Raw genomic sequence first — 143,631 nt, 5'->3', positions numbered from 1 at the left:
TGTGGGTCGATTCTCTGGGCCGACCAATCCTAATGATGGATTCAACAACCTACAGTATTGCCTATAATCAGTTCTTGGGTGAAAATTTTATTTTCAGAGATAATTAACTGTACAACATCTCAATTTGCATTTGAGGACAAAGTACCAAATGCTGTGCAATTGTACATATATTTTGTAGTGCTTGTTAGGACTTTAGCTAAAGGTCGATACAATAGTTGGAGAAGCAGTGGTTTGAAACAGATTTGAAGGAGATAACTCAAAGTGAAGAGTAACGGGTTCAGACGGATATCAGCTGTGGAAAGAGGAGGTCACCTTGTCTTTCCACAGCTTGGTGTAGAAGGACATTAAAATACTGCAAAGACTGGGGGGTGCTGATACTCATCATCTTATTTATTAACTTATCTCATAAATAATCTTATTTAGAAGAAGAACTTCAATCTTGTGCAATTATTCACTTTGTTACTGACTTCATACCAGTTCTGGGTCATAAAATGCTTATCCCTTTTACTTGACAGAGGTCAATGGATTTCACTCTAGTCCAAGTTTGACTTTGGCAAGCCGGCAAATTCCCTCAATGACTGAATGTCTGCTGACCCTAAAAGAGGTTGTGCGTTTTTTTTTTTTTTTTTTTTTGCTCTCATTTCTCTGGAACGCTAGAACTGGAAATTAATCAAAATTTCCTCAGGATTTATCATGAAGAACATCATGCACTGGTTTGGCTCACTGGTTAACAGTAGTTGTTCTTAATTAAAAGGCAATTGATCATTGTTTGAAAACATCCAGTTGGGTCCACAACATTGTCTTTGTTAATTTTGTCTCTCAATTAGGAGAGATAATTTGCATGATTAAGATTACGAGTATAACCTTGTCTTCCTTATTTCATGAAAAAGCATTTGTCGCTCTACACACTGAATTTCAGGACTCTGACTGTAACAACACATATTACATATTTTCTCACCAGCATCCATATAAGGACACTTCACCTCACAACCTCTATGGAAATAATGGGCCATTGTACTTTTAGTTTTTAACTTGGCAACAATCAAGCTGAGCTGACTTACTGTGTTATCGGTTAAGTGCTATGTTCGGAGAGTCAGAGCAACAGTGTATATACATCTAACTATGTATCCTTATAGGAGGTGCAGGTCATATTTTGTTTTTGAAACTCTGATTACTGCTCTAAATGGCTCAGTGTGACATGTAGAATTATGTCTGGACTCAGTAAAGAGCCTCGGGCAAAGTGTCTGTTTGTGATTATAGTGCAGAGGTTACAAAGATCATGTGAAACTTCAAACTCTGTCAGAATAAAGCTGATGAACAAAGTCGTCCTCTGAGCGGCTGAGAAGTGAATTTGGGAGCATATCTTTTGTGGCTCTATTGAAAATGAACATATTCAACAGTCCAGTCTGCTCATTTCTTCCTATAACCATGAGGGGTGACAATGTTTTTCTCACCAAAAATCTGGAAAACATAACTTTGCATACGTGGAAAAGTGTTCTTTGAAGTGAGGACATGCAAATAAATCATTTTGCTTTTTCAAAGAGGCGTAAGCGAATGCTGACGTAAGAACAGTTACAGTGGCTGCACTTGAAAAACTTTCATAAAAAAAATATATATATCAGTGAAATAAACCAGAACTGACTTAGTCACTAACTGTGAGTGTTTCATGAGTTGTAACCACAACTTAAAATATGCAACAAGTAGAATAAGTCCCAAAGTTGGATTTGAATTGCTCTGTCATGCAAGAAGTATCAAAAATAAACCAGGAAACACAAATGGAAATCTGAGGGGAAAAGACACAAGGCATAACTGATGAGACGTGACAGTTACAACAATGTTAAAGAAAAGTTTATTTGTCCTGACCTATTTCTGATTGCACAAAGATGAAACCAAAATCAATCTATTTATGCATAAAATGGGAATTAAAGCAGAAGTAAGCGATCCGGTCGTTTTGGCTAATGCTGCGTTCCAGGCCGGCTTTTGAAACGAGGCAACCCACTCGTGTTTTTCCGACCTGTTTTACCTGTGAAAGTCACTATAACAGCCACTCGTAACTTCCGACCCGTGAACTCGTACCAGATCGAACTGGTACGACTTCACAGGTCGGAAAAACACGAGTTACGAGTTGCCCTGAACGCACCATAACAGTCCTCGTCCCTACGTCACCACATTCACGCGCATCCCTTGGCTGCACACACAGCCCTGCATGCCGTTCTCTCTCCTCATTGGATAAAACTTGTAGGATACGATAAATGTTTTCTCCTCGGCTCAGAGCAGAGCAGAGGGACTGACAGACCCGTGTTTCGGTCCAAACACTCTATGTAAGTGATTGCTGTCGGAAGATATAACTATTTAAGACTTATATTAACACAAATATATCACTTACTTCTGCTTTAAGCAATTTAAAGAATCTAAGACGTATGATAACGTACATGGTCAAATACAAACGTCAACTTACTTGCATAAGAGGTGAAAGGTATTTTATTCATTTTGAAAATTGTCAAACAGTAAAGCTGGGACAAAACCCTTTTCTAAATGGTGTTTTAAATGACTGTTTTTCAAATCCTTTTTGAAATTCCTCTTTTTAATTGATGTGTCCCCTGTGGTCCTCCATAGGTTTCAGATCAAAACCATTCTGCCCATCTAATATCAGACTACTCCAGGAACTAGTGAGTTTAGTTTTGCACAATCACAAAGGGAGATTTACACATTGTGAATACGAAAAACTATACAAACAGCCAACTTCTCTGTACTGTTGTGGATCTGCCTCAAGTGAATAGCTTAAAATCTGGCAGGGTGTTTTCTCACTAGTGAGAAATCCATCTGTCTTGTAAGGTTATTTTACACTACTTGTTACTGAAAAACATAATTACATTATCATATGGGAAGTAGCACATATAATGGATATTTCTCAGGGGTGCCTAGGAATAACGCTGAACCTTTCTTTTGTATTACTTTCTGTATTTTCTGTCCCCAGAGTTTTTCCTGTCTTTTTTTTCCTAGACGGTCTTTCCCTCACTTTTGAGGGCTGTACTTTGGATGGGAACCTCCAGTTGGGGTTTGTCAGAGATACTGGAAGACTCAAGAGAGCAAATGTGGTTTTCCTGCTTTGATGGCTGTTTTTTTTTTTTTCCTTCTTCTTCTTCTCTCTGCCAAGCCATGGAAATGTGCTGCAGTGGTGGGCTTGCTGTTATGTGATGCTGACTCCATTACAACGTGGCTGTGAGTCAACCTCCAGAAACCCGGGGGTCGACGTGCCGGGCCCCATCAATCTCAAACAACAGCATGGTGATGGTTGAGACACACAAACGTATGATTCAAGAGATCAGCTCGCCTCTGCTGTTATTTTCCCCTGAGATAGAAGTGGAAACGTTGAGGAGATCTCAGTCTGAGGACACTGGAACAAGTGAACAGCTATATGGAACATAAATGTCATCTCTGGTTTTCTTCGACTTTACACGTCACTACTTTTTCTTTCTTTTTTTCTCCCCCTTTTGCACATAATGGGGATAATTTAGTGACTAAATGATGGTATAAAGTGAATCAGGATTTAAATTGATTTGTTATGTCATGAGAAAAAAGCTGAAGTAGCTTTATTAAGATCTGTTATTAATTTGTCGTTGTTAATCATACCACGACATGGCACATAACACGTAAGGCACCATAAACAAGTTGAGGGCATTTTGGCCTATAATGAGCAGCTGTCCCCCTGATTGTGGTTGATAATAACTAGATAATATAATACATTTTAGTTTGCAGTGCCTCATACATGATGGTTATATGGTACCAGTTTGTTAAAGGACTGTTGTGCTTCTTTAATTTGATGTATTTACACACACAGGCTTCAGAAATGTCTTTTATCATAAACATCTTTACCTGACGGGGAGCAGGCTAAATAATAATAATCTATATAATATCATTGTTGCATGAATGATTACACTCACTTTCACTAACACAGTAGGGTGCACATAAAACCTTTGAAAAAATAACCTTGTGAGATGCTTCCAGAGTTGTTTTAGTGCATTGAGAGAGCGTTTGCAGCCAGACAACGTTACCAGCAGAGCAGCTTGACTAACACTCTGCAGGGTGCTGTGGTTTTATGAGTCCTCCCTTCGTTCATAGACAAAACACTCAATCTTGAGACACCCAGTGCTTTGAACTGCAGGAGGGCAATTTGGTCATCCTGCCTGTGCCCTCTTCCAGGAATCTGCTGCATGTAAACACACACACATGCACAAGAACACACCAGTGAGTCCTTCAAGAATGACGAAAAATAAAAATGTAAAAGCTACAGCTGCAGTTTTACAACATGGCGGGAAAACATAGAATCTGATAACTGGCAACCTCTTGTTTTTAAGTCACATTAGCTGTGGGGCTGTAGCTATGGCAACGTCAGTTGATCGGCCAACGTCCATTATACTGGTAATGACTGATACATCTCTGTAACTATTGGATGGATGAGCATGAAATTTGATAAAACATATTCATGGTTCACGGAGAAGGGATGCTACTGACTTTGGTCATCCTCTAAGTTTTTATCTAGCTTGATGTCCAGATTTGTCTTTTTTTTAATCTTTATGACTCAGTGTTTGACCCTCCAACTTTTCATTTATAGTGCCACCATGAGGTCAACATGTCGACATTATGGCTTTCACTAATACAAATTACATTTTCTGTGAAATTTTCATTGTCTGAAGCAAATCACTTCACAGATAAAACTGTTTTGAGGCGTGTGTTTACTTTTGCAAGAAGAGTCAGCGGTTTAGTCATTGGTCAGTTTGACAAACGAGTTTTGTGTTTAAGGTTTTGAGAAAAGCGTAGAATATTTCAAGAAATGTGTTTTCAGTTTTCTGTGAAACTGGAGCAGTTGCTAATTGGATTTTTGTGTTATTTGTCACAGTCATTTGTGTCCAGACTTTTACTGATGCTCTGCATCCTTATCATCCTATGTGACACAAACGCGGCCCGTAACCTGTAATGTCTTGTTTAAGACAGATTAAACTACATTGTATATGATAATTTAAATAATGTTACCGCTCTATTGATTGCTTTCTGGCCGGATTCGTTGTAAACAAATGCACATGGCCAGGAGGAGGGTTAGCGAAACAGCGACCTGACTTACATAGTTCCTCTTTAATGTGTTCCCTTGCCTTGAAAAATGTGAAGATAAATCAGTGGATGTATAATTTCATCTTTAATCTTTAAATGCAAATGTAAATCATGGCATTATATAGGCCTAGTTATTGATGACCTTCTTTACTTGAAATAATGGCATGTTTCTCAGAAGACAGATGAGAGTCATTAACCAGAGACATTAGAGATGAGAAGCATGTAGTTTTTCTGTCCAACTCTGACAATGCAGCATTTTCAGCAGGATAAAATATGAGGCTCGCCTACAGTACATCTGAAGAGGTCTCTGCATCCCAGAGCAGTCTGACAACCTGTCTGTCTCTTACACTCACTACCAGGTGCTTTCAATCAGTTTCCCTCAGACTAAAATGTCCTTACATGGTACTCAGCTGAGTCCACAAATAACTATTGTACTACTTCTTCCAGAATAGCAAACTAAAACACTTTTCTTCACCCGTCCTCTGAGTTTATGAGGACCTGGATCACTTATTTAATGGGCTGATAAGACCATAACATGTCAGATTACAGCACATTTCTCTCAATGCTCCACACTCTGGGCTGAAAAGGGGAAAGATAATGAAACTCTGCGCAAGTGGTGACTTTATGAGGCTGGCACCAGACGTGTGGTTTTACTTTTCCCATAAACAAACGAAAACATCTCTCCTAAGACAAAGCTCTTACATTTTAGATCATGAGGATTTACAGGTTCAACTCCTTAAGTCCTCATCTGTCTAACAGGTTTTCGACCGGAAAAGTACAGCACATTTAAACATTATAATAAGTGTGGCAGGCCTGTGATTAAAGTAAATTAGGGATTAATCCAAAGATTAAAGACAAAAATAAAAATAAAAAATGCTCGGATTCAGGGTCTATAAAACGCATCTTGAAATGCTTGTGCAGATTTCTTCATCTCAGTGATGCTGACTGACCCAGTTAATATGAAAGTTACATTTTAACTGCATCTCTACCAAGATCAACAGGACACAATATGAAGTTTAAGCAGTCACTCTTTCATTTAGAGTTCGGAGTCTGGGATTTGATTAAATGAGTGACAAAACTCTGTAACACTGTAGTAACAGGGATTTTCAATGATGTAAATAAGCAGAAACACATCTGATAACGGACGTGATGAATGCACTCAAAGTCACCAAAACAAACTGATGGACCAGGATCACAGAGAACAGCTGAGTTGATGATTGTGATCCTGACTTCATCCCACTAAACCTCAAGTGTGAGATTACAGATGTGGCCAAAACGACAACATCATCAGCAAACAGCACAGATGCAAACAGATGTTTCCAAAGCAGACAGTGGGCCTCATATAATAAATTTATCTTGTAATAATCTTCATGTCCTGCCTCTCTGAGATTTGCTCGTATCAGAGTCACCAAACTCTCAAAACTGCACCAACTTGCAAATCATTCACTTCAGCCATGATCGGTTCCACTAGTGTAATAACACAGGTGTTGCCATGTTAAATTGACTTATGGTATGTCTCTCTATCAGTGGGGAAGTTTTATTCACAAAAATGTTAATAAATGGCACCAAGAGAGCACCTTCAGTCCTACAGCTACATAGTGGGAAAACACTTTAATAGTATAAACAGTAAAACTGCCAGTTACAAATAGGGAATGGATAGAAACTAAATGACATCTTTCTAAAGTAATCCATGACTAATATGGAGTCAGTCATGGGGATACAACAGTCAATGTGATAATTAGACAGGGTGATATTCTAGCCTACAATAAGTCAGGTCCCATTGTCAGGTGGAAAAGAGACCAGCATGAAAATCCTGAGGTACGAGTGTGAGAATTTCCCCGCTACTGTAACATGGAGGTTGTTTTTGAATAATACTGATAATAAACAACATTTACAGTGTGATGTAAAGCCTCAACAGCTCTAGGCTCTCCACCAGTTACACAAACACAAGTGTGTAGATCTCTTCATGGCGCTGACCTTTAAAAATCATTTGTCACTGATGTACAACAGCAACACAGCTCACAAAAATGTCTCTGTCATCACAGCTGCTCCAACCACAGCGACTTCCTTATGAGCAGCATTGCATGGATACAGTAACTGTGTGCTCATCACTCTTGGTTTTGTCATCGCACCACTATTGCCTATTGTTTCCAGATTTAAGTTCGTTAGCGAACATCTGACAAACATGTTTCTGGTTCCCATTTTGATCCTTAATTATTTTGTCCTCTTTAATTTGGTACTAAAACTATCAGCGGTGAGTCTCTCCTTTTATAACCAAGACTTGGAGTTCAGCTCGGCTAATGAGGAGTTCACTGAGTTTCATTTGATGGACTCCTACAGGTATTTCCTGACAGAAACATATGGTGGATATTCTTCTTCAACCTTCTTCTTTTCTCTTCCTCTTCCTATTCTGCCTCATCTCAAATATCTCACATCAAACGACAGACCACGTGAGCCTTGTTTTAAATGAAAGTTTGAGAGGTCACGTGGCGTTTAATCTCCATTTCATGAGCATATAAGCAGGTAATTTAGTGACGGTGGGGTTTTGAAGCAAAGCGAGGAGTCCTGTGTTTTTTCTGTCTCATGTAATCCCCATATAAAGCTCTGTCAACACCTGTGAGAGTGTTCACTTCCCTCCAGCTGAGTGTGGCTCCTCATGCTTTTTTTTTTCCCCCCTCACAGGACGTGCAGGAGGAAAAGGATGTGGGTCAGAGCGCTCCAATGCAGGCATGCGTATTTTCCATTGCTTGAGTTATATCTGTCAGTGCATCAACTGCGGCTAAACAGGCATGAAGTGTATTCATTTACCACACAATGGCTGTTCAAGGAATTTGAAGCAGTGTCATGAACTGGCCTACATGTTGCCGTGGAGTAATGCCAGTGCAGGTTTCCAAGTGTGTAGGGCCTCACAGTCGACTGGTTGGCTTTTGCTCCCTCCTGGCTGTAAGTGATCAATTAGTGCCAGAGTTTGGCAACGACTTTTACACACATGACTCGGTTACCAAGGTAATTCAGGAAACGGCATGCAGGGTGGTGGCTCTGTTTGGGATAAAAACTGGCATCCATACCGGTCTGTTGGGCTGGAGCTCCTTCCTGCTGCTGTAGTCACGTGTTACTGTTGAATATGACAGTAGGTGTGTTTGCAATATGAGCTTTTAAAAAAACTTCTGTAGGCTCCACATACAGTATAGCCACATATACTATCAAAACTGTGTTTGCGAACACTTGATCGGCTGAGGTCCACCTTCACACAAACATGGGTCTTATTTCGTAGTCTTGGCTGTCACCCCTGTAGTTAATAATCATCACTTCATCACTTGGGCTGTCACTTCATACTACGCTCTGTTTGTTACCCAGGCATGGTGGCAGTGGAGACACCAGCAACAAGTTACGTCAGCTGCCACCTCATCTGAATGTCTACACAAGACACATAGTGCTGTTGTATGACGCCATGCTGGAAAATGTAGACTATACTGAACTGAGCTGACTATTGCCTTAGAGATACAGCACAAACAGACATGAAGAAATGGAGGCTAACAACATTAAGGTAATAAACTAGCAAAACCCCTCTGTAAGTGAAGTTACACTGGTAAAAAAAATTAAAAAAAATGCATTGTAAATGCACAAATAAATTAAAATTTTAATTTGTGTAGCACTAAATCAAAACAGATCTTGCGTCATCATCGTCTTTGCGGCCCCCAAAATAAATAATACAACCTACTTTTTCAAATGTAATTTCCAGATTCAGCAGACCATCATATAGGTTTTCAAACAACCCAACAAGTAAAGTCAAAGCTTGTTTTACAGAGTATCAAAAGCCAAATAGTGACTCTGGGTTAAGGTTAGGTGAAGTAGACAAGTACTCGAGATCTCCCCCTATCTGGCCAATGCCAGCATAGGTGTTTGTGGGAGATCAGGGTAAGGCACGGGCCGACGCAAGTCAGTCCCCTGGGCTAGTCAAGACAGTTTGTTAAATGAGAGACTGTTGTTATTATTAGCTTTCATGAGGTTTTATCAAAATAAACTGGTTGGAATAATTTGGATGAACTGATAATCTGACCATGTAGAAATTATCTGAAGAAATACTGCTGTGCTCCCACAACCCGGCAGTGTCAGTTAACATGAATTGATTAATCTAATTCAGAAAACAGGACCCAACCCCCTAGCTACACAGCTGGTGACCAACATCATTGCCATGTTGCTATTGTGTTAAATGTCGGTTGTGATGTCAGGACTACTTTGATTATCATCATGATTTTGACATAGATACTGATGATGTTGATGTTTTGTTGGGTTTTAAGTTCCATTGTCTTAGTTTTGATAGTGACTTAAACATTAAAAATTACATTTTTATTTTAATATGATAAAAAACACAGACATTTCTACTTGCATTTGTACAGTACATTTGTGTTGCTTACTAAAAATGGCATACAAAGTATACATTTGCTTTGACCCTACATTTTTTGTCTTAAAGGAAAATCAAGAATAGTTACAATAAGCATCTCCTTGTTTCAGCATTTTCTGGCATGCTTTTCAGTGAATAATTCGGATTGCTGCAGGTCACTGTCTGACAAATCTTTTACAAACATTTTCTTTTTTATTAATTGTTGAATAGGATTAGCCTTGTCAATATTGAGCAGTGAGTCAGACGTGAGTGAGCTTATCGCACAGTAAAATTCCACTGGTTTCATCAGGTCACCTGTAGAGCATCACCCGAGGGGCTTCCTGTCATAAGCAGTAAAACTGACTCGGACATGTGCGGGGTTGCCCTTTATGGAGCCAGAAGCTGCGTGTAGGCCGAAAGGTCAGTCCCTCCAGAATGTGTTTAGTTGATTAGACTTAAATGCTCAAGAAGCAAATCCCTAGAATTTATTTTATAGCAGTGATAACAGACTTATTATAGATCAAATTTACAGTTGGTTAATTGTTCTTCATGTTCATGAATACTTCCAGATGAATGTACCTTTTTGATGCTTTCAATGAAAACATGTGCTACATCTTGCATGATTACAAGCAGTAAATGCATCTTAAATTTAAATTTAATCCAGCATCGTCTCTTGTTTCCCTCCATAGTCCTTAAATGACCTGTGAGGTTCAGTCCAACAAAGTCCCAGTGAAAACAGCACAAACAGACATGCTAATGCTTGTGTTCTTTCTGTGTTGTATCGTATCCAAGTCCAAGCTTCAGCTTGCTGCACATGACCACATGTTGGGGTTGGTAACCAGTGACTCATACAGTATAAAGCAGATGTGACAGTTTCTTTGATATAAAGCCTTAAGTCGATTTATCCCAAATCCTATGATGTCATTATTATTTGTCTATTTATTGATGTGAATATATTGTAAATACATGCACTCAGAATTACGTAGTCTTCTTAAAGGTCAGGGGCTTGAAATAATTTTAGGACACAGTGGTGGTGTATAAAAGATAAAAGCTTAAGTTCTAGTATAAACATCACTGAATGACACAGCGGGGGCTTGTTTCAGGTTGTAGGTGGGAGAAAACTTCCATACTTGCACCTGTGAAATCCCAGTACAATTAGAGAGAGAGAGCAGGAGCCTCCCATCTGTATCAATAGAAGCTGTGTGTTGAATCCCACTGAGGAATTCTCATAAAAGTCACATGGCTCTTATGCACATTGATTACAGCCCTCAGTATCTCTTTAAATCACCATTAAAATAATGACATAGGTGGAAAAAGGCATACTTCTTGTCCATTATGCCTCCATTAAAAAGATTATACTGTATCCAGTATATCTGCTGTATAGCTAAATTGAATCATCATCCCATCTTTTCAAGTCAAGCTTTTTTTTTTTTTTTTTTGCAAGCCAGATTTTATATTTTATTCATGCGACATGCCCAGACTGATGTTTCTCATTTTGCTCTGATGGTGCAGATGAAACACAAATTGCAGGCTGTGCTGAGCTCACAGGCGCCGAGCTTTGGCGAGGCTGAGCTTTATAACACTGGCAGCCTTCAAGCCTTTTGGTTCTAATTAAAGCCACTCCTCTCAACACGACGGACACCACATCGATTTATGTCAAACCCTCTTTGAAGGTCGTAGTCGAGCCTTAATATCTTTGTATGTGTTATACATGTAAAGGACATAGATGTAATAGTCACATATAATCACGTTGGATAATCGGTGTTAGGATCTTTAAAGAGGTGACAATGCTGTATTCTCAGTCCAAGATGAATGTGTGAGTACACGTGACCACATTATATTGTTGTTTGGACTCACTGAACAACCATGTGGTGACCTAAGACTTTCGCTGTGTCTGTTTGTTTACAACTATTCCTCCTCTTCCTCTTTCAACACTTCCCCGTCAGTACGGCTGGAGCCCGTAAACCTTTAAAATACAAGTTGTTTTTATCAGAGCAAATAACATCAGGTGTTTGTACTTAAATCATCAAGTACACTCCAGGTTGGTGGTCTCCAGTGCTTTTCAGTTTGTGTTAGAAGTGAGATGCACTGAATTCAACTCGCCTGACTTAATCGTGCATTGTCTGAAGTAAGGGCGTTTAACAAAGCATCTGCATCATCATCATGACTTTTGTGTAGTGCTATTTGCTTCACCAAGGAACTTGTGCACATGCTTGATTACACTGTTGATCGTTTCAAAGGTTATGTAACATCAATCACGACTCAACTGTGACCACATGGTCAAATGTTAGACTGACTTCACAAACAGCTTCATCTCGTTGAAAATATTGCAGTCGGCCAAACATCTTACGAAGTAATGTTGGAGGATACCATGGATGTATTAGGTTGTATTTGTTTGGCATCAAGGTGAATGAACACAAGTCGTTTGAGTTTTGAATGATTTCATTCTTTTCTGAGTTACGTTCAAAACATTTGTTGTAGTGACGATTGTGTGTTTGCAACTGCCAACAGGATGATTTCTACCTTTTCATATTTACAGGAGCTACCGGCAACTTAATGTTAAATGTTTTCTTGTTTATTATTCAGTGCATGATTCAATCAATCAATGCACATTAAGTGTTAATAGGACATCTCTGACCATTGAGTTTTTATGGGCTCTCTTAAATGACATGCAATACATTTGAGTAATGATCAAATCTTAATGTGTTTAACATGTACATTTGAATCTCAGATATTTCTCATGTCATTACTTGGAGAGAAATAGTGGTTTGTTAAGTGTTGTTCTGGTGCACCCTGGCAGTGCTACACTACGGTGACGACATGATGTTTTATTTTCCTTTCCCACTAAATTTTTGCATATTATTTCTTGAGAGAGAAAAAAAACACATGACACAATCTCACAATGAGGAAAACAAGATTTATGAGTCATCGAGATATGATCAAAACTCTTGGAGGTTGCAAAACATTATTCATGTCAGAACAAATTAAATGAGAAGTCAATAAATTCTGGAGCCAAAAATAGACACTTCCACAAAACATGTAAAATCAAACAAATCATCAATTAACATTGCAAGAATGGCTGTCACACAAAATCACCTATCCATATAAAGCATTAAGTAGCTAAAACATATCAATAATGCAACTTTTCTCTTTCTTTGTCATGCATAATCCCTCACGTCAGCCATATTCAGAGGGGAGAAAAGATTCATGGTCATCTCTGAGCCGTTGCTGCCAAATGTGATCCTTTTAAAGAGTGAATTATGCAACTCAATGGGGTGTAAGTGTACTGTAAGGGCCAAAATGAAGAATACTGTATTACAGTTTTTATTTGTATTTATTTATTTAAATCTGTGACGAATAGGAAATGTCTCAACAAAGATCTACAAACACAAATAACACTTATGTTTATACATTTGTCTGGAAACTTAAAGTGAAGCTACTATATACAGGGAAATCTGTGATCACCAATCAAATTGCAATTGTGTGGGGAAAATGACTGAATATAATTAAACAAGAAATGAGCCCCTTGAAACTGGCATGTCTAACATCTAAAGGAAACTATTAGGAAAACTTGGCAGATGTCCCTTCAGTTGTTTGATCTGACTGATTATGAAAAATACCTTCAAGTATTTCATGTCCAAGCACTGCCTCAGCCTTAGTGCACGTTTTCCATGATGTTAGCAGAAGCCTCCATTCTATTCTATTCGGCTCCTCCCTGATCGGTTTTATTAGGACAGCGCGTCCCGTTTGGACCATATGAGGCTCTGCATCCTTTGAAAGAATTTACTCCGGATCTATCTTGAGTAAACTAAACTAAACTAAACTTTAACTGTGCTGATTGCAGCTGCTATTTGTCTGTCAGCTCAAGAAATTGTTTACACAGTCTCTTCGGACTCTGTAGAGGCTGAATGTCCTCTGTCTGCATGGAGAACAGAGTGGAAATGGACCAAAACATCTTAAACCAGCTCTGAGGTCGCAGAGATCAAACACCAAAGAGGCTGATACTGGGGATGTTGATTTTGAGTGTCACCCCTGAGAGGCTGCACTGTAATTGCTGCTGCTTATTTCTGTGAGTGCTGGTGAGTGAGCCAAATAGTACTCATGTCCATCACTTTTAATTTCGCTCACATGCCTGAAAATCTTGTAGTTTCTTTGTCTGGGCTGTAAATTGGCTTTCTTAGTGAACGTGGAGCCACTGACCTCGACTCAAGTGTGAATATTTACTCTAAACTCATGTTTCATGCAAAGACTTCCAGAAACTGTAAATCCTTCCACTCCTTCTTCCAAACACATTGCCATGGAAACTTACAGCAACCACATCTAGAGGGAAACATATAACAATGACCATAAAACCATTTTAATTGCAAATCTGGTTTTCAATAAACAAAACCGTCCAAAGCCATAATATGTTTTGGATGCAGAGCAACAAACATTTTCAACCATCCAAATTAAAGAGGGAGCTGCAGTTATAGACGTGATTATGCTTTGTTAAAATATAATTTGTTTAGTGTTTTGTATTTGCTTAAACTTGAAGTGGATGTGGTTTAGACTGAAACGTTAAAATGCCACCATACCCACATTTGCAAAGCCATCATGTAATAATGGTGGAGACAAACAAATTACCCTGACTTGAAGACATTATACCACTATTTTCATTATCATTATGGGTAATTTTATGCCTCACAGTAAATGGAGACAGGAAATGGGGATAGACAGTGGAGGATTGACATGCAGAAAAGTCATGCTAGATGAGACGTCTGGACTCAGCCATCAGAGCATCTATAACCTTTAAATTTAGGCCTTGTGACCAATGAAAAGCTTCAATTCTGATTGACAGGTAATCTCTTTGTCATTGGAAAAATTTTATGGTTACTCGACTGTTTGATTTTGCATCAAATATACATGTATGCATGATGAAAGAGTCTCAGCTCCCCCACCTCTTTGCCCATTTGGAGATTTTGAGTCAGTCAAAGTTTGGTGCTGCCAAGATGGCGGCAGCAGAGCAGCGCACTCTGAGCTTCAAAACCACTCTTCAGAAACGTATGAGTGATGCCATGTAAGCTATACGTCCATCTTTATATACAATTTATGATTTTGAGCCAATCCACAATCTCCATATAAACCAAACCAAATAGTTTTTGTGTCAAAATCGAACCGCAACTGCAACCACTTCACACTTGTTTATTATTGTTACTAAGGCAACAAAACTGCCATGGGAACACTTCTGTGGATTATGGAAAGAGGCTAACTGTTCCCTGTTTATTCTATGCTATAAGATAACTCACTCCTCGCTGCTTGTGTACACTGACACACAGATGTTACAGTGACATCAATCTTCTTATCTAAATAACAAATGTACGTATTATTCACATATGTCAAGCTTTTTTTTTTTTGAGACAAACTAAGAATTAGTTTGAATATCTTATCAAAATGTTGCCTGTACAAGATCAGTGTAGACAACGTACGAAACAATCGCCAACAACATATTCAATATTTTCAGATTACTCAGAATATCCAACCAATATTTCACAGCCTCAGCGATAACGTATATTTTCCCTCCTCCTCTTGGTGCCTGGCAGCTATCCCTCACGCTGCAACTCTGCTCTCTGCTTTAACCATCACTCTGGGATGTATCAAAGCTGAAATTCTTGGATTAGTTCCACATCCATTATTTTCTGCTTGCTCAGAAGATTGCGCTGTTTGCAGGGACTGTGAGTGTGTTATGAGCTGTTAAACCGAAGAGTGATGATGGTCACGGAAAGATTCACATTCACTGAATGTATATTAACTTCAGACACCATGCATGTTTTTGAAAACTGATACCACGACATAAATGTTAAGAGAACAAGTTCACATAATGGGGGTTTGGTTAGCATAATCGTTGTCATAATATTATAATCCGCCTGTTATTATTTTGTTTACCAGTAAAGATTCCTTTCTCTACAGAGGCTTTTCATGTTCTTAGTTTTATTGTTTACTAGATTTATCTCTTTTTTCATAGTTAAATCCTACAAAGAATACTGAGTATTACAGAACTACCATCAAGGCACATACACCTATAGTTCCCCACTCCCTCTTTGATTCCCCCCAACCTGTAAAGAAGCAAACGAGATTATTACTCTAATCTCTGCTTGATTGCTGATGACGCTGATGGTTTCAGGCCTCCTTTCCATCTGACATTGCCATGTTTCTCATGTACAGATCGTCTCTAGATGTGGTTTGACTGCAGAGGAAGAATCCATTTCTGAGAGTGGGCTCTGTTCGATACAGCTGTTCTCGTTACAGCTGTGGTCAGTGTCACCACCATGCAGAGACATATTCAGATGTGGGAGTTGAGATTAATGGGAAAGAGTTGGACCCGTTACCATCTGAGCTCTGCTCACTATGAGACCACAGAGTGTGTGTGTGTGTGTGCTTTTGGAAAACTGTTAGAAGGACGATGATGTGTCCTTAAAGGGATGAAGCGTAACATCTGTCTTCCTTTCAGCTCCTTTTTTATATGTTGTATGTAGTCATGCAATAGTTGTATGTAGTTTTATTATTGGAAATGTACTTGAATTGAGAGATTGAGGAACAATTTTTATTAAGTGCATCATCTGTCCATCCCCAGTGTTTTGCTTGGTTAATGTTTGGTGTTAGGAGAATTGTTTTGAGTGCAGCAAAATGGGATAAGGCCAGAGCTGTTAATGATTTGCAGGCAGGAGCTCAAGCTTGAGTTTGTAGCCTGTCAACAAAAAGTTTAAACAGAAAAGAAAAAAAAAGACCTTCACACAACCTGCAACAATTATGGATTCCCAGGTGAGGAAAGTTACTCCTCCAAATAAACTCATAATTTACATTTTTAAAGTCATGCTGAGCTGCATTTAGCAAAGCCACCCCTGCTGTTAACAGTTGTTTCCATATGGTTTAAAGTTACTGCGCTTACACCTCCAGAGTTACATAATCTAATTCCACAGATGTATCTATTGCACCTAAATTAAAAGCCCTCCCCCCAAGAAAAAATAAATTGACATTTGCTCACATTATGCTACAATTATGTTGAACCTGTCAAATCTTAACTCTTACAACAATTGAAACTGAACAGAACATGACAGAGATGGTATTGCATCTACGTATACTGTATCAAGATACCATCCCATCAATCTGAAATTTTGCCTTTTTCCTTCATAAAACCGATGAACGTTAGATACAGACATGAACCGTTAGATTTCATGCATTGTGTAAGAGAACGCATTTGCTGCAGCTGCTGGAAAATGATTTACTTTCCAGCCACACAAGCTTCATTATTTATCTTTGCTGATGCGTCACATCCTGACTGAGCACAGTTACCATACGCACTGTCAATCGTAGTAACATTGTGCGTGGTTTTTTGGTGATTTTTTTGCCAAATGTTCATTGGCCAGAAGGTAAATATTGCTGTGTGACAACAGCTCCTGTGGGTTGTGTGTGGGTGTTCGGTTGGAAAATGGTAGAATAAAGATCAGACGGAGAGAGATAAATGACTCAGTCCTCCTTCTCCTGAGGAAGAACAAACAGTTTTGGTCACTTCATGGGAAAATCTGTACTGTTTACAGGTGCATGTAGGAAAAAAGCTGTTGTTTTTTCAGTTCAGGAAAAGAAGTAAAGGAAAATGTATTGATTTGTGTACTTTAATGCAAAATATAATTTTATGGTATTTTACTTAGGTTATTTTTGCTGCTATCATAACTTCACAATATTGACAATATTTCTGTCTCACAAATACCTGAGGCAACATTTTCCCTCGAGAGCCCCTTACCATACTTGGTTTTCTGTTCAGTCTGAACCCCCACAGACCGGGAGATTCACACCTGCAGATAAATAGATGGTGGAGGGTGAAACTTCCCCAAACCCCGAAAAACGCCCAGCCGCCTGCAGTCACTGTAATTGAGGCCATCATGTCGAACAGAAGTAAACCTCCCACGTAGGTAGAAGATGAAAGGTTAATGAGAACGCTATAGAATATCTTTATTGAGGTAATTGGAGGTTTCCGAAAATGAAAAATTACAGGACAACTGCCATAAGTACAACATACAGTAGCTACTGCACCTGTACTCTACTGTATGTGCAGACAAATAGAGACACTATACTTCAAGCGCTACGTTTCAAAGGCAGCTACTATGTTGATCCTTTGAATGAAACTTTGTGCTGAGGGCTGTTGTGGATTATGTTTTACTTTGTTTTCTGACTTCTTTCAGGAAACTCTTTGTAGAGAAGACACAAAACCTAAACCAGCTCCGCTCTGCGAGCTGCTGTCCAATAATGTTTCTCACACAGTTTTACCACTTTTTTTTTTCTTTTACACAATTTCATGCCAAGATTTCCATTTTATGTGTCACACCATTTGTGGGAGTGCATCCCTACATGTGGAACCAATTTTCTGCGAGTTAATGAGTTTCGCAGGTGGTTGGAGTTGTTGCGTGCTACAGTGTAGCCGGGAACTGAGAGCAGATACTGCAGCTTGGCCGAGGTAACTGTATTGTTGCAGAGGGCACAGATGTATTCGGTTCCATGTTTACCTTTGGTGATATTTTTTATGATCACATGTTCACCCTCTGCTATGAGTGCAGATTTCAAAACAAACACGTGCAACATTTTCATCTGAATCAAATTTTCTTTGTTTGATTTTAACATGAACTCTGCGTTTTAACAGGAATAATGTTACTGTCCCAATTTGACCTATATATTTTAGCTGCTGGATACAGATGAGATGTAACGTATAGAGAGTGATGTACACGTACATAAGTTACAAACTGCTGCTGATGTGTGAGTTCTCTGCTACAGAAACTGGTGTAACATCGTGGTTGTTTGAAGGCCACTCTGAAATAAAATGGATAGCTTTAGCCTTGGGAAAGAAAAAAGAAATGAGAAGGGGAAAATAGAATATTCTGTGAATGAGTCACAGTGTGAAGGGCGGAGTGATGTCAGCCCAGTCTTCACAGCTGAGAGAGCGAGTGTGTGTGTCTGTGTATGTGTGTATGTGTGTTTGTTGGGGGTGGAGAGGGGGGCACCATGAGGATCACTGGGGCCTTCTGGACCCAAGCTGTTGTTCTGAGCACAGACAGATGCATTTATAACCACATATGCATGCACACAATAACCTAATCCATGCAAAGAGAAAATAAAGCGAAATAAAGCACACACACTTCAAACTTGCCTCTATACTTTTTCGTGGATAGTGTGCAGCCAAGCTTCAGCTGTCCTCAGACTGGGGTCACTGAGCCACTGTCACTTCAGACTGTACCAAGTGTTTAGTTTTCCATGAACTTTGTGCTTTCTGTGGAACAACTGATGGAAATAAGACTCCTGCTAAAGACTGGCCTTCAAACAAATGTATTTTAAAAGTGTTATTTTGTAAAGTTCTGTGGGCCTGAAAGAAATGTGTTTCAGTTCTGTTATCACAATGTCATTTTAATATAATGATCAACCTAGAAGCACTGACAGCAAGTGATTTTTTCCCCCCAGGATCCATTTCCATGTTTGTTTGTTTTTTTAGAAATTGTTTTCGCAAGGTAATTGTTTTTCTGCCTTTCTTTAGGGAGGGTCTCTTTTTTTTAAACCTGTTACCTTTTTTTTTCTAAATGTAGAAAAATAATCCTGGGACTAACACAAAGATGTGTGTTAGCATGTAACATTATGAATCGACAGTGCACTTCCCCCCTTGTGGACGGGATCAGTATTACAAATGCAAACCTGACAGAAAAAGAAGGAAAAAAAAAAGATTGTCATCAAAATTGGTAGCATTCGTATTTCCTTCTCCAAATGCTAGAATAAAATAAAATAAAATAAAAACGTTGCATATCCTTTCAGGGCTTATGTATAAACCTGTGATGTAATGCACTGAAATCAACACGGTATTAAAGTGCTCAGGGAAGGTACTTTTCCTATGTTGCAATTTTGGTGCTAGTCTGCCAGATGCTTTGTGGGTATATTTTCCCTTAAGAAAGGAAGTTGGAGAATACACTTTAGCTCTAAGCAATGCAGTGTGTGTGTGTGTGTGTGTGTGTGTGTGTGTGTGTGTGTGTGTGTGTGTGTGTGTGTGTGTGTGTGTGTGTGTGTGTGTGTGTGTGTGTGTGTGTGTGTGTGTGTGCGTGTGTGTGCATGTGTGTGTGTGTGTGTGTTTACCGTTTATCCTTGAATACAGTTCAATTCAGCAGATACAGACACAACCTCTTGTATAAAGGGAAGATGTCTGAACTGGCAGCAGAGCAATGGAGCATCGCCATCACACTGACACATTTATGAACATGCTGTCGGATGGGGGAAGGCAGTTAGGTAAAAGGAGCACAACTGACCCTGCAACATTAACTACTTCATAAAATGTTTAAACTGATAAATAAAGTGAATGTTACAAATAACTTCCTAAATTAAAATGAAGCCCTTTTGATCTGCATGAATCCAAGAGTAGCAGGAAAGCACCTCATTAGGACTACTGTATAAAGCTATTGGCGTCAATGCATTTGCCAACAAATGCTTGTTAAAATGGTTACAGGTGAGCCAATGGCTATGAAGTACATCACAAGATAGTGTAGGGTTATGTGGCTGCAGTAGCTTTACAGTCTGCACTGCAGTGCTGCCCATAACTGCCCCCATGGGACACAACCTGTAGACAGTGTATCTTCTCAAAGTGGTCATGAAAGATTAGCATTTCAGCGCGGACAGCCTGGTAAACAACTTAATTTGAATTGTCTTTTAGACACGTGTAAAAAGGTGGGAGCCTGCAGCCTTATAACAATGGAAAAACCCCCTTAATGAAATATCAAGCAGAAGATCAGCAAACTAGCTCAAAAATCAATAACATATTCATAACTATTACAACGTGGCCATCGCTCTGGGGCTCTCATTATTCTCTGTGGACAAATGTGTGGATGCCCAGAGAAATGATGGGGAAAAAAATCAAAGAAATCTGTCATTATCTGTTTTAAGATTTGCCTTGAAACAAGAGCTCCAATCCAGATTAAACAACCTTTCACAGAAACATTAGCAACGTCAGAAATCAGCCTTTTTAAACCTCCTCCGTGGAACGAGGTCAATTAGACAGCTGCATTTCATAAACTTTTTGCAAGGCATGTGTGGTGAATTGGCTCTGACTTTTTAACGTGTATATTGTGAGTTCTGTTGAAATCAGTTCAGCTAATAATCAGATATGACCAACGGCAAAACAACAAACCACTGAACAGATTGAAACACATTCTTACATTGCCTACCGGTGGCGTATGAACTTTGTGCGTTTATCTGTGCCACTGTTGAAGCTTTCAACAACTAAAAGGAAGACGGTAAAAGCAGGATATCCTCCAGGATGATAATTATGTGCTGTAGGCATAGAGACAACTGCCAAAACAAAATAGTTTGAACAATATCCAGTTGTTGTGCTATTATGGGTTTGAATGGATAATTCATTTTGAGGTCCCACTGAAATTGCAGTCAATGAGTCACTTCTCAAGTGACCTATTTCTTTTCCAGTGTGGTATGGGACTCTGTAAAACAAGCAGGAACAGTTTGTTTTTAACCACAAGAAATTACTTTTTACCTTCCCTGCCTCCTCTGACCACTTCACTCTGCTCTCCCTCTGCCTAAATCCTCTTGTCATCTTTGAGAGGAAGCCTGATGACATCCTAATCTCCGTCTCGCCGTTGCCTTTAAATTCCATTGCTACTCTTCTGATAATTGTTGTAACGTCAACAGTCATCTGGATCGACCTCGCTGCTCTTCAGTTGGGTGTTTAAACTGGTAGCTTTTTTTTTTTGCAGCACAGCAATAGAAAGTCTCTGCTCCAGTCCTGGCTCATGTCTCCTTAATGACACAGAAGCTCAAACAGAAGAGACCTCCATGCAGTTCTCTAATGCTAATGATCTGCATATGATATTAAAGAGAACTAACAGCACTATTCACCTGTGACCTTTCAGCTTTGTGTTGAATTATTTAGTGTAACACTGACAAAAAGCATAGTATAGTATAATGGTATGGTGGAGCTGAGGGCTCAATACATTCAGGCTGAATAGGTCACCACTGAATTTGGTTTGGAAGGCTGTGGGTTTGAATCTCAGGTATGGCTAATATGTTGCCTGAGTCAACAAGATCTGCAGAAGAAGAGCTTGCTTTCTTATTATGAATAGATGTGAATATTTGCTGTAATGAGTAGCAGAACATTTCACTTACAAGACTGACCTTGTTCAGGTTTGAAGCAAGGCAAAGCAACACAATGAGTCAAACAGACAAAGCAAGATTGTGGAAAAGAAAAAGGTATAATGAACAAACTGGCCGTGAGTACAGTGAAGTGATCACAACATATTGTGTTTTAGTAAGTATTATTAGAAAGTGTAATGTGAGATAATAGTATGGTAGACCTGAAGACTCAACACCATCCAGCTAAGTAGGTCAGTGGGTAATAGCAAGTGCCAAAAAAAACAAAAAAAACCTGATAAACATTGTTTATATCTCATCACTAACTCCATTAGTAACAATTCCATCAATATGTAGTGCAATGGTGCATAACTCTGAGTCACTAATAAAATATATTGCAGATAAGTTCATGAATCCAGCTGTCTGAACTGGGTTAAGCAGGGTCGCAGAGGGCTGACATATTGAGATGAACACGCTCACACACACACTTTCGAGCAATTGAGTCACCATTCAACCTACTGTAACATGAATGTATTTGGACTATATGGGAGGACGTGGGAGGACTTGGAGAGAGCTCATATAGGCACCGGGCGAATGTGAAACTCCATCCAGAAAGGCTGGAATTGAACCTAGAACCTTCTTGCTTAAAGGGATAGTTCACCCAAAATTTAAATTTCACTCATTATCTACTCACCCTCATGTCGACTAAGGGCTGGGAGAATTTTCAGAGTCCTCCGTGCCTTCTCTGAGTTACAGGGGGGTCCGCGCAGCAGTATTTTATGGAGCTATTATTGTTGCAATATTATTTGCAAATGCGTATCTCAATCTGTGTGTGCGTATTCAGATCTGTGTGTGTGTAATATGATCTGTGTGTGTGTATTCAGATCTGTGTGTGCGTATTCAGATCTGTGTGTGTGTATTCAGACCTGTGTGTGTGTAAAAAAAATCTGTGTCCGTATTCAGATTTGCAAGTGAAGACAAATCTGCAAGTGCATGCAAAGATCTGTGAATGTGAACACAGATCTGTAAGTGTACATAGATCTGTAAATGTGTAAACCAATCTGTAAATGCGTACTTAGATCTGTAAATGTCTGTCATCACTTACAACTCAGGCAGGAGCTCTCAATTGGCTGTGTTTTTACACGTGACTTTTGCAACACTTCTGCCGCGGCAGATCTGTGATCTGAAAATGTGTAAAAATGAGATTTGTCTGTGACCTCAGTGTTCCTTTGCCCTGAGCTCAGGCTCACAGGCTCATGCTGCCTGGCTGCAGTACCGCGGTCCGTGTACTAAGTATAATTCAATTACGTCGTTCACTTTGTACCATGAGAAATGTCGTTTTTACTGGGGTAAATGGTAATCGTTTAGGAGGCGATTTGTTGTGAATTAAGTATTTAATTCGTTTCGGAGTTTTTCTTCTTCTTTCTTTTAAATTGTCCGTTGCTGTAGCCATCAAAACGCGGAGCTTTTACTTTGAAGGCTGGTTCCGGCTCTCGACTTCCTTTTTCAATTTTCATTGTACAAGTTGGAGAAAGGAACAAGCGGGCACTTCGGTGCGCTGAATTGCGTTGTACGTCTCACGTCAATCAAACAGGAAATACCGGTAAAAACGACATTTCTCATGGTACAAAGTGAACAACGTAATTGAATTATACTTCGTACACGGACCGGGTCGGTACTGCTACTGCAGCCAGGCAGCGTGAGCCTGTGAGCCTGAGCTCAGGGCAAAGGAACACTGAGGTCACAGACAAATCTCATTTCTACACATTTTCAGATCACAGATCTGCCGCGGCAGAAGTGTTGCAAAAGTCACGTGTAAAAACACAGCCAATTGAGAGCTCCTGCCTGAGTTGTAAGTGATGACAGACATTTACAGATCTAAGTATGCATTTACAGATCTATGTACACTTACAGATCTGTGTTCACATTCACAGATCTTTGCATGCACTTGCAGATTTGTCTTCACTTGCAAATCTGAATACAGACACAGATTTTTTTTACACACACACAGGTCTGAATACACACACACAGATCTGAATACGCACACACAGATCTGAATACACACACACAGATCATATTACACACACACAGATCTGAATACGCACACACAGATCTGAATACGCACACACAGATTGAGATACGCATTTGCAAATAATATTGCAACAATAATAGCTCCATAGTATTTGTCCATATAATGGTTGTGAATGGTGCTCACTTTTCTTCGTTCAAAAAGACACACCAAAAAACATCCAAATACCTCCATACTGGTCGTCTGTAATGTCCCTCTTGTATTGAAGCTCCGACATGAGAAATTGTTCCGCCGGTCGCGTGATTTGCACAGACGCAGGAAGAGCAGTGAACTGAGACACTGGGAGCTTCCACTACAAACAAGCTTAATATATAGACTTATTTAATTTTTTTCGGAACAATTTCTCATGTCGGAGCTTCAATACAAGAGGGACATTACAGACGACCAGTATGGAGGTATTTGGATGTTTTTTGGTGTGTCTTTTTGAACGAAGAAAAGTGAGCACCATTCACAACCATTATATGGACAAATACTGCTGCGCGGAACCCCCCGTAACTCCGAGAAGGCACGGAGGACTCTGAAAATTCTCCCAGCCCTTAGTCGACATGAGGGTGAGTAGATAATGAGTGAAATTTGAATTTTGGGTGAACTATCCCTTTAAGTGACAGTGCTAACACCAAACATGAAATGACATGGGAAAAGCTTTTACGTGGTTACAACACGTTGAACACTGTGGCAGCTTTTTGTACGCCATCCCATGATATTGCGTGCAGTGAGTGAGTGACTGAGTGAGTGAGAACATGCCAACCAAACCAACCTCATTAGGACACTTAGCAAAAACATTTCTTGTGTAGAAGTTCTGCTGTTATAATATAATTTATCTTTGTGAAATGTAATTTCACATCATTATTATATTAAGTTTCATGTATTGTGACCCTATTACTTATTAGCTACTGCTTTTACTTTTCACTCTAAACGGGCCCAGATGAGTCATCTATGAGCTGATGTTAGAGTTGTGGGTTAATTTGGTTGGCTAGAAGCTGTAAAAAATAATGTGTATTTGTTCCAGAGGCCATGAGCCAGTAGTGGAACAAATACACAGTATTTCTACAGTCCTCTGCCACTTCTAAAACTGCTTTTTCTTTTTTCTATCAAACATGTCCCTCTAGTTAATTGTTTTAATGCCCTACTTTGGATGCATTCTTTCTTTCTCTGCCAGACAAAATCCCCCTGGCCCAAAAGCCTCCTCCACATTTGGAAACTTGATATATGCCTCATGTATTAAAACAAAAGACGAAGAAGAAAAGCTGAGATCAATTCAAACATGTTCAGAGAAATCCCAGTAGATTGATTCCAGGACAGATCTCTTGTTTGTAGGACGTCACTAAAGTCACAGATTTACTACTCTGTCCTATGTGGACATGAACTTGTGCACTGATGTCATCCCCTTATCTGAAAGCTTGGCCCAGATCCAAAACCACACCTGGATCAGAGGAAGTCAGGGATGTCTGTGTGCTGAAAGGGTCCCGAGCCGCTGTGACAGCCATAATAAAGACATCCACATCCGTTTTGCTTGAACTCGAGTCTCTCTGACTGACGCCTTTGGCAGCCGGCCAGACAGGGCCTGTGGGTCAGGGCACTGCAGGGGTGTCGAGTGAAGGACACAAAAGAGATGAATATCCTGCCAGACGTGTGTGCACTTGATAAGCCGTTTGGACCTGCCTTCTCTGTAAAGTACACCTTTGAAGAACACAGCATGGAGCTCTTCATCTGCGTCCCTCAGAGGATTTGCATGGTTTTATCATGAAATTTAAACGATCTGGTACATAAACTACCAAGAGGTATTTAATGAACAATGAAAATATGGAGTAGTAAGAGAGTATAAGATATGAATCTTCCTTGCATTACTCGCTAGAAGAGACGGTTTTGTTTATCATATGTTTCTCGAGCAACCTGAGCAACATTTAGCAGTAATTCCTGACTTTACTTGTAATGATTTGGAACAGTCAACGTCTGACGGCAGCAGAGTTTAGTGTGTAATTGTATTTGCAGGTAAAAGCGATTTGACAAAGGTTTCTTGCAGGGATGGATTTCAGTTTGAGAAAGATATTTTTATTCTGGCCGAATATAACTTAACTCACATGTTACAAACCTAATTTGTTTGTAGAGATGTAATGGAGGTCCCCATTTGTTCAGGCAGAACGCTGACGCTTTATTCACGTCAGTGTCAATTGTCTCATTCTTGTGCAACATCACCGAACCATTGGCGTGTCATGTGTCTGGCTACCAGCTGTCTTCCAGTCACAGTTATATGTATGTACAACCTGTCATTTCTCATTACTCTGCTGATACCTCATGCCAATGCTGCTAGTTCCCATGTGGCTGAAGGTTACACATCTGGTTTGTTAGTGTGATTGCCCTCACATGTTAAGATGACATTACTTTAAGTGAGGTTATATTCAGTCAGCCAGACCCAAAACAACGAAATGGCCAACAGTGACTAAACAAAGAGTTCAAACATAGCTATAAATAACTTTTTTTTTTCAAAGCATCATGAAATTGGTTATTTTAGCCAGTAAACACGTGTCAGAAGTGAAGAAATGCTCAATCCAGCAAACAACAGAGCAGTGGAGCTTTTTTGTATTATTGGTCGTCAATGCAGAAATTTCAGTCCTGGCTCTGACACCAACGACAATCAGCATGATTAAAACCTCATGGCAGGTCTTGTTTTTTAAGCTGAATGTGTTTAGTGTCTAAACACATTTAGCTTTTAAGTGTATTTTTTATTATTACACAAACAAAGTTAATGCAAAATACTTTTCTACAGCACCTCAAGTCATCAATACCGCCACAGGTCCCAGGTAGAAGGGATATTACATGTCAACAGGGGCAGGTTGTATCCATCCCAATAATGAATTTGTTTTTGCTGCACCTTTAAGAACTGTAACAGATGATGCTCCAAATATCTTTGTGAACATAACACTTCATTCTCCTTTCAACAAGAGCCCTCTCTTTGTATAAAATGGGAGGAATGCTGTACTTAAGAATTACTTTATTTTTATTCCCAACTTTTTTTTTGGCCATGCACTTCAATTAAAAAGAATTTGCAGTAATCAACTTGCATTCCTACATGCTTCATGAGGAGGAAAAGGAGAAGATTGATCACAGTGAGTCAGGTGTCCCAGAGCAATATTTCAACATTTCAACATTTCTCTCTTACACATTGATGAAAGCCAGAACCCCGAGCCCCCCACAGGCAGCTCTAACTATGACGCTACTCTATTTAATTCCTTGATCCCCTTGTTTGTATGTGTGTGTGTGTCTGTAGGGCAGAAGTGGAGGCTCTGAGCACAGTCCAGCTCCTCATGGGACAAAGTTTAACGGGGTAGATCAGATAAAGTTTGTGTTCACTGATATTTATTCATTGGGGAATTATGTGAGAAACCTGGAGGAAACAGTCTCATGAAGAAAAATATACATTCAAGAGAATCGGAAAGTGGTCTCTATTGTATTTTCTAATGTTTGGTTAAACTTCAATAACAGTTGTTTTATCATTCAACTCTGTGAACTTCAACAGACAAACACTTACAGGCTTCTGTTTTGGTAAAAGCTGCCATGCTACAACATGTAAAGAAAGAAAACGGTGCTGTGAAACTGTATCCACTAATGTTTACCTGTAACAAGACAAAAGTCTTAATCATAAACATCAGGCAACGTCTAACAACATATTTGCGTAAGTGAATAAACTACAATACATATTTTTTTCCTTCATGTCAACCTAATTACATACATTTTACTATGTAATAAGGGGAAAAACAAGCTACAATTTTGTAATTAAAGTAAAAATAACAACAGTAAAAATGGATTTATCATGGTTTTTTTCTGCCCTGTAGCCAAGCAAATGCTATGCATCTCGCACTGTAAAGTAGAATAAAGGGAGAAAAAAAAGTTGGTAATAATTGCACATTTATTAGACCACATGTGTTTATAAAACCAGCGCAAAGCAGGCTGCATGAAACAATTTAATGAGAAGCATGAACTGACATAACAAAATAAAAATAAAACAATAATATTGATCCTGTAAAATGATACACATAGGTTTCAGTCCTGTTGATGGTATCAGGCAGGAATGTGAACTATTCACCCGCCACTATACATTTTAAGGACCTTTCAAAACAGATATATGGACTCCCATGTTGAGTAGGTTGACTTGTTTTGAGAGGAAACAACAGATTGTTATCGTTGGAAGTGAATCATGTCCGTGATGAATAAATTGAAAACAGAAATCATGCAAGGGACTGGATGATTTCCTGTGACAGGCAACTGGCTATAATACCCGCGAGCCACCGCAAGTACAAGAATAAATGATTTAATTCGATTTCTATTTGAATCTGATCTTATCGTACATGTCTATGAAAACTTAAGAGAACAGTGATAGATTTTAGCAAAATCTTTTTAGACACCCAGGCAAAGGAAATTCTGGAAAATGCTAAAAAAAAAAAAAAAGAGAGAGAGAGAGAGAGAGAGAGAGAGAAGGAAACATTTACAATCTATTCTCTACAATTTTGTTCTTCGTTAATGCTTGTCAAATTTACAGTCACATACCATCAAGCTGATATCACTCACAAGTGGTTGTTCAAATAAATACATTTGTGACTTAGTGTACACTGCCAAGCTGGTTGATGAGGAAACACGTTTTTTGATTCAGCTCCTAAAACTCTTGGACACTCGGGCCCACAAACAGCTCTCCAGTGTTTGTGACAAGCCAGACCACGTAGCTGGAATGTTGTTCGCTGGAATTTGAAGTCTTCAAGCAAAATCATTCCCCAAAACTTTTGTGTTCCCAGCCCACTGTGTCAGGACCTTGACTCTAGGGACCACTCCCAGGTCCTCGGCTAAAACAAGAACATCAATCTTGGTTTATACTCTGAAAGAAAGCATCATGGGGCTGAAGGAACTCTGGATGTAGTTGTGGCTTCTCTGACCACCAGGCTCACTTCTCGTGCAACATTTATCAACCAGAAAACGCAGTAAAAGCACACGGGGAGACTCGCCAGTCAAGGCAAAGCTCCAAACCATAATGCGGCCAAAGTAATTTTTTAAATGTGGCTGGGAAGGTCCCGTGAACACTCAAACACAAAATTACATTAGTAATAAATATCACTTCTCAACTCATATTTTACATTTGCAATCTGCATTTGGCTTCAGATCGTATTCCCTGTGGATAATGGATGTTTTACTGCTGACAATTCAGATAAGGTTATAGGAATGATACGAGTTTATCACTGTAATCTTTGCATCATTAGCCACCTTGGACGAATACAGAATAATAAACAGAAACCATCCTCTCCTGTGAGGCTGGAGCAGCTGACGTTGGACCATGCTCTTACTCCTTGCCGTAGAAAAGGACAAACGTTAAGACGCCCATGGGTCGGGAGATTGCCTGAGGTAAAACAGAACACATGTCTGATATTTGTATCCAATAGCGGTTCCCAATAAAACGCTGCGCAGATAGAGCTCTACCATATCAAATCTGAGCTGGCTTTGGGGATAGAGGGATGAAAGTCAGAGCATGTAATCTCTGTCCACGTTCTCATGGAGCTTTATCTCCATTTTATCCACCCAACACAGATAGACACGCTACAGCTGAGCTCTGCTCTGTGTCATCATGCGTCAGTGATGAACAAACTGTAGAAACTCAGGTCAGTCCGTCTGAATTGTAATGTTTTTCTGGGCTGTGTTTGCTGTGTTTTCTTTTGCACGGCCACAGACTAGTGTTAATATATCAATGTAGGTGTGGAGTGACTATGACAAATTGGAAAAATTACAAACATATTCTTGAGAAAACACTGACCAAGCATTCGATTTCGACATATTTGGATACTGAGAAAGAGCAGTGTAGAGATTAAGTAATGATCAGTGTTCTTACATCCAGTGCAAGGATGTAGATGAGGCTGTGAATATGTACAGATGTCATGAGTTGACCTTCTGTGCATGAGTGGATGTGGCTATGACAAGTCAATTAAAATGGGTCAAATACAAAGAGATCATGTTGAGGAACCAGATATAACTTCTGCGTTCATAGGGTTAGGAGTTAGTTTTTTTATTCACCAACATTTTATGGATGTTTGGTTCAGATTCAAGATGCAGTTTCTATTCTAAACCAGGATTCTTTCGGTGTAATGGATATCAATGGTTTGATAGGACTTTCCTTTCTCAAGGCAGCTCTAGTAACCTTAGTAACTTTATCTCAGACAATGTTTCTCCCACCAACGGTCACAAATTAATCAGGGCGGAAAAAAAGCTCATAAAACTGATTTCTCAAAAATCGGGGAGCGTAATATCCTCTACAGTCATTCTGACATTTCACCCAGTTCAATTGTTTTTTCACTGATGTCTAAGCATGAATGAGGACACTCTCTCAAGTTAGTCAGAAATGATTTGTGGGAGCAAACACCCAGGGGGATTTTCTTCCAGTATTTTCTCTGAGAACAAAAAATGAAATGCGTTTTCAACAGTAAACATCCAAGTATGTGACCCCAGGGCAATAACAAATGTTGGCCACAAAGCAATGAATATTGAAGGAAAAAAACCTAAATTAAATAAAGAAAAGAAAAGGAAAACCCCTAAACTTCTTCAGATCTGCTGTTTGTCTCTAACAAATGAAAACTGTTTGTTTCAGTGGTGGAAAATGGATTGTTTTAAGTTCTTCAAAAGCATAATATCATAAATCAGACCATCCCTAAAAGAACCCTTAAAATCTGCCATTGGAGAAAACTGCCTAAGTTGATGCTTTGGCATCACAGAAAACAGAGTGTTACTTTAATGTCAGGTGAAAAGGGATATTTCAAGTATCAAGCCAGATCTCACATGTACACTGGTGGTCCCAGTGTGTACGTGTGTGTGGTTGTTGTGTGGGAAACAACGTTTGGAGAGATACTCATTTTCCCCAAAGGATGGACTCTGAGGACTTTATCATCCCTTAATTTTTCCACTTGTGCCATCTTACCAGTAAATGATGCTGATGGTGAACGTGGGAAATATGAATCCTGTCAAACATGAGCACTGTCACTGTGAGCACTTTAGCATGTTGATGGTAGCATTTCACATAAAGCACTGCCGTACAACAGAGCTGCCATCATGATTGTTTGGTTGAACATCAGTTGCCTGAAGGCTGCTTGTTGAAGATGCTCATTGTTGAAAACAGAAAAGCAAGAAAGACACAAAGAGGACACAAAGCCGGCTGAAGGCTATAAATCTTTGATGTCACTGTAGTTTTTGGCTGATCATACTGAGGTGCAGTGAGCACCGTCTCATTTTTGGCAGCTGACATGTTCAAAGTGTTCACTAAACAACATCAGCCAACTACAAGTCCACTGAGTCTGGTCCCCCGTGCTGTTCTGTATTGTTTTCTGTTTCTGTGGTCCATAACTAAAGCAATCTGCTCACATTGTTTCAGACCTGTAATTTTTCCATATTCCATCCTGTTACAAATGCATGGCTGCAATGTGCTTTTAATAATTCAATTTCGTTACCTCAAAACATGCTGATATTTTCTCCAACTGTCATTACATGGCATATTCAACAAGATGCAATCCCCCTCTATTGTAGCATATTCAGTGCAACATACATCATCCTGTAGATTTATTCTTACCCTCTCATTAAATGTGAAAAACCTCAAAGCCCCTTAACGTCCTCCAGTTATGATTTTAAGTGTGTAATAGTTGTAAAACATGGAGGAAAGATCAGTTATAGCCACAGTCTGATTCTCTGGCAGTGCATTTGGCACTCTGGCCTGTTTTCATCACCAACCTTTGAGCAATAGGCTCATAATGTATAATGCCTGGGCCCATGTTCAGTTGGCCTTCATGTTCTTTTGGACCCCTCGAACAACTGTAAGGCATAACCTCATCAACACGTGGGAGTGACTGACAACTGCACATAGCTCTGTGTTGTTTTGGCTGCAATCAAATAGATTATTGGGACAATTATATAGTGTAATGACAATCTTCAGAAGATTTAGGTGTATGATTTATTTTTTCCGATTTTCCTCTGAGTTTACAATTCAGCCATGAACATTTAAAGGTAAAGTTTGTTCTGCCAATGGGATTTGTTCAATCAGATTTTCCATAAATTACCCTGTTTATCAAATCTCTTGGACAAAATAAAGCAGCATTAGGGATTTTTAATGTTACTGGGTGAAAGGGTTGTGTGTGTGTGTGTTTTAAATATCTGATTTATTGTTTTTTGTGGCTTATTGTGTTTTCTGTAAAACAAATTTACAAAGAGCAAGTTTTTTTGCTTATTCAAAAAGTTGAATGTCTACCAATCTGAATCTATTTTGTTATGTGTTCATATGCATGTAATTTTTTCTTTGAACAAAGTCTTGAGGTTCTGCATAGGGCCACAAACATAAAGCTTAAATACTATGTCAGAAGTGTTAAAATATCAATCCTTGATTTTTTCTAATTACTCTCAACAAATGTACAAAACGGGCAAGTACTGTAGGACACAAACCTCTGTAAAAACATCACATAAAAGTACATGAAATCCACAAGCTCTTGTTTAAGTGGCAGTGACTGTTGGACAGTTCATTAAATGAGCCGTGCAGGGTGGAAAATAAAAGCGGGGCTATCACTACCATATGTTGTTTTATTCTACTTTGTTTTTCATTAAACCATGAATGTACTGATGCCTCCAAGGAGTCAGTCAGTGTGATTTTAGTGAATTGGTTCAATAACTACAGTGGAAACATTTGCTTTGTAATGCAAAAGTGTAATGGTTTAGGAATTCAGACTTTATGACCAGTGTGTTTCGGTTTCCTTCCAGTGCAGTTATGATATTCTTCATAACACTCTAGCATTAGTAACTTAGCTACGACTGTTCATCGTGCTTTAATCTGTTATTTGGGTCAGTTCACCACTGTGACCCAGACTGAACTCAATGACTGTTGGATGGTTTAAAGTTTCATTCATGGTTCCCAGATGATTAATCTTTATTACATTGATGACCCATTGACCTTTTCTCTAGTGTCACCATGAGGTTCACACTTGCATGGTTTAAGGTTAAATATCAACAATGACAGAGTGAAATGTGATATGAACGTTGATGTTCCCCTCTGGATTAACAGTAAATTCATCTGGTGATCTCTTGACATTTCATCCAGTGTCAGGTCAAATTTAGCTGATTTATAACCAAATACCTGCAAACTGATGACAACACAATCACTGATGTTAGCAACTGAACCAAATCAACGCATGACCAAATGAATGCATTAACAAAGCATGGCCCCACAGAGCTGTAGCATGGTTGCTGATAACTAACAAGAGGCTGTACAGTTCAGGAAGGAAGTGCCTCTTCTCTATATACCACAGAGTATCACAAGGTTTCTAGCTATCTCCACCATCCTCAATAGAAATAAACACTTATACAGTTATACATACATACACTTAATTATCAAGCTCAGATTATTTGCATCTTGAAAACTGCATCTACAGCTCTATACTCCTCATTTATTGATGTCAAATAGAGTTTTAAACACATGTAGTGTATGAAGAGTTAAAATGTGTACTTTTTAATGTGTCATTCAGGCATCCGGTGCATGAAATATTGTGTCTTCTTGTAAAACCTGTCTACACCTTCCTCCCTGTCCCCCTGGAAATGAGCATTTACAGGTTGTTTTTATTCTGCCCCCAAGCCATCTGGCACCGGGCCACAGCACAGTTGTTGGTCCTCTTTAGTTCAATAGGAACCTTAGAAAGAAAAACAGTCATCATTCATCATAATCATAATCTCAATCATTACTCATGTCGATCTTTGAGTTTCACAGCTGGAGAATAATAATCTGAAGCTGGTTTGATACATGAGACTCGTACGGACTTGAAGCTCCACAGAAGTGCCAAGAGGCTCAAAGTACACCTGAGAAGAATCGATCAAGTCTGGTGTCTGGCTTCCACTGCTCCAGAAGTAACAGCATAGTTGCAACTGGAAAACTGTTTTCACCTATATTAATAAATCTTTACACTTTTGGCTCTGACTATAGAGAAGAGAAGGTAAGAAGGGGGCGTGGGGTTTGAGATCTTTATTTTTTTATTGATTTAAATTTTGAAATGACTGAGGCTTGATTTTCTTAAGTGAACAACATGACAGTATAATGAAATTAGAAACATGGCGATCGTCATGCACTTTGGCAAAACATGAGAGAGAGCAGAGACATTTGTTATTTATCCTCTTCCACGATTAATGACTTCAATTTCTGATATGAATTCCAGTTCACCCCATGCTGAAATTTAGGAGCCAAGAGGAAGCATAAACTTTGCTCTCTCACATTGTTCTGCTAGAAACATTTGTCCAGTCTTTGCTTCTTATTTGTTATCATCGCTCTGTTACTTTCATAAATGTGTGTTGATCAATTCAAAGAAAAATAAAAAATCTATTTAAAATTGTAGTATAAAGACAAATTTGTTCCTATTGTGATACGGAGATGTATGAGTTTAGACAGAACATGCATTTCTTTCTGTTTATCATCTGACTAAACAGATTATAATTGTACATCTGCACCCACTTACATAAGTACAACCCACTGCAGTGTATGAACTCGCTGTGTCTTCTGCAAAGATCTGATTCATTTTCCAGGCATTTTCAGTGCATTTTACCCACAGCATACTTGGATTGATTGCCCTTGTTCCTAAATCATAATTTAAAATTAGAGCTCTCAACTGCTCATTTTGGGATTACAGACCTTAGCTTTGGGCACTCATCTTTTATAATGCCATGTTGTCCCGTGCACATAGTTTACATTTTAATCCAGACAGAGATTCAGTAGAATAAAATGCCCTTACTCCTGTGAAACACTCAGTTTTATAGGTTTATAGCATCACCATATGACTTCATCCTCTTGCTTCTCCCTTCGAGATGTGCAGCCAATGAGAAATGAATTCAATCTTTGACGACTGGCAGGGGCCAGACTAATGTGGCCAAAACCCAAAAACATGCTAACCGCAGGCAGCAGGACTTCACTTCTCTTCTAGGCCAAGGTTAAAGGCACAACTTGACGATTTGAAATTTAACAGATTATTTTATCTCTGCCAAGAACTTGTCACATTATAGGAAAAAACTTGCCATTTTGTTTTCCTAAAATGGGCTCGCTAGCATCATTAGCATTCCCTGTTGAAACCGGGAGGCACAGCCAGCCAGAGCCTCACAGCCATGTTGCAGAGAGACAAACAAAGTTCCTCCTCTGGAAGGAGGGAGGAAATTAGAAATAAGAATAAACCTGAATACATTCTGTATTTGTACGCGTTCATATTTATCAGCAATATATAGTTTCCGCCTGTTAATGTTTTTGACAAAATGAACTGTAGACTGCATTCATATGCAAAAGCTGTAACTCTTGGTCATTTTCTGGCCAGCCACTACTGGACTATTCTTGGCCATGGTATTGGCAAGTCAGACTTTCACTGAGTTTGGGTCAAACAAAAGATCCAGAGCAGCCAGACCACCCAAAACTTTCATGAGTGAGATTATGAGCAGCCAGAGCAGCCAGCTCGTGTCCTGCTCCTCCAGTGCTCTGTATACTCTCAGTGACTTTGATCACGGCTCCTTGATTGGTGCCATGTTTCTCATTTGCCTGGGTTTGTCTTTCTGATCCAAATTATAGTGTGAAGAATAAATGTCAGACCTCGAAAACAAGCCCCCCATTTTGGAGTACTTAGCATCTCCCTTCTCATAAAGACACACATGGTTCTACTTAATCTCTCTCTTCATTCTGGGACCTTAAAAAACCTCTTGATTAGACTAAAAAGGTAATATGAAACCTCCGATTTAGGTTCTGATAGTGAGTTTGGATGAGAAACTCAAACCAAACATTACATTTATTTCTCATACAGCTGCACTGTGTTCAGTTGGCTGCATTACAGGACTTGAACAGCGACACAATACACTGACACATGCAACCACTCTTGCTCTCCAGTTTTAGCTCATCTGAATATGAACAACTTTCATTTTTAATTACATTTCACTCATGCATTGAGGAGGTGGACTAAATTTTTCTCGCATATCTGCTCCCAATACAGAAAAAAATTGATCAAGATGTACCTTAGTTGCAGTACACTGACATCCCTACTTCTAGTGTAGCCAAAGGGCGACACACCACCTCTCTCTAGAGTTTGCATGTTCTCCCTGTGCCTGCATGTGTTCTCCTCAGGTTCTCCGGCTTCCTCCCGAAGACATATACTATGTTTGAGCATGTCACCGTCTGTGATCAGGTTAAAGGCAGCTGTCTTCTGTTGTGTCTGGAGTCTCTTCATGCATTGACCTAATCTCATGATGGATAAAGTCTAAAATTGCCTGTATTGTGTAAACTTTCAAAGTTATGTCATACGCCAGGTTTCCACCATAGTGTTGCACAAAATAGAAGCAGTCAACAAAACACAATGGCGAATGGTCTGTGTTTCCATTCAGTGATGTAATGCGAATAAATCTGGGTTTTCGCCTCTTGCGATATAACTCAAATCAAATGTGACGACAGATTTCCAGCATCTGCCTCTTGGCTGGAACTGGCTCCCTGGGGCATGACATGGCAGGAGCTATGACTTTCCATGTCAGTTTTGCAAACTATTGCTTTGTTGAATAGTCTGAAGAAACACCTTATGTGATTATGTGTCAATTTTTATTCATTTGTTCATGTGTATTACTGTCATTTTTAAGTTTTCTGTCTCAAATTGCACATCAAGCAGGTTAATGGAAACACACTGACTGTTAGGCTGCCTCTAACTCCTCTACTCTGTGTTTTCCTGTCGTTCTCTCTTCTCTTTTGTGGTTTGATTGTCCCCTGTTTGTGCATCCTTTTGTCTGTGTGTTTGTTTGTGTGTGTCTAGCAGGGTGTGGCTCCAATGCACCTGCAGTTCACCATCTGATGTACTCTACCAACAACAACAGTATTTAAGCCCCAGCCTCCACTCCTGGTGGTTTTCATCAGATCGTTCAGCGTCGCCCAGTCTGTGTTCTGCTCCATCCAGCTCTGCTCCACCATACCTGCCCCCTCCATCTGCCCCACTCTTCTAACAACCCAACCTCAGCCCACTCATCTAATATCCTCACAGTCAATGATGCAATTGCCTTTGAACTTCTTAACTGCCTTTTTGCCTGTGGCCTGCATTTGATCCAAACTGAAATGATTTTAAGACACTTTGCATCCACAGACCTGACACTAAATGCTGAGTTCACAAAGTGGTCATTACTCTTAAATGCTCTGAGATTTAGTAAATATTAAGCCCTGGCCAGGGGAATGTCCTCAATGACCCTGTTACACACAGACATGGCCCACAAACAGACTCACACTGAAGTCAGAGGTTTATCTCTCCAGATCTCCAAAACACTCCCTACAGCTGACTGCTTTCTGTCCTTTTTCATCATTTTTACTTGAAGTCTTTTTTCTCCCAAGAAGCTATTATAAACCAGACACTCAGATTAGGCCTAAAAATATTCACCTGTGATCATGGTTTTTTAAACAACCAATGCAGATAGCGATGAGAAAGAGTGGAGCAGATTGTGGAATTTGTGTTACCGCCTCCGTCCCATTTATCCTCCTACATGTTTCGCCTCAAGCAGAGTCAAAGGTGAGTGTTACAGTGACAGGTGATTAAACTATCTTTGTTGGGCTTGGAGCTGAGCCGCACTGCTGCAATCACACTGTGACACAAGAGTCAACCTCAGCTGTAGTTTTCTATCAACAGATGTATCGGGGAGCTTTCCTGTAGAGTTTCCACATGATTAGAGTATGAATGTTTACATCTGACTGAATTTATCCAACATCGAGACATTAATTCTTAGGGACAAAGACACACTTGGTTTGATTATGTGATGGTTACCTTAGGGGACTGCTTGCCAGTTGCTTTTTTGGCCCCTGTCTGTGTTTGTGCAAACCTCAGTTAACTGTTGGTAGCCACATGTTGAACTTACAGACATGAGACTGGTGGTAGCCTATCATTTTTTTCCTTTCAGGTGAACAAGTGTAACTCCAAAGAAATGTACAAGTCTCCAGTTTTTTGTTAGACACTCAGCAGTGCAGCAGAGGATAGAGCTGCTCTGTCGCCACAACGAACACAACAATGAGGCTAAATGTGTCAAAAAAAAAAAAATGTCACGCAGTTCAACTCAATAGTTTTCCATGAGCGGAGGTCAGCTGTGGATCTGTCATCACTATTGTTTGCGGACAGATCGTGTTCCTGCTGCAGTCAGCAGACCTCCGCAGAGATGCACATTAATGAGGCTGCTCGTCGGGCCTTTCCATGTACTCATTCAGAGCTACATGGACTGTGTACAAAGCACTTCTTTTAGGGTGGATATCTTTAAAATGGTCTGTGGTGTACAGTCCATCTGACTCAGCAAATAGCTGCAAACACAACAATCTGCTGCTGATCAGACAGAAGACGCCACATAGAGAATTTACCACTAGGCTCTTCACTGTAATTACCTCCAGAAACTCTCAGCTCTTCCCCAGTTTCTAATGGTTTTACTAATTAAGGGCAAGTCTTTCCTTGGTAGGGAGCTATAAAAGGGGAGTGAAGAATTTGGAGGTAGGGTTATTTATTTCAGACAGGAAGCGCAATGATGCACTGCTGGTGAAAACTGGCCCAATGTCAAGCCCTTGCAGCAGCAGCGGTAAGAGAAACAGGACTTAATGTTGGCAAAGTTAAATTAAAGTACAAGCAAGGAAAGCCTTTGCTGGCTCAGCGGCAAGACTTGTTCCATACAAACAGTAGGAGCAATAAGTGGTGTAGTGTTTTCGCTCAAGGACAAAATGTAATTCTGGTTTAGTAGTAGTAGCTTTGTCTGGTTATCTGGCAACATCTCTACAGTTAAATCTGATTGGGCAAAAAAAAGAAAGAACCCACAGGCAGTTAAATAATCAGTTGGGTTGTAAACTCACCACCAGTTTGGCATGAAATGAAAAATCCTTCAATGCACATAAAACTGTGTGCACACAAAATTACAGTAAGGATGGATGGTGGACAACGAGGTGGATGGAGCTGGATGCTCACAGAGGCTGTTAAATCCCACCAATTATAGTACAGTGTGATTATTTCTAATAAGAAGCATGGTCCAAAGTACACTTAAATATAAAACGCTAATTGCGAATAATTAGAATCATTTTTCACAGGATCGGTGGCTCAGATCCAACTTGTCAATTTTACAACCTTTCTGTCCATCTTCTTTTTGTTCCTACTTTGCAGAATTTCGTTTGGTAAAATCTACCCCCCTCTGCAAAAATGTAGAAGAACCGCACACATGAAACTTAGCATTACTCTCTCTAATGAAAAGGAGCACTACATAAACTGTACACTGTTTTTTGAGATTGAGGTCAATAATCCCAATAGTATTAAGTTCAAATATAAAACAGGCCTCCTTGTGTATTTATTTTTCCAAATGAAAAACTTTACTCAAGAGAAGCTGTTATAACCAAACATTCTTTTTGATAAGGAGTCTGGCTCAATTAAAACCATAAAACCTGAAACTAGATATGAACCCAGGCAAGAGGCAACTTGGGGAACAAATAAATATTTCCACTGGCTCTCACCCAGTTTTTTCCTCTATCTGCTCATATGTAGGTCAGACTATTCAGCCTTTTTTGACACATAAAATGTCAGACACAAGACCTACCATGCTATACTCTGACCTTTTTCCTCAAAATACTCAGACATGCGTAAGTCATCATGTCAAAATCGCACAATTCATAATTTCCACCTTCTCTCTCACACACACAGCTGCATTCTTGGAATGGTCTTCGACACAGACACGGAGAATGAGTGCGCACCAACCGGTGGAAAATATTTGTAGTTGCACATCTGAAATGTTAACTGTGAAACAAATGCACGGCAAAGTAGAGTTTATAGGCTACAGTGAAATGCTACAAGGCATGATGGCCACCCATCTCACCTATGCACTCACTGTGGCTGCAGATGTGAGAACTGGTGATTCATTTCAATATGTCACAGACAGGAAGCAGAGAACTTGAGTGTATGCACTGGCACATGTTTTATAGTCCACCCTTCATCTGCTTCCTCTCTTTCCTCTGTTTAATTTAATGCTGACCCCTGCTACAAGGTTGCTCAGCATGCATTTGGACTTTTTTTCCCCTCCCTCTGGCAGTATCCTAGCCTACAATCCATTTTAAGAAAACAATATGCATCACTCTAACTGAAAAAAGGTATGCATAAAAAAAAATGTCTGCGATTTTTCTGCGGTTAGGATTTGTTTATACAGTTAAATACACAATTTCAAACATCTTCTTGTCCTCTTAGAAATGTACATGTAGAAAAAAACAATTCTTGAAAGCATGTCACCTCTCATTCAAAACGTGTCTCCAGTTCTGGTTGGCCGGTAGGGAGTCCCAGGTATTTCACCTCCACAATCACTCACAGTGGTCCAGATTGTCAGTCTGTGTGATACATACATACTTGAAAAATACTTGAGTCTGCTACGAAAAAAAACGACAACTATGCAAGCTCCATCATAAACTCACTGAGGAGGAGAGAAAATAAAGCTCTTGCACATTCACTATTTGCAAGCTTGTTAGCTCATTAGGACACAGAAGTCATAAACCTCAGCTGTAGTCAGCTGATCAGTCACTGACCAATCATATCCATTCTCCCACAAAAGGTGGTCTATTCAAACCTAAGCTGCTGACACTGATCTCTCCTTCAACACAGCCTCCACATGCTTTGTCTGACTCTAAAATGGCTCGTAACTAATCTGAGTTGTTTTGATCCCACTCCTGCAGGGGGTTATTCACTGCACTCCCTGGTCCGGAGTGACATGGCATGCTGCTTGTCAAATCCAGGGAGCTTTTTGGAGTAGCACCAAGCCTAACTGTATACCATTGGTTGCAATAAATGGTTTTAATCAATGACAAGAGCTTTTTTTTTTTTTTAAAGAACCAACTTTGTTCAAAGTCGGGAAGATGCGGTCTGTAAAAGTGAGGCCCTTTGTAGCCGTCATACTCGGAGGCTGAACCGAAATGAGACGGTCTGGTCTACAGATGATTTGAACTGTGCATCACCATCACTAGTGCGTCACAAAGCGGGGCCCCTGTTCTTGCAAAAACCAGAACATGTAACATTTAACAAAAACTTTTGGGGTTTTAGGGCCCCGTGTTCTAACAGTTGTACTGTTACTGTTGCAGTCAGCTGAAACCGACATGCAATGAATCTTGGAATATGAAAGGCCTTATTTTAAGGGAACTGGGACAGTCTGGTTTGTATCTTTCTATCATACGGTCTAAGGTCAGGACTGTGAAGACAGCTGGCTATTAATCAATGACAAGAATCCACAGTTCAAAGTTGTTTTACGCTGCACCCACAACAATGTACTAATGTACTACTACGACTACTTGCAGCCACTGCATTGCAATAAAGTGAATTACAGTACTAAATAAAAAACAGTATCAGTTACAACAGTTCATTGATGGCTTTATTTTTGGAATAAATATTCTGTAGTCAAAGACAATTACAAATGCCTGTAAAAAAAAAAAAAAAAAAAAAAAAAAGATTAAAAAAAGTATGTACATTATTTTTTGCACAGAGCTGAATAAATGTATACATAGTATACAGTACAGCCCATGTAGGTCATTGGTTTCTTTTGCTGTACAAAGTGCAAAAGCTGATAGAAAAAAAAAAGAAACAAAAAAAAAATCGTAATCCAACTAAAGGAGGATCCATCCTGCAGTTAGGTGTTAGACTGGACAATGTGGCCCCTTGAGAAACAAAACAAGAATATAATGGATTACAGGATTTCATCGAGTGTGTAGAGAGAACATCTTGGCTCAGGATGTGGGGCCATGAACAAGGAGATTAAGGCAACACATATTCTGTAGAGTATAACAGAAGACTTGCCAGTTTTTCTTCCCCTCGCTGCTTTATTGTTTCGTTGATAATAAATTATCTTTGGTAACTGTGCCAGACAGGTATGACATAACAGGCTTCACAACTGGCTGAACACTGTGAACTGAGGAGACAATTGATGTGGTTGAACGAAGGAAACAATCAAACATTTTGAACGCAGATGGCAGGAACCGAATGTAGTGTGTAGTGTGTTTGTTTGTGTGTGTGTGAGTGTGAGATATCAGGCTAGGGTCATATCTCAAATGAGCAGTGCAATGTTGGATGCAGCCTGATGAAAACACTGAGCGAGTGGCCACAAGAGCTGACAGGGAGCAAACCACTGGTCTTTGTTTCCTGTTTGGATTGATCTGTCATTAAAGCCACCAGTGTGACCTCAGGTTTATAGTTTAAACTGTTCCCAAGACTGGTGCTGAGCGAGGTCTGCAGAAAATCAACATATAGGAGGCATAAAACTAGGAAGATTTCCTCATCCTCCATATGTTATTATTTGTCTCTGTGAAAGCAGGAATAAAAAAAATGATAGTGTGGTTGTTATTGTAGAAGTCATTTGTTCCATTAACTTGGATTGCTACAGCTGTTATCAAACAGATTTTAAACACATATTTGGATTGGATAAATGTTGCAGCAACAGCATAACAAACAGCCTACGTTGGACTAGCACACAACTGTAAATCTGTTACATTTCTGAATCCATGCCAAATTTTTAAAAGGTCCCTGAAATTAAAACATAACCAAAAAAAAGAAGAAGAAGAAGAAAAGAAGTGAAAGATGGCCAGTGAAGCCCAAAATGTCCTTTGAATGTATTATTGTGCAGCACACGGGCATTTAATTATTGTCCAGTTGGTTGAAAGTTATATATATGTCAGTCTTGCTACATTTTTTTTCTTTGAAAGAAGGAATGAGAGGAGTATTGTTTTTGGACAACCAGCAGGCTTCATCAATCTATATGCAAGATCCAACTAAAACTTCGAAACCTGCACCGTCAAAATATTATGGCAATAAAACTGGATCCTGACTCATAAGGTAAATTAGACTGATTATTTGCAAATGGGCATTCTGTATCTGATAACAGTACGAGGGATTCGGCTAAATCTGATTTGGCCTTCTGTTATGTTATTTTGCCATCAGAGTTAAACCTGGATAATGTCCTGTGAAGTCAGAGTGACGGCAGTGAAAAATATCTTCCAGCATTCATCCTGCAGCTCTCACTCTGCTTCCAATATTCGCTTTGTTCTTGCGTGTAAGTGCCCGTCATCCTCTAACAGTCCCATGAGGCAGGTGGAAACATCTGCACCTGACAGACATGGTGTGTGTGTGTGAGAGTGTTAAACTTGCAATTCAGACCAACATTTGTAGTTTATTGGTTCTTGTCACTAGCAAGGACTTAGGTTACAGAAGTCCAGCTCCTGTGGTTTGCGTAAGCCAGCGCAGTGCTCCCTTGGTAGCAGTTGCCCCGGTTGGGTTCTACAGTGCAATGGTCGTCTCTTGAAGCCCTTCCCACAGGTTCTGGAGCAAGGTGACCACTGCCCAATTTGCCACTCAGGACATGGATCTCCACAAACCCTGGTGGCCTGGGGTCTTTGTGAAGAATCGCAGTCCAACCCCGGCTTCCCGTCCAGTCTCAGACACTGCACCAGCCTCCTCTGGATCCCACTGCCACAGGTCACCGAGCACTTGTCCCAGGCCGACGATATCCATTTCCCAAGACCAGGGTCCTCCTTGCTGTAGGACTTCTTCAGAGTGTCTCCTCCTTGCTCCTTGACACTGTCCTCAGCCAGGACACTGTTGTGGGAGTTTAGACGTCCGTCCTTCTTCACAGTCTTCTCCTCCTTGGTCTGACGTGCGAGGTAGAAGGAGTAGCGGATTCGAGGCGGCGTCATCTTGCCTGCACAGAGCACCTCCACCGTCAGGGCTTCTCCCACAGGCTTCACGGCCTGCAGGGTCTCGGAGAGGCCAGCTGTGCCGCTGTAGCGCAGCAGGCTGTTCTTCACAATGATATCCCTCTCGCCAGCGGATACGATGTAGTTCCCATTGAGCAGGTAATGGCCCTCGCTGTTCTTCACCGCCAAATAGTTGTCATCACTCATCATTCCCTTGTAGCCTCGCTGACGGATGTCTATATTGGCTGCGCCCACTGGCAACATGACCACGAAATTGTAGCCGTGCCTGAATGCCAAAACATATTACAGTCAATGAGAGCTTATAATAGAGGTGTGAGGCAGATATTGCTATCATGCTTATGTAAGAGGTAAAGGGTGATGTAAACAGCATCATCTACACACTATCCATGAATGTTGTGGCTTTTACTCACACAGGCTTTGTGAAGAGTCCCGACACCTTCTTGCAGCCCTTGTTATCGCCTCCACAGATTCCACACTTATCGAACTTCTTGGTGGAGCCAATTTTTCCATCACAGCCAGCCTTGATGCACTTTCCTTGGACACATATTCCAGTGGAGTCTGGGGAGCATGGAGTCCCATCAACAACCTGGAGGTGACAAAAACAATAGAGTTAGCTTTTTGTATGCTATGTGTAACGCAAAATGCCCACAGGAAGTGGATGCAACCGACCATCCAGTGCACACAGCTGTACAAACCAGGATCTATTCCAGCAGTCCCTGTGAGCTTGCTTAGCTTTACATCTTTCTCCAGGTTATTTAAGTACAGTAAAGTGGGAATTCATGTGTCTGCTATTTCTTTTCGTATGGCTGTTTATGCTTATGAATTTAGAAGAGATCGCAGTTGGAAATACAAACTATAAGAGTATGATGACAAGATCAGCGTCACAGCTTGTATGACCTACATAAAATACAGCATTGTGAACACACTGAGTCAGTCGTTTTTTCATCATGTATCAAACATTAAATCTGACACCAAATGAACCAAACTTCAGCTCCAAGTTTTAAATTTAACTGTACACAAAAAGCACTTACACAGAGAGTACTGTAAACTCATTTTCGGTTCAAAGCATCCTGACTCCGCGGTTAAAGCATCCAGCTGGTCTGTGATTCAGAGCTACGTGTCCCCTGAGTGCTCTTATCCTGGCCTCCTCAGCTGGTATGATGGAGTGAAGTGTGAACTCTGTCTAACTGCTGCTGAAACTCACTCCACACCCTGCTATCTGAAAGAGATAAACTGTTCTCCTCCTCTCCTTCCTTCATTCCTTCCTCCACTCTCAGACCAGAGGCAGCTGGCTGACATATATTCACGTTCTCCCACATGGACTCATATCTTAAAATCTAACCTTAGTTCGGTCAGAATTTTCAGATTATCTTCAAATTTGTTTGACAAAGTAGAGAACACCCTTGAGGTATACCTTGGGCGCCAGGACGTAGAAGTAACCGGTGCCGTTTGCCCTGCAGATGAGTTTACACCTGTCATCAGGAGACACTCCAGAGTACTTTGGTACCCAGACCACAGAGGGGGCAATACGGTTACTGTTGAAACTGTGGCCGCTGGTCTCACACTGCTCTTCACGAAATGTCATCCCTACACAGAACGGGAGAGAGAGGGAGAGTACAGAAGGTGAGAGGTGCGAATGCTCCAGGGGGAAAAATGTCACTGGGCATACTTGTCTGTTTTGAGCGACTCGTACCTGTGTCAGGGCAGCGGTTCAGGTTGCAGGAGCGGTATTTGACCCGAACCCCCTGGCAGTATTTACCCCCATTTGACGGAACTGGGTTGTTACACTCCCTTTTAGACAGCTGGACGCCGCCTCCACATGTGCGCGAGCAGGAACCGAACGTGCCCCATTTACCCCAGCGGCCGTCCACCTGGAAACACACAAACAGTCAGTATAACAACAGAATAAATCAGACCCCCCCCCATGCTAGGTGTTATGTTGATATCAGGAACTGAGTCTGACCTTCACATTTTGAACGTGTTTGTCCGAGCAGACGCCTCGGTCGCACACCTGTCCATCCCCGCAGTGGGTGCCGTCTGCCCAGGGGAAGTGTCGAGTCATACACACCAAATGGCCGTTGGACTTTCCTGTGCACCACAGACGACCGCATGGTGGCTGCATGAAGGGACAGGGTTTGGAGCCTTCTCCGAACGCGAGCTCGCACTGTCGTTCCAGGATGTAGGTTGTTCCTGGCAGCAAGTCAGGGAGGACCAGTGGTTTCTGAGGCTGGTCAAGCAAACATTCGCCTAGAAAAAGGGACACTCATTATGAAACACACTGAACCCATACCAGCTGTGAAGTCTGATTTTATTGGTCCTTTTTACTAGCTTCAAGCGCTTACACCCGTTTATTAAAGGTTTAAGACCCAACACTGTGTTAAAATATTATTACAAAATCATGAAAAACAATGTATTCTAATGTATTCTGTAGCTACACACCAGTCTTTCCACTATCATTTTCATAAAATGCTTGTGTGGGTGGGTGGGAATTTCAGTTGGGGTCAGTAAAGCAGCTTTTGTCCATGTGCATGCAGTGTATGCCATAGCCACACACAGACATATACACACAAAACATTCAGGATTGCCTCACACACAGCCACCCCCACCCCAATCCTATCCTCAAACTCTCCATAAAAATCCACGCTTGTCCTCCCACATTTAATCCCTTGTTGCAGGGGTAAATTCATCTTAAACTTTTAGATTTGAGCTTTAAACTCTTCTACCAAACAGAGTACAGCTTGTGCACAGGGCAGAGGTCAAAGACAAGACTCCATTTACAAAAAACTGACACACAGGAGCCTTTCCAGGAACAAGTTAATAAAGGGATGAGTTTGACAAACAGGTGGTTGGTGAGCACCGTCAATGGATGAGAAGGTTTCCAGGGGCAAGGCCTCACACACAGCTTCTCACCCATATGAGGAATTTACACATCCAGCGGAGGTCATTTGTTGCAGGGGGAAAAACTGGCTTCACTCACTTTGAACTGTTTGCCATGCCATCAGTGTTGTGGTGAATTTATAACAGATAATAAGGCAGTGAGCCGTAACTGGTGGCAAATTAGTTTCCTCCTGTTTCACCGCAAATTTGGCAGAGGGAAAGGTGCTGGTTAGCCTACTGTAACTGATCAGACAATACTATATAAACAAGTCACTCTACACTGAATAAGCTCAGCCTCTCCTCTTCCTTCCTACTCTCTCTCCCCAAAGAGCAATCATGGAAAACAATAGCTAGTATTGTGTGTGAGAGTGTGCGAGTGTGTGTGTGTGTGGATGAATGAACAGGTTACAAATAATTCTGGGCGCAGCACTCCATGAAAACTGCCTCAAACATGTGGCGACATGCTTTTTTCTTCTCCCCACTGCTTTTTGAAGTGGAGATTTATGACGGACAGCCAGGAGGAGCTGAGCTAGCTACAACACTGTTAGACAGAAATCACTCCCTGTCAAGTCAAAAATGTTCCTCTGTGTCTCGCTCCGGACCTGTTTGTGTTCTTTTGTTCAGAGACCTTGTCAAAAATGGACACAGAAAGTTTGTCTATTTGGAGTAAAGCTGCATGGGAAACACTGGGCAGATACACCTCGCTGTCCAAACCACTGTGGTGACTCTCCCCAGAACAAGCCCTCTAATTTGGGACAGATGTGGGGGCAGTTTTAAAATAAAAAGTTAGCATTGCTGTGAGGCCAAGTGCTGTGGTCTAGGCTGTTTGGCAAACAATCTGCATCCAAATGACTTTCTTTTTGGTTTTTGATGGTCATTTCTATGAGCATGGTACTATAGGTTACGCAGATATCACGTTTGAAGCATTGATGGATGCTGAAATTCAGTCATGCTCTCACTTGCATCTACCTCCAGTGATTGCAGATGCAAATCAGGAGGCTTTTATCCCAGAATTATGTGCTGCAAATGGAAAATGTCAAACACAAGACCCTGCTCCTCCTCAACTGCAGCATGGAAATCATGCGGTATCTTGATGCAAGAGCGAGCACAACCGTGATGATGTTCTCTCAGCACCTAGCTACGGAGTCTGTTTACAAATACAGGGATCAGGGGTGGTGGAAACTTACCGTGCCCACTGTCCAGAAATTCAGTGACGATGGCAGCGCTGCAGGGGGACCACGGGCTGGTGCGGTTGATCTGGATAAGTGTGGGAGACATCATGTGGTTGTCCTGCATTTTCCCAAATACGTCCTCACAGGCCTTCACGTTGTCATGTGGCATATTGAAGACATGCCCTGTACAGAGGGAACAAGATGTCAGACGTCTGTCATGAATACACAGATACCTGCGACTGTCCATATGCATCCACACTATAGGAAATCATTAAATCATAAATCACATATGAGCTCACCAAGCTCATGGGCAGTGGTGAAGGCTGAAGGCAGGCCATCATCTTCAATCACAGAACAGCTCCTCTTCGGGTCACACATGGTGCCAACGTCTGCCATGCCAAGAGTATCACAGGTGGAGGCTCCACACAGATCCTGGTCAAATAACAGATTTATTTTACCACATTTGATCTTGTCAGAGCTTAAGAAAAGTCAGCTGAGCATGCTATTTCAATAAATTAATATTTGATGGAGTATTTGACTTGTGGGGCCTTGGACTTCATGATCATTTTATGGTAATAATGTAAGGTGATTGAGCTTCTCCAGACATTCTGTGATCAATCATGACTTTGCTCCATCAGGACCAGAAACTTTTAGGTAATCAGGTTACATTTTTGCTTCTTTATTTCAACTACTTTATTTGTGGTTAAAACTTATGAGTGCTCCAGAGAAGTACATAAAAAAGTTGCTGCACCAACAAATTGTGTATGTGTGTGTGTGTGTGTGTGTGTGTGTGTGTGTACAACTACAGTAAGCTCAGTGGACAGCTTGGATACTAATTTTGCCATTGTCCTTTGTCTCTCACAAAAACATCTGGCTAATGTGGGAGTTTGTTTGAAAGCTGTCTGATGGTGAGACTGTTTATTGCCCCTGTCTGACCTCTTTTTAGTGATCTCACCTTGTTGCCAGACGTCAGCAATTAAATTGGTGAGTAAAATTTTATTAATACCAGTAGGAGTGATGGCCAAAACTACAAAAATAAGCTCCAAGTTGTATTAAACTGCAATTATCTTTTAAAGTCTTGTGAAAAGCAGTTTCCAATGTGATACATTTTGCTGTAATCTTAAATATTCATGATTCAAACTACAAAAATCCAATCCAATCCAAAACATCTTCAATCTAAATCAAAAATCTACCTCATCAGGACTGTGTGGGTGTGATTTGAGTAACATGAAACAACCCAACAGCTATAATCTAATTTTATTTCAAATGCTTGAAATGAAATATGTGACATCACCTTTTTCCAGCTGAGCCATGGCCACTTTAAACTAATGAAAACTGCACAGGAAAAACTCAAAAGTGAAATAATCAAAACTGTTGTAACTTTGGCAGACAATTGTGTTTGTGTAGGATCCCATCACTCATAGTTACAAGATGACTGATAAAATACATTTCCAGGGCCTTTAAAATATCTCATTGTTGGGCCTTTAAAATCTGCTTTCTAGAGATTGGGAAAAGATTTGATAGTGTTGAGAAGGGCTTTCCACCACCCAGTCTTTAAGTGTTTTAGTGGGAACAGTGTTTAGAGTACACCTTCTTCTATGAGGTCATGTAACTGTCCCCAATCATAACATTTCCATACCAGAGCAGAGTTTCCAAATGACCTATTTTTGCACCACAAGGTATTTAAAACCAAATCTTAGTGAGTATCAATTTGGAGCGAAACCTCCTAATCACAGGACAACTTCAGCAGTAACCGCCAGAGAGAACCGCCCATCTGCTTGCTCCCTAAACAGCCCTGTCTCTCCATACCCAAACACACAAACAAAATAGTGGCGGTCAGCTATTACAGATAGCTAAAGCACAGCGCTGGTTTAATGCAGCACAGTCCCAACAATCCTGTGCTGCACTGAATGTACACATATAACATGGTGCCAAGTGAAGACCTCAAGTGCTGTGACAAATCATTCCTAGAATAAACCACAAAACCACAATTGTTGGCCCATGTAAATCTAGTCCAGATGTGCTCATGTGCACAGACTTCATCTCAACATTTGGACCATTTATGAGCAAAATTACAAAAAAAAAACTGAAAGTTGAGAAGAAACAGCAGTGTCAATGAGTTTGTTCATTGCTATGACCTACTTCCCACATCTGTCATCTATCTATTTTTTGTGTTTCTGCAATTTAAAAACAATAACTTATCACAGCAAAGACAAGTTCCCATTTTTTTTGTGTGTGTGTGCACTATGCAGATTTCCAAGCCTTTAATTCTCTGGGCAATTACAATTTGTGTTTTGGATGCACGACTTAAAAGTAGCAGAGCTTGCATTTGTTCTTTTTAAACCTCATAGGCTTATGAGGGGTGGGAAAGGGGGCTGATTCAGCAGCAATTACAGACACGGTTTAAGAAATCTGGACATATTTGGGTGTTCTCTTATCTTTCTCAGCACATTATCTATCATGAAGCAAAGACGTATACATGCTGTGGGCTACAGCTCCCCCCACCCCCACCCCTCCTACTCCCTCTCAGGAAACATACATTAGTCAGTTGGATTCAATCTTTTTGGAGACTGATTGTTTACACATAACAATCTCAGTGTGAAACTTCATGAAATGAGTTATCTTGGAACATTCTTTGCACAACAATCATGCTGGCTACAGAGTTTAAAGGCGACCACAGTTGCCTCTGGACAACACTGAGTTGGTCTTCATAAAACCTACAAATTACACTGTGGGCTGGTAAACAGCAGACAATGGACATGCCTTAAATGCTTACTGAAAACTATGGTAAACCGAAACAACACCACTGACTGAACTGATCAATTTTGAGTCACCGATTCTTGAGTCAATAGAAGATTGGACCGTGAATTTTTGACCTTAGCTGATTTGATGATGAGTGCACATGTGTGACAAAACTCTGTTTGATATATGAAGTGTAAAATATTCTCTTGGATCGAGTGACTGTATCTGGATGTGGGTGAAGGCCTGAGTTTAGATGTTTAGTAAAAATATTTAACAAACAAGACCTGGCACTTTTACATACAGTGGAGCTCTTAGTCTTTAAAGTGATGAGATCCCATGATGTTTGTAAGAAACACCCAAAACAATGTTATCCGATCTTCTATTATCTAATTTGGGAGATTCACATTCCATGTCATTACAGGCATAAATGATGTTCCTGTTGCTCTAATGTAACAACAGCTTGGTTTAATTTGAATGAATTATTGAGGAACAAAACAAAACATCTTAAATATTTATATTACTTGTTTGTTGTACACTCTGAATGCTGCTTTGTGCACCAACACAGTCACAATATTTACCAATCAAAGCTATTCTGCACAGTTTATGCAATACATTCCAACAAATGGAATTCGTTTTTCACACATGGGAGGGCGGGCCAGTGACGACACAATTTCTTTGTTTGACTGATCTCAGTAAAATGCAGCTGCTTCTAAAATACCCCTCTAGTTATAGCTTGTCAAACTTCTCATCAAAGCAGCTTAGACCACTCATTCAGTCTGATATAATATCTACTGAAACGCTGACTGACTGATTGTGTGACTGATGTCTCTTGTTATAGCAAATTATAGCAACATGACTCACTGTCTGTAAGCAGGCGGAGTACGGTCTGTGGTCACCTTAACTACCTAGTTTAGAACATTGACTCTGCATGTGAGGCTAATGATCCCACAACCTGTTGATGCTCTAGACTGGGCAGCATGGCCTAGAAAGTAAAACATATAGGTACCTTTACAGCAAAAACAATGAATATTACATGTGTGAGATAGATGCAACCAATGCATTGCAGCAGTGGAGAGCTGTTCATCTGGAGCAGCTTGTTTCAGACTTGGACTGAACAAGTGGGGTATTAAACATGGGAGGATGATGGGATATGTATCTGACATCAGCTCCCCTCTTTCTCCTCCTCCTTCATCATCCCCCCCCCTCCCACACTTCCACAATTTCTCCCTTCAGGGGCCTGTTTAATGAAGAGCAGGCAAGGTGGTGGGTAGGGCTGGAAAACCCACAGCTGGAGGAGAGATGGGAACGTCTGAGAGAAACAAGACACTTCCGACTAGTGAATCCCAGAGGGCAGTGATGGTCATTATATTTGGTGAAGTTACATGTATTACCAGCGTTGGTTTGAGGTCTATACAAACATGTGTCATGACATGCTCTTGACAATGGCAAAGGATAAATCATCACCTCTTTATGTTGCATATGTTTTCCTTACATCTGCAAGTGACCCTTTAACTGCAGACTGCATATATCTAAACTTTGTCTTTCTCAGTAATGAAATGTGTGTCTGGTGGGTTCATTTGTCCACTTTAATATCAAACTTGAAATTAAACTGGCTCAATTCCACAAGACAGACCAGTGGGTTGCATGCTGACCAATGAATATGAGCAAGATGACTTCATCTCTGACCTCGTGTCATCTGCCAAATATTTGGGAGTGCAGAGAAATGGAAGGTGAGTTCCAAGTCTATAAAACTTCCCTCTGAGGATCCATGAGGAGTGATCAAGCCTGTTGCTGTGTTCAGCTCAGTTTAACTTCCTTTGTGTCCCAGCTTCAGTGTGAAAGCTGTGATTCTATTGGTGGGCTGGATATTCGCCGAGTGGTTGTTCCCCGAGTTCAACGGAGGTGGAGAGTGTGTTTTGAGAGCAAACCAATTAAATGACACAGCAGGGGTGGTTCAGGGGAAACCTGTCCAGTTTCCAATCTTATCACATATAAACTATACCTTATGAAGCTATGTATATTGCATCATTATTATCACTTTTGTCACCACCATCGTCTTCTCATTGTTTTTTCGTATATGACTTATAAAGATAAATACTTTTTTTTTTAATTCGCCATTTGCGCATTTCTGTGCGTAATTGCGCATAGATGCACATTGTCGCCTCTGCTGCGACTTTACACCCTCTAATGTAAGTTAAAGTCAGTCATAATTTGAAATATAATTTTTACCTGTCTGGTGAAGAGGATTGCTGTGTCCCAGTAATCTGGATGCTTGTCGCTGTTTTTGTTCATCTTTTTTTGCCAGGTGCAAAAGTTGCGCAGCGTCATGGCTGCGTTCCCGGACACCTTGGGTCCTTTGTCCTCCTCGGATATAATCGCGATCTTCACAACCACTATGTTGATGGAGTTGAGAATGCTGGGGTGTTTGTAGAGCCTCGCTGCCACTGCCATCAGCGTCAAGAGGTAGTGTTTAAGGTCATCCCCATGGAACTGTGCCATGGACTCGTCCGCGACCACGAGCGTCTCCACGTACCTGGGTATTGAAGCGAACCTTTTGGCTCTCCCCATCCTCCTCAGCATCGTTTCGGTCACATTGCTGTGTTCTTGTAGTCGCTTGTACTTCTCCAACGATTGCGCAAGCTGGATACTTATGTCGCTGTCCACTGCGCACCTAGAGGTTGAGTTGATCTTCAGGTTGTTGCTGGCTCTGCGCCGTATGATGTGAGCGCTTTCTGCGCTCCTGGTGTCATTTTGCACCGGGCTGATAAAATATTCCCATCCTTGGAAGCCAAACGCGCCGTGTAAACCTTTACAAAGGCTCAGAGCAGCATAGGAATAGCGGTCTTCATTCACATATCCGGAGTAAAAACACCGGCTCAGGTCAGTGGTGGTGTCGGAGTTGGAGAGCCAGAATGCGTCTTGGTTAGAAATGGAAGGCGCAATGAAATTAGAGTCTTGATGTAAATCGATCACTAAGTCCTGCTGGAAAGCTCGTATCTTTAGGAGACATTTCTCATTGACGATATCCACGCTGTTGTCAAAATCCGTCCTGTCATTGTTGTGGTTATCCAATCTAACTGGGAAGCAAAGTTCACTTTCCATGCAACGAGCAGGTTTTGAGAGTGAGACCACAAAGTAGAGGAGAAAAGTTGTTCTGATAAACATGACGATGCTTGCATTCAGTAAAGAATGCAAAGACAAACGGGGAAAATAAAATTAAAATGATGTTGAATCTGCAAGCTCACTGGATGCGGTGTCAGCCACAGACCAGGATGAAGAGCATAATCCTGCGCGAAGGATTCTACAACAATGCAGGTCGTACAAGTCCACTCAGAGCAAACTCCTCCTGGTCATGACCCAATCCCATCCTCCACCTGTGTGAGCTCAGTCGACTGCTGCCTTCTGTGGACTTAATGCATTTTCGTCATGTGTAAAAAATATGGAAACTCAATCTCTCTTTTGGAGGGGGCCGTCTTTGGACGCGCTCATTGGATGCATGTCTCAGCTGAAGGTTTTTCTGCGGCCACTTGAAACTCAGCAAACCGCAGGCCTATCATCATCGTGTCCCAACACACTGTGATGAATTAGCTGATCTCCCACTTCCAGAGCTTTGTGCGCAGCGACTCTCTCTGACTCCACATAATGTCCATAATCCCATCAAGTTATAAGGATCAAATTAACAGTTAATTTGAATCTCGTATAGTGAGCTACAGAGATAAAACCCAATAAGTAAACACAGCACCTTAAATGCAACATCAGTGAGCTGCAGTAATATTAAAGAGGCAATAAAATAAAGTGAGCATGACATAAATAATGTGGTCATGGTCAGATTTGTATTTCTATCTATCTATCTATCTATCTATCTATCTATCTATCTATCTATCTATCTATCTATCTATCTATCTATCTATCTATCTATCTATAAAATTATTAAATTAGCTCAAACTGGCCTGATCAATATCAGTACAACACATGTTCGTAAGCTATATGATACTCTGGATATAGGACCACTCTGCATATGTGGACTTTATCTTTTGAATGCGTTTTGTGTCATTATTACTTTGATTCTGCTGCCACCTCTTGGTAAGAAGGGCAATCACAGCTTCTGAGAAAAACAGTCCACAAGGCACAAAACAACCTATCAACGTTTTCATATGTCTTCCCTTCACACATGCTAAATGGTCAATTTTATCATGTTACCTCTGATAGCCTATGAAATTAGCCTACTTAATTTGTATAGAGTGATATAGTCACAGATATTTAGAGATAGGTCAAAGAACTGTATTTTGTTTTGCTTGATGGACGTAAACGTATTATATTACCTTAATTTGCAGCTGTATGCAGCTGCAAACTGGTCGCCACAAGATCAAAGTGACAAGATGCTTTCTCAATCATTTATAAACTGATCCAATCAATCCAGCTCAGTCACTAAGTCATGCTAAATATTGTTTGAACATATCTGTCATTTGATCTTGCTGATGGACATTTTCCATTTATCGTTCTGCTTTTTCGATCAACAACAAAAACTGCTGCTTTACTGATGCTAACAACTTGGAGGTTGCTGCAAACAGGAGCATGTTTTGTTGTCAGTTGCCAGGGACGCAGTAGTGGTTGCTAGGCTAAGGACCCCTGTCCCCGGGCTGTCCGCAGAGAAGCCAGGTTTGACTTTTGTATTTAAATGTAAAGAAATAAAGTAAGACAACACTGTATTGGTATAAAGTGAACAATTAAATGCCACACATATAAGTAGTGACAATATACATGTAGCAAAGAGAACTATGAACTGAGTTTAGGTACCTTAGTGAAACGGCATATGGAGTTACACTCTTGTGGTCATCGTAGTCGTACTCACAGCGGGAAAGTAAGTCAACGTTAACACCAACGTTCTTTTTACAGTTTATGGTTAACACCACCGGTTGTGTACCAGTCGTAAGTTATGAGTTGTTAAGTTAAAGAAAAGTTTTACATGTGAGTGACCAGGTTTCATACGTTAAAGAGCCGCGTGCTAACCTGTACCAACAGAGAAGTTGGCGATGCTAACGTTAACCGACCGTTAAGTTCAGTTTGTAACGTCGTCGACATGAACTCCTACCACGTCCTGGAGCTGGTGGGAGAGGGCTCGTTTGGTCGAGTCTACAAGGGCAGGAAAAGGTTTACCGGGCAGGTGAGTAGCTTTTTCCCCCCTCAAGGAGCACAGACTGTTGTGGTTGGTGGGTGGGTTGTTGTTGTTGTTGTTGTTGTTGTTGTTGTTGTTGTTGTTAGGCTGCACCGTGTCAACGTGTGTTTCCGTCCATCAGGTGGTGGCTCTGAAATTCATGCCGAAGGTGGGCCGCTCTGAAAAGGAGCTGCGCAGTCTGAAGAGGGAAATCGAGATAATGAGGGATCTCCAACATCCTAACATTGTCCAGCTTTTTGACAGTTTTGAAACCGAAACTGAGGTGTGTGTGTGTGCAGTGTAACTGTCTTTTAAAAGCATACACAACACATCTGGGTTTACCTACCAAACTTAGTATACTTAATTCACAACCCTGTGATCATAATCCTTGTGTGTTTCCAACAGGTTGTGGTTGTAACTGAGTATGCAGAGGGTCAGTTGTTCCAGATTCTTGAGGATGATGGGAACTTACCTGAAAGCCAGGTATTCACTGTCAGCCATTGTATTCTATCTTTATTTTATTCTTTGCATATGCATATTTTTGCACTAGAATATTTTGATTTATTCTATTTTATTTTATTGAAAGTTTTATTTATCGAAAACCTTTTGCCATTTTTTTTGTATCTTTGTGTCTGCACCTGACACCACGTCAAGTTCCTTGTGCTGTAAACTGACCTTTACTGCTCGACTTCGCAATAAAAAAAATTCTGATTTCTATCTGTGAAGGTTCTCAGTCATCCAGGCCATCTTATTCTTGTGGAGTTGTAGTAAAAAAGCAACTGGACCAGGAAGAGAAGAAGTCCAGTTGCTTTTTTACTACAACTCCACAAGAATTCAGATTTCTGATTAATGCCAAACATGAGATCAACACTGTTTCACATGATTGTCTTTTGCCCTATCTTCAATTCCTCCAAGGTCAGGGATATTGCCTGCCAGCTGGTGTCAGCTCTGTATTATTTGCACTCCCATCGTATCCTTCATCGTGACATGAAACCACAAAACATACTCTTGGACAAAAGTGGGGTGGTCAAACTGTGTGATTTTGGGTAAGTATGTTGATTAAATTGAAGAAAATGCAGCTATATTAATCATTTTACATGAAGATGAACTGTTTGTTGATGCAATCTTCCTGTAGATTTGCCAGGGCCATGAGTGTCTCCACCCTGGTGCTGACTTCTATCAAGGGAACGCCACTGTACATGTCTCCTGAGCTGGTGGAGGAGAAGCCGTATGATCACACTGCTGATCTCTGGTCTCTAGGTTGCATCCTGTATGAGCTCCACACGGGGGCGCCTCCGTTCTACACCAACTCCATCTTCCACCTGGTGCAGCTCATTGTTAAAGACCAAATAAAATGGCCAGACACAATGAGCAACACCTGCATGGTACAGTACATTTACTCTCTAATCATGTTGCATCAAGTTCAGATCAAAGCTAACTTTTGTGCTGTATAAAATATGATCTCTCCACGCACTTCACATTATTAATCAGATTTAGTGCTTAGTATTTACCTCAAGATCTCCTCCTGTGCTGAAACCTTAGTGTTGTCCCTGCTTTGTAAATCCCTTTGGAAAACTCTGTCAGATGAATAAATGTAAATGTTAAAAAGGCAGGCAGTGAAAATTTTAAATCCTTATCATTTCACTTAACAGCCAAATGGCCCAGAGCTGTGCTTAAGGGCAGGAATATAACAAGGATTTACCAAGCACCACCCCCATGGACTTAAAAATCCTTGCATCTACACCCTAGACACTAAAACACATTTTCTGTAATAATTTGAAATTCCCCCTTTCTTTATTGCCTTAACATATTCAAATAATCACTTACAGATGGTAAACTGCACTTTAGGGAACTTAAATATACTGTCCCTGTTATTCTCAGGGATCGCAATGGCCCGTTAAACAGGTCAGTGAAGAATGAGCACTACGTTTTTTCCGTTAACAACAGTGCTCATCTGATATTTCCCTGCAGAGTTTCCTGAAAGGATTGTTGACCAAAGACCCTCAGAAGCGGTTGTCTTGGCCACACCTCCTGCACCATCCATTTGTGGCTGATGATGTTCAAGGTGATACTTAAAACTCTTAATTTCTTTGTGAAATTTCTAAATGTGCATCTGTTTATGAGATTATCCGTATTGATTATATGTGTTTATACCCATATTGATGTGTTGATATAGTTGTGTCAGCTATAAATGCCGACAGCCCTCTGACAGTCACACCCAGCCCAGACATACTGGCACTGAAACTTCAGCAAGTGGCAGCAAAGACGGTACCGACGTCTGGTGAAAGTAGATTGCTGCGAAAGGTCAGGGAACATGGACGCAAAGAGAAACCAGAAGGAAGCGACAGTGCAAAAGTGAGTCACCAATTGATTTTTCTTTCTTGAATCAGTCCCATGTAAGTTCATGGAGGATCTTTATGTTGTTCTGTGTGCACTAGCAGAAAAAAAAGGACGGAGCTGGAACTGAAAGGGCCAACTCCACAAGGGCAGTAACGCCACCCAGAGCCAGGCCCCACTCCAGTGACAGCTCTGTTACCTCAGGCCACTCAGTCGTGGCGGGTGCCAATCAAATCCTCAACCCAAAGACCGAAGCCTGCGTGAGATCGAAAAGCAGGTGTTTATGAACATTCAGAATAATAAAGATGCAATATTAAACCAAAACCAGTCTGACGTGTGTGTTCACAGTGATGGGTGTTTCCTCTGCAGGGGTCAAATCAGCAGAGACTATGAACAGGAGTTCCCCTCTGTGGAGGTTGGCCCACGTGTGGTGAAGAGGTTCACCGAGGTCCGACAGCCCTCACCCCACAGGCAGGTCAGTGTCAGACATTGTCCATGTAGAAAATGTGTCTTGTTCCATGGTATAGAGTTTATATTCTCTTCCAGGTGAAAGTGCACTTTGGTTTCTGGCGTAAAGGAAAATGCATCATTCAGTATGAATTATTTCTTGTCCTTCCAGAATGTTGAAAGTGAGGAGTACTGGGAGAAACTCGTCCAAGAGTCAGATCCAAGCAAGCTGCAGAACGATGTGTTAAACTACAATGTCATTATACCTCAAATTAAATCCAAGATTCTGGCTTTTAAAGCTCAGGTAATGAGGTACAATTTTCAGCTGTGCATATATTTCCACCTCCTCAGGGAGAGTTGTGTATTTAATCTGTTTGTTGTTGTCGTTTGGTCAGCTTACAAGTGGCATTGTGAAAAAAGCACAGCAGATTCAACTACAGCTGAAGGTCCTATACAACCTGCTTCTGACCTCTGACATGGAGAAGGTGCAGCACATCAGCCGTGAACTTGGACTACCACATGTGCTCTTTGACCTGGTCCATGATATTGTTGAAAACCCACTTTTCATCAAGGTTATTGTTTTGAAAATAAAACAAAATTCAGTAGTGCAGTGTCAGTAAGGCCTCATAATATCCCAGTAATATTCCTGACCTTTATTTGTATACTTTGTTCCTACTCAGGAACCATGGAGTGTGCCAGCGCTGAGAGAAGTCATGTTGGTGCTCTTGATCTACTTGGATAAGCATCATGACTGGATGGAAGAAGAATCTAGGTTTGTTTTTTTGTTTTTTCCTCTTCTTTTCTCATACTTCAGACGTTCATCAGATGCAGCTCATCATTTGTTCTTCTACTCCAGACTTGAAGAGCTCACCCAACCCTTCATCACAATTCTAAGTCAACCAGACTTCATTCATTTAGCAGTAAGTACCTACTGAAGTAACAGTTAACAGTAGCTGCTGTACACATGCTCCATCTGTCTGAGCTGATTTGTCCTCTCTTCATTAGCCTTTAGCTGCCTCCATTTTGTCCCTGTTCACACAACATGTTGATGTCGAAGTTGATATGAACAATCTAACCTCCTTGCTGAAAAAACTGCTTCTGGACTCATATGAGGTACTGAATCTGTGACAACCAATTCATGTATTCAGCAATATTTTGACAATTTTTAATGCAAGTGTTTGAAGTACAACCTTCTCCTTTTGCCCTGTCAGTCCCCAAATTCTCTTCCCTCTGGCTGGGGACATTGTGATGGCCTGCTGTCTTTACTCCTACACATTTTCTCTCAGGTCAAACAATACCTCCAATGCAATTTGACATTTTTATAAGTGGATGAATACCAGAGATAGAAATTCAATCATTTCCTTATTTTCTCTGTGCATTTGCTTTTAACAGCATGAAAATGGCCCTGGGTCTTCACGTATAGATCCAGTTATGTTTCTGGATTTGTGGAAAAAAATTGGTACTTCACTCACAAATACAACAACAGACACAGGCTTCTGTTCAGCAAATGGTAGGTATGCAGTCTTGAAACCCAACTTGTTTGAAAACAGTTTTTGGATGTTAAAGATTCATATGTTTTTTTCTTGTTTTTCTTAATTTTTTAACACCAGGGCTGTATTCCTTTCTGTCTACTGCACTGTTTGTCTTCACCAAGGATCCATACTCATGCATTCCTCTATTTGCTGAAAGTGAATCAAAATGCATATACGCTCTTGGCCGGCTGCTGGGGCTTGACTGGTTGGTGTACAAACGTCTTCATTCACCTAGTGTTTCTTATGTACCACAAATATTGGAGCAGCAAAGCTACTGTGCCTGAAGTTAACAACAAACCCCTTTATACCCAACAGTCCTCATTTGTTTGTTGGAGTCAGTCCTGGGAGACTTGAAGTGGATCTGAGCCCTGACAGCCTGTCCGTATTGAGCTGCCACTTGCTGTGCTTTCCATTTGCCCTGGACTTGCCTTCACGCACCATGTCCACAATTCTCCAGCTGTACGACACTTGTGGTATTGTTGCGAGCCTCCTGCAGGTTAGGGCCGTTGCATGTTCCAATAAAGACCTCGCAGACAAACATAATTCTCTGATGCAACACAGGATAATTCTTGCAGTAGGGCTCACATCAGGCTCACACTACTGTACATCTTAATGCCACTGTGTGTTGTTGGCTGTTTGATCTGTGACAACTTGTCTGGATGGTTTTGTTTTTCATGCTTTGGCAGGTAATTCAAACTATCCCTCTTCCACTACTGGAGCTGCCGCTCTCCCTGCTGAGCCGTTTGCTCCTTTGTGACCCCGAGCGCTCCGTTTCCCGCCTCGGAAAAGCTGCTTGTGGTTTTTTCGCGCCACCCAGGGACGGCCAGCTCGCCGCCTCCAAAGACCAGTCTCCGTTAACCAGGACTGCCAGCTCTCTGCTCTTTGATGTGCTGCGGCTGGATGTGCTGTGGGACTCTGCCGTGGAGCTCCTGACTCTGTTGTCCCAAGTAGCCCGTTGCTCTGCTCAGCTTCACCTGGAAGCCTCGGTGCTGCACGAGGCGCTGGGTCACTCTCGTGAGCAGATCAGGGCCGCAACATGCAGACTTTTGGGAAATCTGAATCCATTCAGGCCTCCTACCCTGCAACCTGACATTTTCAAATGCATGACTGACTGTCTGCATGATTCCTACCTGCCTGTCCGTCGAATGGCTTGCAGGGCAGTTGGGAACTGGTTGGGATACATTTCAATAAGGACACAGTTTAAAAAACCAAAAAACAAACACAAATGTTTGCACAATGAGACAGCAGAACGTTGGGCCACTGTAGAGAAACAAAGGGTGGATGATAATGAGGGGAGCAGGTGGACAGAGGAAGCCAAGAGGACAGTAGCCATGCTGGCGTCTCTCGTCACTGACCCCGATGCCCTCACACGTCGACACTGTTGTGCAGCTGTGGGAAACCTGGTGAACATTGATGGTGCCGTAGCCTTGTTGATGAAGGAGGATGTGTCTGGCTTACTTCTGAAAGCTGCATGCACAGATTCCCATAATGCAGTGAGACAAGCAGCGATAGCAACCCTGTGCCTATACAGCGAGCAAGAGGCGATACGTCAGGTAATGAAATGAACAGGTTGTAAGAGTGTAGGTGTCGACATTAGCCTGTTTTTAGAATTTGGCCAGAAGGAGCTTTTTTTGTCCTTTTATTTATTTATTTACAAAAACAAATTTTAAAACGATGGAATTATTGCTATTATCTTGAGCTCTTGTCATCTCTTTATGTAAATGTGTTTGCTGGTCATAGTTTATTCAACCTTTTGTGGGTTAGTAAAATATTTGACTGACTATATGAATATATGACTGACTTTCCTTTATATGTTTTAAGGTCCTGATCTCCCTTGATGCCAAAAAGAAACTTCTTCAGGCTTCACTTCATGCAAATTCACAAGGTAGCTATCATCAGCTCATTGAGCAGCTGTGAGTGTGTCCAGCTCATAGCTAAAAATCAAACCTTACTTTACGGGAGCCTATGCTTCCTCAAGTTTTAAGCAATATGAAAAATGACATGGTTGATAATTCCCTGATCATTATTTTTCTGGTGTGTCTTTTCTTCAAAACGATATTAGAAAACAAGTGAACCTTGTAGTTGAAATGGTGCTAATAAAAAAAAACTTTTTTTAAAGTGTGTAGTGTGATATTAAAGTGTGATGTTAAATTTGGTTTCATTCTTTTTGATACGAAAAAACAAAGCCGTCGAAATTCCACAAAAATGTCGATGTTTTCTTTTCTTTCTTTTTTTGCTTGCTTGTTTGTTTTATTTTTTATTTTATTTTTAATTTGTAATGCCGATTTTCAGATAGAGTAAAGGTTTGGTCTCTCTTTTAATTATAATCACTAACTCTCAAAGGAGCATCAAATAGATGGGCCGAAAACCTTTTCATTGCACATCTTTTTTTTTAATGATCCTTGTCTCAGCAGAAGTTTCCTTTTTGCTCGAGTCTATAAAATTTCGGCTTTATTTCAGTTCTCCTTGTCCGTACTGAGGCTCTGAGAACAGACGGTGTCTTGTGCTGTCGCCTGCAGATTTTTTTTTTTTTTTTGATTCGTTGCCAAAAAAAAACCCCTGATTGACCTGCACTAAATCTGTTTAAAATAGCATTTTGCACGATGATATAAATTCAATTGAAGGGACCCGTTGCCGGTGAGAGCGGTAAATGTTTCTGCTCCTTTCAGTGGGTTAATCGCGGTGGAAGTGTCCAGGCCCGCGGCTCCGGATCAAAAGGGAACATCTGTCGGCGTCCATCAGGCCCTGCAGGTCTGAACTGTACTTTACCACCACCATGGATTTATGACATTTAAAAAAAAATCTAATGATTTCACTCAGCATATTGTACTGTCTGGTTGTAATAGTCAGCGCAGTTCGTCTCTGGTGGGTTCGGCCGCCTCCGGAGACATTAAAACTCCCACAAACAGCAGATTGAGTTGATGACATTTTATTTTGTAATGAGAAAAAGTTGACGACACACACAAAGAAAATACGTATGTATGATTAAATTAACTTCATTACAAATCATTATAATGTGCTTTTTAAAGTATGTTGTTATTACACATTTTTGGTTTTAACAATCAGAGTTGATAGTACACCGCAGGGGGGTCAAAAATGTGACACAAGTTTCTTGCCCAAAACTGAATAAACTATAAATAAATACCCACCACTTTTTTTTCCTTAAAAAGATTGTCTTAAAATAAATATGCATAGAAAAAAATCTCAGTATAGGTGTGTTTAATAGTGGTTATTCTTTTAAATAGTAACATAAGAACTAAAACAAACAAGACAAAAGCCTTGACAAATTGGCTAATGAGATTTTTTAAGTTAATTTTCTACAAAGAAAAGGCTAATACACTCCACTCCCTGAATATACAAAAGTTCTTACAAATTAGTGCAGATCAGCCAGAGGCCTATAAAACTTATTGCCTTAACAAGCAGATTAGAGAAAGAAACCAGTCTTTTTTTCTGAAATCCTAATTTTGCTATTCCAGAGAGAGGGAGAAAGGTACATTTATGGAAAAACATGCAGAAGGAGACTGCTAGTCACTACCACAAGTTACAACATTTGTACATTTGAAAAACCAATTTTTTTACATCAGGAAAACCTGTGAGATCTAAACCATGTAAAATGAAGGACAGACTGTAAAGTCTGTAAGCTCCTGCAATGAATTATCTACTTGCATTTGTAGGATAAACTGCATATCCTGAGCTGCATAAGAGATTGTATTATATGCAATATGCAAGAGAAGTAAATTTTACAAATTGCCACAAACACAATAAAAATGTCAGTTTCCACCTTAAAAACAGTATAAATGTTAAATTAGTTCTTGCTTGTTCTCAGAATTTGGGCAGTATTTGCAACCACTGCTGAAGAAAAAATGGGATTTGTTACACACAATGAAAATATAAAAAAATAAATCAATTGTAAATATAGCAGACAAAGTGACATCTTTAACAAAGCGTTGACCTTCACAGAAAAAGGAAAGATTGATTGCTGAATATTTAGGACTGCATAAACCGTAGTCAATCAAATGTTTGGTCTAAAAAGATATTGAAAAATAAAATATTAAAATGATTAAAATAAAATTTTTGAGTTGACCAAGTTTTTTCCTCCTCTGTAGATCAGTGGTTCTTTCCGCAGTTGTACAAGTCGACACATTTAAACGTTAAAATACTCACCACTATTGAAATATCATTTGCTGTTTGACGGTGCCCAGAAATTATTCTAGAAAAATATTTGGTTTAAAAGACGTGTTCAAAATAAAACAATCCACTCGATAGCAACGACATATTTCACTACTTCAGTGATTGAAAAGGGTGATAAAGTAATTTCAAATAAAAGTTAAAACAGAAAAATAATAACAAGTGCTATTGCTGACATCAATTCCAATGTAAGGCTATTAAAAAGACTAAACCTGCATATGAATAACATTACTTCCTAAGAAATAACCCTATTTCAATTTGTAGATTCACGCAGTGCGAGACCCATTAAAATGATTGTCATTTAAAGCATTGCAATGCCACAGTGCAGGCTCAAGTGATAAGAGTGCGAAAGCAGTGGAAGCATTGGATAGTGTTGATTTAAAATGTAAAAAATAATTCGCAAAGCATGCATTTAACCCGCCCGCCATGAAAAAACTAAATTAAACATTCAATTCTGGACAATCATAAAGACACAAAAAGCTCCACATTTTCCCTGTTACACCATCTTTGAGTGTACTTGCAGGAGCTTGGTGTTACACTGTTGTGTCCTGCTTGAGCCTTTGGCTACGGGCCTTGTAAACTTCAATCAGCAGGTCTTTGACATACTGGATTTCACGTTCTACGGACTCTGCCTTGTCCCGCAGCTCCCGGTTCCTCCCTTCAAGGCAATGCAACTGTTCTTCCAAAGAATCAAGCTCCGCCCTTTTTCGCTGGCGATACCTGCATTAGGCAAATAAAAAAATTCAATGAAGATTTTAACCCCTAAAATCATGTGAAAAGAAGTTATTCTTGATCAAGCAGAAACTAAAACTTGCCTGTGAGCGGCAGTTTTGTTCTGATCTCTCTTCTTCTGTTTGCGTTCTCCGCCTTCACCTGGGGTGAGGTCCTCTTCGTATTTCACAGCACAGTGGTCTTCCTTCAGCCTGCATGCTTGTCTATGCCCTGAGGACTCCAAGTTCAGACTTTCCCTCGCCATTAAAAGACACTCTGGGCCCTGATCCTCGAGGAAATTACAGTGTAAATCATGCTGCGCTATCTGTAGGCTCTCTGCCTTGACCTGTTCGGTGATGCTGCCTAAAAAGCTATGATAGGCCTCTGGCTGCTGTGTTGGTGGAAGATAACAACCTTCACTCTCAGTTTTCCAAGAAACGGTGGCTTTTGTCACCTCCACACTAGTTTTGATACTGTTCAGCACCTCGTTGTTAGCAGTTCCTCCGCTGACCTCCCTCATACTATACATCAACAAATCCTCTTTCTTATGCGGGACATCAAGTGATCCACCAAAGCCAAAACCTCCACCAACAACTTTCGCACCACCGATAACATCTTGACTGAAACAGCAGTTTTTCTCTTCTTTGGGTAGAACGGCACATCTTCTGACCTCGACTGCACTACCCAGACAGTAGCTCTTTCCTACCAGCTGCTCCTCTTCTCCACAGCCATAATTACCTGTCAGGGTCACTGCCGAGTTACCTGAGTTGCTTCCTTTGGAATTCAACAAACTATTATCGTAGCCTTCACTGAACCTCACACCATCAGGGACTCTTTTCCTACCACACCCACTGGGGCGACTGCAGCTGTACGGGGCGTGTCTTGGTATTTTGGATCGCCCAATGGGCCCGCCACAGATACTCAGCAGGTCCAGTTCTCCGGTTGCCAGGGTAACAAGAAGTGGGCTGGATTCCGATTGGTTGGATGTAGAGTATGATGCGTATGGCAGCTGACTGAACGGCTGAGGACCCACCGGCAGTGGACCCCTGTCACATTTTCCCAGCCTTGGCCCTTTCTCTGGCACTGGTTCAGACAGGAAGTAGTCCTCTAGTTGGGCAAGTTCCTCCTGCAGCAAGGAGGTCATGACCTCCAAGTCAGAGGGCACCTGGATATCATTTTGGAGGGGTGAAGGGGGAAGGGAGGCATTGGTGGAGGAGGGAGGGGAAGGGGGGTTTGGGAGGTACGAGGAGAAATCCACTTCTTCCGTCATCCAGTCAGTGAGACCATCACCTATTGAGGAGGGTAAAAAAAATTGCATTCGTTACAAGCTCTGTGGTGGAGGAAAATATTGCAGTTAAAAAATAGCGTTCATGCAAATATAAAAATATAAGTCGTCCGACAGTGCATGTCGCAGTTCTCTAAAAGCATAATCTGACAATAGTAAATGCAAAGCAAGATTTTTTAAAAATAAAGTTGCAGCATATCGATGCCGAAGCTAGTTTATTACTTACTGTTCAAGAAGGACGAATGTGCTGCAGTGCCGAGCCCACCTGAAATGGGGAAAAATATAAAAAAGCGTACTCGCTGCAACTCACCAATTAAGTGCTGACTCTCCTCTGACACCTCCCCCCTGCACCCCTGTGATTGGCTGTGGTTAGCCTGTGGGTGAGAGAGAGCGAGGGGGTCTGCCGGGCAGACACGAAGTGTCTTCCAAACAGGAGCTGATGTTGCCATCATTTTGTCTGTTGGTGCTTTGATTCAGTCCAAGTCCAAGCATATGCTGAGAGCAAGCAGGGGATGACAGATGGGCCACAGAGAGCAGGGCTGGGTGAGCATAATGAAACCTAGAGGGTAAACAGAAACAGTATTCAGAAAAGTCTGCAGCTTAAAAGACCCAACTTATTCAGACGGCTGGTGGACTCAAGAATATCCCTCTTGCTGCCCTCAGCAACTTTCTCAACATGACTCGGTCTGTTTTAACAAAGGTACTACAATGAAGAAATCACCTGAAAGTCTTGATGCAGGGATTATGGGCTTTTCAGCAATTGACAATTAACTCTCCTTAACACATGTATACCAAAAATACACAAATATACCAATACACCTTAAAATACACAATTTCTTAAAAACAAGACTCAAAACTGTCAGTCAGCGGTACAAAAATGACATCTGTCTCCTCTGGGGTTTGAACTGGCCCAAAGCAACATGCACTTGACATCCTCAAAACACGTGGGACCTAGTGACGCTGTCAAGGGCCCAACTGTTGACAAGGGACACCAGGGGTTAGTAACTATTTCTCTGAGTGAGACACCCTGATCATTAAATCGGATTAATGCAGATCAGCTGCTTCCAATCGCGTGTGCCTTTTAAATTAATCACCTCTATTTGATCACTTAAGCCATTTAGCAGTTTAGGTGACAATAATGTGATATCAAAGTGCAAGGCATCAAACTAAAGTTGACAAATGCGAAACTTTATCAACATGAGCTGGAGATAACACATGTACTTCAATATACATTGCCATCTCACCATCAAATATTAACACAACTGTCATGTATAATTACCAAAGCAATCAAAACAACCCACACAATGGAGGGAAGGTCGTTAAATACGCATTAAATATTTAGGCAAACAGTCTACTTGAGGGTGTTAAATAGGAGGAAACACAACACAAGCACGGTGAACCCAGCAGCCAATGTGCGGAACACTTGTGACACACAAAACAACAAAGTGATACTGTAACAATGACTTACTCCATCCTTGCGGAAAAAATTGTAGAGCACTTGGGGGTGCGTTGCTAAAGCAAAGCACGACTTCTTTTCGGGTCCAACAGCTTCAAGAAATTAAAAAGCCATGTTTTTGTTTTGTTTTGTTTTGTTTTTTAGCTCGGAATATCCGGGGCAGCGGAAAAAAGAATGAGTTGTTGCTTTGTTGTGGTCGACCTGTAAACTGAGGAGCAGCTTAATTGTGAGAAAGCATCAGTTCATTCACACCTAGCAACCAACTGCGTCACCAGGGCGAGCCGTGCTGCTCGCTGTAGATCCCTCCGCCCCCGCCCTCCGCGGTCTTGGTTGAAGGACGTCCCACAAACTCACTGCTGCTTCTGCTGCTGCTGAGCTCCGCTGTGAGTTTTACTCCTCCTCCACGGTTGTTTCCAAAGTGTAGCGGCAGCACTTTAGGTGTTGTGGTAAGATGAGTTGTAAAATTCTTGAATTACCGTTGTTCAAACTCAAAAAACCTTGTGTTGAACTGAACGAAGGAAACAGAAAGGTGACATTAACAGACTGGAAGAGGATCGTTTAACAGTGGTTTTCATTTAATTTCATCGCCAATCTTTGGTGGTAAACGATAAGTGATTCCAGTTGATTTAGTGGTGTTATCTAGTGGTAATCCTAGAGTAATGCCATTACTGTAACGCGTTACACCGTGTCATTGTTTTTCTTAGAGCCCATTGTTGCCAGGGGAGACGTTAGTTTGTAATCTCGACGGGACGTAGCCTACATCGCCCGTAAAAAAAAAAAAAAAAAAAAACTCTAACGTCCATCACCTGCAGAGAGGCTTCATTTACGTGAACACGGCTCTCAAATCAAACACACATCAGTACACTTCAGACACTTTACTGTACGGCGAGGCATGGTATTGTTTTGGAGGGGGACTATTTGATTCACAGCGCACTTTGTTGTTCAGGAGAAGGCTGTTGCATCTCCGTTGCATCAGTGGTCCACGCTCAGAGCGATTGGTTGCGCGTGCTCCGACTGCCGCGCTGTGATTGGTCGGATTCGGGCAGATGTGAAATTTGATTGGACAGTGGTAGGCAAGGCAAAGCATCACTGTGTTATCTTTTTTTTTTTTTTTTCCTGCAGTGCAGACTGTGCACATGTTCCAGGTAAACAAACCGGGTGTGGAGATCAGTGTTGCAGTTTTGAAATCTGAGAAAAGCTTTATAGATGTTATAGTGTTACAACTTGACATTTCAGTCATTTATTTTCAGAACAATTTATGATAATCGTAATTAATTATCGTTACTGGCCTCATTGTTTTGATAGAAAAAGGGCTATGTAAGCGAGTCTGTTGTTATGATGTCAGAATCTGGTATTATTTTGTAAATACTCTATTGTAGTTCTGCCAAATCATTTTTCTTACATTTTATGTTTTGATATGATGAATCAATAGTTGTCAGCTCAGTGTCACTAAGGCATTGTTTGATGAAATGACAGCGATTCAGCGACTGATGGGGGATAAATTCTTCGCTTTGTGTTGTTGCCTGCTATCCAAACACTCTTTGAGAATTCTTATTTTCTTCCCTAATTTAGTGAGACACAGCTGGCAGAGGCAAATTAATTTACTGTTAATGACTGCCAATAACAATTATGTGAGGAATAAAGCTTTGTTTTTCTCCTTTCAGCAAATCCCGAAGCTGAGTGAATGTGCTGTTCTCCTGTTGCTATAGTAATAGCGGACACTGCCCCCTATTTTAGACTTGTTTTCTGGTTGCTGTTGCCATGGGATTTGCATCTCTCTTCTCTCTCTCTCTCTCTCTCTCTCTCTCTCTCTCTCTCTCTCTCTCTCTCTTTCTCTTTCTTTCTCTACCTGCTGTTTTCCATCCATCCACCTTGCCTCTGTTTTTGCCCCCCTCCCTGGCCAACTATTCCATCGTCTCATTTGCTGAGTTGCATGTCTGTGACATTATCATTTTACCAAAACCAATAGGCTTATTTCCAGTTATGCTGAATTTGCATATTGATGCGGACACGAGCGGCTAGCCACTTATAGATTCGTCCACTGAGCAACATCTGTGTAAGTCGGGAAACATCTCACTTAAATCAATTTCACATAATCACATTATCCAGAGTTACTGCAGAGGAGTTGATTCCACACAAATGAAACACGTCCTTCGAATAGAGTTCATTAAACTCAGGATCTGTAGATTACAGTAATATTGAGTGAAATGTTGACGTGGAGCTCTGATATACACATGTCCATCTGTGTTAATCTGAGTCATTTAAAGGGACGGCCCTGTCACAGAGGGGCTATTCAGCAAATTGCCCGCTGTGTGATAGCTACCATATGAGTGGAGCTTTTAGAGATTTGTAGCGAGGCAACCTGATGCAATCCAGATAAATGTGGTCGTAATGGAGACCAGATTGAAACAGTAGTAGCTGGTAAAGTTGCAGGGTCTCCCAGGAAATCGCTGACTGCTCTGTCTGTCTGTATTAATTGGTCCACAGAGGGCTTCCTGTTTGCGCATCATGAGAGAAGTCCAAGGTGCTCCTTGTGACACGGCTATTGTATTTCCCCATTGCCCGCACTATTAAGTACAATTTCCCTTATCATCATTTAGGAGAAGATGTAAAGTGAGTTAATTACACAGCAAAACACTATTAATTTTCCTTCTTCTTTTAGATAATCCAATGGCCATAGCGTCTCACAGCAAAATCAGGATAATCCTGATTTTCCAAGTTGTTGAAAACAAAACTAAACTTGATCGTGGTGGATTAAGTGAAGGACATCAGATGGCATAAACAAGTTTGGATGAAACTGAACTTCAAATGTATTTTAGATGTTTATAATCACTTTTCTACAACAAAACAACATTGTCCATCAAGTGATACCAAAATTCATTGTCTGAATATTGTGAGCGGAGAAGTCAGAAAAGTCAATGCTGCATGCCAAGTGCACGTATGGCACGTTAGTAAGGGTTACACCATCATTTCATCATCATCTCCCTCAGAATTTATTGTCCTCAACTTTTGCCCCTCTTTGAACATATGAAGAAAACATGGAATTCAGTTACAACTTGTGAATGGAAACCTCTCAGAGGGGATTTGTGGTTGTTTTTGTGTGTGTTCAGCCTACAAATCATTCTCATTTGTTTCTATGTGTGGCATGAAAACTAATAATCAGGTCTCAAAAAAGTGACAAACATAATATGATTTTTTTTTTTCATTCATGAATGTTTAAACCAGGATAACTTAATTTGCATGGAGCCATGACTGATCTGAGTCAGTCAGTCACATGGTTATGTTTATTTACTATTCCTCAAGGACTTCATGCTGAATTAGAGGTGTTTGATGTAAAGGACTACAGCGTCTGTTTTGTCCTCCTTTGGGATGTCACAGCTTTTAGGAGATCACTCCTAACTAGCTCTAACTCCCACACACACCCTGAATGAAGACACGCATCACACATAAAGCTCAGCCTGCGCTGACCTGGGATGATAAAGTTAATACCCGTACTGTACTTTACATCTCAATATCAGCAGAAGATTGATGGAGACATATTATGGATGGAGAAAAAAAAGGTGTTATATAAAAACTCATGCAGACAGAGATGGCGGATCAAATAAAGAAACACAGAACAGAATAACATCGTTGTCTGTAAAATATTAATTTGGCGCCACAGATTGTTACTAAGATTTACTGTCCGTGTCTCACTTGTGGTTTTCAACTTTTTACCTCTTTAAGCAAACATGACAAACAAGTCCCGCGTGGTTCCTTAGTGTCATTCACAGCACTCAGCCTGTGTCATGTTGCGCCGCCGAGCCATTTAAACCCCAGGGGCTTCTTGTCTCTCACCTTTGAGCTTCATACATGCTCATTCAGCCCATATACTCTACGGCCATAACACAATTAATACTGCGGTCAGAGCCGTCCCTCAGCTTTATTTCATGTTGACACTTTGAGTTAAACGTATGGAACAAAACTGAATCGAATTTATCTGTTTCTGTTTGGCACTTTAAGACTTTCTTATTCCACATCAATTGACTTACAAGCAAATAATTTTACTGAGGTCAAAGGTCAAGGCCAGCATACTTTAACAGTATTTACCAAAGTAAATATGTAGCAGGCATGACATTTTTAAAAATAGAGAGAATTGTGATACATTTACTCCAGATTTAAAAATATTTCACTATCTAAGAACTGGGTTGTAGTAGTGCACATAAAATAAGATCAGAAGTTTTCACACTGCGATGAAATTGGAAAACACTTCACTTTTGTGGGTGAAAATAATAATATCCCACACTCGGGTGTAGCTGTGGTATTTATTTACAATTCATGTTTTTGTTGGCCTCATTAGGTCAATGCTGGCACTTTTCCCCCCTGGATATTTTTGAGATATTGTTTTGCGCGCCACAAAACCCCCAAAACACGTTTCTTTTATTGCAGCTTAATGATCTGTATATCATGTAGCCTGTTTTAAATTAATAACTGTCATTTTACATTCACTTCAAAGAGGGTGAGGATGATTTGTTCAAAGCGGTACACATTAAGAGTGGAGCGTTCACTGGTGTATCAGATGCATTTAGATTCGTTTAAATGCTTTCATCTGCTATGTCTGAGCGTGTGTGTGTTTGTGTATGTATGTATGTGTGTGTGTGTGTGTGTGTGTGTGTGTGTGTGTGTGTGTGTGTGTGTGTGTGTGTGTGTGTGTGTGTGTGTGTGTGTGTGTGTGTGTGTGTGTGTGTGTGTGTGGGCATGTTCGGGGTTGGGCAGAAGATTTTTCCCTTTAATCTGCTAAATTACCCCGAACTCATATGTGGATATGAGAAGTTATAAATTACAAATGTCTGTGGTGAACCGTAGTGAAGGATGTGGGAGTGTAAGTGTCTGACAGGTGAAGCTGCGAACTCGCCCTCTGAGCAGAGAGATATCTCCATTTCATCAGAATGTTTGAGGTTGTTTTCACACAAGGTTAATATCTCCCATTAATACTGACAAAAATCATGCGAGACCTTTACTAATTCACAGCCTCACTCACTATATTAGTTGTGCTCTTAAGGCCTGGGGAAAAGGCCAGCAGTCTGCATGTGTGAAAGTGAGGAGAGAGATCACCCCTGGCTCATTAATATTTCACCAACAATAAGGCTGGGTGTCACTCATGCTCATCACCGCGATAATGAGCTCACCATGCTCTCTTAAAGATCTGTTTATAATTCAGCCGGGCGCACTTCAGACTCAAAGATACTGAATAGCACGATATGTGAAAATCTCTCTCAAGGTCAGAGAAACGCAGATGTTGTGAATCCTGTCAATGAGGCTGCACTTAGACAGAGCCCGCCGCCGTAGTGTCTGAGTTTTTAAGTCCTGAATTTTGACATTCACTTTTACTGTTGAACATGTGGCGGCTTTTCACCTCAAACAAGGGAATTAAAAATTTACATTTCAAGTGCTGAATCTAATTGGTACCTGTCAGGAGCAAGGTGTTTTTCTGTGATTAACTATGCATCTGTTAAATATTCCAGCGATCCCTGCAATAAATGAATCGCAAAAATGCAGTCGTACATTATTGTCTGTCGGCACATGCACCTCTCCACGACCGGTCTGAACCAAGAGGAGAAACACTGTGAATGTATTTGTATCGAGGAATTCATGCAAGAACTTGTTTACAGAAACTTTTTGTGAGACGTCTCCATGAGATTTTCCTCTTTTTTCTTTTTCTTTTTTTTTATGCATGATGTCAAATTTCTCAATGTTGAATCATGCATGTTAAGTTGCATGTAATTTCACTTCATGTTTTTTTTTTTTGTATATGGCCTATACCCAGTTTGGGGCAAGCCATACAGTACACACAAATACACTGAGCCAGAACTATATACAGTATGAGTTGTGATTCTAACAAGTGTGGAGGATAATGACAGTTAATGAGACAATTAACTAATTAAACCACCTGACTATTGTTATGTAAACAGGGAAGTTGTAGTGTCTTAAAGGGAACACCTATTGTGTGCGCTCAATAAAATATGAATGTGACTGTCTCTTTAGGGCGAATGAGGTTATTTAAAAGAGAGCTGGTAATTAAGGACTTGTTTGTGAGAAACACTAATTAACGCAGCAAGAACTGGTTTGTAACTGAGTGTGTTCAGTTTAGCCAATTTGTCAGCGACAAAAGAGTTTATCAGACAAACAAACCATCAGATGCATCATATATTTTTATTTATTAGATATACACTGTAGTTTTACAATATCATTATAGGAATATCATTTATGAATTATGTTAAAATGCTAATAAAAGGTTTCCTTTGATATATTTATGTAAAATACAGACACATTACTGCTGTGTTATTTATCTGAAGTGATATTAAAATGTGTATTGTAAAAATCTGAAAAAACATAACATGTAACGTATTTGACAACAATACTGTGTAATATACAACTCTTAAAATGTTGTAGAATAACTTCTACTAAAATTCTTTTATACTCTTTAATACTTTTTAGTGTTTTGAAATATTAAAAGCTTCTTTTTTTTTTAAATCTGAGAAACGTTAACAAACTCAAGGGCAAAATACAAATGTATCAAAAAGGAAACAAAGGCATCAGTTGGAGTGATAACACTGCATGCATAGATCGGCTTCAGAGGTGTAAACAGTTTGAGCTTATATGAAGTAAGAAATCTTCAAAGTGTTCCTCCTGAAACCTCAGAAATTATTTTGTATTTATCGACAATGCATTTTGGCAACAGAATGTTTGATTTAGTTTTGTCTCTATAAAGCTCCCCTCATAGATCCAATGGCAGGTCGCTCAAACTATTTTCCTTCTTGAATACAACTCATAAATGCACCAGTAACTAAGCCCTCACTTGCTCAAAAGGCATCAGGCTTTTTGCGAGAGCACCAGATTATTCATCTCATCAGACGTCCATCCATTTCACATCACATCATCGATGTCAGCTCCAGCTCCAGCAGGGAGCCGCTCAGGTCGGCTCGCAGGTGCCTGGGTGCTCGCTTAGTCCCCGTCATCCTCCACATCTGTCACCCAGTGGTCCCTCAGCTCATGAACTGAGTATAGCCCTCGGCACCTGTTACTATGACATCCATCCAGATCCTCATGGCCTCCGGGGACGGGGCCACCATGTAGTAGAGCCGGTCGTGGGTTTTCACACAAAAGGTCAAAGATGGATTGGGGCTCTGGAGGATTGAGACATGAGGGTGTTTTTTTTAAGTCCAAAGACAGTAGTCTGCAGCTGCACCTGTTGTGCATTTTTCCAGAACAACAGAATATACAACACTGTCAAAAAACTGTAAAAACATAATTGTGTTCAATAGTCTCTTTCAAATTTGATTTCTTTTGTAGCCTGTACCACCTTGCACTTTTGGAAACTGAAGTAATTAATTCACTGAAGTTAAATTATTTACAATTTAATTTAAGCATTTGATCTGTGCTGATCACAAACAGATGAAATTCAGATTTTCACTGTTTAAATAAATTGTGAGTGACTTAAGAAATGTAGGATTGTCCTGAAATTAGTATTTATATTATTGTGAGAAAGAGTCAAATTCATGATGTTAAAAGTTTATTCTAGTTAAACTTAGAGCTGGTTTAAGACTTTAAGAATTTGTAAATGACAGTCTTGACTACAGAGTCATCAATGATTTTAAATCAATTCAAATAAATATAAATGAATATAACCCTTCATATTTTATTCCATTTAAGTCTACTGCTAGATTTAAAAAGGCATACATGCAAAGCTTTGTAAAACAGTCTCTCAATTGAAAGGAAAGACAAAAGAGTGTTTACCTTGGTTGCACTGCGTAGGTGATCATAATAAACCTCTTCAATCGCCTGGAAGTAAATGAGCCCTTTCAGCTTGGTCTCATGCTTGTCTGAGAAGAGAAAAAGAAAAAAAATATTAAGATACATTACATTACGTCTTGTACTGATGCAAGACCTCTGCCAGTCCGAGCTGCAGTACAACCAGCCAGTGATGTAGGGACACATTTCATGTTTGTTTTTGGTCAAGTAATATAGACTGATTGTCAGTCTTCCTTTTTTTAAAACCTATTTATTATTGTTAAGGACCAAAGGTTACACAGTAGACACTTGATCACAAAATATATTTTATATTCAAATATTCTGTCTCTAACCGTTTGTATTTCAACTACTTTTTAGCCATTTAAGGGCAACTGTAAAAATGTCACACACCTAAACAAATGATTGAAAAAAAAATCCAAGAAAACAGCTTAAAATCTACAAATAAAGTTATATGTAGAACATGACTATATCAAAGAAATGAAAACTTGACATATTTTTTTTTAGTTTGTTTAAGGTATAACTGTGTATGAAAAGCAAAAGGTAAGAAGAACACGTGGATGGATTTCCTGGGACAACTTCTCATGTCAGAAAATACATAGAAAATACAGTCTGGTCTTAGAAAACACAGACCTGTCTTATGTTATATATCATTTACTATATAGTATAGGCTACTACTACAGAGGAGCCCCACTGAAATCCTAATATATGAGAGGTCAGGGGACGTAACAGTTGTGTAATCCAGTAGTTTATCCAGATGATATGAAACTGATTTATAAAGAAACTACACAAATGTGACATTCTTAATGGCTGAGAGAAAAGTTCATTATATTGACACTGACAGTTTCTTTCTTGCCTTTTTATTGTTGTTGTTATTATTAACAACTACAGTTCAATGAGCCCAGAACTGCCCTGGGGACAGAGCAATTCAATAGTGAATAGCAGATATATCTGAATGGGTGAGGATAATTTGTTCCATATTACTTTTTTTTTGCATATTTCATCAAATGTTATCTATAATCTAACACAATTATTTTTCTTTATCTAGTTCTCCACAATAAAATAGCAGTAGTAATAAAAAACAGCTGCAGCGGAACAATAACTGAAATGAAGAGAAGAGGGGAGAAAGGTGGAAACTCCTTTTTCCCAGCAACACATAATCCATGAATAGGTATGAGCGGCGCTGTATCAGAGTAAAACTTAATTAAAAGTGGAAGTCTATTTCAAGCTATGCCTCAAGTCTTTACCATCCTATTAATTTGACTTGTTTTCTTCAGTCGTACTTTCTGGATTGTCTCTGCATTTCTTTCTTTTCTCTGTTTTTTGTCTCCCTGCTGGCGAGGTTGAGATCTTTTGTAAATCTTTAAAAGAAATGTCTCTTTTGAATATAAGATTTGATCTTCCAGTTCAACGTTTCCCTTAAAGCAGGTCAAAGCTTCTGTCCAGTCCTGAGGAGTTTTGTTCTCTCTTCACAGCATACCTTCAAGCACTTTAAAGTCACTCCGTAGTGAGGAGTTAGGTAGTTATGTTTTAGTGAAATCTGCACATGGAGCTCATCGGACGCAGTCACTGGACTGATGGGTTTATCTGCTTTGGGGCCAAACAATAGTAGTAAGTGTGAAGGAGACTTTTCTTTTGTCTGAGATCAATTTTCTTCAAATAAAATCTCTTTAAAAGAGTTTCTGGATTTGAGTCTTGTTCAAATAAACAGTGGTCTTTTCTTTTCGTCTCCTCCGTGCGTGCTGGAGTGCCCGGTTGAGAAGCAAACATCCAGCAACAATTAAAGGCAGTCTTTTGAAATGCGTCCGACACTTTCTCCTGCTTTCCCTTTTTCCATAAGTCAAATCTGCTTAGTAATGAGATAAATGTTTTTGAAATGTGAGTTTCGTTTTATTAGTCACGAACAAGCCAGGAGCTAGCCTCCTCCCCAAGAAAAACACATCTAGAGAAAGTATTGCATCTTATTTCATCACCATCATCACCATCATCTGCGTCAGGAGTGAGGGGTTGAAAAGGCTAGGCAAGTGAGTGGAGAGAGCGGAGCAAAGAGAACAGGGGCGTCAGTAATGAAAATATACTTGGATTGTATTTTGAACTTGACTGTAAAATAATCTCTCAAAACACTCGTCTTATTTATTAAGAAAACTAACTGTTCTCATTTGAAACGGAGGGGGACAATCTGATAGACGGGAATTACCAACTAAGTTTGGTTTTAACACACAACAACAAAGCGGGAAAATTCCACTTTGTGCAGCTTTAATTAGTGTTTGGCTCCTGATAATGAACGCTGGCTGTGAGAGTGAGCGGCACAGAGAGCGGAGGGGACATTCCTCCGCTCTGCTGTCAGGTGAACCAGAGTGTAGTCAGGTCTCAGCCCAGTGTGTGCAGCTGGAAACTTTTATACATAAATATACGAGTGGGTTTTTTAAGTGAGAAAATTACTTTGATCATAATAAAATGAAGCTCGTTGGAATTGAAGCAGCAGCCGGTCCAGGAAGAGCTTGAGCGTTTCTTTATTAAGAATCTAAAAGTTAATTAAAGTAAATTTTCTCCTGTGAAGCGCTGTTGGTAAAGAGAGCACTGAGTAGTATTTAACATGGGGTGTGACTTTTAGGCCTCAAGGGCATAGGGAGACAGGAGGGAGGAGGAGGAGGGAGGAGAGAGGAAAGGAGCGGTGTTTTTCTTTTCCTTTTTTTCTACTGAAGCTGCTCTTCATGCAGTCTTCGCAAATTCGCTGATTTTGAAATGCACTCAAAATGCGCTCAAAATAAAACACAACTTTTTCAGATCTTACAGGCCAGATGACCAGAGCTCTGTTACGTATGTTGTGATGTGTTACAGTGAACGCACTGATAACACCATGATAATCAATAGGTATATTCTCAGGATGTTCAGAGAAGTCTTTTCTCAACAAAATCAACCAAATCAATCTTAAAAAATGTTTTTTATCTACCGGCTTCTGAAAGTGATGCCTCAGTATATTCAGGTTTGAATGAGGAAATAGATCATGAATCTTTTTAATAATCAATGAAAGAATGAAAGTAAAATGGGACCGTATCACTCTGGTTGATATATTTCAATTTCATTTTTTAGGATATTAATAGTTTGCTGTCATTGTGATATCCGTGTTGTTTTCATGTGATGCCATTGTGTTTACTCTAGGTGTATTGTGTATTAGAGTGGCAGATGTAATCAATCAATCAACCTCGGCAGGTGGGCTAGTACTCACCTCAGCATCTTCAAGTCTTTTTATCTCGATATCATGAGCTCAACTAACGAACCTCCCATAATATTTGATCTATCGATCTATCTCTTTCTTTCTTTGTCTTTTTACTTCCTTCTTTCTTTCTTTCTTTCTTTCTTTCTTTCTTTCTTTCTTTCTTTCTTTCTTTCCTTCTTTCTTTCTTTCTTTCTACCCCCTCTCTCTGTCTCTTTTTTTCTCTTTTTCTTCTTTCTTTCTTCAACCCCGTTCTCTGTCTTCTTTCTTTCTTTCTTTCTTTCTTTCTACCTACTACCTTTCTCTGTCTTTTTACTTCTTTCTTTCCGTCTACCCCTCTCTATCTCTTTCTGTCTACCTCTTTCTATCTATCATACCCCTCTTTCTGTCTCTTTGTCTCTCTTTTCTTTCTTTCTTTCTTTCTTTCTTTCTTTCTTTCTTTCTTTCTTTCTTTCTTTCTTTCTTTCTTTCTTTCCTTCTTTCTTTCTTCTACCCCCTTTCTCTGTCTTTTTACTTCTCCCTTTCTTTAACAAATCTAATAAATCTCCCATAATATTTGACCAAATACGTCCTCATTTCATAGATGAAATATAATTATATCCTCACCCACGTAATAACAGAAGTTCCTCTTGAGTCGGTCAAAAACGAACCAGCGTTTCTTCCAAGATTTGATTTTGCCACCCATCTTCACCAGGTGACCTTTGCACATCTTCTCTGTGAGGATGACGAAGGGGCAGGTATCGATGCTGTGGCCGGACGACTCCACGTGGGCGCGCAGGTCGAACTCCTCCTTACGGTTGGGCAGGTAGCGCGTCATCGGACGGGCCTGTGAAGAAAATGTTTCATACAGCTTTAAATCTGCCTGCTGAATAGAGAGAGATCTGGGAGTGATTAGCGGAGCTGATTTAAAGTCTTATGGGGGAAAATACATGTCACGTCCCAAGACTTCAGCGCCTAATTAGGAGTCAGGATGGTGCTCGAGAGCATTTATATCACACAGTATCCTTTCGATACACAGGCCGACAAATGAAGTAGTCAAAGTGTGAGGCCGCACAAGCCTTCCTGACATTTTGACGATCTATTTTTCCAAGACCTCTGAAGTTTCATGGCCTAATTTTATGACTTTAACCTGCAGTCTCAGATATTATGGCCACTGGGTGTGACACTGATACATCATCATGTTTTAAGCTGATACAGTGAACTTGATCGCAATCAGCTGTCTGTGTACACACCCATCAGATACAGAGCAACTTTAGGAGTCATGTTTCTGGCCAACGCCAATATTCACTTTATTTTTAGCCCTTTTTATGGTGCCAATCAAACTCTGAGGGAGTTTATGTCTCTTTAGCAGCGAAATACTTTTTGATATAAATCTTTAACCTTAAAATCAGCTGCCTGGCACTGGTAAGAGTGGTGAAAAGGACCCAAAACAGTAAAACCAACCCCCCAAAAAAGGCTATAAAACCAAAACAATGAGCTGAAAGACACTAAAAAGCTGAGTTGAGGTGAGGTGATAATAGTTCAATCACCTGCAGAAACTTTCACGTCAGATGAAGTCATTTGTTTTGTTATAAAAGTCTGAACAAGCTGAGCCAGATGCGTTTGTATTTGTTTACTTGTTACAGAACAGCAGCTGGCGATTAAACACATCAACCGGGATTAAAGCTTGAATTATGTGTTTATTATATCGTTTTTACTCCCTCCATCATCCATCCCCTCCATTTTACTGCCTGTTCTTTCTCTCACTCTCTCCTCCCGCTTCATTCTCTCCCTTCCCTGACAACCTTTGATCTTCCCGTATACCCAGCCTCTCTTTAGTGTCTCGCCTCTCATCCTCTCCCCCAAGTCTCCTTCCCTCCCTCCCTCCCTCCCTCCTCCTCCCTCTGCTTCCCACAGCCGCCTCCTCCCGCTGCTCCACTGACCTGGGAGAAGTGTTTCTCTCTCATCTTCACCTCCTCCTCCACCAGCCTCTGCCTGTGGGCCGTCTCGTCCTGAAGCCTCCTCTCGGCCTCCTCTCGCCTCCTCCGCTCCTCCTCTAACATCTGCCGCCGAGCCTGTACCTCCCTCTCCTGGGAGCGTCGGGAGAGGAGAAAAAGGAACAGATGGAGAGAAGAGAGGGGAAAAAAAATAACGGAGGGAACAAGGAGACAGGGAGAATATCTTAATGGTAGGCAAATATTGCAATACAAAGTGGATGACTATCAGAAGAGGCACTTGAGAATTCAAGTCCCAATCCAGGGTTTTGTAAAATACATCCCTTAAGTCTGTGCATAGAAGGAGAAGCTTTGCTGATGTAAAATGATCCTTTGCAGCTTTCAGACACTTACATACAGGTCGACTTTGTTTCAACATGTAGCAATAACACAAAGGTAAACAACTACTTACAGCCACATTTCACCACACCTTGAGCGACGCCACACTGATCACATTGACAGTGATACAAATATATTGTTTTTTTTAAGCAACATGAGACTTTATGCTATTGTTTTAATCATATCATGTTAATCTGTTAATGATTTCACACAAATTGTGATTCAAACTGACTTGTGTGTTATTATATCTTTTATTACAATGGGAAGAGTATTTTGTTTTTCTGAATTACAAGTCCATTGCATTGCACATCAATTTGCATGCTTGTATTTGCTCTTTATAGATAAATGGCAAGAGTTATTGTCTCATTAAATTTTCTTTTGAAAGTCTACTCTGCTGCAATGTCAGAAACATTTATGTTATATTTGAGAGAACCAAACCATGTCATGCTCATCACTGAAAGCAGTATTAGTATCTTCTACTAGCATAGCAAATGTTACACCAGAGGTGATGAGATAATCTCATTTTTACCAGTTAAAACTAGTTCAGCAACTATCGATTGCTTTCATTATCAATTTTAATTATTATTAATTTAATTATCATTATCAATTATCAACCAGTTCATTTTAACATTGCATTTATCTTTTTATTCATAAAATGTAAAAAAAAAATAAAAAAATAAAAAATAAATGTTATAAAGCCCCACAGACCACAGAGACTTGTTTTATTTGACCATCAGTTTCCTAATCTTCAGTCTGTCACTGCAGCTCAGTTGACACTTTAAATGACCTTGAAGCAGATGAGTTTTTGGGAGTGATAACTTTTTTCAGGATTCATGTCAAAAGTCTGCAGCCACAAAGCTGGGAACTCACTCTGTTCTCAATCAGTCTGGCTTTCTCCTGCTGCGCCTCCTTCAACATCTTCTCCATCTCTTCTATCCTCTGGGTCTCTAACCCACAGGCGCTACAACACACAGAGGGAGGGAGCGTCTGATGACACAGCTTCGACTACAGGCTCGGGTTGAAAAAAGTAAACAGACATGCCTGGAAACCAAACACTGCGAGCAGACAAAGACAAAGGTTTCTTCACCAACGCCAGTAAACTCTTGTCTTTGAACTTCACGGAAAACACTGGGAAAAACTTGAAGAGGTTGTCATGGCAACAGCCAGTGTACTAGCAGTCACGGGAGCAGACATGTAACAAAACATGATGTCACTGGAACAAAGCGCAGTGACCCTTCTCCGGGGAGACGGGGCAGACTTGAGTGTTCCCATGGAAACAGAGCCAATTGCTCATTTTCCAGTCTCTCACCTTTCCGGGGTACACGCGGAGTTGCCAGTGGAGACGCTGGTCTCCATGCTGTCTGAGCTCTCCAGGCTGAGGGTGTCGTACGCCTGGCTTCCACTCAGGGGCGACTGATGGTGCAGGATGGAGTGATGGACAGTGGGAGACACATCTGAGCAAGTGGAGAGGGTGAAGACAGGTGTCAAAGACTCGCAGTGCCCTCTGCTGAGAGAGACACGTCACTGCTACCAATTAATTATCATACATTCTATCTATCTATCTATCTATCTATCTATCTATCTATCTATCTATCTATCTATCTATCTATCTATCTATCTATCTATCTATCTATCTATCTATCTATCTATCTATCTATCTATCCATCTATCTATCCATCTATCTATCTATCTATCTATCTATCTATCTATCTATCTATCTATCTATCTATCTATCTATCTATCTATCTATCTATCTATCTATCTCTATGAGTGTAGTACCTTTGTTTACAGCCAGCTGCCTCCTGGGGTCCATGTCTAATGGATTTGTCATCTCTCTCAGCACCAACTGTAACCCCTGAAAAACACACAGAAAGCACCACACGTTCAAGTATGTTACTGTGAAGATTTAATTATAGTTTCAGATGTGCTGGAGTGATGTGCTCACCTTGGTGGATGCATTTCTCTCATAAGCAGCACCACTGCAGGGTGGCAGGGCGGCTGCAGCTGCCTGTCCAACCTCGCCATTTGATTTGGACTTCAACAGCTGGTGGGAGGGGGACAGAAGGAGGACAGATGTCAGGTCAATGTTGCTGTTTTTTGTTTTGTTTTGTTTTAATTTGAAGCAGAGAGGCTTTTACAGCAAAAAAGATCCAAGCAATCACTGATTTATTTTTAGTTTGTGTGTTTCATGATTTGTGGTAACTGGGTTACACATCTGGGACAAATAAAGTAAAACAAAGTCAGAATGCACATTACGTAAACTCTTCGTCTCCATGGACAAGCTCAGAAGTGATCTGACCTCAGTCCTCACTCTTTGCCATTACAGGGAAGTAGTTTCTGAGATCTTTCTCTGTTTCTCACCCCTCGGATGAAATACAACTTCATAAACAGCAACATGTTTTACTGACTGGCTGCAAAATCTTCACAATTAATGTCAAAGTGAGGAATATAGCCTACCTATCAGCATTTCTTTTGGACAAATCTTTACAGTAATAAACCTATTAACCCTCAGTGATGACATCTGTATTTGTCCCATGGTAAACCGGTTTTAGTAACAGAAGGTTCATGAACTACCCCGTCTCTTTGTCCACTAGAGGGCCTCCCTGCCCTAAAAATACGAGCAGCTGGGTTTGTTATTGAAAATCACATGGATTCAAGGGCTCAGTGCTGCATCTGGCCTGTTTAGCCTCATTTTTACAGGGCCCATGGCTTCACACACTGAAAAGTAGCTGCCATGTGATCATACAGCAGAGAGAGAGAGAGAGAGAGGAGCATTTACCTGCCCGTGTCTGCGTGTGGAAAAAGACTTTGCAGGCAGTGGTGGAGGACATGACTGAGGCTCTCCAGCAGCCATGATGTCCTGGTACCAGCGTTCAAGGTTAATAGGAGGCAGTGCATTCCTGCTCAGATCAGGCTGACTCTGAGGTGATGACAAGCAACCAGCCAAAGAAAAAAGAAAAAAAAAAAAAAAACAGAAAGCAGTGCAGCAATAATATCAGTCACAGAAGCATCAGGCAGGTGGGAGGGATTTGAACAAATCCTTGTAGCAATATCAGATGAGAAATTTGGAAAGTGACGACTGCAATGTGAGGAAAAGTTTGCAGAGTATGGACACTGTAAAGTAGGAAAGACAAACCTGTGCAGAGAGAAAGGAGGAAGGACCACATGCAGTGGAGTAGCATGAGAAGGCAGATTCAGAGGAGGCAAGGTGGAATGATGGAGTAGATGAGGAAGAGGAGGGATCCAGTCTCTGCATCCCAAAGATCTGACTTAACTGACTGACTGTGATGTACTCCTTCACACAAATAACCACAACATAGAGAGAAACCAAACACACACACATATACAGAAGAGGGAGAGAGCACAAAGTAGGAAAGAACGTTAAGAGGCTGAATCTGAAGGAGACATATTTTGAGATAAGACAGATTATGTTGGTTGAGTATTTAGTAGAGAGCAGCAGGTGTCTACCTCACACGGCAGAGCTGGAGCTACAGCGAGGGAGAGGCAGTGGAGAGCAGGGGGGGAAGGAGAGTGAGGCTGCATAGAAGCATTTCCATACATTTTATAGACATCAGAGAGCCTGAGGTACTCCTGCATCAACAGCCAAAACACAGGGGTGAGAGGGCTGATGGAAGATGACGAATGTCAGCTCTTAGAAAAGTCATGCATGCAGAGATTCACGAAGCAAACATGAGGACATCACAACTCATTTCTAACTATGAGATCAGCAATCACTTCACAGTTTAACCAGCAGGTCATCTTCCATTTATTGTTTCCATCATCCATATTTTAAAGGGATAGTTCAACATTTTGGCAAATTGGCCCATTGCCATAATCCCTATAGTCAGTAGATTCGTTACCTCTATTTTTAGAACGGCGGAGCTGAGCTGCTATCTCACCACACTATGGGATAATAACGGAAGGTTACGAGACAGAGTTGTTTTAGAGGCAAATGCAGAGACTGCTTGCCGAAAAACTGCCCTCGACAGGAACACACATCAGCGGTTTTGCATGAATTTACCTCGAAAACAACTCTGCCAGTTCCGTTATTATCTCATAGCGTGGTGAATGTGCAGGTCACAACTTGTCCACCAGAGCGTTTTGGAGTTGTTGGATTGTGTATTTGATGAGTTTGATGAGTTTGATGAGGGAAACCAAGAAATCCCATGAGCCTCCGTAGTGTAGGTCTGAGCAGCTTGCGGCTCTGCTCCGCCGTTCTGAAAATAGCTTGCACCGAGAATTAAAGGTAACAAACCTACTGCTATGACTACAGGGATTATGGCAATGGGCCAATTTGCCAAAATGTTGAACTATCCCTTTAATGTTAGTTTATGTTGTAGAAAACAATACTACTCAAACGCTTCAAATCTAGTTTCAAACAATACACAGACAAAGGCAGAAACACTGCAAGCTCGCTATTGTCTGTCAGTATTTTTGCTAACCATGCCTGTTTTATTGCAGAAACTGCAGCACAGGCATTCAGGATTTGTTAGCTATTGTTGAGATTTACCTCTTGTAGCCTAACAGGGTAGAGTTCAGGGGAGGGGATGTGAGAGGAGGAGAAGGAGGCAGAGGAGGGACAGGGGCTATCAGGAGGACCGTCCACGTAAACAAGGTCAGGTTCGCTGATGTGAAGCAATTCCTGTTTATTGAAAAGTTTGTCTAAGTCGACCGCTTTTGCAGTAAATTCCCTCCAGTTTAGAAACTACAGGTGGTTGTGATGTCATGTCTTACACGCTGTGACTCACCTCCTTCATGTTACTGTTGGGCTTTGGGAAATTCTTCTCTCCCGTCAAGGTGTGGTATCTTTTCTCCACAGCACACAACCTGTCATGCTCCTATCAGAGTACACAGGTGATTTCACGTTTAGTCTTTGCACCACTGTTATCAATTGAATAAGGTTTATTATGAGAGGTTAACCTTGTGCAACAGCTGCAGGGTCAGCGTCCTGTCTTTAGCCATCCTCTCACAGTCTCCAGCTGCCTGTAAACCCAGCTGTTTCACCTGAGCATCCAGAGTGGTCATCTTCTCCTATAGGAACAAACATATCCAGGTTCAAAACCGTCACATAATCTCATGCAGACACATGGTTTATGTTTTCAGTGTTGCATGTACTCCCACCTTCCTCTTGGCCACGCTGCACTGATACTCGGTTCGCTCCTGGAGAAGCTGCGAGCTCTGAGTCTCCTTCTTCTCCTCCAAACTGCTCTCCTCCTCCAGCTGGCAGAACTCCAGCTCTTCAAACTGTTTGGTCCCCGACTCCAGAGCCTCAGCCTTCTGTCCACACACACACACATACATAACGCTGTATGAAACGACTGAAAACTGAGATGTGAGAGGATGAGGTTGGCAATAATATAATATTAAAGTATTATATTTTATTTTTCTAATTGTCAACAAAGCTCATGAATAAAAAAAAAAACAATAAATGAATGGATCTGATTAAGTGATTCCTGGAGGCTGACCTCCACTCTCATCCTTGTTCCCAATGACAGTCTGGAAAATATTGAGATGATCTAAAACTCTGGTGTCTTGATGTTTTCATGGGATTTGTTCACAATAAGAAAAACAGAGAACAGGAAAAAAGCCTTAGCCCATAACAAATTTGCATTCCATACCAGCAGCTCTGCCAACGCTCTGCCTAAAAGCAATTAAGTGGGTGTTGGTGATCATTCACTGTCAATTTTCAAATGTCAAAAGCATGCAAACTTTTAGAGCAAAGCCGTTAATAACATTATTAATTAATACTAATTGCAACTGGCAGTGTCAAGCATCCAGACTGAGACTGAGGAAGCAGCAGCAATTAAGCAGCAGTAAAACAGATAATGGAGTAGCAAAAGCATTGCCTATTGTGTAGTCACACCTTTATTGCATTGACAGAATAAACCTTACACATTTAAGTAAATGAAGAGCCACAGCAGAAAAAAGAGGAAACACACAGTCTGCAGTTTTTATGAGTAGCTCAGAGTCAGTGTCATGTCTGTGGCTGTTTCTGTGCAGATTATACAGAACTGTGGTATTTGGTATATTATAACTCACTGTTGCCAGCCAGTGGGCTGTGTGAGAACACTGACCCTGCTGAGCTGCTCCTGTAACTGTTCCCTTAGAGACAAGGGGCACTTATCAAACTGCCTCTTCAGCTCATTGTACTCATTCCTCTGCTTTTCCAGGACCTTCCGCTCAGCCGACACATTAGCCCTGCCCTAAAAACACACGGAAACACACACACACACACACACACACACACACACACACACACACCACCCAGTCCACATTCAGGCACACATACACACACACACACACAACCCAGGGAGAAACAAAAAAAAATCACAGACAACTCAAATCCATGCAGCCAGGTTTTAAAGCTACAGGCCAAGGCAGTTGTAGTATTAGAGGTAGAGGTTAGTTTAGCAGGAGTGTTAGGGGTTAAAAAGGAGGAAAAACAAAAAGGTATGTGCATGTCTGAATCAACATTTTAGTTTCGTTCACATAGAGATAAACATTCAAAAAGCTGATTTTGTCTTTTTATAAACACAAGACGTTTCCAACACTGCAGAGTAAAGACAGTTTGTGCTTTGTGTTTTAGGACAGACATCTACAAAGTAAGCAATGCAGGTCAGTCGAGATATCAGAGAACAGACACCGTGTATCTAGATTTCTTGCACATTCGGGTTGGAGTGAGTTTTCATCTACTAAAACGCAGACGGTAAAGAACAAGTCCAACATTCACATGCAAAACTGTGCAAGACCAAACGGCTAAACCTCAGTGTCACCTTCTCCTTCTCTTTCTGGATGGCCTTGTCCAGCTGGCTGAGTTTGTGCTGCAGCTGAGAGATAATTTCATTCTCAGTTTCCACCTGCTCCTGCTCTGCCCGTCTCTCTGCCTGCAGCAGGGCTTGCTCCATCTCCGCCTATACAGACAAATATGGAGTCAGAGCCTGCAAACCACCAAGTGCTATCCAGCTAAGTGATACTTTGGGGTGAGGCAGCTTCCGCACAACCCTCTGTAGTGTACAGTACGTGTGTGTGTGTGTGTAGGAGAAGCTGACCTCCTGTTTGGTCTCTTGTAGCTGCCGCTCCAGTTCACTGACTCTGTGCTTCAAGGTATCAACTCTGGCCAAGATCCTGCTCCTCTCCTCCTCCAGGTAGATCTGCTCCTGTCCAGCCAACAGCTCCTCACACTGAGGGAAGGATAAACTTTGCTAGAGAAGAACAAACAATGTATATTTCTCCACATGTGCATGCAAAGAGGGATGTCACGATTATAGATTTTCTTGGTACGATTATTGTCAGAGAAATAATCACGGTATTACGATTATCACGATTATCATGCATTCATTAATTTCACAACGCTATTAATGTGTAAAATCAAATATAGTTAAAATATACATTACTAATTATAAAATATTTTAAATATCTATTAAAATATGACCAATTATTAATCTGCCAGGGGAAGTGTCAGCGATACCAAATGTTTAAGTTAATTTTAATCTTTTTTTTTTTTATTAAAAATGACACTCTAGCATTTCAATTCCTACCAATTCAATGTTACGTTAGGTAAATGGACCAGTATCTGTGCATTTACCTTTACTTTGGCGCACATCCGCCGACACGGTTCATACATGATCTTTTTTTGGAAAGTGACGGTATTTAGGAATCTTTGCGATCAATTAATTGTGGCGTTTAATACCGCGATTAATTGTGAAAACAAGTAATCGTGACATCCCTACATGCAAACACGTGTTACCTCTTGGTGTGTGCTCTCTGTGCTGCTGGACTCCTCTCTCTGGGCCTCCTCATCGTTCTCTCTCCCCCTCTGGGGTCTGTCTACTCCTTGAAGGGACATCCCGCCTCCGGAGTCGGAGCAGGTCCCCGCGGCGCCTCCCAGCAGCCCACTCCTCACCACCTCGGCCAGCTCCACGGCGCTGTCCTCATGATTATACTCTGCACACAGGTTGAGGATGGTCTCCAGCCTCTGCCGCTCCTATAGAAGACATGTGAGACGTAAAAACGCGCTGTCCCACATTACTAGATCACATTGCAGATTAGCTTCAAATGTCCTTGTGTGACATTGTCCCCATTTAGGCAGCTGTCCCTCAGCCGCTGGGACGGGACAACTGTAACCTGATAGCAGGAGGGCTGAGGCTGATGCAGTTTGTCTCTCAGGAGGGGGTTCATAGTGAAACCTGTAAGAGGCTGGAGTTGTTTATGGACACAGAGCGTGATAAAAACCACAAGAAGAATAAATGTAATGTAAGTCACCGGTGAGTTTTAGTTGTTGCCTGACAGTTTCTCAGTTCACACCACAGCAGTTGTTATTCTGCTCAGTGACACTTCCGTCCAGATTTTCTTTTAGATTCTTGTTTCGTGTTTCTTCACCCTGCCCTTCTGTCGTCTCTCATCAGTCCACACAATGCAATGTTGGCTTTAATCTACAAAAATAACTGCACAGAGTATGTAATCATCATTCCAATCTGACCGTAACTCTGAATCTGGCTCAGCGAGGAACAATTGTGTCTGATGTGCCTCTTACTCTGTCAGAAACCATCAGCCCACATCGGTCTGCTATTTATTCAGGCTGTCATGAGCATTTACTTGAACTGCAAGATTTACACCTTAGACTGTGGTCGATGGATGCTGCATTTGGCCGATTCAGTTCTCAATGAAAAACACAAATATGCATATACAAGATTTTAAAGCTTTCAGACAGTTGGATAAGTGACTCAGTGAAGACTTTCTCTGAGTTGGCAGTGTGTGGATGTTTAAGATATCTTCTCCTTCTTAACACCTGAGGTTCAATGTGACACGACACTATTTTTTCAATACCATTAGCCAATAAGTGATATAACAGATCACACAAAGTTGTTCTTGTATATTATTACAGTATCTATTGTAGAAGCAGGCATATGAAATAATGGCAATTGTATCAATTGCTACATTCGACTCAGTGGCTCCTGATCAAGTTAAGTGCAATACAAATACATATCAGTCCACTGGAGTTACTAGATTTCCGTGCTTGCTTTATCTGAATATAGTAAACAAATGGCAGACTGTTGAACTTTTATCTTTAACTGGGCAATCTTGGCCACTTTGTTGAACAAAACACTGCACTGAAATAACCTCTGTTACATTTTCACCTCAAAATGTTGCAGGTTTAAAGAAAATGTGTCTGCTCAGTGTGTTTTCAAAGAAAGCCTCTCAGTGAACGATAACCCTGTTAGAAATAACATTTTTAACAGCAGTAACAGCAGTTTGGCCTCTTCTGAGTGGAGTTGAGGCCAAAATTAACTTTTCTATATCTTCCATTGTAGCATTGCCCTTTACTTACGCTGAGAGATAAAGTGCAGCTTGTTTTTTTTTTAAAGTGCAGCAATAGTGTAGGTTGGTTCAATAAACTGTGAAAAATATAATAAAAAATCCTGCAAAGCTGAGCCAAGTGTGCCAAAAGAACAGTGTGCCAGATATAGAGCATTCGTTCCACTGAGAGGAAATCCTCTCTTTGTCTCTCTCATCTATAGTTCTGCAATTTATCATTTTGTGTGTGTCTCTCAAGGCTGCAGTACCAACAAATCAAGGTTGGTTCACCACCACACATCAGATCTACTGTGGGGTCCAACGGTCTGGCGTTAAGTGGTGTCTGACTTTTGGACCCCACTATTGTTGGGGGACAGGCTAGATTTGATGTCAACAAACATAATAACAGGAAACAGAGGTAAAATGATAAAGTGGGACTTGAAGGCCAGTATCAGAGGGCCTCTGTTAAAGGAACAGTTCAACAAAATAGTAGAATATGCTTAGCTAAAATGGGCTAAACTAAACTAAGCTGATGATCTTATGGTTACTATTGTCCTTAGGTAACTCTTGGGAAAAAAAGAAAAGAAAAAAAAAGCATGCAAATCTAAATAATCTTTTACCAGGAGGAGCATTATCCACCTGCAGTGTTTCAATATGTTGTATGTCTGTTCAATATGTTGTTCAATAACTCACATTGAACACATTACAGTGGCCATCAGCATGTGTTGCATGCATGCACAGTGAACAGATTTCGCTGTGTTTATACACAAGGCACAAACCCTTACTCATACATGTTGGTGCTGAAACCTAAGGAAATGTTTATCAAAAATATATTACAGAAAGCACTATTACTTTTAGTGTCTTATTACACAATATCTTAGCACACAAACAATTAACCCTATCCTGATCACTCTCTGCGTGCCATAATTGTAAAACCTGGAAACAGGGCAAAAATACCAAATCCAACTCAGAATGACAAATGAACTCTAATCAACAATTTCAAAGGTGAGATATTTATCCTTTGTGGGCTTCTGCATTAGCAAAGGTGATGGCTTCCTGTGCACATGCTCAGACTGGATGACTCAGCAGGGAAGAGACACGGACATCCACAGAAGTCAAACCTCCTATCAGCCCATGCAAACTCAGGCACACGTTGTCAGTAACTCTCTTATTTGTTACCAGAAACCCTTTGGCTCCTGAAATAGTCTGGGGACACGGAGACTGTCCGGGAATGACCCCTCCCCCCCCCCCCCCCCTCTCCCTCCTCTTCTCTCCTTCCCTCCCTCCCTCCCTCTCTCTCTCTGTGGTCCCTTCAGCTGTCAGTTTGGTGGCAGGCCGGAGTGGGGGGTGGGTGGGGGCTGAAGAACGGTGGGGTGTCTGGTGGGTGTGGATTGAGGATGGATAACAGGTATGCAGCCTGTGATCTGGACTGGGTATGATTAAGAAAGAGCCCACAGTGAAGCGGTGGCAGCTTTGAAAGTAAATGCCAATCGCCCTCTTGGTAAATATAGTGTTGAGCAAGAAGCAGCCACGCCCTCCGCTCTGGACCTTCAGACTCGTGTGGAAGAATGTTCACCCCGTGTCACTCGGGCCACATGCGCTGACGATGCCAGTAACGCTCAAGAGGGATGAGGCAGTGGCTGTGTGCCAGGAGATTTGGACAAGATATCTGAATGCAGACATAGTGTCTGCCATACCAGCAGTCTCAGCGCCTTCTCCACTCAGCTGTATTTATGTCCTTTAAAACATGTGATTATATGTCTTCATCAATTTCCTGTGCTGTTTTTAAAGCTGTGTAGTCAAACCAAAGATGTTTTTTTTCCCCCCAAATAGTTTCCAACTTAAATTCACAGAAACATCTGAAATAATCAGTATTTCTTAACAATTACAGTATGACCTCTACAGCTTGTCACATTTCTTTATGATTAAATAAACAAGATATATGTGTTAAACAGTGCAGAGCAGCTGATGAACACGATTCACAGCCATCACTATAAAAACTAAAATATTCTTCTCATAAATTTGCAAAAACCCAAACACAGCTAAAAATGCTTTTGGATGGAAAAGATGTTTTTTGCTTTGAGTGTGTGTGTCCAAACTCAGCCACGGCTTTACAGCTGTGACATCTTTGTATAAGCTTGCTTTGATGTTTTTTTCTTAACCAGCCAAAGGTTGATTATGTGAATTTAAAGAATATACAAATTCCATCCATACACAGGATATAGGATAAACAAACAGCCATAAAGGACAAACAAGAGAAGCAAATATTTTCTCTATGACTTCCTTAGTGAGGTTCTCAGCAGCGTCCAGAGTCGGACTGGACCTATTTTTCTTAAATGTATTTACATGTCAAACTGTGAAGGCTGATCACTTACCAGTTTCTCCATTTCCTGCTCACGCAGCCTCTCCTCTCTCTGCCAGCGGTGGTATTCCAGTAAGTCGTCCTCGTTGTCACTGATCTCAGAGATGCTGTTTTTGCGTTCTCGGGTATATGGTTTCATAAGACTCTGGTCTTTGCTGGAGGATCCTGTCACAGTCATGCAGGAGGTTTTTCTTTGGCTACGAGGGCTTGCGAGGGGAGAAGTGCCAGACAGAGAGCCCAGACCTGACGCTGTCTGCCTGCTTCCATGGTCCTTCTCCAGCCCAGAGAGTGGAGATGGACTCTGGGCATACATCACTCTCATGGCTTCTGCTTTTTTTGTTGTGAGTTTCCGGGGGCCCTGGGGGCTCTCAGGAACAGGTTTAGCAGCGAAGCCTTGTGAAGGGAGGGAGGAAGCCGAGCTCTGCGATCCAGAAGTCCCCCTGCGGGACATGTAAGGGCTGAGAGGAGGAAGCTCTCTGAGGCTGGTGGTGGGCCCAGTTGGCTCTGGATTCCTGAGCCTTTGAGGGACGTCAACAAACTGACCCTGCTCTCGCATGGGGCTGGGGGATCTCTTCTGGAGGGAGGAGCCTCTTACTCGGGGGCTGGAAGGAGCTGTTGGTGAAAATTTGACAGATGATGACTTGTGACTCTCCGTGCCCAGTCCTGACCCCGCACTATGGGGTGTGGGGTTCGACCTTGTGTTCCTCAGAAGCTTCGGGCTCTCCTGGACCTTTTGACCGCCACTAGCACCGACCGAGGCAACGGGCAGCGAGGACCGTGGATGGGGAACAGGAGCGTGGTTTGAATGATGAGGGGCCCGGGCTGGAACTGGAGGAGCTTTCAGCATGTTGTTCTCATAAATGGGCTCCTCTGTGTTGGCGTTGTTTCTTCCATTGAGCATGTTTGGATGAGATGATGATGATGATGGTGACTTCAGCACCAAGGACTCCTGGAGGTTCTTTGCAATGCTGTTGACTTTGGAGTTTGCATTTCTTGAGATCGACTGATGGTTCCCATTTAGGTCGCTGTGAGAGTCTGCAGAGGGGGAGACAGAAACACTTGTGCATGAGCATTCCTGTTGAATAAACAAGGAGGTCAGGCACACTTAGACAGACAGTTGCAAAAACACACATAAACAAACACACAGTCGGAGGAATCTGTTGTCCCTAGTCATCTTTGCCCATTTGACCCCCGCCACACCTCAGGTCAGCGCTGTCGGACAACCAGGGTCACCCATAAAAGGCAAAATACACACGGCTGAACATGTTGTTACACACACTGTGTCTCAAATGCCCAGTAGATAAATGTCTTGGAGTCCATCCTCCCCTGTATGAACCAAACCCTGCGATCTGGATGTTGTGCTCCTCACTGGTTGTTGTAATCCCACATGGATCTGGAGTTGCTAAATATAAAAGTTGCAACCGTGTACCTCATTCAGAGCAGATGAAATCAGGGGCTGGTCAGGAAAGAGTGGGCCATACACACTGGGCAGGGTGTGGTGCCTCTTACTGCACTGTTCACGCACTGACAGCCAAACCAGTAAGGTCAGAGGAGAATGGCTTCTAAATATCATCGACAGCATGAGGAAACTGTTACCACAATTACATAAGATCATAAATGTTGCTATATAAAAAGGAAAAATAAAAGATCCAAAAAGTGGTGCCAGAGATTATAACAAGCCTTTGTCACAATAGGGTCACACACTGAGCGAAAAGCACAGTTTTAAATGAACTAGATCACAATGTAGGCCACAGATAATTAGTTCTGATCAAGCTATTTCTACATCCTCTCAAGGATAATAATAACTAGCATCACACCTTTAAGACAAGTTGGGCCTGAGATGTGGAAACCACAAGCTGGCAAGATTTGAGAAGCTCAAAACAAGTCGTTCACATCTGAGAACCAATGGACTGAGCAGCTTAACACGGATTTAAGCCTTGAAACACATATATTTTAAACCTGCATTAGTGGGAACACGTGCAATGCTTTTATTTTTACACTAATGTCGAAGGAGGCCAAAGTTACAGTTTGTGTGACTCTCAGCCCAAAGCATTTGCTCTGCCCAGAATAGCTGCTGAGGAAACCGTGCAACCTTCATACACACAGTTGTCAGTGACCAGCTTATTTCTGGATCACAGGAATTGTTCGGAGTTGGATGTTGGTTTATCATGGTTTTGGTACAAATATCAAACAGCTGAATCTTTACCAGTAGGAGGAGCTTTAGTGGTGCCTATTCCTTGGCTTCCTCCAGGCAGCATGCTCTTCATCCTCAGGGCCTCTTCTGGATGGTTGAAGCGGAAAAAGGCCGACTGGCCAAAACACAGCATGCATCCTGCCAGGAGAGAAGAGCATGTGGGCAAAGAGCTGTCAGTGATGTGCTGATTATCATTTATTCACACCTCCATAAATCTACTGCTACAAGATCTTGATACCAGCACCCAACCTCAAACGGCATCCATTCAACTTATTTGAGTCTAAATTAGTTTAACTGGATTTACAAATACCTAAAGATTTACAGTAAGTCAGCTTGTTATGTTCTAGTACAAGGAGGATTTATTGTAGACAAATTCAGTGAGATTTATTTCTAACATTTCACATTTCAGCTAGATTTATGGTAAAATGAAGAAATCCATGTGTCAGTAATCAGTGCACTGACCGTTTGACTGACATTAATAAACTCAGTTTAACTCACGTGTGATTAACCAGTAAATGTAATCAACTCCTTCTTCTTTCTCTGTATTTCCGGTGGTTTTCAACAATGCCTGATAAACTTCCTGAGAATCTCACGCTTGTAGTTTTGTTTCCAGTTATAGATACTCCACAGAGAGTTCAGTATTTATTTCCTCCTTCAAAATCAAGTCAACATTGTTCCTTATGATATGATTGAGTCCGTTTCCTTCATTCCTGAGTTGTTTTATTCAGCATGTCGTGATTGTCCTTTGACTGAAGCAATGCCTGAAGTATTCTTGTTGAGCAGCTGCTGCCTCCTCGTGCACCGGCTGATCACCCAGCTTCAAATGACATTCTGCTGTAGCTGCTGGCTTGGATCCCATGTAGATGGAACTAAGGGGGGCGGGTTGTTGTGCTTATGGCGGGGCAAGTATGCATGTTACTGGAAGGACATGGGGCTGTTTTGCTATTGCCACTGTCGCCAAGTGCTGGCTCATGGTGGGAACTGTTGCGTCTTTGTTTATAAGTTGTCCTAACCTTAGCAGGTGTAGATGTATGACAGACTATATAGGGATCTTGGGTGGCAGCAATCGCTTCAGGGTGTAGACGTCCTCTGCATGAAACATGTCATAGGCGCTATAAAGATTTACTTGACCCTTGGTAAAGCTTGCCTAAACAGTTTGCCTTCAATTGAAACACTGCAGGACCCCGTTTTCTATTATAACTGTGCAAATATAGTGACCATTTTAAGATACTGGACTGTAAATCAGTGCGAGTGCTTTAGACTAACATGGAATCAATGTGTATTACTGTCCTACTAAATGACTAGTAGCCCTCTGGATATATTTTAATAAAAAAAAAGATCACAAAGTTATTGATATAAAATTCAAGTTAAATAAGCTTTCACACCAATATTCACAAAACTGCCGTTATTAAAGTCTGTGATTGTGTTACCTTGTGTCAGACGACAGGGTTTGGTGACGTGACAGCCATCGACAGAGCACTGGTTCCCACACGGGTACAAGGTGATATTGCCGGCCTGGTTTTCAATATAGCAATGCTGCTCTGCAATGCCGAGGCCCTGCAGGGGGATATCTGTCCCCCCGCTGCCCAGCGTGGTCCTCCCTGCAACAAGAGAATACATTTTCTCAGTATCACTTACTGGACGTCCATATGGACATGTGAATACTTTTGTGAAGTATTCTTAGGTTGAGGTTCAAAGGCGGAGGGCTCAGAGGTCAAGGCCCGCATGGAGTCAGGTGTTACACTTAGCCTGGCAGATGACAGGCATGGTGTCAGTGGAAATTAATAGAAGCATCTACTATTCACTGTGTTGTCATTTGATTATGAGTTATACTACATCACTGCCAGGGTGCAAGAGATACAACTCAACACAGACACATACAGTGTGCTGTGTATTCATATTTGACAGCAGAGTCGAGATACAGCTGGGAAAAAAAAGCCTAGAGAGCTTTTTTTTTTCCCCCTTTAGTGCTACTGTCTCTATTTTTCTCTGTGGTGTCGAGGACCAGTTTGAGAACATGGTGCAAGAAAATCACAGACAACAGTGTAGTTGCCACTGTGGTACAGTATGGGTAACAATAAGATGGTTAGAAGGTGACATGTCATCAGTTTTTGACAATTCATCTCTCATGACAAGTACTGGTTACTTATTTAAACTGAACCACTGGCTTGTTCTACGTGTGCTTCAGAAAGACTGTCTATATTTCATATGCTGCTAACAATAACATAAGTGGGATCTTCAGCTTCTTAGGCCTTTAATTGATAGGATAGCTGTAGAGAGACAGGAAATGGGGAAATCGAGAGAGGAGGAATGACATGCAACAAAGGGCCGCTGGTGGAATCGACAACATCGTCAACATGACACATTCATATTTAACAAGCTCTCAGGCCTAGCAACCTAAAATATGAACACTCACAACGTTTGGATTTTAGTGAGAATAATCGGGTTAAATTAGTAAAAAAAATACACACACAGAGACACACACACACACAAACATACACGTATGAGGTCGTTACCTTCTAGCAGTGGTAGCAAAGTGATGGCAGTGCTCAGACGTCCACTTCCCAAACTAACCAGATGGGGGCGCTCTGCCTGGACTTTCAGGGACTTGCCTGTCTCTATCAGGTCTAAAGGTGTATTCTGTCACAATAAAATCAGACAAAGGAAAGACATCAGTACATTACCATTAGGTTTTCAACTTTCAACAATCAGTTTTGTCAGGAATCCACACAGTGAAAATTAGATGTATGAACAACTAGGTCTAGGTCTGTTGAAAATAATAATAAATAAAGTCCAGCATGTGTACTTGAATTAAACTTCTGTAAAATCTACAGATGAATAACGGTTGAATATAAAATATAAATCTGATGATGCAAGTCTGTGACAGAGACACTGGACCTGGACCTTTCGCACAGAAGTATGTGAGGCATGTCTGCATCAATAAATACACTGTCACATGGTCATTAGTATTCAATTTATGATTCTGGGAACTGCCACATGTACAACATGCTCAACATGCACTGTTTCATATTAAGTTAGCTAAGAAATAGTAGAAAAGAATCCAGCAAGATTATCCTGCAACACTTGTTAAATTTAACATGTAGAATTATGAATATGTATGAAATGGAAAAGGTGGATAAGCCCATTCTTATACCAAGCAGCACAGATTGCAAAATTATTTTGACTGGTAAGCGGTTTTCAGTAATGTAGAATAAAAGTCTGACCCAACACAGATACTAATAAAAAATAAAGTCTGTTACACTTGATTTAACTTGCATCACTTTTAAACGGTCACTGGTCCCGAAGTAAGAACCTACTCACCTGTAAGACCTGGTGAGTCTGTCGCCCATGTTCCACTTTATTCCTGCTCATGCGGTCCATGTCGGCTGGACTGTCAGGATTATCTGACACGTGAAGATCCTGAAGCAAACACACACACACACACACACACACAGAGAGAGAGAGAGAGCAAAAGAGAGAGGGAGAGGGAGAGAGAGGAGAGCAGGGGATGAATGGGAGCGCTGGGAGTACAGCTACTACAGTTGTACTACAATGGGAACAGTGCTTTCCTTAGAAACCCTTCTGCCCCAGTTATAAGCCCATGTGACCAAACCATTATAGTGGGTAATTGTTTCTCCAGAACTGGCCAGACAAAAAGATCCATCAGGAAAGATGGCACTGATTTATGTCTCAATCTATGAGAGAGATTACTGCGTGTAAGTGCCCAGGTATCTGACAGAAAGTGTGGGATTCACAGCCGGATCTTATGTAAATATCATGTGGTAGAGTCAGAGCAGAAGGTGTGCATGAGCTCTGCAGGTGCCTCACACATAAGGGGTCACATCCCTGTGCTTCCTCCGACCACGATGAGTCAGTGTGACTCACTCGCAGACCTCGCACAAACACAAACACACACAGTCCGTGTTTGCAGACAGATGCTGCAGATTAGATCCAGCTGTCTGCTCATCGCGCTCACATCAAACGAGAGGGGAAACAACAGCCTGCGAGGACCAGACATGTCTCAAACAATCGCACACAGACACATAAGACGTCCAGATGACTCACCATATTTTTCTGCTAAAACTTGGCATTCACTTCTTTCACTATCACTCACACGGATTTCGCACTCTGGCAACGATTTAGCATCGCTGTGCATTCCAAGCAAAACTGAAACAGTCACTCACCCACTCTCTGGTGTCTGTTTTGTCTGCTATGAACCAATGGGAGGTTAAACCTGTGTTGTTCTCCGCCAGGTATATTTCAGAGGATAGATTTCTAAACTTGAATCATGTGGGAGTTTTCAGAGGGGCACAGAAACAACCAAAAAGTAAAGTAAAGTCTAAGTAAGGTGTTTGGCCATCCTGAGCCTCCAGAGCAGCTTCAGTGATCTTTAGCTGGATGGGATGGTGGTGTTGCACAGGGCTGAGATCTGGGGACTTTAAAGACAATAACATGTGATTCATTGCATGTTTCATATTCATCATTAACCATCTGTGCTGCCCTCCTCTTCTGTGTTTCTCAAGTATTCTATTTTTCACTTTAATTTCTCACTAGTTTGTGTGTCAGGAAATGACCTCATCAACCCATTCGCACACCAACACATGACTGTTGCATCAAAGCAGGGATGCTTGAGCTCTTTGTTGCTCCGTGCTGACATCACTGATCAGTCCAAATTTTAGAAAAAAAACTAAAAACAAAACCCATCCACTGCTGTCATGCTCCAAGTTTAGCCCAGGCCTCCTCAGACAACGGGGCGTTTAATCTGCATCTGATGTCACTGCAGACGAGGCTGCTGGGTGAAACTACACACATCTGACAATTACGTCCAGTGTGTGTGTGTGTGTGTGTGTGTGTGTGTGTGTGTGTGTGTGTGTGTGTGTGTGTGTGTGTGTGTGTGTGTGTGTGTGTGTGTGTGTGTGTGTGTGTGTGTGTGTGTGTGTGTGTGTGTGTGTGTGTGTGTGTGTGTGTGAGGACCCAGTGACACGGAGAACAGACCGTCCCCTCTGTTCAGTGCTGACACTGGACCCCTCACGCCTCTGCTGTCAGCCCACTGGCTGTCAACACTGCTCCTCTTTCAGCCACGCAGTCAAGGCACAGGACAGGAGAGTGGGCAGGGTAACGTGTCTCTGTCTGTCTGACTCACACACACACACACACACACACACATATATACACACACTCTCACACACACACACATATGCTTCTGCTCCCGCAAGCCTCAGTGATTTAACGTACACACCCAGGCTGGAGAACAGTTTTAATGCTTGCAAATGCAGGGCCTTCCACTGTAACCTGTCATTATGGGGGCAGTTATGCCCTTCAGAGTTGCCATGAGCTTCTGAAAATAGACACCGCCAGCCGCACAGTCTGGGCTGCTACTTTTAAAGAGAAATGACTTTTGCTGAGAACACTGACAAAACAGAGGAAGACACTGAAGAAAACAAAAAACATTACGTTTAAAATGATTGACAAAATAAAAGACGGTGTTATTGTGTAAAGGACAAAATAAAATTAGGCAGAAGAGCAGAACAACAGTGCTGCCAGACACAGCCAACAGTTTTCCTACAAACAGACATGCAGCTCTTACCATTTCTCTATTCTTACAGAGTCCAAACAACAGATAGATCCATGACTTTGTCTAAAGATGTTTAATCCACTGAGCAGTGTCCACATTATTGTTTATGTCTTGCTCCTAGATTTTTTCATTCACGCACTGAGTTCCTCTGCTATTTCCCTCCTCCCAACCCCTTCTCCTCCCCATCCCGGTGCAGAGTTACATCCCCAACATGCAGCAGAGAGTGGCACTGCCCTCAAAATGTGGTCTTACTTCTGACTTAATGCCCCATGGGTTTTTTTTTTCATTAACTTCCTTTTCTCTTTTTGGAAAATAAAACCATGAGTTTATCTCTTCACTGCAACATTGAACAGTTTAAGGAGTCAAAGTTCAGATCCTCCTGAGATGCACTCAGTCCTACAGGATTTCCATTGATTTAAAGCTCAGATGGACCACACCAGAGTATCACAGGAGACTGGAAACCACAACCCCGCAATGCTGTGAGTCTCCTCAGCATTGTCTATAAAGCAGGTGTTAACAGTCTGATCCAGGGAGGAAATAACACGTGGTGTAGGAGTAGGGGATGGAAAAGACCTCATGTCCTCTGACTTCCTGCTCCAAGCTCTGATCCCACTGATGCAACCAGACTGGAAAGAGGGAATTTCCACCCTGGAAAACTGTTGAATAACAATTTATGATAATATGACTAAGCACAGTGGATTATAATGTGTCCACTGTGCTTGACACATCAGTGATAATGGGATAGAGAAATACTATGTTCCAGAGGATGTGAGCGAACACGTGAGCAATCTCTTCAGGCGTCCCACAGGAACGATTTGGCTCAGAGACACTCTGAGGAGGGAGAGTGAAGGAGAGTGGGAGAAAAGACTCCACTATTGATCTCTCAAGGCTTTTCCCATGGTCTGAGGCCAGAGAGGAGAGATGGAGGAAATGAAGCAGATGATGAGTCACAAAGGAAAATAAAAACAAACAAACAGAGGCAGCTAAGTAACCAGATGGGCTTCGAGCAGAGTCTGCGGAGAGGTTAATGCTCTGAGTCAGGCGCCCTCAGCGAGGTGCAGCTGAGGTACAGCTGAGGGGATGCCCTTTAAACAGTGTTTCTGAGTGTGGATTAGTCACTCTGTCTATGGAGCAGCTGATTCACTGTAGCAGACATGAAGGATTATTTAAGGCAAAGTCTTTATTCTTACTAATATTCACTAATAATTTGGTGAATGGTATTAGCTGATTAACTATGATATGTCATGAGATGATTAAACAGTTGAGCTTTGTATTGTGATTATGGCATGTTAATCAGTATGAAAGTGTGAAAGGAGGTTGCTTTTTACGAGTCTCTAATCTTAACATTAATATTTACACATTTATTGACACAGAGATTTGACAAAATGCTGCGTGAAGACTTTTTACACCCCAAAAAGAGTCCAAGTTCCAATTACTTGGAGCATCAAAAAGACTAAATGTAGTAAAAGAAAAATCAGAGGGGAGCAAAATAAAGCTGATCAGCTTTAAGGCCCATGAACTTTACAGTTGCAGTATGAAAGATTTGATTAATTAGTCAGATGTTTCCTTGTTATTTACATGAATGGGTAAAACGTGTAAAAAATGAAAAAAAAAAAACACAAATCATCCATTACATTAAGTTCCAATAATGTTTAATCAAAATAAGTTTCTTATTTTGCTTTTTCCAGTTATCAATATTAAAAAATATCTTGGTATTGTTTTGCTGATAAGATGATCCAGTTGAATCACCGTTCAGTGTGAGGGTCTGTTTGTGATCAGCTAATAATGACTTCATGCGACTTTATTTTCTCTGTACATGCACTTAGGTCGTAAGTGATGCCTCAGCATTGGACGGGTTACGAGCTCTGTGGGAGGATGATAAACGTTCACCAACTGGAGGGTTTTCCAGCTGCAGCCTCAGTGTGTGTATTTACTGATCACACCAGGGTGAGGTTTTCTGACAGCTCTTGAAATATGTGTCTGGTGGTGAGCGGTTCAGCCCGGTCAGTTTCTGCTGCCCTGCAGTCACACACTGCTGTGTGTCGTCTCAAACAACTGTGGAGCAGATGTGCGCAGGTTTCTGCTGGGTTCAGACAAGAAGATAATAACAACTGTGGAGGTGTTGTCTCACTTTGAGACCAAAAAACAGCTTAATTCATGCACCTGAGGAACATGTGTGAAGGTGTTTTGATCACCTTTTTTCCTCATCTGAGTTCACCATTACTTAACATGGGCTTGCATGCACTGAACTGAGAAGCACTTCCTCTCAGGTCATGCACAAATCCTGCCTCATCCGCCAATTCTGACAGACCAAAATATCACCTTTGACCTAGAACCTTGACCCTATAGCTTCATCATAACCATTTGAGTAGCGTTGTATATACAGATTGGGAAGAATAGGCTCAACTCGGGACGAGACATACCCTCATCTTCATACCCAGGAGGAGCGATAAAAGACAGATTCACAGATGAGCTAGAAAGATTAATACCGTCTGCTGCACAGACCAGGATAGATGCAGGCCACTGTGATATAACAGCTTCTCATTGCACAGCGCAGAAAGCAACGTGATGCCAAATTCTTCTTCTGATAAGGCATCAACCCAGACGAGCATGAATGAGTACGAGAGCACAACAGGAAGCTGATGATATTCCCAAAACCATTCCTATGAGCCTCCCACCAAACAGATGTCTCATCATTTCCTTTGTACAGATTCATATGTCCACATTAAAACAACCAACAACACATCATAGTCTTTGTGTTGGATATACTTTCCCCTGTCATGCAACACTACATAATATTAGAAGTGTTATGCTGAAAATGTACTCACCCAGGCTCACGTGCACCTCACACTCCTGTCAGGAGAAATACTTCATCAGTGTGTAATTCCTCCAAAGTACATTACTAGACGCATGAGCTCTGAAGGCAGCCTGATCTCACACACATATAAAAGTCTCCATTCACAGAGCCGGCTGGGTTTGACCCCTAATCTCCCTTTCTCTCTCTCTCTCTCTCTCTCTCTCTCTCTCTCTCTCTCTCTCTCTCTCTCTCTCTCTCTCTCTCTCTCTCTCTCTCTCTCTCTCTCCCTGAAACCAGATGACTTGCACCTGCTCCCACTGCTCTGTAATATTTAAGTTATTAATGGGTGTGCTCAAAGATAAAGATAAATGATTAAAGCGATGATATTTAAGGTATGTATAAACTCTCTCTCTCATACACACACACACACACACACACAGTGCAAAGTAAATGAGGAATAAATGGGTCATATTGGACTGAGAACCACCATGCCAAACTGCCACAATAGCCCCATTATCTCCATCTCTCTCCCCCTGCAACACACACACACACACACACACACACACACACACACACACACACACACACACACACACACACACACACACACACACAGGGGCGATCAAGCAAACATTTTTGTTTCTCATTACCCGAGCTGGCGAGGAGCATCCCCTTGTCTGTCAGTCCAAAGATTAAAACCACCACAGATGAGACGTCTCCTCAGCTTCTCATGAGAAAAACTTCTCCTGTCCTGTGGAGGATGGAAATCTGCTGTCACTTCTTCATTGCTGTTACACAGAAAGTGAAATATCCACATACATCCTTCTCCAAGGTCCACCCCTCTTTCCAGCCCTCTTTCTCTCCCCACTTATCATTCCTTTTTCTCCTTCATTTAAATCTACCCACGCTCCTGTATCGCTCTGTGATTCTCAAAGGGCAGACAAAACATGGAAAAAGTGTCGGTGGGATGAGATCACTTCAAACTCATTGAGGATTAGAGAGGGACAGAGCCAACTTTCTTTTGGCACAGGTGCAGCATTTTTTGTGAGTTTACATTTCAGCATACCATATAAAACAAAAGCTGAATATCTCTGTGTTTGCTTTAGTTTGTCACAGACAGCTGAGAGCGGGCACAGTGGTAAATTTAGAGCCTTTGACAAAGTGCCAATCAGGAAATTATAGTTATCACAGCCAATGAACACTCAAGTTTTTCCTCTCAGGCTGGAATTTTTAGCCTGGCTGTTGGTGCGGGACACGTTGTCAGGGACCGAGTAATTGGTTCAGCCTGTGCTGGGCTCAGCTCAAACTCGGTGCGTCATGCTGCTTTTGCCACCAATAAAACAGTCAAAGCAGACAGAAATATCTGTGTGCTCTTCTCTGGTCAAAGGTAATGGGTGAGTTTTACTGCACGTCTGGGATCTGATGAGAAAACAAGCAGCCTGCACCACAGTTAACATAAACTCACTACATCTTTACTAGGCAATACTACACTTGTCAAGTCTGACGGCTCATCAGTCCTTTAATATTTCACTGTTTGATAGTGATTGTTGCCATGAGTGAATGAAACTGTATTTGGTCTTTCCCAACTACATAAAAACAGTTTAAACGTGTTTTTTCATGAAAAACAAGTGAATTATCCTAATTGAACCATGATCTGTGGGAGGTGAAGAACACCATTGCACTAAATATTGATGGTTCAGGAATATCATTGCTGTACCTGACAAATGAGGAGGGTTATAACTGAAAATGCAGATGGCCGAGCCCAAGGCCACGTGTCTCTGGCTCTCTGAGGCCAGGCAAAGGCCATGCGGAGGCAAAGTCTGGCCACAGTAAATAATAATACTTTTTTCTTCTTCCTTTGAAACAGGGCATTCACATTCACAACATAGCTCCTATCCCTGAGTGGGATTCAAACCCCCAGCCTCCCAATGCAAGCTCAGTGGCATTACTGACCTCCAGCTCCATGTGTTGATTAATGGTAGCCTACTTTAAATCAGATTATTAGGAACATCTTGGCTGTTTGTGGTGTTTTTTAGCACAATTATCTGTCTGTGCAGTCAGTGTGTGGCTCCTGATGCTGAGGTTGTGAGCTTGCTTGACAGAGATCACATTGAAGTGCCCCCTGTGGCACTCTCAAACATTTGTGCAAGACATTTTCTAGTTCCTTTTCTTAGCTGAAAACCTTTCAATGACCCTCTTAGACTATGGTGAGACTAGCTGAACATCAGCTGCAACAATATGTGCTGTGAACTGTCTTCGGTTGTTGATGGAAACTCACAGAAACACATAACACACATACCCTGGTGTTTCAATGATGAAGCAGCTGACACCTGGTGGCAAAGTCAGTGAGGTGCAGCCCAACAACACAATCACCATGGCAGCCCTGGCATGTTTCTGCTACACATGGCTGTGATATAAGATGCACTATATTTATTCTATTTGGCAAAATAGCCCTAAAGCTGTATCAAAACAGATATTTTACAGAAACAAAAATGGATTCTTATAATGAGGACTGGATATATCTGAAACAACCTCAGTATCACTGGTGCATTGCACTTTCCCAATACCATGCTGTATCACTTAATTTTTCACTTTTTGGTTTTGATTCAAGTCCAGAGTTGTGTAGCTACCTGGCAAAGTATCAGCAAAGAGCCATGACATGTCTTTTGTGCACTGTAGGCTACATGACTGAGATGTGGTTTATTTGTAGCACTGACGTTTAATCAGTGATTCTGATCCCTGTATAATTAGACCACATACCTTTCTGTCTTCAACCTAAATCTCCTTACAGCACAAACGGTAATCTCACTGCACCAGCAGAAAAAGCTCATGTACCAGCTCTGTGCTGCTGTAAGCTGATGGCCTGTCAGTCATTTCACAAAACCAGTTTTCTTTGAATAAATGCCCTGCCTTTCTGGCACCTATAGTGTAGATCTGGGTGATATGATATAGGCCTTATATTGTTACATATCCCTGACACACCTGTTGTATTATTGACACATACATTTGCTCAGATGTGATTGTGCTCATTATGGTAAAACAGCTGCACTTGTTTTTTTCCCCCTCACATGTAAAAAGGAAACACCTGGAGCCTCAAGCAGAAAGAACCGTTAGTTTGTTTACTGCAGACTTTTACCACAAAGTGGCACAAACTCGGGGCACTTTTGACTTCGAGGCAGCTGTTGTATAAACCCTTTGAGGTGGGATGCAACACCACCTGCTGCAGCTTTATGTATTAACATGCACTCAGCTTGTCATTATCTGAATCTAGATACCTATAATTAATGCAGTTTACATAAACCCACAGTTGTGTTTCTGGCTTGGTTGAAGCTTGTAGAGGACTCAAATGGGAATGACCCACCTAACATCTCTAGTTTAGCTAAAACCACGTCTTCAAGACAGAAGCCAGTTGCACATAAAATGGCAACCACCTTGGGTTCGAGTAGGAAAAAGACCCCAGCGTGCCTGAACTATCTCCATGATTGCAGCGTGCACTTACACCGTCCTGCACTGTGGGATTTAATATCCACATCATCTGATACACACTGATGAACTCACCTCCCCGTTAGCTGCACAGATGTGCACAGTCATGCTAGAAAAGACCACATTATCAGCAGTCTGCAGGTCGTGTTGCAGGATCTGGCTCGTTACTGACTGGGGGCCATGATGTTCACATACCATGCATAGTTTCGGCCTGCAGTGCACAATGAGCAGCGCTAACATTAGCCTACTTAACTGCTACTTCATTGAAAGAAACTGAAAGTCACATTTTCCAGGGACTCATGGCCTACTGAAGCTGAACACAAACTCAGCAGCTAGTGAGTGAATATGTGAAATGAAATTAGCATTTAACCTCAGACAGCACAACGAATGGTAACCATTGTTTTGTTTTTGTATGAAACAGGCATTTATTAAATAAAAAAAGAGAGAGGGCGAGAAAACATGCGAAACAAGACAGCTTTTATCAGGACGAGTTGCTCTTTCGATGAGGAGTGGGTGGCCCTTAAAAGGGCCTTTGGGTGTAAAGTTATTAGCCGACGAGCTAATACTCTTGAGACTGAGATGAGGCCTTCTTTCCCGCCTTGCCGGAGCTCGGCGCGGACTGCCCGGTCTTCTTGGGCAGCAGGACGGCCTGGATGTTGGGCAGCACGCCGCCCTGGGCGATGGTGACTCCGCCGAGCAGCTTGTTCAGCTCCTCGTCGTTGCGGACGGCCAGCTGCAGGTGGCGGGGGATGATACGGGTCTTCTTGTTGTCCCTGGCGGCGTTGCCGGCCAGCTCCAGGATCTCAGCGGTGAGGTACTCCAGCACGGCGGCCAGGTACACGGGGGCCCCGGCGCCCACCCTCTCGGCGTAGTTTCCCTTGCGGAGGAGACGGTGGACACGGCCCACGGGGAACTGCAGCCCGGCGCGGGAGCTGCGGGTCTTGGCCTTAGCGCGGGCCTTGGCTCCGGTCTTTCCTCTTCCAGACATCGTTGGTTGTAGGTTTTGCGTTTTCAAAACAGAATCCTGTAATGATAGGGGGAATGCAGCACGACCTGGATATAAACCCCCGGCGAGGTCCCGCCCTCAGACGCGATTGGCTGTTGGAGTGAAACTGCTCGAACGCGATTGGCTGTGAGGGGTCGAAGGGAAGTGAAAGCCTGACCAATCACGATAGGTCTTACTGAAGCAACGAAGGCGATTGGCTGTCACGGCTGCTTGTTGTCACGTGTGTGAAGGGGGGCGTAAGAGAGACCAATCCAACAGCTTCCCTCCAGCTTTAAAGTTTTTAGCGCGTTCGTTCACAAAAAAAAAAAACAGTGAAAGTGATAAAGTCAAAGAATATATGAGAATGAATGGTTTTAAAGATCAAATTCGCAAAATGATCTAAATGTTTTATATGACAATGATGAGCTTCACCCAGGGTTTTCAAAGTCTCGGACTGTGGCGTCTCTTCCTCTCTGTCCATATTTTAAACAGGACCCTCACCCACCTTAGTTGACTTGATTTGTTTTGCTCTTGAAGTCATTTCCTTGGAAAGTGGGGGAGGGTAACTTGTGGTATGTTTTCCTTACATTCACTGCAGCCTCTAGTGCAGCCACTGGAAACCTCTGAAATACTCAAAGACCATCTAAAATCCTGTTAAAAGCTTTCTTGTTGCATTTGCATTTTCTATTCTTATGTGAAATTAATATCAGGCACTCAGAAAATCTGTCTATTTACATCTACATACTGATTTTAAACCATGTGGGCCTGATGGTGACTGAAATTTGCAACTGCAATGCTGTAACTCAAGAATAATGCTTGCAAAAGTCAGGAACAGACAGTCTAGGGTAGAAACCAAGTGAGCTTTCAAAAATAATTTATTTGAAATAAATTAAACATTTTAAATATAACAACAGAAATTACACATCTCAAATTTGCAGCCTCTTCCTGTTTCACATTCCAGCCACACAATGTGCCTTTTGATGATGAAGTGGCTTTGTTCATTTCTTCAGCATTTCGAATTTGTTGAATTTGTGTCCATTAGAGTCCTTTTGACAGCATTGGCTCCATGATTATGATCCCTTTTTTTTTCTTTTTCTTTTTCTTTTTCTTTTTTTTACGGCTTTTAATTCTATTGTTGCAAATAAAACATGAAGAGAAAATCAAAATGATTTCATTTGGTTTTTAAAGTTCCATAATAAATGCAGTCGGTTAAAAGATTTTTCATTTTCTCTGACAAAACACAATTAGCCAAAACTGTATATACATTTTCACACACTGGTTATGCCTCTGAGGGTGAAGCGGTTTCCTCATATCTCTAGTTGGTGCAGTAATTTCGATTCTAGCCCTGAGTGCGTCCACTCCACCCATCAACATGTCATAAACTTTGATAAACTTGTTGCTCACAGCAGAACACCTCTTAACTCTTCCTTAAGACCTCTAAAAACTGCGGCACTGTTGCAATAGTGTTACTCGTCATTTCTAACTTAAATTTGTTTAAAAAGAAATACAATATGATAATGCACCTACAGTAGATGGTACAGGATAGGTTTTAATTACAAGCGAATCACATGAGAGCTTTAACCGTATGCAATCTTGCTGCACAGTAATGAGTTATTGCAATAATAAAATGTCCATATAAGTGTCAAAGTCTTTTTAACTTTTCACTTCTTTAAGCCAACAGGAGATGCAAGGAAAGCAGGACCTGATCATTCGTTTCTTTTTTTTTTATAGTCATAATATAAAAAAAATGAAAATAATTTCCCCGCATGAGTAGTCCTCTAGAGAGCCTGGCTGGTTGAAGTTTCATAAGCAAACTCAAATGCATTTATGAGCTAAACCTCAAATTAAAAATCCACAGAAAGTACCTTTATAAAATAAAAAGTACAGTAAATATATTATCTTTTATGCTTCTTATATAAGATACAACATTGAGCAACTTTCTAAAAACCAATGTATGTATAAGCAATTATGGATGGACATTACAGCTAGATTACAAATGATGCTTCTTAACCCACTTAAACTATGTGAAATTACATTTTCATGGAAAAACACAGCTTGTCTCTAGTTTATAGTATATAATGCAACTATGATGACTCACTTTTTTTGGGAGTAAAATAAATAGCACTTGTTTCATGAGAACCACATAATAATAAATTACCATTATACAACCCAGGAACTTTACATGTGCTGTTAAAAAAAACTTAAGTCAAAAGTGCAACCAATAATTACAATTTTTGTACTGGTATTTTAAATCACTGTAGTTTAAGAGCATTTCCACCAGCACAAACACTCCCACTGTGGTTTGTGTTCAAACAGGACACACGGCTTTTCATTGTAGTTATTCCCTTCTACTCACTGAGCAGCAGATTTCTCCTTTAAAAAAACAGATTTCATAATCACAGTTAAACCTCAGTGATGTGATCAAATATGACTTCTGTCCTGAAGGTGCAATAATTTGTCTCCAGAGGAAAGTCCTGCCAGAGGTATCCTCTTTGCAACATGCACAAGTGATCACCCGCCTGGGGTGTTCAACCTGTCACAGACTGGACTTAAGGAGTAGTTGTTCTTCTGACAGTATCAACAGAGACTTTGGTTCAATCCCATTAAACCAGGATGGCCCATGTCCTACCCAAACCCAATGATAATCACTTATCCACTGAGCTCGCTCCTCCATTGGTAGCTGTGCCTTTGCCTTTTGATTTGCCCGATGAGCGGAAAGAAAAGCGTTTGATGAGACGACGGGAGAAGCTGCCAGACTTTTTACGGCTGCTGGCTGCAGCAGCAGCAAAGTTATTGCCCATATTAGAGATGTCTTCGTGGGACTGGCTGAGGCAGGACTCCTTCTCTCGATGTCTCCTGCGGAACAGCAGCTTAGTCCCGCTCTGTAGAAAGCCCACTGCAGGAGGCAGACAGACAGAGGGACATTAGGAGCTTGTAGAATGACACTACCCAATCATCCAACAAGTAATTTTAAGAATTAATCAACTGATTTCATCAATACGCTCCCTTATTAAATTGATAATCAAATTGAATTGAGCACTAATCCATTCAATACCACTTTCATCTGGTGGGTGTATGTTACAGCATGGCCTCCAGAGGGCAGCAGCAAACCTTTAGGATCGCTGGTGTTACAGTATATGCCCTGTTAAGTCATTGTTTTGATGTTATGTAAGGCTATATAAAAGATTTGTTTGCATGTGAAACAAACACACTTTACTGCAGTGACTTATGAAAATGAAAATAAACCCCCATCCGGTGTAGAAAGGACAGAGGAATCTAAATCAACTCTTTAATATTTGCTGCAACTGTGAGAGTAGGAACAATTTGCAATCAAACATCTTGCAAAAAAACATAATCTGAATATTGCTGAATACTGTGTTAACGAATTAGCAAAAAAGACTTAACTGAATAGTGTTAGGGGAAACTGAATCTTTTAGTGTCTGGACCAGTACATTGTTACCTTTGTGGTCCTTGAGGCTGCGGGTTTCCAAGGCACCAGTGGAGCCAGTGTCCGACTCCACATCGTCCACAGACGGACGCTCCGACACATCGGAGGGTGTCGTTTCATCAGGGTCCTGGTGATGTCCCGCTCCGAAATGGTTGCCATGCATGGCTGCATCCATGGCTGCAGCGTAGCCGCTCGATAATGCACAGTCGTCCTCCGAGAGTGGAACCTAAGGGGTGTGACACACTGAGTCAATTTAGGCTCCTTTGAAAATGCTGGCACAATTAATTAAGGGGTTATATAGGACACAGGAGGAGGGATGCAGTGAAGTGTGTAACTACTAATCTTAACCTAAAAACGCTGCTGAAGATTAACTCAAAATGGTATGGCAATTATTTTTTCAAGTGTGCATTTTTACAATTTCAGCCTTGTGACACCTGCACATTTTAGTGACGATTGTGTGAGGTTTCATTCTACATTTCTACAGGGTTTAGGGCAGAAATTAGGTCAGACGACTCTCATTTGGCTACACTGTGGTCCAACAGGGGGGTTGCTACTGTGCACTAAAATGAGATCACACTCATTTCGCCTGGTTCTATGTTGTATTTCAGATCAGTAGGTTTTGTTCATTAGTGACTCATTTACTCGAAGTGAAGACAAAAAAACAAATAAATAATATATATTATTTTCACTTGCAGAAATTGCTGTGCAAAACACTCACATCATTTGGATAGGTGCGCAAATTCTGCAAATTGAGTTTTCAAGCAGTTTCATGTAAATGTACTATTTGTAACGTTCAAAAAAACCTTGATAGTAATACCACCAGTGGCCATTAATGAAATGCACTGAGTATCCAGTTGCTGGGGGTCACACACATGCTCACACTCTGGAGGTAGCTGTGCAAGCAAGCATTAAGCGTCAGAGACATCGGCCAGAACAGTGACGTAGAATACACAAGACTGAATGTGGTTGACTGATAGATGAGGCAACTTAAGTTACACTGTTAGTAAATGAGAGAGGCCATGGAAGATCTCACGTTTTATGTTACGTTAAAACCTCTTCGCACATTGGCAATAAAGAAGTGATAGATAAATGTGAATTGCTTCTTCTTATTCTTTAATCTACCTTTAAAAATACACTGTACTATTCATCTTAAAAGGTGAACGGCCGCTTCCTGTGACACAAAATCCATCCTCTGACCTTTGACACGCCCGAGATGATCAGTGTGCTCCTTTTTGTTGGCGTCTTGCGCGCTACCTTGGATGCAGACTCTGTCAGCTGGCGGATGGCAGTCTCTGCAACAGGATCCAGGCCATTAGAGAGGCGGCTGCTCTCTGAGCAACAAAAACATAAATATGTAAATCAGCACTACGCTGGTACACTGCAATATACTCAATATACTAGTCAAATACACATTTGTCTATCAAATATTAAACATACTGTTCTATAAGAATGTTATCAATGTATTCAATATTTTCTGTTGTGTTTCTCTGACGTTTTTTGTACTTTGCTTCATGTAAGGAAGTGGCGTCTCTATGTAAAGCTGTTAAGGATTAAGGTTCACCTGCAGAGAGAGAGAGTGCATGACACATACTGAAAAGTGCATTTCTCTCATCTCGTATTACACCACTGCTTGTTGCTTATCCTGCTTTGCATCTGTTATGTAAAACAATGCCTTGGCCTTTCAGTCTAGAGCACTCACTGCTGGAGTTGGGGCTGGTGTTGCCTCTGCCGTCAGACAGGATGATGGGTTTGTTCTCCGTCACCTCCACTTTGGACGGCGAACGCAGAGGCGAATCACCTGAAGGGCATCATCATCATAAATCATATATCACAGTATCACAACATCGTTTTATAAAGCAATATATACGACATCACTGTCCTTCACTCTGTGACTTTACCTGGACTGCGTTCCAGTTTAGGTCGGGACTGGACGGTGGTGACCGTGGTGACGATGGTTCCATCCGGCATGATGGTCCGGTCCACGTCGACCTTCTTGGTGGGGGTGAGTGAGGAACGAAGTGGCAAAGCATTGTGGATGCCGCGAGGCTCGTCTGTTTCCACATACAGCAGCTGGAAGAAACAAACAACAAACGGAGTCAGATACTCCTACATTAGTAGGGGAGGTAGTCAATTCACAATTTGAGATAACTAACCAGCAGGTACAACACGTACAACACCGGAGATGCTATCTCATCTCTTGTTTGGTATTATTGAATCTTTTGTTAGAGAACAACAGGTAATGTACCAACATAAAATGTGACACTACAAAGATGCTTCTGACCTCCTTGAAGAAAGGAGTAGATTGAAAGAAGAAAAGAAAAGCCACAAGTTGGTTGCTGAAAAGGTCAGAGGAGATCTGAGTGAGCTATTACAGGCGAGACAATGGACTGCATCAGCTGTTACACAACTCTCCCTCTCCTTTTGTTGTGAGTCTTTGTTTTCTTCCAGCTTGCTTGGTGTTAGATGATAAACTGTGATGTAACTGTACACTTTAAAGCACGAGGATGGTTTTGCAACAGTTTTCTATCATTTTGCAGTGATGCTTGATATTGTCACTCACTTCTGTTGTGATAGTAGCGTGTGGTGCCAAGCCGTGACCCGGGCCTATTGACAGTATATGTTGTCCAGTGGGAACTTTGCACTGGGGATCCAAGGCGATGGATGCGTGACCAGGCAGGAATTCTACCCAAGAAAAAGGAAAGTCGTCACATATTTGTAGAAACAGTCTGAAAACCCATTTAACACGTAGCAGGGAAGGCCCCGCGGGAGCATATACTGACATTTTATACATCTTAAATTGCTAACAATGAGTGTTACGGCGAGACTGCCAGCGCTGCGTTTTAAGCATTGATGATTTTGCTTAAGTAAAATCCTGCTGATCATGATCCTGAACAGCAGCCAATCGTAAATTGTTATCGAGCAATGCCTTACGTTCTCTTTTGCCTTTCCGCTCCAGAAGCCTGACTCTCAGCTCTTTGGTTTCTGGGCCCAGCTCCCTTCATCACAGAGAAAACAGCTGTGTTAGAGTTACAGAGAAACTCCAACATGCAAAAAATGACACTGAATAATGTGACTTTTTTCTCTCAGCCAAGATTTTCCTGTCGTTCTGGAATAAAATGTACACAATTACAAGTCTTTATCAGCAGCTTGACGTCACAGATGTTGTCTTACAGAGTCATTTCTTCACTCCATTCCAGTGGGGCGTTGGAGTTGCTGGGCACAGACAGGAAGCGGGTGGTCCTCTCCGTGCAGGGCTGGTCAAGGCTCAGGACACAACACAGCTCCTCTGGTCTAGACCGCTGACCTGCAGACACACACAGCGACGCAGTGAGACCTCGGCAATCAGCAGGAAGCTCAACGGACATGATCTGACGCCAACGGAAAAAATCTGACCTTTACTTAAGGTCGCCCTGAGCTGCCGGAGCTGTAGCTGCCGCACCAAGACACTCTGGGATACAGAGTTCAGTCCCACTGACAGACGGTCCATGGGGGCCTGGGAGCATTTAGAAAAAAAATGTTGCAGATCTCAATAGCAAAACCAGCTGAAGCACAGGACCTACAGCACAACATCCACTCATAACAATGTATTTATGTCAGGAAACCTAAACAATTTATTCTCACCGAAGGACTGGACACACAGGTCTTGAGGTTGAGGACCATGGCTGGCTGAGTGCTGAACAGAGTGTCCTCTATCATCTCCTTAATCATGGTCAGGTCTGCCTCAGCCTCGGTGCCCTGAGAAGAAAAAGAAGCAACTGGTTATTCTCTAATAAATACGGACACAAAGTGGGGCTTTTAATACATTTTGTGCCTGATTCTATCCAACAACATCTACAAGGAACAAATAGAAAGTGGTGGTTTACTGTTGTTTTACTCTAAAAGCCATTTAGTTTGTTCAAAAACATTGCCCCTATGGGACTGAATCATATCTTAGATTTTCTTGGTGATAAAAATAACAGTATAGATTTCTCTGATCTTCTAAGATTCAGTGAGTATCCATGGGGTTTGTTTTTCAGTGGTGAAAACAATTTCACATGTTCAGTATTTGTTTGTTTTTTTCTCCTAATTGTATTGGCTTTGTTGCACATTTATGTAACAACAAGAACGGCATTTCCTCTGTGACTCATAATGACTTTTAATAGGGTTGTGACTCACATGCAAAGCATTACATGATGACTGAGATTTATGAAAAGAATGTGACCAAAAAGCTTGAACGCAGTCACGGGAACATTTGCATTACGTGCATTTCCTTTTTTTGAATGTCCGTGTGGATGTAGTGGTTCCACGGTTAGACGTTGTGTCACCTGTCTCTGCAGCTTGCACGGAGACACAGTCAGAGAAAACGACGGCTGCTTGGAAAGAGTCCAGGACATCAGCAGACCCTCGTCCTCCATCTCCTCCAAACACACCAACACCTGATGGAGACAAAAAGGGTGAGCAAAGTTGGAAAAGCAGGTGAACAGATTCGCAATTACAATAGATTACAAAGTAATACAGAAAGGATTAAATGTGTAGCATTCTTAAATCAATCTTTATTCTGATGATTTTGCACAATGTCACATTTGGAGGATGACCAGCCTTTACTTACTTTAAAAAACAACAAAACGCTTGTCTTCAGTGCATAAGGACATTTTTCCTACAAAACTAGTTGGTGAAAGGAGTGCTCATGGAAAATCAATTTGAACATAAAAACCCTCTTCAGTGAAGTGCGGGAGAAAACAATCACATGTCTGAGACAGGAAGCAACGTGATTTATGAGAAACAGGTTCTTGGTTTTGGAAAATACTGTTGCAGCAACTGGAACAACACAGAGGTTATTCAAGTTCCACATTTAATGACATTGACAGTGATGGCGGGGCTATAAGCGATTTTAGTGTAAATTTGAACATTTGAATATCAATGCAAATGCTGCTCTGACATTCTCATTTGTTTCAGGGGGCCTGCCCTCAAATGTGCAAATTGCTAAAATCCAGGTGGTGAGCTTTTGTACCTTTGTCACCATAGGTGCTATAGTGATCTGATAGGTGTCCATGGAAACAGCAGCGTGTGACTGCTGGGTGACCGTCACAGGAAATGTCACTGTGTCCACCCTACAGTTACAGTGTAAAACCTGTAAAATAAAAAGCAGATTGACAAAAATGAAAAAAAAAAAAAAAAAAAAAAAAACACTAAACAGGACACACATAAATGTTTTAGCATGTTTTTTTGAAAGAGCAAGTTTTGCTCATTAGTAACAGACAAACCATCAAACCATCTTGTGGACTATTAAAATCTGTGTCATCATCTGCATCTCACTTGACCCAGAATTTTTTTGTCATGCATTGCTCCAATTAAAATTCACTGACTAAAGATGCCAGCTTTAGATGTTAATCCCTCCGTTATTGCAGCTGTATTGAACGCGGACCACAAAGATTTACTTACCATTCGGTGCGCTGATTGGTCAGTGCAGGTCACACTGTCTATTGCAGCAGCAGCAGTTAACTGGAGACTGCTGTCAAAAGTGATCTGGATGGAGCTCTGGCAGAGAGAGAGAGGGGAAGAGAACAAATGTCCTGAATATTACACAAGAGACAACTTGGTGATGACATAAAAGATTTTGTACTGCATAGATAAAGCCTTTAATGAAGCCGGTAAGCAGTTAGTCATAGTCCTTAAAGATGTTAGTTCAATGAAAAAGCTGCTGAACCCTAACTAACATGCAAATCGATGATGGACCTCATGAATTTTAAGCATGTTTTGTATCAGACATCAAAGAACGTCACTGATCTTTGCTCTGAGTTATTAGACGATCACTTTCACACAATACTGATTCCATACATCCCTAAAAAAAATCAAAATAACACTTCCCTGTGTACAAAATTTGTGATTAAAAAAAGAAGAATATTAAAGTCATATTTCTTTCTCTGCTACAGTTTACAGGTGAAAAGTCAATAAATTATCAGAAATCAATTACAGACTCTTTAAGATGCCGTAATAATTACTGTATTTTCTACGCATGGCAAAGCACAAATGTAATTCAAGCCCAGGCAGCTCTGAGGATTTGTGCACTCAAATGAATAACGCCTGAAGATACTGGCAAAAAAAATTACAACATATGTTTGACCAAAGGGTGGTGGAGAGTATATTCAATTTAATATGAGCGTTTCTTATAATAAAAAAGTTGCAAATCCCCTTTTGTCACACTGCAACCGTTTCAGGCTGCTCAGACCTCACAGCAGCATCCATCATAAAGACCGTATCAGCCAATGCTTTTGTCATGCTACAGGAAGGCAGAAGATTGAAAAAAAAAAAAAAAAAACATTTCGAACAAGATTAATTATCATCTCAGTTGCAGGAAAAGATTCACCATGATTGTGGAAACACCAGTGGCCCAGTATCACTGTGTGTGTGTGTATGTGTGTGTGTGTGCCAGAGGATCTGTTACACTGGACAGCTTTAACTAGCTCAGGAGACGCAAGAGAGAGAAAACAAATCCCCTATTGTCAGGGCATATGTTCCTCTGGGTCCAAGTCTATATACAGTCAGAGGTCCAGGTCCAATCTCTACCCAACACAACAGTGGAGGCGGGGCAGAGGTGGGAGGATGATATAACGAAGTTTGTGGTGTGTGTCCCTATGTGTGTGTGTGTGTCAGTGTTTCAGCCAGAAGGAGGGCAGGAAGCCAACTGCGATGCTGCAAGCTTACGTAGTTTCCCTGGACCAAACCCTGCAGTCACATGACTACAGCGTACAACCGGCCGGGTGTGTTTACTTCGGCTGACTGGAGCCTCTAAAACTGCTCAGTCACCCGGCCGCTCGTTACTTTCAAAGCGCAGAACAAATATGATGTGATGTACTGCAGATTGAGCGGCTTTAGGATGAACATTTACTCACAGGATTCTCACTGTGTGTTACTAAAGGTTTACACCACTGCATTCAAACACCACTGGCATCTATGTAATTAACTGGTCTAATTATGAGCCAGCAAAAAATATTTTGAGCAGATTCAATGTTTCTCTTTGTATTCTGCAAAAGTATGTACAGTGAGAACAAAATCATTTTACATTTTTTGGCATTTTACATTTATTAGATTAATTTGGCATGAAAGAAGAGAGGAAATTATTATATCACTGACAATAAAAGTTCAATTATTTGATATCTGTCTTAACTCCTATGCCACTGGTTACCTCCCAGTATCAAATCTAAAATCCCCCAAGACGTCAATTTATAACAAGTGATTGCCTAGATGCGTGTGCGTTTTTTTTTAATGTCAACATACTAATCCATGACAAAAAGAAACTGACAACGCTACATTTTTGCAAATCACTTTAGGACACACAGCAGCACAAACTTGCCAAATTGTGTCAGTCAAAGTCTTTGCATGGCTGAGAGGGGGTTGCGTCATCAGATCTCCAGTCTTTGTTGTTTCTGCCAGGGGGTGTTGATATAATTTTCTGTAAATAATCATTCTCTGGGCTGAACTACAATTCCAGCATTGTGTGTTTTCAGGGTTCATCACAATGCTTGTTGAACATTTTGAAGGATACACGCTTGAAAGCTTGTCCTGAACGCAGCAACAGCCATCACTCAATATTGAGGTCTAACATGGCCATGAAAATGTAAGGCTGCAAAATATTCAACAATTCTGACTCTTTTCATCTTTTTCAGTGAAGCACGGGATATTTAAACCGTCATATGTTTGCGGTTTTCTGCTCCTTCACAGGGAGTTTGCTTAGACATTTCACATCCATTGGCTTCATTGGTAGCCATCTGGTGCACTGTGGTGTTGTCTATCCTCCTGGCAGAGACCGCAGAGCTCATTTTGTCACGGACAGGGCAACACTAGCAGCATAACTACAGATTTGTCCTTGTGAACCACCGCTGTTCAACTGAGTGTATGTGTGGAGGGTATTTCTGGGAAGGAGACAGCTCCTGAGGACATCCACGGTGTCACTTCAGGTTTGTCAGCGTCATCCCCTTTGGGTCCGACTAGCTGAACTCCTCTGAAAAGCATGTGGGTCAACCAGAAATACACTCCCCCTGTGGCTTTTGTTGACCCTCATCTTCCTCTCCTGTCTTTTCTTTTAGTTATACGTATCTGAAATTCATGCGACACCAGGGGATAAACTTTGTGGAGAAGACAAGGCATTTCTGATGTAGTTTACTTTTACTGAACAACAACATAATCCAATGCTTGGGGATAATGAAATATTTAAGATCAGTTAAAATTGTATGAAAGGAAAACATTTTGCCTAAATACACAAATTGAAAACAATGTTACAACTGCTAACAAAATAAGCAAATGTTAGCATGCTAATACACTTAACTAAAAGTAATAATTACATGCTATGGATCAATAAATTATGAGTGGAATTCTAGCTGCTAGCACTTAGCCTCTCTCTACTGCTAGCATAGCTTTTAGTCTATCAGTTGTTGAAAATTATCAAATACCTCAGCCATTAATCACAGTTTGCTAAATATAAATAGCTAGTATTTATTAGTAGAGTAGTTATATGAATTTAACTTTATTTTTATATTTCCAATTTGATATTTACTAGTGTTTTAAGAAATGATGCACAAGTTAAACATGAAACTATTTAGCCTAATCTATGAAATGCATAATGGAAAAAGACAGCAAGGACTTCCATCTTAAGCATTTCTGACCCAGCTTCACTTAACACTCTATTCTAACACAGTGTAATAATAACAAAAATGCATTATGTGTGCCTAATTTTAAAAACTAAATCGAAGGAGCAGCCTAGTTGGAGATCAATGTCTGCCACAGTAGAATTTTAATAATATAATGTGATTTATTTTTGCCGTGGCTGTAAAATTGTTTGTGACATTTGTGACTGAGGGATAAAAAGTTTTGCTTCCTGTGCTATCAAAGCAAATGAATGCTGAGTGCTTAACATCCCCTGTCGTTAAGAAGAAATCTACTTGAGCATAATCGTGGGCATTAATTATCTACCGGCAGCTCACAGTCAGAGAGGGAAGAAGTGAACTGTGGCCTCATGCTAATCACCAGGCTCTTTATAATTGCAGATCTTGAATGGACGGGGAGCTTCCTTCCCTGCAGATGCACACTCGTGAGCTCCATTAGCCCTCCTCCTCCTCCTCCTCCCACTGAACCCCGTGACGATGTCTTGACATCATCTGTCAGCTGCAGATGCACACGCAGTCCGACGATGCTTTTATGATCTTGCAGGTCCAAGCGATCAACCAGTCCGGCCCTTCAAGCCTCCTCCACAAACTAATCCAGTCCGAGACATCTGAATAGCTCCATATCAAGTTCACTCTGCCAAGGCAAGATTATAGCCAGAGGCTCCCGCAGTAATACTTGAGCAGACAGACATTTTCTCTGGATAAACAACTGAGTCATGATGAAACAAGTTGAATCATGGGATTACTGTCCAAAGGTGCAGGAGGAAGACCAAACAGTCCAGTGTGCTGTTCAGGCAGCTTTATCTCTTTCTGAACATATTCACACGTCTCTTATTTCTCTCATATACACAATTGGACATGAACAACTGAGTCCTTATCATTCTTGATTGAAGGTTGATTGACACACGTATGTGTGTGTTTCTGCAGTGAGAGGATGTCCTTCTGTTGACATCGCCACATATAACCAGCTGCAATGAAGCCTCCGGCCAAATCCCTGGATTACAGTGACACAGGAAGAGTGAGAGTGTGTGTGTGTTTGTGTGTGTGTGTGTGTGTGTGTGTGTGTGTGTGTGTGTGTGTGTGTGTGTGTGTGTGTGTGTGTGTGTGTGTGTGTGTGTGTGTGTGTGTGTGTGTGTGTGTGTGTGTGTGTGTGAGGGAGGGTGTCTTCTTCAGAAACCTATAAATCAACATTTGTCGACTGGAGATAGACTTGACGTATCTTTCAAACTCAACAGAGCCCAGCTGCAGCACAGGGCCAGTGCTCAAACACTCAGCTCCTCACCCTGGGGTCGCAGTTGTCTTCTCTTATCTATATCTTAGAGACAGGAAACCAAACCTCTTGACTAAATATCTTCAAGGGAGAAGCAGTATGAGCCACTGTCAGTAACATTATCTCCTCGCATAATGCTTTGTTTGATGAGCTCGTACACACTCGACTGAACATCTCTGCAGCACCAATGTAACTATAGACCTGGCAGCATCTTTGCATGTGTTATAGTGTTTCCTTTTCCTATTCCTTCCTCAATGTCTGTCTCATCCTGTAGGTTTGAATACTGGATTTCAGAGATCTGAGTCAGGCCTTCCTCTGGGATGGAGGGTTTTGCTACAAGGACACAGTATTTGGACAACACTCAAATCAGTGAGACGGCAGACTTGTGTGAATCAAAGTTACAGTGACCCACTAATGAATATGATATCTCATACTCAGATCTGCTTTTTTGCATTACACCTAAGTGTAATAGTGCTTAAATAGACATTTTTCAAAAACCTTCCTTTTGAACTTGCTAATGAAGTTGCCATAATGTCCATCCATATTACTGTGCACAGCTGAGCACACTGACTTAAAACACTCTGTCCTGCTGAATGAAATTGCATTTGTTGGTCAAGCAGAAAATCCATGTCCTGAAAAGGATATCATGTTCCACAATGATCTTACCAGCAACTGTATCAAAAACCATTATGTGGGAATAAGCTAAGCTAGACGGCTACAGCGGTCTGCATACTGTGTGAGTTCTTTTCACCTGTAATTTGCGAACATAGAGAAAGTGCTGAACTTTCAAAAGACTTTATAAAAGGTTTTATCCACTGCCTTGGAGCTAAATCAGTGATTAAGTTACACAGTTTATAGGCTACCTCCTCTTGGTATGGTCACATTTCACACCCCTAGAATACACTGGTGGATCTGACTTATTTAAATGCAGCACTAAAACCAGAAAGGTTGCACGCTCTCTGTGTGTAATAGCTCAACTGAACTTCAGGGACTTGATGCAGAATCATTTAATGGGCCGCAGTTTTAAAATGGCATGTTAATTTATTCATTTATTTATGGATGATGGAAATAAACATAATCAGGGCTAGATCTCCCCAAGTTTCACTAATAGCGCTGCATGACAATTATATTTTCTTGATTAAAGGAATAGCTCAACATTAGCTGTCATTAGATGAGATAGATATAACTCTGATGGAGTCTCTGCTGGTTGCTTCACAACATCATGACGAGACTTCAGGAAGTCCTTGCTCCCAGCCAAAAATAGTGCAGCACATAACCCCCTGTAAAACAACAATCTGTTGTTTTTACACTGTGGCATTTGCACAGATTAAACAAGCAACGTATAACATGTAAAACACTGAGCTTTCAAGATACTGGTGGGCACATTGCTTTTAGCTTTGGACAGAGCCAGGCTTGCTGTTAACTTCTGTTTCAGGTCTTTATGCTAAGCTACGCTAACTGATTGATCACTGTAGCTGGGAAGAAAACAAATAAGCACATTTCCCGAAATGTCAGAGTGTTCCTTAATTCTTTATAATTAATTAATAATTTTGTTTATAAAAGGTCAGAAAATAGTTTGAATGCTGGAGTGAGTCAATGTCAAATTGCATTTTTTTACCAGGACATTTTTCATACTATTAAGTGATTAGCAAAATCATTTCCAGCTGACATCAGCTGACTAATCAGTTTAGAGTTATATAATGATTCCAGGACACAGATGGATACGTACACTTTTATCAGTTTTGGGATCGGAATCGCTGCTACAATGCACAGATATGATTCTTCATTATAATGAGTTTTGCACAAAGCTGCTGTGTTGCTTCAGGAAAAACTGAATGAACCCTGCAGAGGACAAGGTTTTGCTGAGTCCTGTTTATTGCTGCAACATTTCCTCCCCAGCTCATTCAACTTGCCTTTATTTGGATGAATCTCAACATAATTATTTAAAGACTTCTGTCAGCATCCATCTTAAATGTCGGAGAAGTACTTAGGTTAATGCAATGAAGGATTTGCATGCTAATCCCCTGCTATGATGACACCGACGCCGTATCTTCATGGTGCCATGCTCCTCTGGGAAAGCTCTTGTTTTGTCTAATCTAGAAACATTATCATGAAAAGCAAGTCAAGAGGAGAACGTGAGTCTTCAGGAGCGTACTCTAGGGCAGCAGGCCTTTTGTTTTAGAGGTGGCCACGGCAACATGCCTGGCAGGTGGCAGGTGCTTTCTGTATGAGAGGGGCAAAGTACGCAAAGTGACTGGTTTGTGGCTATTACTCAGCATACGTCCACAGACCACAGCAGGTTTTCCACTCTGGATTTCAGGGAATACGTAGGAAAAAAAACACGACGTGAGTCACAGCTCTTAATCTAAACAGTGCAGACAAAAGGACCAGGGTTGCTGGTTATTATAACTGAACAATGAGCACGTAGGGGAGTAAACAAATACTTTCAGATTTGATTTATATCATGTTAAAAGGGCGGTATGAAACCCAGGCATGTGACCTTTGAGTTACAAGACAAGGTCCATATCATCAATCACTGTGTCACGCTGGCTCCAAGATAAAAAATCCTCCAGGTATTTAAGGCATGATTGTAATTTGTTTTCTCAGTGTCATGTTCAAAGTATCATTAGTAATCTTACAAGTGATTTGCATACACCCTAGACACACTTAGACTAACTGATTGCTCTGCACACAGTGACATGCAGTTATTTTATTGTGATGAGTGAGATCAGGAAGTTTTGGCTCGCACTCTGAGTTCACAAACTAAAGACTACATGCACAGATAGACAGGGACAGCTTGACTCTGTCTCCTCCACCACTGATAAATTTAAGCAGTCTGGGGACTTATCGTAGAATAAACATCATATACCTTATCACTGCAGGGTAAAAGCCTTGTCCCTACTTCATTACTACTTTCATATTCCTCCCCTCGGTTCTGAGAGCACTTCAGAAGTCTAAAGGTTACAGAGTCATCGTAAATGAAACAAATCACAACCGGCAGCAAATGGTGAAGGTACTTCAAAAAATAACCATAGCAACATCCTCTTAAAAAAAGACACACAACACGGTTTCATTTTCTCACTTAACGCTCCAAAGTTCACCACAGGTTCACTCCAGTGTTGTGGAGTTCCTTAGTAACTGAGAGCAACAAAGGTCACTATGGACGAACTAATTAGGCCATTGTACGATAACTAAGTTGACTCACACCCACCATTTACCAGAGTTTATTAAAGAGAAGCACTTCCACAGCAATACTGAGCCCTCTCGTTATACCGGCATGAAAAAAAAAGGTTTTTATTTTAACACTTTGATGAAAAACAGATGCAAACTCTTCTGGCCAAGTGCTGCATACGAAACTTAACAGCGTGGGGAGGAGAATGCAGAGAAAATGGATGAAGGAGTCACATGGAGTCACAGCACAGTGTGTATAATGTACATTACAGCATACACATGTAGCCTTCTCAAGGTACACACTGTCCTCTTCATATTCAAGCCCCAAAGACCAACACATAAGTTGTCAGACTTTGAAATAATAATGTGAGTTGTGACATTTTGGAAATGCACATGTAGCTTCTTGCCATCGTTCTGAGCGTTAGCAGAGAAGGTCAATGCTACTCTCATGTTCGTACGCTAAATATGAAGCTCAGTATCCAGCAGGTAGTTACATTGGTATAACATTAAAGCTGGTAATAGCTTAACAGAGTTGATTATTGAACAGTATAATTTCATAAAATAATCATATCATCGTAATGCAATATAAATGAACTTTGATAAATGGGAGGAGTTTGTTTTTTTTACTGGAGCTTTAATGTGAGGTTCAGTTTCCTGTTGGAAGATTGAACATCAGACTAGCTCAAAAACATAATCAAAAACCAGTCTTTTACTAAGCTCTCAATGGATCTACCCTGTCAAAATAAAGGTTAAATAAAAAATCAATCAGTTGGTCAGTGCATTTTCAATCGTTTGATAACTGCTATTGATTTTTGAGTGGGCTGAAATCATGTACTGGTTTCTAAGTTGGACCTCTTTCTAGTCTGGGTGCTAAAATACTGACTTCTTAAATTGCACCTTTGGGCAAAACTCCAAGTGTATTTTTTAAACCAATATCCAAAAACAGCACTACCACTATTAGGCAAGGTAAGACAGGTTTATTTGTCCATTTTTACAACAGCTTGTCTCAGAGGGCTTTACATATTAGCATCATAACAACATCCTCTGCTCTTAGACCCTCACATAAACTGAGGACAAACTATTCAAGAAAAGTCTTAACGGGGGCAAAAACGTGAGAAACCTCAGGGTGAGCAACAGAGGAGGGATCCCTCACCCAGGATGGGCAGATGTGCAAATAGATGTTGTGTACAGACAAGAAAAACAGTTTATAACATGGACTATAACATAAATGTTGAGTCAAGGAAGAGCTGGTGAAGGATGCAGGGAAAGCAGGGAGAGCAGGCCATCTTAATGGGAGCACTCGTGGGCGGGATTATTAGTCAATGAACATTTCTTCTCAGTGTTTTCTTGAACATCTGAGGGGAAACTTTCAATCCATTAAGGTGAGGTGACCCTTGTGAATCAGAATTGAGTGCCGTGGATTGATCTGACCCCCTTTAAACACTCTCTCGCTTAACACGCACACTTATTTTTTTTATCAGTTTCTGTGTGGGGGGGGGGTTGAGGATCCATCTCCTCTTCCAGTGCTCAAAGGGAAAAATTCTGACTGTGACTTTGATTCACACACACATCAAAGAAACCACCTTTATCCTCTCACATGTGCCGGACCACCAACTGTGTCATGGAGCACCGACCACAGTGAATCCAACATTTAGCACTAGCAGTGCTTTAACTTAACAATAAGGACAGTAAAGGTTATGAGCTGCATTAAAAGTGAGAGAACCGTTCTACTCTGGAGGAACAACACTCATTTTACCTCTTCCCACTGCGATCAAACGCATCCATTTCCCCCACAGGCGGGGGTATCAGACTATTTTTACGAGGTGTGGGTGTTCGTACTGTGGCTATGCTGACTGGTCTTGCCTCTCCGCTCTTATGTGCATTGATTCAGAGCTGTTACGCAAGGCTCTGCCCCCCATCCTCTTACCGATTAGAGACACTCCAACTCCCACACCTCTACCTCCCTGCCTACACACACTTCCAGCGCACATGGGCACACCACCTGCCCTTGCTTAACTATTAATGCCTCTGCTTCATGGAGTAACCTTAGGCATGCAGCTCCTCTACACAATGCCATACGTTCTCCTTGGCTCCTTGACATATGATTTGTGCTACACCTCCTCCTCATATTCAACGGCTTAAAGATGTCAAATCAACAACTCACCCCATGTCTGCAGGCTTGTTCATTCAGAGCTTTCACCCAGGTTCTCTGCCAGTGCTCCCTGAAGGACTTGAAGGAGAACAGAGAGGTCAACAAGCCTCTGACCCCGGCCTCAGACGTGTGTCGTCCATCCCAGCCTGAGCGAAGCTTGACCAGGAAGCCCCACACACCTCCAGCCTGGCTCTGTTGGGGCTGCTTGAAAGAGAGCTGCTGCCAGGCTGGTCCTCCTCCTCCTGCACCGACCTGCTTGATGGTCTTCTTGGCCCTCCAAAGCCGCAGCACAGTCTTCAAGTACTGGAAAAGCCATCCCAGCACAATGAGCAGGGAGGCAAGGAAGAGACCCACCAGACACAGCCAGCCCAAGTCCTGGAGCTCCATCACCGCCTCCTGGAGCCTCTCATATCATCAGGTCAGGAGGGAAATTTCAGGACTTGTCAGGCAGAGTAGATCGGCTCCTTTTACCCTGTGAGTGGCAGCAAACAGTCAGTCACTTGGGTTCATTGAAGGGGAGCTGAGGGATACCCCAGAGCACACACACAGGGGAGCCGCACAGATGGAGCCTATTACCTCCTTGTTTTAGGTCACACTAACACACTGCTTGTGCGTGTGTGTGTGTGTGAGTGTGTGTGAGAAGCTGGAGCCCATGCACTGAGCACTGCGTTGCTGTTACGCAGAAAACCTAAGTATGAACCATGCATAAACAAGGAGGAGGACGATGCAACGCAGGTTAAAGGACAACACTCCTATGATGAACCTGCACACGTACCGTTTGACTCAGACCCTCCGGGCTGCAGGCTGCTGCTGCTGCTGCTGCTGCTGCTGGGAATCGAAAGCACGGCATCGGTGACACGAAGCTGTCCTCATGGCGATGTATGCAGCGCTGCGATCAACAATAATTAATGTGTGTTTGTCCAAGCTCCGAGTCATCAGAGATGTTTGTGCTGATCTCCGGCCGCTGTCACCTATCGACTCCGGGACAGGCTGTCCGCTCTCTGTTGGTGCATTACGGGCTGCAGTGGGTTTAAAATCTCCGCTGGTTGTGCCCTCCTACCTCTCTCACGTCTCCACAATGATTTGACAAAGAGCAGCCGTGGCCTGCAGGTGGCGCTGCAGGGGACAAACCACCAGAGCAACGACAACAAGGAAGTGAAAAGCACAGCCTTCAAAATAAAAGCACAACATATAAAACAGTTGAGTAGTCTCTGAATAAGGCTTAATTATTGCCAACCAAGGAAGAGGAAACAGACAGCAACCCTGTGTGTCATCTGGATTATGGCTATTTTATTACTTGGTCATATCAAAGTCCTTCAACGTCTCTGGTCATATTCACCACTCATCAACCAGGTCCTGCATTGCTACATAATCTTCTGTTAGGTTGTGTGTATAGGCCCCTCATAATACAAGTTTAAAACATTGTTATAATAAATTGACATTTGATTTAAACTTCATATACAAAATTTTTAATGGTGACTTATTTAATTTATTTTACACTGTAGCACTCCTAAAATGATATTGATAATTGTAAATAATAGGCTATGAATCATTTCAGGGTCTTAGGAAATATTTCTGAGACAAGACAGCTTGAAAAAAAATGGGGGATACATTTTCAAATTAATTAAATTATAATTTCTTCATAGCTAATTTGATAATAAGATTTTGTTCATTTAGCCATAAATCCTATTGCATATCGGTTTTTTTTTCTTTGCATATATTTTCCATATTTCATCCGGATGATTTAAAGCAGAAGTGAGTGATCCGGTCGTTTTCGCTAATGCTGCGTTCCAGGCAGGCTTTTGAAATCGTAAATTACAGCTTCAAGTCACAACTTACGACTTTGTAGCGTTCCAGGCAACCCACTCGTGTTTTTCCGACCTGTTTTACCGGTGAAAGTCACTATAACGGCCACTCGTAACTTCCGACCGGTGAACTCGTACCAGATCGAACTGGTACCACTTAACGGTCGGAAAATTACGAGTTTCCTTGAACGCACCATAACAGTCCTCGTCGCTACGTCACCACATTCACGGCGTCCCTTGGCTGCACACACAGCCCTGCATGCCGTTCTCTCTCCTCATTGGATAAAAACTGTAGGATACGATAAATGTTTTCTCTTCGGCTCAGAGCAGAGCAGAGGGACTGAGAGACCCGTGTTTCAGTCCAAACACTCTATGTAAGTGATTGCTGTCGGAAGATATAACTATTTAAGACATATTAACACAAATATATCACTCACTTCTGCTTTAATAAATTACTATTTTTATTCATTCTTTAAAAATGTTTGTTGCAACCAGTTGCAACCTTTAAAAAAAAGAAGGGGAAAAAAAGGAAAACCATAGAGGAAAACCCTTGTAGATCTTTTATTTTGAAGGCTTGAACCGGAAGTTCCGCCCTGTCGTCACTCCGGTGACTACAGACGTGGAGTTCAGACAAGCAGCCACAGCAAATAGACAACAGCATCAACAACCCGTAATGAAAGATGGTATGGAGGACTACCATTGGGACCAGTGGACTTATTTTTCTCTGACACCGGAAGTACAGAGATGTATTTAGTCGTAGAAATGACGGTATGACATGTGTGTTTTTTACCTGAGTGAAGACCTGCCAAAGCCCGTTCATCGATCCGCCGAAGGGGGAAACGTCAGATTAGCTTGAAAACGTGATTTGATCCGTCAGGACCAGACAGACCCACTCACAGAAATGCCTGAAAACATGTCACCAGTCCCCGTCCTGCCGCTGGTCATCAACGGGCTCATGTCTGCGCTCGGCTGCTTGGCCACACTGAAACTAATTCCTGCTTTCAAAGACCATTTCATCGCAGCCAGGTTATACGGAATGGACCTAAACAAAACTACCAAAAAGGAAGTGTGAGTCTTCCTCTTCCTAGTCCAGTGATTTCATAGTAAATAGTGTGTTTGTTACAATATGACTGGTATTAAAGTAACATGTGTTTATTGTGCCCTTGTCCTTGTCTTGTTCCTCTTCCTGGTCATCTCTCTCTGCAGCCCAGAGTCTCAAGGAGTCATCAGTGGGACAGTCTTCCTCATCATCCTCTTCTGCTTCATTCCCGTGCCTTTCCTCAGCTGCTTTGTGGGAGATCAGTGCATGGGCTTCCCACATAACGAGGTGAGCTGCTGTCACCTTGTTTAGTAAACTTGTGTGTCTGTCTCAAATCCAAAGCCCCGTCTCTGATGTCTGTGTCGTTTTTCCATGGGTCAGTTCGTGCAGCTGATCGGTGCTCTCCTGGCCATCTGCTGCATGATATTCCTGGGCTTCGCTGACGACGTGCTCAACCTGCGTTGGAGGCACAAGCTCCTGCTTCCTACCATGGCCTCGCTGCCGCTGCTCATGGTCTACTTCACCAACTTCGGCAACACGGTCATCGTGGTGCCCAAGCCCTTCAGGGCCCTGCTCGGGCTGCACTTGGACCTGGGTGAGTTGAGTACCAAACCAAGGTCGTCCAGATGTGCCTTTATGCCAGTATCACAAGACGGAGATTTCAGATTTTAGATTTATCTATGGATAGCCCCTTGAGATGAGCAGCGATCTCGTTTTCGAGGGGGTCCAACATAGTAAAACACAAAGCACATACAACATGACCCATCCATCCACAATACATATCCAACAACCATGGTATAATACAACAGTAGTACAGCACAGACACAGTGTGCACTATAGAACAACACTATGATGCAATAAATACAAGACACAGTACAATACCGCATGGACGTAACACAGACGTGTTACAGCCAAATTGAGGAGCCAGAAGACACCACCATTAAAAGCACTAACATGATGTTTTAAGTTGAGCAAAAGTGCGTTTAAAAAAAGAGCTGATGGTTCTTATGGTGTCAGACAGGTTGTTCCAGTCTAACTCCACAGCTGCTGAAACAGCTGCACTGTCCACTGTGGCGATGGATATTAAAGGGCATTTCATCTGTTATTTGTATACAGCTCTTGGTGCAGTTGTTGTAGACAGTGCTGCTCATTTCCTGTAAGTTAACTGAATTATGATCCTCTGCAGGTATTCTCTACTACGTCTACATGGGAATGCTTGCAGTTTTCTGCACAAATGCCATTAATATCCTCGCAGGCATCAACGGCATCGAATCAGGTCAAGCCCTCTTCATCTCTGGCTCCATCATCATCTTCAACCTGCTGGAGCTCAGTGGTGTGTGACTGCTTCTCCTTCTTTTCATCAGCATCACCGATAACAACACCCTCTGTGGTGCAAATCGTATACTGAGTAGTGGATATGTTTGTGTCTGACATTTGTTTTGTTGTGTTTCTGTTGTCTAATCAATCAGGAGATTATCGTGACGACCACGTTTTCTCCCTCTACTTCATGACACCATTCTTCTTCACCACATTAGCACTTTTTTACCACAACTGGTGAGTTGAACCTTTCACCTGAGACTTTACAGTTGAAATTGCAAAGAGATATTTAATATGTTTGATGTCCTCACTCCATATTCTTGTCATCTTATAACTTTTTTTTCTTACAGGTATCCCTCGTCTGTTTTTGTGGGAGATACTTTCTGCTACTTTGCCGGGATGACCTTTGCTGTCGTCGGCATTTTAGGACACTTCAGCAAAACAATGTTGCTGTTTTTCATTCCTCAAGTGGTTAACTTTATCTACTCTTTGCCTCAGCTCTTCCACATTATCCCCTGTCCCAGACACCGGCTCCCCAGGTAACTCATGGCTCATGGGGTTTTAAATTTGATTTATAATTAATTTATGCTGATTGTATTCTCTCATTGTTTGTGTTTCGTCCTTTTTTTTCTTTCTCCTAATGGAAGACTGAATCCAGACACAGGCAAACTGGGGATGAGCTACTCTAAATTCAAAAGAAAGGACCTTTCTAATTTAGGACACCTTATTCTGAAGGTAAAGCTCTTTAGTGAACTTACTTTACTCTTGTCCAAGTTTCTCCCAGTTGGCACATTTATCATTATATTCATCATTTTGTCTCTTGAAAGAAGAAGTTGAAGTCTTCAGCTTGCATGTCATGTTCAATAAACAGCATCAGAAAATTGTGAAAAATTAATATGATAATTGTATTTGACCAATAGTCCGAAACACAAAGACATTTAGTTTAATGCAACATACAGTAAGACAACAATTATTGCAGAGCAGTCTTGCAGAGCAGTCTCTGACCTGACTCAACTCAAATTCCCTTATCAATCAGATATAATTGCAATTTGATGATGTAACAGTTTGAATCATTAAAAAAGCTGGAGATGTTTGCAGCGACGGAGCAGTTTACCTGTTAATATAGTACACACAAGTAAAGAGGATTGGTCTCGGTGGGTAAACATGCACATGATGCAGATCAGCAGGAGGCCTCCAGCTGTGTTTATTGGTTTATAACAATAATACCTTTGATCCTCAACAGGTGGCAGAGTTATTAAAGCTGCTTGAGGTGCGAAGAGGCCAGGACGGAGATGGTGATTTTATTGAGTGCAACAATATGACCTTGATAAATCTGGTTCTGAAGTTTCTTGGTCCCATCCATGAGAGAAATCTCACAGTCATCATGCTCATCATACAGGTACGACAAACTAGCACCCGCTATGTCAAAATACAATGGAAAAGTGTGGGAAGACTGTGAATGTTTCATTTCCCCGTCTCCCTCAGGTGATGGGCAGCGCAGTGGCTTTTGGGATCCGCTATCACCTGGTGCGTCTCTTCTACGACGTCTAGGCAACTCTACGAGACACGGGCTCGAATGTGGACTGTTAAAATATAACTACGATGAGGAAATGTTTTACAGGCTCATGGTTCATCTGCCTTTTAATAGGTTCCATTACCTCACAGTTACTTTTCTGCCTCAGACTCGACCTGCAGTAAAGACTCAGTGCAAGATTTAACGCTATATTCCACTGTGGCGAAACATTTTCACATACAACCATAAACATCTTAAGGGTCTTATCAACAGCAGCTCTGTTTGTTATCCTCCTTTGGGGTTCAGTAATTACAAGCAGGACAGTGCGACTGGAATTATCTTGAATGTCCACGTTAAAGTATATTTTTGTACTGGGTTTTTTAAAGGTAGGTGCAGTAAATGTGGATGAGTTTTGATCTTCAGGGCTGAGTCCTAAGTCTGTTAGGAGATTTATGGATGTTGAAGTGCTCTACAAAGGTCAAAAACTTTCAGAGAGGTCCATTGTTTAAACCTGCTGTTGAAGAAAAGAAATGGCCAAAGGAAAATGTGGACTGTAAATCCATGCAACATGGGTGGGAAAGTTGGTATCTTTTTTTGTTTGATTGTTTTTACCTCTGTGAAAACGCACACAGAATCGTGATTGTGAAGAAAAGCAATGACAAACCATATGTTTGATGACCCTATCTGAAGGAATTGGGTGTAGGTAGGTACACAGAGTGGATATTAGAAGAGATGCAAAGAGATTAAAGTGTGTTTACTGTATAAGTGACTTATCAGTAAGTCAATGGTCAATGGTGAGGGTGTACTGCCGACAATGAGAGGCTTTGACTGTTTTCAAGGTGATTGGTAAAAGCTTGATTTTTATGAGTGAAATGCATTTTCCTCCGGAGGTTCAGCAAACATCAATGTGAAGTCAACTGGCACTGGACTATTTTGTTAAGAAATGCAATGACATGTTTGAAACTATTGTGGTTGGGATGTCGAAGCACTGAGTGGAAGCACTCAAATTCAGAAATAAAAGCTGAGAAACTTAAAATACAAGATTGTGCTGTCATGGAATTAATATTCAATTCATTTTTTAATAGCAATACCACAATGCACAACACTGTAATTATTAAATAAGATCTGCATAGCCAATTTTTACTTTTCACGCATTTTTGTTTAGTGGTGGTATATGTCAGACAATAAATAACAAGAAACTATAGTGCAGAATTGTCAAATACATGTGTATCATGTTCACAACTAAAATGAAATGATTATGTTTTGCATGTGAAATTTGTTGTCACTAAATCATTTTGTTTGCCTTTGACATGCATTTTGAGTGTAATATATATATATATATATATATATATATATATATATAAGTGGGGGAGAGTACGGGTGTAAATTTATGTATTTGAAATATATGTAGGAAATTCAACAGGAGATTATGAGGCGGAACAAAGTACAACCCGGAACTCTTAAGCTACTGAACTTTGTTTCCTTGGGGACACATATGTACGCTGCACACAACCCGCGTTTCATATATTTGGCCAAAACAACTCCGGTGTTAAATTCAATGTTCGTGATTTTTGTCCACAAACAACCGCTTGGAGACAGTTAAAGGGTTATTTAGGTGTTTTCGCGTGTTTTGTCCCGCTCGGACAGTTTTGTGAGGATGTGTGTCCCGGTTGTGTTAGAGCCGCTCGGTGTTTGACAGACTCTGGTTACACTTCACCCACGACAACAACAACACCTGGCGTTAGCTGCTGTAGCTGAGCCCCGGTGGACGGCAGGTGATGGTCCGACCTGGGAGACGACGTTAGCGGCTTCACTTTGACACCCAAGTCCTAGTCTGACCCAGAGAGGGAGGGAGGGAGGGAGGGAGGGAGAGAGACAGAGAGGGAGAGAGAGAGACAGAGAGGGAGGGAGAGATGCCTCCCAACAAACGCCTCCAGAAGAAAACACTGAAGCTGGAGTGTGAGTGGGGCTTGTGCCAGGAGTCGTTCAGTCGGATGGAAAACTTCTGCAAGCACGCGGAGGTTCACCTCAGTGCTGTGGACATGGCGGCGCAGGAGGAGGAGGAGGAGGAGGAGGAGGACGAAGAAGCAGAAGGTGAGGAGGAGGACAGGTGTCATACTGTGTCAGACTGTGGCTGGAAAACTGTGTCTGTAGCTGGTTGACATATTCAGTCATGAGTTAGAAAAGATTTGTAGCTAAAAAATAAAATGTGGTGACTGCATGTATGTGTTTTGTCCCTGTAAAAGTGTGTGCATCTAAACATCCAAAACATTGTACATTAGACGGCTACAAGTAATTAATGACTCACATACTCTTTTTATTAATGCAAAAATGTCAGATTGAAGCTTTATTTGTTATGTTTTTGTTTTTGTTTTTGTTTTTTTTGTATTAAGTGAGGGGCAGGCAATATAAGATGTATCTTCTCCCTGCTCCTTTCCAAGTGTTGTGTTTTGGTATGTTTATTGGGAAAAGTCGTGAAATTACCTTGGCTGGAACAAAAACAAAAAGGCTTCCTGTCACATCCACTTTCCTTGTGCCCTGTGAAATAATAGATGACACTCAAGCTCCAGAATAGGATCCGCATCTTTACTAATGCAAAGTCTTTGCTTTTTGTGCCAAGTGGAGAGAAACTGTCTGTGGAGAGACTGTGGCTTCTGCTCCATGGAGGGTCCCGAGGAGCTGCGCCGACACCTGTACTTTCACTGTTACCACACGAAGCTGAAGCAGCTGGGTCAACAGGTGCTGAACGCCCAGCCAGATATCGGCAGCTGCTCCATCGGTTTCCACAACCGCAACATCATCCCTGAAATCCAAGACAATTTCGTCTGCCTGTGGGAGGAATGTGAGGTACAGTCTGAAACAGTCAACGTCAGTAAATCAGATCTCACAGCTTCAGAGCGTGCACAGCTAAGATAAAGTAAAAATGATTTCTCTGAAATGACTCACTTAACTCTGAGCTTGTGTTCTCTAGCAACCACCGTATGAAAACCCTGAGTGGTTCCACCGCCATGTGGAGATGCACAGCCTGTGCATAGATATACCTACAGGAGACTGTGAATTCCCAATACGCTGTGGATGGAAAGGTGAATATTTGAGTTTAGAAGTGTTTGATAACGGTTACACAGCAGGTTTATGATGACACAGATTTAAAAGGATAAGTCGCTTGTTCAGTACATGTTCTGCATCTGTCTCTCTCCAGACTGCGAAGCCACTGCAAAAGGGCGTCCGAAGCTGCGGGAGCATCTGCGCAGCCACACCCAGGAGAAGGTCGTGGCGTGTCCAGGCTGTGGGGGGATGTACGCCAGCAACACCAAGTTGTTTGATCACATCATACGACAAAGCGCCATGGAAGGTAACAACTTCAAATCAGAGTTGAGACATTGAGACTGTCATCATTTGCAATTTCTATAGGTTCATACTTGTTTTTTTTTTTTTTGCCTGTCTGTGCTGCAGGTCAGAGGTTTCAGTGTTCCCACTGCTCCAAACGTTTTGCAACAGAACGACTGCTGAGAGACCACATGAGGACCCACGGTCAGTCCGCTCTACTGTTGAATTGAAATGTATAGACTTAAAATAAAACAACACAGCTCAAACCCAAACTAAACAACAGTTTCAGATTGACAATTCCTGAAACCAAGTTTTGAACTGATGAATATGAGATACAAATATGAGTTATTCCACAGCGACTACGGTATATAGTCCTGTCCAAGTTTGTGTTTCTTTTTAGTTGTTTGTTTTGTTTTGTGTGCATTGTACCACTTCTGGTGTTGCTATGAAATCTTAACATGTTGAGTGTCTGCGCAGTTAGAGCATCATCAGTAAAACATTGCATCTCAACTTTCCAGACCAATTCCACTTATACTGTAGAGAAATCACTGCGAGAGACGTATGCGTTGCTACAACAACAGTGACAAGTTCTCATGTGATACAATTTAATATACAAGTGAGTGAGGGACTCCTGTTGACAACAAGCATCTCTGTGGTATAAACAGAAGCTTTAATCTGACATGTCATTTTCTTGTTGGTACAGTGAGCCACTACAAATGTCCTCTCTGTGACATGACGTGTCCAACACCGTCTTCACTGCGCAACCATATCAAGTTCCGGCACAGTAACGAGAGGCCGTACAGCTGTGAATACTGCGAGTACAGGTATCACATCCTCTGAACCTGCAGAAAAATCAATACTAGACTGTTGATACACTTTTTCATTGAAGTATTGTTGTTGGGTTTTTTTTGTCTGTGTGTTTGCAGCTGTAAGAAGCTGATTGATTTGCGCAAACATCTGGACACACACAGCATCGATCCGGGCTTCCACTGTGACGTTCCCGGCTGTGGTTTCACCTCTCGCACCCCCGGCACCATGAAGATGCACCACAAAAGAGAGCATGAGGTATCAGGTGGAACCTATTCAGACAACTGTTTGGTTTAAACTCAAAAAAAATGTTGATATCATCATTTATCTGTAATGTTTCCCTTTTTAATCAGGGGAATTTTATAGCTCGCTACAAGTGCCACGTGTGTGGTCAGTGCTTCACCAGGGGCAACAACCTGACAGTTCATCTGCACAAGAAGCATCAGTTCAAATGGCCGTCTGGACACCCCAGGTTCAGGTAGGTTTTACACCCAGGCATCCAGTAGTTTAGTTTAGTTTAGTTTATTTAGATCCCCATTAGCTTTTGCCACGCAGCAGCTATTCTTCCTGGGTTCTTTTCATCATAATAAATGACAAATACAAACCATTAACACACAACACATTAATACATAAAACAGAAAACACATACTCAATACAAAAACAAAACATCCAAGACAAACACTTAACATATGTTACCCGCTCCTACATTGAATCACTACACAACAAGAATACCAGGACCCAATTTAAAAATAGGCTACTAATGGTCAAAATTGCGAGCAAAATAATAATCTCTTAGTTTCATTTTAAAACTAACCATGTTTCTTTGTTGTATAACATAATTCGGAAGGGCATTCCACTCCTTCATAGCTCGATATAATACTGTACCTTGAGAGAGTGCCCTGGGTAAAATAAAATAACCTCCAGCAGCATGTCGAGTTGAATAAGTAGTGTGGACTTAAAGAGATAGTTAAACATTTTGGCAAATTGGCCCATTGCAATAATCCCTATAGTCTTAGCAGTAGGTACGTTACCTTTAGTCGGTGCAAGCTATTTTTAGAACGGCGGAGCAGAGCCGCGAGCTGCTCAGAGCTACACTATGGAGGCTAATGGGATTTCTTGGTTTCCCTGTGCAGGTCACAACTTGTCCACGAGAGCGTTTTGGAGTTGTTGGATTGTGTATTTGATGAGTTTGATGAGGGCAACCAAGAAATCCCATTAGCCTCCGTAGCGTAGCTCTGAGCAGCTCGCGGCTCTGCTCCGCCATTCTAAAAACAGCTTGCACCGACAATTAAAGGTATCGAACCTACTCCCAAAACTATAGGGATTATGGCAATGGGCCAATTTGCCAAAATGTTGAAATATCCCTTTAAAGCCGAGTGTGGAGTATCGTATCACTGATGATGCGTCCATCACTCTGCCAGGTACAAGGAGCATGAAGACGGCTTCTTGCGGCTGCATCTGATTCGCTACGAGAGCGTGGAACTGACGGAGCAGCTGATGAGGGAGAGACAGAGCAGGCAGACGGACGAGGACGAGGACGGCGGTCCGACTGAGGGGCAGGAGCTGGACGGAGGACCTGCAGCTGCCGCTCCTCCAGAGCTGCAGGTAGGACTGAGAGGGGTGCTGCTGGAGGAGCCGGAGGAGGAGGAGAGCGCCGAGGAGCCGACCATCAGCGCTGTGGAGGTCGGTCAGGAAGAGGGCATGCTGTACGTCCTCACTGGAGATTTGTCACAACCAGGGGAGGAATCCACCATGCTGCATCTCCAGGACACTGCTCAGCAGCAAGGGATGCAGATGGTCTGACCAGCACATAAGTCCACAGACACAGACACATTGCAAATGTATGAAAAGTCCTCTGACCCTTGAATGGACATTGATACAGAGATATAGGTTTTGGCAATAAATCAAAGAGCCTGAATGAAGGGACACTTGCAAGACTAAAAAGCCTATATTAGGTAATAACATTTTTCATGTTCTTTCTTTTGCTAATATTGAACTTGTTGAGAAGTCGTTTGCCAGTGTTTTTAAGTTATTTTCAGATCATTGTGCTACAACATCACATAGTTGGATAATAGTGCTGCACTGTCTTGTTGGTGGTCATTCTCTTTTACGCGGTAAACCTGTCCAACACATCAGCTACAACTTCTTAAAGGTTTATTTGCATAAATGTTCAGCATAATGTGTGGAGACCAGCAAAGAGGGCCGTTCTCACTGGCTTGGTTAACTATATTTTTGACACTGAATCTACAACCTAATAAACTTGTGACACAAAACGTTTGCCAAAAACTCACAATTGAAATAGTCTGGGGTTTTTTTCCCGTATTTTGATCCATAATATTTCTCTAAACAAATTATTTAGGAGAACATATTGACTTTCAGGCCGGTACATCTTTAGTATTCAGAGTCTGTACTAGCATCATGGCGCCCCCTTCTTTTTATTCGATTAAACTGTGTTATAATCAGTTTGTTATCGCCAGGAAATGTACTGGCTGGGCTCATTAGGTGTAAAGGATTATTGTAATCTCTCAAGTTTCATGCATTTGCTCAAATAGCAAAAACAGTCAGACTCACTTTTCTCTAATTTCCTAATGTATTAAAACTGAAAATGTCTATGAACGGTACATGTTTCTAGTCTACAACATTAAGGTGGGTTCCATAAGTAGATTGTCAATATATAACAAAATGAATGCATCTCATAACACAATATGATCAGTTCATCCCCTTTTGCTTTGATCGTATCAAGGCTCTGGTAATCAGATGTATTGAATCATGACAGATCTTTGCCAGAGCCGTGAGTCCAGCCACGGCGTAACTTACAGTAAGTGGAGGCATTAGCTGTGTGTAGAAGATTAGGCAGCGCTCAGAGCTTAGTTTAAGTGTTATTTACTGCTCTCTGCCGCCTCACTCAACAGTCAGGGAACTCGGCTTGACTGGGACAAGTCTAATGGCCGTGACTTTGCGAGGATGATGATGTATGCTGTGAAGTTGCTGGTCAGTTTCCAGATCCGTCTGCAGATTCTTCACAGGAACTGACTTCACCCAAAGGACGGACGCCATGAGGCTTTATCTGCTGCTGCTGCTGGTGTCGCTGTTTGAGTCTATCCAGAGAGGAGTGTCTCAGTGGCCTGAATGGATTGGAGAAGTGGAAGGTAGTGGTAAGCTCTCATATAATAACAGCATCTTATTTTTCAATAGTATTCTGCTGTTAAGTCATGGGACAGGGCTCATTGCAATGTAGGAACAATAATAATAGAGTATTTCCAGTTTGGGGCTTCAGAGTTTTATTGCTTATATGGATGTTTTTCCACTTCTGACAAGCTAATTTTTTTTTTTTCTACTGTAAGTTGAGACAGAATGGATCCCTGAGCCGGATTTCCTAGATGACACTTACTGGTCCGGGTCAGCACCTCTTTGTTTAGGCGGCTGTAAGTCTCAGCACCAGGAGCTGAAGACAGATCGCTGTGGGGACTCGAGCTGCTGCTGGATCGGCTACAAGTCCCTGTGCAGAGGTCAGACTTAGACCAGCCCACATTAACATTTCGATGATACACTTTGACTTGGAGCCACTCTGCCTGGTCAGCCTATTATGCTTTGACTTTGTGTTTCCTTTCCTGTGTGTGTCAGTGAACTGTGGGAGACCAGAGGTGGACCATAATGGCGAAGTGTACGGTAACGACTGGTGGGTGGGCTCTGTGGTGAGGTACGCCTGTCGCCCCGGCTTCACGCTGGTGGGAAATCCCACCAGGTTTTGCCAGCCTAATGGTCTCTGGACGCCCAAACCTTATTGCCTCCGTGAGTAACCACTCGCCACACATATTTCATGACCCCCCTTTTTAGCTCTTTACATGATTTGTCCCATCTGCCCTGTAGGAATGTGTCAGCGGGGAAGCATTGAAATAAGTGAGAGGGAACTTAGTGAGACCTGCAACTCCACCTGCACATCTAAGAGCTACTTCGGTCCGCCCAAACAAGGCTGCTCCCGGATAGACAACTGCAAGAAGAAGGAGACAGGCTGGAAGAGGTTCTTCTCCCAGTGTGTCCCCTGCATCTGTGACTGCGCTTTATCATGTGGTGAGTAGTTTCCTCCATACGCTCTCAGGCATAAATGAGGGACTTGTTGAAACTTATACAATATGAACATGTTGCAATGTTGTCACAGTGCAAATACACTTGAATGTAGTTAATTATTGCTTTGAACTTTGAGCATGAATTTTCTGTCCGTCTGTTTGAGGAATACAGTGTCCAAGTACATATTTGTCTTTTTGTTTTTAGCATCAGCTGGCTGAAACATGGAGACGACACCATGTTGTGACTGTACAGTGAGATAGATGAAGAGGACATACACAGACAAGCTTGTACACCACGGAGCCACACTATGGGTTCGCTGCTTCATCATGTTATATGGAGAAATGGGTGCACTAAAATCTGTATCTTTAGTCTTTAATCTGTCATACTGAAGCCAACCACTCCGTGCAGGATTTTACGTCATGACAAGAAGATTTCAGTTCCCAAAGGTTCACATCCATATGAGCATGTGGTGAATTATGAACAAAGCAGAACTAAACTGAACTAATCTGTGTGATGTAGAGTGGGTGAGAGGGTCAGACAAAAAAAAGTGAGATGAATTGTACTCATTCAAAACAGTCTTTAAGAGGTTGTGTCAGATTTGGGTCAAATAATTATTTGAAATACTTCAAATAAATAAAAAAAGAAAATACCTGAAGTGCCAAGTGGTGAGTTCTGTTTTTAGTAAAACCCCACTTTGGGAGGATGAATTATTGTTCACAGGACAGGATTTAGGAGCTCAGACATCATACCCTAATTGGCCAATGCCCTATTATACAGTATATATCACATATATTATGTATTACTAAATATAAGATAATTAAACATACTAAATTTAACATGGCATTGGAACAACGTGTCTTTAAAGATGTTTGTTTTGTTAAGAGAAAGGTAGAAATAAAGGTAAAGATAAGGAGAGAGGCCAGTGAAAGCAAGAGATTAGCGTCTCTGGCTCATCGCTCCTCCTCTCTGTCCATCTGTCCTGGAAGGAGCTGAAACCTTAATCTTGTTGCAAAGGGAGGAGCTTTGGTCAGGGAGTTGAGGGGTCAACAGGAGGAGTTAACACTGAGAGTGTTGTTGCCCTCATTATCAAATTATTCTCATAAGTAGTACACGCTTCAATATCTGAATCATTTATTTTGAAGAAAATGGCACAAAATTATTTTTGCTGTAAAATAAAATCTTCATTTTTTATGTAGATGCACTGTGTAAATGTGAATGATGTCTGCTGCAAAGGAATAAAAAGAACAACAACAAAAAAACGCAGGCCAATTTGAAGTCAAACGACCCCCAGAGACATAGATTGAACAAAAGTATAAAAGTGATCACATACTTTAAAAATATAATTTTCTAAAATGTGTAGATTGTTATTCTCTCCTCCAGCTCTCTCTTGATTTCTGGCGCAGTTAGAAACATTTAGAGTGTAGCAGCCTCTTTATTATAACACACTTAAGTTGTCATAAGCCACTAATAACAGTTATGATAATATAGAATTCGGGTCACTTCATCACATATACATCTCTCCTCCAATTGTTATTCAGCCTTGCTTTACTTAAACTGTTCAGGTTTAGTCATATTTCTTCTGATATTGCTCCAATAAGTCTTGTATATGCCATACCCATTTAAAAAGATTTAACTTTCTGTTAGATGACATTGCTCCTGACAGCCACTAGATGCTGCTGTTTTGTTTATTCTGACGTGCAGCAGGTTCCTGCATTTCGCACCACTTTTACATTTTATAAGAAACTGGAAATCCAGACACAGAAATAGGAGCAAAAATGAAATGTAAAACAAAATTAGCTTTTCGTCCACATCTGACTCCAGAGTCCTGCTGCAAAACAGTGCAGCTCTTCAGTGTTGGTCCCAGGTGCTGAACCTGAGGACGATGTGTTCACCTGCTGTCGGTCTGTAGCAGCCGACTCCTGGGAAATGTACAAAGTCAAGATCAGACATATTAATGATATGGTAGTTCACATATATAGGCTACAGAGATTCTGTGCTCATCAGTTGATAGAATAGAAATTATAGCAGTGAGACAGGAGGAATTATCTGTGTAGCATCTTTTTCTCCCCCAATAACAAAAGAAGCTTTTATTATATTACAAAATAACAGATTGTAATTATGTTGTAGCCCTGCCTGCTCCAAATATAAAAGACAGATATACAGTAACGTTTATCAAAACTGAACTATTTGAAAAAATAATCACATCCTGCGGCAATAAGTGAAAAGATAACTGATTCTCCTGCCTCATTACAGCTCATTAAGTCTTCCTCAGATGTGTTGTATCTGAACTCTGGGGAGGACACTCACCCACATCCAGCTTGACGTACTCTCCCGAGCTTTCCGACAGGATCTCCCAGTACGTCTGCTCGCTGCCAGCCACTCCATTCACACTCTCCAAAAACAGGCCAAAGTTCGGGTCCTCCTTCACCGTGAACCTGGTGGTAACACCCACAGAGTCAGGACATGAGTCTGCAGTCTCTTTAAGAGTGGAAATGGGTCAGGACGAGCTTAAATATGTAGGAGAGAAACAGCCGAGCCACCTTTGAGAATAAAAGGATGCTACGCAGAGAGATTAAAGGAGATGTCATGGATGGTCTTACTTGAAGTCCTGCTGTGTTTCTTGCAGTCGCCTCAGAGCGCCCAGCAGCACTCCTCCCTCCACCACAGAGCTGGAATAGGACTCGGGAGTCATGTTAGACAGGTCATTCTCCACAGACAGCCTGATAGGAAGAGACGCTGGAGCAGCACACCATATTATATTCAGTTACAGTGATGCTTCACATAGAAATTAGTCATTCAAGATGATATTTCTGACTTTTACTTTAAATTCACCTTTGTTTGCGAGAGTTCCTTGTGTCAGAAACAGAAGTAAACCCACAGAGAGGAGGGTGGTTATGCTGGCAGCCATCCTGTGTGATCTTTTCCCTCAGATGTGCGTCTAATGGCACAGCAGCTCAGAACTTATAACAGGCCAAACCCTCATTTGTGAGCACACTCCAGCCCCAGAATGCCTTTATTGATGCTGTCACCAAGTAATCTTGCAGAGACATCTTTGTCGCACAAAGGCTGAAACTAAACCCTCCACAAGTGTTTGCTCTCAACCCACTCATGTCAGTCGTTATTAATGTGCACTTTATGAATTAACACTGTTCCCTCTTGATTAAATTTACGATCCTGTACTTGATTAATGATCTGCTTTTGTCTTTGTTTCTCAAAAGGCTCAATAGGAATTGTTGGTTGTCCTTCAGATTATTTATGCACACATGACATTGTTGTATAGCAAATGGAGGAAAGGTCATTCCTCTTTCCTCCAGGTAAATATTACATTATGCAATCAGGATTTGGCCTTTGAAGTAGAATTACAGACTCAAGTAGCACCTGATGTGTCCCTTATGGCAGCCTCATCAATCAAGCTTGGAAAATGGCCATGCAGCACATTTACTGGAGCCTGTGACCAGAGCACCTTTCTTTATATGATACTGACCTGTCGTAATCAGACCAAGGCTGCACTAGAAAAAAAAAAAAACAGACAGCAACAGAAAGTGTCTGTAGGAACATGGTCCTGGTGGGTTTGCCTATAGCCTATAACATTAAGCATGATAAGGAGGCACAGAGAAGGAGACGGCTTGCTGGGCTGAAATTGCTGGTGAAGCTCAGTGGAAGCTCATTTTAAATTGGTCTGATTAAGAGTCAGGTGCG

The 143,631-nt window shown here is 41.4% G+C and overlaps 8 protein-coding genes across 17 annotated transcripts; 3 read left to right on the top strand and 5 right to left on the bottom strand.

Annotated features, from left to right (window-relative positions):
* Positions 1-41,236: 41,236 nt before the first annotated feature.
* On the bottom strand, positions 41,237-53,638 carry LOC310996861 (A disintegrin and metalloproteinase with thrombospondin motifs 15-like). The gene is made up of 8 exons (XM_083986363.1): positions 52,488-53,638; positions 47,816-47,948; positions 47,532-47,699; positions 45,431-45,714; positions 45,161-45,338; positions 44,882-45,054; positions 43,878-44,053; positions 41,237-43,732 (listed from the first exon to the last, which is right to left on the bottom strand). Exons 1-8 carry the CDS (start codon positions 53,421-53,423, stop codon positions 42,940-42,942), a joined length of 2,841 nt encoding a protein of 946 aa, XP_083842489.1. The 5' UTR covers positions 53,424-53,638; the 3' UTR covers positions 41,237-42,939.
* Positions 53,639-55,307: 1,669 nt separating this feature from the next.
* stk36 (serine/threonine kinase 36 (fused homolog, Drosophila)) lies at positions 55,308-61,646 on the top strand (the record flags this gene model as incomplete). The annotated part of the gene is made up of 20 exons (XM_083987048.1): positions 55,308-55,422; positions 55,556-55,696; positions 55,819-55,896; positions 56,329-56,459; positions 56,549-56,798; positions 57,385-57,478; positions 57,590-57,768; positions 57,852-58,027; positions 58,120-58,225; positions 58,370-58,501; positions 58,593-58,769; positions 58,878-58,969; positions 59,054-59,117; positions 59,203-59,310; positions 59,409-59,483; positions 59,590-59,707; positions 59,808-59,934; positions 60,045-60,225; positions 60,416-61,282; positions 61,551-61,646. Exons 1-20 carry the CDS (start codon positions 55,339-55,341, stop codon positions 61,644-61,646), a joined length of 3,276 nt encoding a protein of 1,091 aa, XP_083843174.1. The 5' UTR covers positions 55,308-55,338.
* A 2,804-nt stretch (positions 61,647-64,450) lies between these two features.
* atf5a (activating transcription factor 5a) lies at positions 64,451-67,614 on the bottom strand (the record flags this gene model as incomplete). The annotated part of the gene is made up of 4 exons (XM_083987047.1): positions 67,382-67,614; positions 66,224-66,472; positions 64,723-65,918; positions 64,451-64,627 (listed from the first exon to the last, which is right to left on the bottom strand). Exons 2-4 carry the CDS (start codon positions 66,363-66,365, stop codon positions 64,451-64,453), a joined length of 1,515 nt encoding a protein of 504 aa, XP_083843173.1. The 5' UTR covers positions 66,366-66,472; positions 67,382-67,614.
* Positions 67,615-73,627: 6,013 nt separating this feature from the next.
* LOC310997072 (pleckstrin homology-like domain family B member 1) lies at positions 73,628-103,687 on the bottom strand. 10 transcript variants are annotated; one of them, XM_083986649.1, is made up of 26 exons: positions 103,556-103,687; positions 97,855-97,953; positions 97,050-97,173; positions 95,964-96,134; positions 94,546-94,671; positions 92,353-93,374; positions 88,431-88,667; positions 87,733-87,864; positions 87,457-87,594; positions 86,723-86,886; positions 86,149-86,179; positions 85,805-85,960; positions 85,604-85,714; positions 85,432-85,521; positions 85,194-85,325; positions 84,152-84,274; positions 83,820-83,978; positions 83,463-83,603; positions 82,629-82,727; positions 82,463-82,538; positions 81,993-82,137; positions 81,554-81,644; positions 80,294-80,440; positions 78,978-79,197; positions 75,143-75,228; positions 73,628-74,532 (listed from the first exon to the last, which is right to left on the bottom strand). In XM_083986649.1, exons 2-26 carry the CDS (start codon positions 97,912-97,914, stop codon positions 74,392-74,394), a joined length of 4,122 nt encoding a protein of 1,373 aa, XP_083842775.1. In that variant the 5' UTR covers positions 97,915-97,953; positions 103,556-103,687; the 3' UTR covers positions 73,628-74,391. The 10 variants fall into 10 exon arrangements, with proteins under 10 accessions (XP_083842775.1, XP_083842773.1, XP_083842776.1 ...); XM_083986647.1 differs by lacking the exon at positions 103,556-103,687 and adding an exon at positions 100,121-100,271; XM_083986650.1 differs by lacking the exons at positions 86,149-86,179; positions 103,556-103,687 and adding an exon at positions 100,121-100,271 and having other exon boundaries at positions 86,758-86,886.
* Positions 103,688-106,815: 3,128 nt separating this feature from the next.
* On the bottom strand, positions 106,816-107,429 carry h2ax (H2A.X variant histone). Its single transcript, XM_083986676.1, has one exon. The coding sequence runs from the start codon at positions 107,374-107,376 to the stop codon at positions 106,948-106,950; it is 429 nt and encodes a 142-aa protein (XP_083842802.1). The 5' UTR covers positions 107,377-107,429; the 3' UTR covers positions 106,816-106,947.
* A 2,006-nt stretch (positions 107,430-109,435) lies between these two features.
* Positions 109,436-127,104, bottom strand: c2cd2l (c2cd2 like). The gene is made up of 15 exons (XM_083986661.1): positions 126,832-127,104; positions 126,069-126,528; positions 116,243-116,338; positions 115,812-115,931; positions 115,126-115,236; positions 114,443-114,556; positions 114,215-114,314; positions 113,993-114,125; positions 113,753-113,817; positions 113,382-113,503; positions 112,720-112,891; positions 112,521-112,619; positions 112,019-112,152; positions 110,834-111,047; positions 109,436-110,269 (listed from the first exon to the last, which is right to left on the bottom strand). Exons 2-15 carry the CDS (start codon positions 126,441-126,443, stop codon positions 110,019-110,021), a joined length of 2,106 nt encoding a protein of 701 aa, XP_083842787.1. The 5' UTR covers positions 126,444-126,528; positions 126,832-127,104; the 3' UTR covers positions 109,436-110,018.
* Positions 127,105-128,478: 1,374 nt separating this feature from the next.
* Positions 128,479-132,765, top strand: dpagt1 (dolichyl-phosphate (UDP-N-acetylglucosamine) N-acetylglucosaminephosphotransferase 1 (GlcNAc-1-P transferase)). Its single transcript, XM_083986675.1, has 9 exons — positions 128,479-128,929; positions 129,068-129,188; positions 129,282-129,495; positions 130,087-130,233; positions 130,370-130,454; positions 130,568-130,756; positions 130,865-130,952; positions 131,461-131,616; positions 131,703-132,765. Exons 1-9 carry the CDS (start codon positions 128,763-128,765, stop codon positions 131,766-131,768), a joined length of 1,233 nt encoding a protein of 410 aa, XP_083842801.1. The 5' UTR covers positions 128,479-128,762; the 3' UTR covers positions 131,769-132,765.
* Positions 132,766-133,237: 472 nt separating this feature from the next.
* Positions 133,238-138,034, top strand: hinfp (histone H4 transcription factor). The gene is made up of 9 exons (XM_083986669.1): positions 133,238-133,824; positions 134,351-134,577; positions 134,702-134,813; positions 134,930-135,082; positions 135,184-135,261; positions 135,761-135,881; positions 135,984-136,122; positions 136,218-136,342; positions 137,286-138,034. Exons 1-9 carry the CDS (start codon positions 133,644-133,646, stop codon positions 137,665-137,667), a joined length of 1,518 nt encoding a protein of 505 aa, XP_083842795.1. The 5' UTR covers positions 133,238-133,643; the 3' UTR covers positions 137,668-138,034.
* The last annotated feature ends 5,597 nt before the right edge of the window (positions 138,035-143,631 follow it).

This window comes from Trachurus trachurus, assembly GCF_905171665.1.
Source record: "Trachurus trachurus genome assembly, chromosome: 14".
Classification (NCBI taxonomy): domain Eukaryota; kingdom Metazoa; phylum Chordata; class Actinopteri; order Carangiformes; family Carangidae; genus Trachurus; species Trachurus trachurus.
Note: the sequence above shows the minus strand (reverse complement) of the source record. Positions and strands in the feature narration are given on the sequence as shown.

What these genes read in the sequence shown, in the direction of transcription:
- LOC310996861 (XM_083986363.1), bottom strand. Translation starts at nt 53,423, where the DNA reads ATGTTTATCAGAACAACTTTTCTCCTCTACTTTGTGGTCTCACTCTCA. An exon ending in CAATCCTCTTCACCAGACAG is followed by an intron (nt 47,949 to 52,487) that starts GTAAAAATTATA and finishes TTATTTGACCAG; the next exon opens with GATCTGTGTGGAGCCTCCAC. An exon ending in ATTTCTGGACAGTGGGCACG is followed by an intron (nt 45,715 to 47,531) that starts GTAAGTTTCCAC and finishes CCCTTTTTCTAG; the next exon opens with GCGAATGTTTGCTTGACCAG.
- LOC310997072 (XM_083986647.1), bottom strand. An exon ending in TTTGCTACCACTGCTAGAAG is followed by an intron (nt 96,135 to 97,049) that starts GTAACGACCTCA and finishes CTCTTGTTGCAG; the next exon opens with GGAGGACCACGCTGGGCAGC. An exon ending in CCTCCTTTCTCTCTGCACAG is followed by an intron (nt 83,604 to 83,819) that starts GTTTGTCTTTCC and finishes TCATCACCTCAG; the next exon opens with AGTCAGCCTGATCTGAGCAG.
- c2cd2l (XM_083986661.1), bottom strand. Translation starts at nt 126,443, where the DNA reads ATGGAGCTCCAGGACTTGGGCTGGCTGTGTCTGGTGGGTCTCTTCCTT. An exon ending in CAGGGCGACCTTAAGTAAAG is followed by an intron (nt 114,126 to 114,214) that starts GTCAGATTTTTT and finishes GTGTGTCTGCAG; the next exon opens with GTCAGCGGTCTAGACCAGAG. An exon ending in CACCAGCCCCAACTCCAGCA is followed by an intron (nt 112,153 to 112,520) that starts GTGAGTGCTCTA and finishes TTTGTTGCTCAG; the next exon opens with AGAGCAGCCGCCTCTCTAAT.
- hinfp (XM_083986669.1), top strand. Translation starts at nt 133,644, where the DNA reads ATGCCTCCCAACAAACGCCTCCAGAAGAAAACACTGAAGCTGGAGTGT. An exon ending in GCCTGTGGGAGGAATGTGAG is followed by an intron (nt 134,578 to 134,701) that starts GTACAGTCTGAA and finishes TGTGTTCTCTAG; the next exon opens with CAACCACCGTATGAAAACCC. An exon ending in ACCACAAAAGAGAGCATGAG is followed by an intron (nt 136,123 to 136,217) that starts GTATCAGGTGGA and finishes CTTTTTAATCAG; the next exon opens with GGGAATTTTATAGCTCGCTA.
- dpagt1 (XM_083986675.1), top strand. Translation starts at nt 128,763, where the DNA reads ATGCCTGAAAACATGTCACCAGTCCCCGTCCTGCCGCTGGTCATCAAC. An exon ending in CGGGCTGCACTTGGACCTGG is followed by an intron (nt 129,496 to 130,086) that starts GTGAGTTGAGTA and finishes GATCCTCTGCAG; the next exon opens with GTATTCTCTACTACGTCTAC. An exon ending in GCACTTTTTTACCACAACTG is followed by an intron (nt 130,455 to 130,567) that starts GTGAGTTGAACC and finishes TTTTTCTTACAG; the next exon opens with GTATCCCTCGTCTGTTTTTG.
- h2ax (XM_083986676.1), bottom strand. Translation starts at nt 107,376, where the DNA reads ATGTCTGGAAGAGGAAAGACCGGAGCCAAGGCCCGCGCTAAGGCCAAG.